Consider the following 144,179-nt stretch of genomic DNA (forward strand, 5'->3'; position numbering starts at 1 on the left):
GTCTAAAATCTAAATGATGTTAATGATGACAAGCATGAACATTTGTTGCAAAGACTGTGTATTCTTGGTCAACTTTGATGATTGATTGCCAAATCTGATAAACTTCCTCAGAAAAAGATAAAATGATTTGCTATGCATTTGTCCAAGCCAAATACTTCCACGTGTTTCCTCAAACGAACAATATTGGTGTCACTGTTACTCATTTGTCCAAAGCTTAGATATTTGTCCAAGTCATGTGTGATTCCACACCATCTGCTCATGGTTTCATCTATTTTGTTTTGAAAGCTTAGTTAAAACTAATAAAATAAGGGCACTCCAGATTCCACCTACTTTTGCGTTGTAATCCGAAAGACTATAACATTTTAGAGCAAGTGCAGCAGCCTCATGGAGGACCAGCTGATGCCGTAACTACTTAATTGGAAGATATAAAACATAATGGTAATCACATTATGTAAAGCATATTGTAAGGACAAACTTACAGCTATAAATTGTCGTGACACCGGAGAAGTGCACAGAGATGGAGTAAAGGGCAGGGGATCCCTTGTCTTCCAGTTACACCAGTGGAGGTGCTGCTCTTTACCTCCACCCTGCCCTGAAAGGGCAGAACCAACTGGTCTTTGGTTTCTACCAGCATGAATCTAGTCAGAGTGAAACTTCCTACTCCTTTTACAAGCTGTCTTTCTAGTTATGTTGCCTCAAACAGCAATGTGCTAACCCCACTGGCTTGGATAATTATTGAACACATGCAAACGAGTCTTCTCAGTGCAAGTCCTGGGGAATCAAACCCAGCCATCTCAAGGGAATTGCTTCTGATTTCCACTTGTATAATAGTGTGTGTAAATCTGGACTATCTCCCTTGGATTACTGGGCTCACACAGGCTTTTTTTTCATTCTGTCTTTGGAGAAATGTAATAAAAAGAGCCTGAGGTAGCCACAAAGACATACAAGAGTGTGGGCAGTGTGACAGCTCATGCAGGAACAAAAAGATTGGTGATTTTTCATCTTCTTTTGGTTTTCTGAGGTCTTGCAGTTGGTTCAACTTGTAGCAGCTCAACTGCTAAGTAGTGTGGGCTCTATCATCACTGAGATGACCCAAACACACCATCTGGTCCTTGCTACAAGCCAGACAGAGACCTGGCCTTTGTCTTCCAAGGCATCAATGACTCAGCCCTGAGTTATCTCAAGGTTTGTTCCTTCCCACGATTATGACAGTCACACTTGAGCTTTGATTTTCTGAAGCTTACATAAAGCACTCATCCACAGTCCTCTATGCAAAGCAGACTGAGATAATTCACATTCTCAGAACAGTCAGATGTCCCAGACTGCTCCCAGTGTCCCTGTTAGTAGTTCAGTAGCTAAGAAAGAATGGAAGAACAATAGGTTGCCATTAGCTCCATTTCTTGATATGACAGTGGCTTCTTTAGTAACCTAGAGTAATTTATAGGGCAAATATTTATAAGGCAGCCAAGATTCATATGGTTCTGAAGACCAAATACTCAAGATATAACACCTTAAAATCATACCTGAGAACCGTAAGGCAACAGGCATAGCCACTGTCCACACTGAAGGTGGCTGAAAAAGCTTCTGACCTTGAATTATCTTCTCTGAAAGTCAGGAAGAGATGAGTACTTTCAATGTGGCTTTCAATAACCTTGCTTGGCCTCCACTGTAGAAGGGAAGGATACTGACTGTGGGCAATGTCTGTCTTACAAGGATTGAGCATGCTGCGTAGGAGTGGTCTTGTCTTGCTTGAATGAACAAACACTTTTATTTGCACGCATCCTCCTATCCACCTAGGAGCCTGGAGGTGAGAGAACTTGATAGAAAATATGGAGGGCTGAAGCATTCAGATGATGCACTAGTTACATTAAACCCTAAACCACATAAGAAGCCCCCAAGGAAGTTTAAAACAGCTCTTCCCAGCGGGGGTACCAATGGCATCACTGCAGGATGCTCCCCTGGGAATAGCAGTGAGGTCTGCACTGAAACAGAGTTAAGGGCTTAGAAAGATCTGGATGGATACTCAGCATCACTGAAACAAACTTATTCACGGATGTAGGTGTCTCTGTCTCCTCTGGAGTCTTCTCAGTGTACATACAATCCAACTTTGCAACTGAATTGTGTCTTGGTGCTAGAACTCAGTGTGGGAGGCCCTAGTGCCAAGGCAATGCCTAAGCTACATTTTGATTGGTGCCTGAAACGCAGATGTAAACCCCAAATTTCCTCCTGTTCATACTGACAAGGCAGAAGAAAAGTTTGAGGTAAACTTGAAGCTTTTTAATTGTAGCCATACTACTGCTGACTCAGTCCTGCCTCATCTGCAGTGTGGGTGAGATGCTCACTACCAAGTTGCCTGTTTCACGTTTCAATTTTGCATGAAATCACTGTGTTGTTACCTATCTCTGTCTAGGGTAGCTGTGGTGTGCAGATAGACTGAATTCAGTGTACCATACATGAGGGCAGCAACCTACTGGGCCTCGTGAATCCCATTTGTAAGACCTGCAGGATGCCCACAGCCACATCAGGGCAGATGACCGTCAGAGCTTGCTCTCTGGCCCATTCTGCTCATGAAGCTCACACTGGAGTAGTTTGGACGAGCAGATTAGAAATGGAAGTTAAAATCTGAAAAAAAAAAAAATAAAAATGCCTGTGAAAACAACCAATTTCTTTAGAAATAATTCAGTACGTTTAAAGAAGCTTGCTATATTCTTGGAGTGCTTTTCAGCAGCTATCTGTGCCCGTCTAGCTGGAATGTAGTTAATTTTCTTCATAGGAGTTAGAATCCTTTATTTTTGGTAGCTAGCACAGTCTTTTGTTTTACTTTAGGATGAGAATAATGTGATAACATGCTAAGTTTCCCATGCTTTGCCTGAGAAAAGTGATTTTTTTTATTTCCAGTAGCCGGACTATGTTTTGAAGTTGGTATGAAAAGAAGGTAAGAACTCACTGATATTTTGGCTGTTGCTGAGCGAACTGGAGACTTCTTCAATTTTCCAGCTGCAGGTGCAAATAGTTGCTGGGAGGGAACATAGCTGAACAGACCCATTTTGACATCCAGGCTGGTCAATGAAGTATTTCCTACCATTAGCATCATGCTCCGTATATAGCTGGAGCCAGCTTTTCTGACTCATTAGGTTGGCTTTTCTGATTCATTAATTCCATATGAGTTCTGTGTTTGTTAGTTCTGGAGTTAATTCATTAATTTTTGGCCTTTTGCTCTCTCTTGGATCAGCTGTTCGGGACTGGAGCGCTCTCCTTTCTGGGATGGGCTGTTCAGCGTGATTGTGTTCAAGCATGAACTGCTGACCAGATCTCTGCTCTTTCAGAATTGGCTGATTGGGACAGGAGTTCATGAGCAATTGCCTTGTGCATAATTTATTTCATATATACATATATAATTGTTATTGTTATTATCATTCATGCTCAGCACTGGTTCTGCGCTACACTGGGGCTCAGCCAGGGACCTGCACATCTGGGAAGCTGTGGGCAAAACAGAGGGCCCAGAGCAGGACAAGGAGAATGACAGTAAGTGTGTGATATACAATGAAAGAACTGGGGCTGCTCTACTGTATGCCAGGGATTTCCTGATCATATTTTTCAAATATGCCAAGAGCTGCTACAAAGAAGGAGTGAAATACTCTTCATGCCCATGTAGGACAACAAATAATATTCTTAGGTGCAGTGATGAGGTTCCAGTAAGGAACTAGAAACATGTTCTAGTGGTATGGACAGTGAAGGAGTGGAGCTGTGCTAGAGACATGTGTGCTGCCCATCACGGGAAATCTCTAAGAACAGCTTGGAGAAACCTCCATCTGACAGGTAAGGGTTATCATGTCTTGCGGCAATAGTCTGGACTAAAACACTACTTGAAAACCCCTCCATCTTTATTTCTATATTTTGTTCTTTAATAACCTTTCAGAGTGAATTTGCTTTGACTACTTCAGCTCTTTGAATACTTTTGTTTTGATTATGTAGAGTCACCTTACACCATGTGTAAGGATGTCTGCACTGGTTCATCTCTCTGAAAAATAAAACAGTGTCAAAACCAGGGCTGCAGTATGTGGATACAACTCAGCTAAATGTAATCGTTTTGCAGATTCTTATCCTAAGTCTGAATTTGATCTCTGTGAACCCTATAGAAAAAGTGTTATAGAACTAGTAGATTAAAGGGAAATAATTCTAATGAGCTAAATTATTTAACAGAAGAAAAATCATGCTACAGAGCTCTATAGATTAGTTTAAAATTCAACAGAAAGTTAATTCATTAGTAGAGTCACTCAAGCTTGACTAATAACAGCCTGAGCCAGAAAATCTAGTAATTTAAACTAAACCTTTAGTTGTGAGCATAACTTGATGCATATGATGCCAGCTGCAGAAATTGCCATTTCAAACCTCACTCTGGTTGGCACAATGGGAACAAATAGCTCTCAGCTGCAGGTGAAGCCTACCAGACCTTTCTCCTCAATCTTTGTATAGTGTCAGTTCTTCTTAAAAAACAGCCATTAAATTATCGCCATTGTCTTGGCGGAATGGTGATTGATGCCTCTTCTTTTATGCTAACTCAGCTTGTTTCTCTGCTCTAAATGGCCTTGTCTTTGGCGTGGGTGTTGGTAGTGCATCATTAGGTTTTGGTAGGCTTCGTGCTGCTCGCTTGCTCGCAGCTTGGCAAACAAGGCAGTCAGACAACGTGGCCGTTCAGCAGATTAATACAACTGCCCTGAACTCCTTAACAGAAAAAGCCACAGGTTCCCACTGGCTGGGGCTCGAGCAGGGTGCTTTGCAGGGAATGCCTTCCCCTTGTGAATACGAAGGTGACAAGGTAAAGCAACTGGGCTTTTCACTTTAGTGGTGTCTTTTGGGCTTCATCCTACCTGCAACAGGCAACCTGGGAGGAGGCACACAGGAGAGCGAGAGATATGGGAAATCCTCGTGATGGCAGCAGAGTCCAAAACAACCATTTCAGGTCCTTTTGTTGGCGTTCAAGCACTGTTGCTTTGCTGTTGCACTGAAAATGTGAGCTACTCCCTCATGTGTCGGTACACTGCACAGGATGGCCTTTTTTTGTACATAGCTGATCACTCTTTGTAGAGGTACAACGATATACCTTTGGGGAGGGACCAAAAAGGGAAGTGGAAGCCAAAGATCAATCCTCAGTAGGAGAATGAGAAAGCTGTAAAGGTCTGTAAAGAGCTAAAATCAGCTGAAATCCACTTCCCTGCTGCACCACCACACTGGCCTGAGCAGGGAAGGTGACGAAATGATCCCTGTGGTCCCTTCCAACCTGGTATTCTATGATTCTATGATTTTCTTTTGTAGAATGAAGAGATATCAAAAACCTTATTTGTCCCATATGTTGAGTATTGGGTGCAGATTGGGTCTCTGCATTTCAAGAAGGCTGTAGTGAAGTCAGAAGATATAGGAAAAGGCCATGAAAATGACTGGGGACTGAAGCGGCCAGCTTATGTGGAGAGACTGAAAAGACTCCTCAGTTTAGAGGAGAGAAGGCTGAAGGGGTACTGTACAAAGTTTGCAAAACTGTGAGGGTGATGGCTAAGGCAAATGTGGAACTGCTGTTCACCAAATCTCACTGCGAAGGGACCACCATGGGCTGGCAGGAAATGCCATGGACTAGATGGTTCCCACATCTCTGAATGTGGTCCTGGAGTTACTTTTATTCTGCTTTGGTGGCCGGGAACAATATCCCTTTAATAGAGACACTGTTTTAGAGTGACTCTGTTTACAGACAACTCCAAACAGATTCTTGCAAATGTTTTCTGAAATACAAAATAATTGGTCTGCTCTGGTGGCATTAAACTTCATCTCATTCCTTTCGAGAGATGTGAGAGGAATATGGTTTGCTAGGATGGTCATGGACACAGAGCCTCTGGCAAACATGCTCCTCCATGAAAACTCACAGTAGGAAAGGGTCATCTGGTAAATCTTCAAAGTTCCAGGAATTGCCCAATTTGACATCAGAAAAAAAAAGGTTTTTTAAGTTGCCAATTATGGCTCAGTCACAAAACGTTGAAAAAAACATCTTAGGAATGCACAAAGCAATAGACAGGGAGTCTGCAGGTAATCCAGAGACTATCCAACTGCTGAGCAAATAGTTACAGGTGAATAATAAATAAGACAAACAAAATCCTTTTACAGATAATTTTGCAAACAAGAAAATGTCAAATAAAGTAGCCTTTGTTAGGGGTCTGGTTCCAGCTTTTAGAATCTAGATTTTGTACAAAGTTGGAATAATAGAAAATAATGACTCAAAGGGTTGGTTTAGATCTGGGCTGGGTTTTCTTCTAAAGTTTGCAATTACTTCTTTTGGATGAACATTATGGCTTTGGAAGATGTCAGGCTGACCTTTCTGTGAACTACAGAATGTCTTCTTTTTAAGGACAATTCATCCAAAAGCTAAAGAAACCCTTATTCCTACATTTTCCCAGCCAGCCTTTCAACAAGGTGACATCCTGTCACTACCCAACACTGAAGGCTTTCCATGTGTTTTTTCTGCTGCTTCCTTTCCTCTGCGCCTTTTAGGTGGTGAGATCTGTAAAATCATAATGATGTGAACCTAGAAATTGAAGTAGAACCTACTCTTTTAGAAACCTGCTACTAGATGAAGAGGACTGTACCTGTTTCTGGGCTTTCTTCTGAACATTTAAACTCATCAGTGTTCCCTGTGTGAGCTGCTGCCTTTACTGAGTTCATTTGTCTTATGGATTACAGTACTCAGTTCACATTGTTTCTGCATCAGCTCAGTGTGGGATGAGGTATGCTGGAAACACCTGGGAAAAAATTTTAACCATTTCCAGGCTCCTGTGAGCATTCTACTCCAAGGAGACCAAGAGCAGAGAGCTGTGTTTGGGGAAGAAAATGGGACAGGGCGGGATGTCCTAACTTTTGCTGAGCAGGAATCCGGACAGAGCGCTGACCCACACCTCTCATCACTGCTCATTCCTTCTGCCATCTTCCCACAACCATGTCTCTGGATTTTGCACTGCCTTAACATCTCTTAACTTCATAGTTGTTCATGCCTGTTAACAGCTCTTGAGATTCAAGCAGGAAAGACGTGAAAAACTAATGGTCAGGTCTGTGGACCAGATCCCATGGAGACATATTCTGAGAGCCACACTTTTCAGGCTCCAGCTGATTTCTGGAGCAGTAAGGATCACCTACATTTCTGAAATGTGTTCATCAGATGCCCATCCTGCCCATAAGTCACGCCATGTGCAGGGTGATGTGCAAGCTGGGTGTGTGAGCCACCCCAGCTCCCAGGGGTGGAAATGCCAGTGAGCCACTCAGCTTTGCTGAAAGGAGGAGATAAGCATCCAGCATTTTGCACAACACTCAGATACCTAAAGGGTTTTATCCAGGTGCCTAACTCAGTGTCCAGGGCTATCTAAGAGGCCTCCACAGTTGCTGGCACGTGGATATGTGAGGCTTGCAGCTCTACTCCTGTTGCTGGTGCTCAGACCTACAGGGACACCCAGGCACACAGGGTCCTCGTGCCCAGGAAAGCAGCTAGAAATGAAGTTTAATGAGAAGGTGGGACAGACTGAGGTGATCAGGCACACAGACTGACCAATAGCTTTGTTACACAACCAGCCCTTTTATTCTCTTTCCCTCTGTTTTTCCACACTTGTTTCCCCAAAGCACCTCCATCCCTCTCTTTGCCCATGTTTAGTCCTCCCCTTACAAGTCCCACAGCAAGTTTTATATGATCCCAAAATGTTCTTCCCATACTGAGTCCCGTACACCTGTAGGCACCAGCCCCCTCAGTCTGTAAGGTGAGCAGGGAGCCTCTCAGCAAGGGGGTGTCACCCCCAGACCATGGGGTTGATGCCTTTTCTGAGACAGGCCTGGGAAGTGCAGGGTTTCTTGATTAGGTTATGGGGGTTCCTCCCCTGTCACTATTGTTCCTCTGTGCTTTTTTGTGTTCACAGAGATGAGCTTTTAGTCACATAACTTAAAAACTCTAAGCAGCTGAATCCCACTCCTAATGTTGGCAATGAAAATAATAGTTTCTGGAAAGCTGTGCCAAATACTTGGATCATGCACGATCCTCTTTATTGCAATTATCAGCTTGCAGGTCTCCTCGAGGCAAGTTATTGTTTCTGAAGATCCGCGTGGCCTGTCATTTGGCTAAAGTTTACTTTTGTATTTTATTTTTCTTTCATTCCACTCTTCCTGGTGTAAACAACCCACAAACCTCAGACACAGGTGAATGCAAGACAAGATGACCAGCTCACTCCGGCTTTGCACAAGTGCATCCCAGAGGATAGTTGGGGCCCTTGGCATCTCCTCTTGTCCACATCTAGACAGGGCTGAACCTGCCTCCTGGGTCAACCTGGACTGCCCCTGCCAGTTTACAAGTAGTCTCTTCCTTCTCAGACCCACAACATCAGCTGGATCAGCCACATGCAGAAACACCTCTTGCTCCAAGATTGTACTCCTTACTGGGAAACCCCCAGTTTTCAAGCTTTTTGATGTTTGAGTCCTAGTTGAAAACTAAATTAAGACTTAAATCTATGTTTTGTCTCTAAAAGTCTTGGATTTTATGCTGTATTCCCAGAAAGAGTGAACACTAGTTCTGAAATTTGGTCTCCAAATGCAGAATAAGGTTTATTTCTTGACAGTAAAAGCTGATTGCTTCTTTTTCCCCAATAGTGCAGTTGACCATGAACACGTCAAGAGTCTAACATAAGGCAACCAACCTCATGTCTGCCTGTCTGTATTCTAAAGGGATTTAAATAATATTTATCTACCCTGAACTTTGCCATGCCCTGTTGAACAGATGACTTGGAGCAAGAAAAGATGGTCACTGGGACAGTCTCCAAGCTTCAACTTTTTTGTCTTCATTTAAGAGATAGAAAGCTCTGATGAATCCCTTCAATGCCCTTGAAAAACTGGACAAAACTGCCACTCCAGCTATAGCCCACACTTCAAATGGCCATGAGATGGCCTTTTCTGAATGTTACATAGTTCAAGGAGGCAGTGAAGTGCTCGGTGGAAGATTTTGTATGGGAACTTTAACTTCCCATTCCATTTGACTTCTGGTCTTTAAAATACAGGTCAAATCAATGAATTTAATGAAGGCCGTGGAACACAAAGGCTTTGCCTTGCATTTTGACCTAAATAAAGGAGAGTCAGTCCAGGTCAAAAGGCTTTAGCAGCACTTTAAGTGGTTAGTACACAAATGTGACAGAGTGTTTAGACTCTCAGAGACTTGCAAGACCCAGTGACAAGCCGTTAAAAGTATTTGAAATAGCTGCTTGAATGAACTTTGATAAGGTACCGCTATTGTCTTCCATTGTCTCTTTCTTTTCATACCAAAACACCCCCAAAAGAACAAGAATCAATGAATGTATAATGCAGTCCCACTTTTACTGGATTTGGGGCTTCTTTCGGCCCTTTGGGCTTTTTTTTGGTGAACTGTTTATGCCATTTGCATTCATCTCTCCACATTAAGCTTTTCTCAGACACTAGTGATTAATGTGACTTGTCAGTAAGAGCTTTTAAAGTGCAATGATACTTTCAGAAGCTATAACGTGCCAATTCAACCTAAGATTAAGAACAAATTAAGAGTAGATTTACTTTTACTGAAGCTTCTTGCGAGATGGAGCTACCGTACCTGGAGGTGGTGGTGACACTTTCTAGCTCCCACACCACAGATCCAGGTGTTTGAGGCAAAACTAACACGGGGCAGCAGACCTGGATATTAAGTTCTGGATTCATACCTTTCCTCTGACTGGGATTAAATAGCCTGACGAGATCATCGGGCACTTAACACACATTCACATACTCTAAGCAGGCATCTAAATTAGCCGGTTGAAGTCAGCTTTTTGGTAAAGGTAAGTTTCTATTATCAACAATAAATATATTTTAATGATGCAAAGTGTACTGTCAGAAAGCGCATGATCATAAGATCTGCCAGGAAGCAAATCTCTGTTTAAATACATAATTAATCTCCGTTACTAGAACACATTTGTCCAAGAAAAACTGGTAAAATGTGTAACAGTTCATTATGCAGGACCAAATTTGTCCAGAAAGACCAAAATTCTAGTTAATTTGTGCATGGCAGAAAGGTTCAGTTTTGTTTTGCTTTTCAGTTTTGTTGTAAAAAGTCTGCTTCTTGAAAGCTTTCCAGGCCAGAGATCAGGTTCCCCCTTCATAATGGGAGCTATTAATGCCTGAAATGGGCCGCTCTAAAGAACCACATGTCTGTTTCACATGGTTTGATAGCTCCAAGATTTTGCTCACTGTGCTTTTGGGACTTTTCTCAGTATTCTCTATAGTGAGATTTTTATTGTATTTTACTCTTTTGTCTGGTTTTTGTGTTCGAAAATTTTCCCTTATTCATTGACCAGCAACTTTCTGTCACCCATCTTTGACTTTTCTTCTTACATCTGCATTAAAGCTGTCATTTACTTCTGCTTTTTCCCCTCTCTCCATATTTGACAGCAAAAGCCTTCATCAGCTTTTATCCCTTTTTGTTCACATTATGACATAACCTGCGCAAAGTGGCACAGCTCCCCAATTCTTGTATATAAAATTTGCAACATTTTTTGAGACGGGTCAATGCCCATTTTTGGGATCCTTTTCTTTATCTGAGTACCGTGTTAAAACTTTTTGCAGATGTGAGCTATTCAGGAGCAGCCTGCGGCTGCATGCAGAGATGGGGAAAAGAAGAAAAGGCCTTCCTATTTTGTGATTACCATAGTAACTCAAACATTGCCAGGGTGTTTGCCGGTTTGGTAGGGCACAGCCACGGAATTTTATTTCCTGTGCAATCAAGCCCTCTACTGGAGATCATGGCTTGTATGACACAGGGTTACAGAGAGGACAGTGGGCTTGTTAGGCCTGGGATTAAGCATTTTGCTTTAAAATAATACCCATTTGTATCCGTTTTGTTCAACATAACAACAGCTGCTGGCCTTGGGATGACAGGCTTGCCTTTTTAACCAAAGTCTCATATGACATTTATGAATGAGGCAGACTCCATTCATTTTCACTTTGAATTCACATTGGTTATTTTTGGTTGCTTGATTCTTTTTTTTTTTTTTCCCAGCGTGTGGTGATAGATTGTTCCTACAATTATATTCATGGTTTATGACAGGTGAAAATTCAGCTTTATTTGGGGTGTCAAATTATTGCTTTCATTTGAGGACATACAGGATAAAAAAAAGAAAAAGAAAGGAGAAAGAAGCAAAGAGAGCATCTTACATCAGTATAGTGGAAGGTTTTTATTAGACCAATAGATAGAGATGGAGAAACAAACTTTCAGGTGTAGGAGCTTTTCTTCAGAAGCCACAACTCTCAGGTTGCGAAGGTTCCTGCCTCCTTTCTAGATCACAAAAAAGACTTGCTACTCCAAGAGCTTCCCATTTTTCCAGGCTGTGGCAGACACCATCTCTCCCTGCAAATGGTGTTTTTCATGCACAACCCCAGGCCACCTTCTGCAATGGGTCCTGGCAGATGACTGGAGACAGATGCACTGATGCAGGCAGGAGGAGGAAAACAACAGCTTATGGGGAGGCTCCTTCAGACTATTGATTTCAAAGGGAGTTCGATTTTCTGCTCATTCGTGGTCATGCTTTCTGCTAAGCATCTCAGGGCTGTAGTGAAAAGACTGACCCACCCAAGCAATAGTGATGAGGCTGAGAGACACCCTTCATCCCCCATTCTTTCATCCCCCCAAAAGAGCTTGTTGTATTGGTTTGCATTTTTAACCTGGAGTAAAAAAGTGAGGACTACGTTGAGCATGACATCAAGTTTTCCACCCAGAGGACATGGGGCAGCTCTGCAGCTGCAAGTCTCATGGCCTTTTGCCCTGTTGAGCCTTCATGCTGGTGTCAGGTAAGCACAGAACATTCCCATTTCAGTCAGGCAGCAATTGCACTCCTTCCTAAGAAAATGCGAAGGATCAAGGCCAGCACGAATCACGCCCAGGGCTGTAGTTTGCTGCCATAGCTCTGCACAAGAGAGAGCATTAGCCCTCTTTCCCCATCCCCACCCTCACACAGCCAGTCCCAAGGCTAGGGCTGCCCTGAAGTCTCCAAAGAACTTGGGACACAGGCATAAGCCCCACATGTCCCACCAGCTCCGCTCCCAACTTCCCTGCTCCTGTAGCAGAGCTTCAAGACTCCCAGACGTATTTTGATGCATCTCTCCAATCTAGGACTCCATATTCCCTGAAGACTTCTAACTCCATTTAAATACTAGCCAAAGTACTTAAAATCTGGCACATTGGAAAGGCTATAAGGGAAGTTTTCCTTCCACGAAGCCAGAGGTGAAATTTAGCTTTTCTTTTCTGTGAAATATTTCCTAGAGGATACAGTCAACCTGATCTTTTTCTCCCACTGAAGCTCATATTTATGAGTTTCCCCAATCCAGGACAGCAGCACGGAGCAGTTTGGTGGAGCCTCATTATGTAGTGCCTCGCGGCTGCCTGAAGAAGGAGCAAGATGAGGTGGGAAGAAGGAAGGTGCTCCTGGAGACACCAGCACAGCAAAGACCTGGAGCTTGAAATCAGATCCTGCCTGAAGGAGAGAGGCTGACTCATGCAATGTCAGATCATTAAAAAAGCTCCCTCCCTCCTGGTGAGGTCCAAAGTTTTCATTCCTACATCATAAATGAGGTTTCAGGTTAAACAATAGGACCTGAAAGCTTCCTTCAGTGCTGGTGACTGAGGGAACAAGAAGGAGAATCGCTTGTGATATGAGAGGGGCTACAGTCTGATTCAGACACATGAACTACAGGGAAACATTTATTTCATAGTGCACTCAAACTTGCGAACCTTCCTTTTGTGTAAACCAGAGCTTCCTCAGCCCTGTGTCCTCCTAGCTTCAGGGTCCAAACCCTGGCTTGCCAGTGAGATGTAGGAAAAGCCAATGAAGACTGAAGTTATCTTTCTACCAACTTTAGAAATAAAATAAAAAATCACTTTCATATAGACAGAAGCAATGATATAATACTCCAAACCATCATTGACCCAATCTGGTGGTTCAAAGAGGGCTTTTCCTGCAAATGGTATGTTGTTAAGAGATTTGGGATCTGATTTGTTTTGCTTTTCCATTCCAGAGCGGATTCACAGCTGTGAGACTGGTGGGTATGTCCCATATTGCCACATGGATTCAGCCTTAACCAGGCTGGATTGCAACCACAGTCAGGACCCATTTGAGCTGTTTGACCATGGAAATGCCTGGGCTGAACTGATGTTGCCCACCAGCTGACAGCCCCCGAAGTGACTTACCCAGCCAAGCCCTGGCAAAGGCAGCACCCAGTGCCGGAGAAGCTCGCCAGCTCGCCCCGTGGCTGTGTCCTTCTCCTCACAGGCACTAAAAAGCCGCACCAGTAAGAATCAGAACACAGATTAAGATCACTGTCCACACAGAGTTCATAGATAAGACATTGGAAAAATCTCTTCGGTCACATTAGCTGCAGGATCAGCCTTTTTTTTCCTCTCAAAAATAAATGAATTAGCTGAGGTAGAACGACGAGGAAAAAAAATAACATATACCAGGATGATGGAGTGGCTGATCTCCTTAAGTGTCTATTTTCCATGAAGCAGCTGCTTTCAGACTGAAAAGGTTAAGATTAATATTCAGCTGTCTCCCTGAAGCAAACAGAATTGTAGCCCAGGACTACTTCATTAAATATGTTTGAAGACCTGGATCTAGATCATTCAGGCCACAACGGGAGCAAAGCTCAGGAGAAGCCTGAACATGCACATAACTCATTAATCCAGGCAAGATCTTCCTCAAGGCCAACTCTCCTCTGTACTGCCCCCTCACTTTGTGCACAGAGGTGAAAAAGCTAATGTGGGGACTTCTGAAGGCTTTGCCCAGCATGTGCACTTCTTCTGTATGTGCTACCTGCCTGGTGGGTGGCACTGCACAAAGCCACCTTTGGGCTGGATTGCAGAAGCCCTTGCCCATTGCATGGGTTGGCTTGGTTGAGACTCCAACCCAGCAAATGAATGCAGAAAATAAATGCAACACAGAATAAGCTTCAGATGTGAATCACATCCTCCTGCCCCACGTGAGAGCACTTCTGCCATGCACCAGCAGCTGGCTTGGAGCAGGCACAGCTGGTCACTCTGCTCTGGGACTGGATGGGGCTGCAGTCCATGAGGCCATACAAATCAACCCTGGAACTGCTTGTACTCAAGAGAATCACACACAATAAGGCAGAAGCATCTGGAAATACCACCAAGCTCACCACTCTGACTGAGGACAGGTTCTATCTGTCCTGAAATCCAAATTCTGCCCTAAGGTAAATTCGATGATGTCAGAAAGTCTCTCATGCAACCCAGTGGCAAACTTTCCTCATTAAAGCAAAGCTGTCTACATCTTGCATTCTTGCGACCTCTCCTCTTTGCCAATAACTTCATTTTCCCTCTTCTTCTTCCTTCTGTTGCCCAAAAAGTACAACCCCACTGGGAGAGCCACCATTTAGAAAATAAACATCATTATATCATAATTGACATTATTGTATTCTTTAAATATTTGCCCGTTTCCACTACCAGGAATTCTTCCTCTCCCATTACAGCAGGTAAAAAACTTGAGCAGGTTGGCATGCTTTTATAGTGCCCGTTGTCTGCATGTGGTGAAATCAGTCTTATTGTTATCAACAGAAGTTGCACCTGTAACAACTCATAGGTAATGTCATAAGGTAATGTCATGCTAGGATGCTTGGAGATACTCATAACTCTTTGGAGATATTCAGAAGCCATCTGGACACGGTCTCGGGCAACTGGCTCCAGGTGACCTTGCTTATGCAGAAAGGTTGTTGGACCAGGTGACCTCCAGAGGTGCCTTCCAACTTCAACTCTTCTGTGATGATAAGTTGAATGCTAGTTGCTATAATCTTGCTAAGAACTCATAATGACATTGCTAAACTGCTGTAAACAGTCTTCAAAAAGTAAAGATAGCAAGAATCCGCAAAAGATGTAGAACTTAAAGGATAAGAGAGTCTCTGAAAGGGCTTCACTTCTAATTTTCACCAGCATGAATTCACAGTAAGTCTTCTCATGTCTATGGATTTGCACAGAGCTAAGAAGGGAATCCTGCCCAAGACCCATAATTCTGAAATAAGATGTTTTAAAGGCCAGTCAAATACAGCGATGCATGAAAACCTGTTGTTGTAGAAGATTCCACTTGCATGCCACATCATTCCATGCCTACTGATGTTATTTGCAGAAAAATGTAACTTTTTTTTCATGTGGCACTTAGTTTATAAGTTTTGCAAGCCCAAGCAATTAAAAATGTATTTGAATGTAGCTGTTTTCATCATGGTCAGGCTGGAGTTTGATGGGATAACTGTCTTTTCTGTAAATGAGTCATGATTCACCGGGCAGCAATGGATGCTGGGCCCTGGCCTTGCCCTTCTTTCAGCATAGGAATTAGGATGGTAGGGGTATACATTTGCCTTTAGGTTAGAAATATTAAAATCCAGAGGGTGGTGACCTTTGAAATAGGGAGGTAATATGTTTTTCATATGAATTCCAAAATTTACTCTGGAACTTTACATAAATTCCTAAATTTAATCTCCCAAATAAACTCCCAGATTTACTTATTTACAAAATACCTCCACACAGTTCCTTGAGCAACAGGAAAAATTTATTAATATCGTGTACCACATGATGTAATCCACTTCTAGCGAGAACACCGATGTGGCTCAGAGATTGTCTTCAATGTGTGCATGTCTAAAATGCCAGTGGAATCTCAGCCTTCTTCACTATAGCTGTTGTACGAAGATTATTATAGAACACCTAAAACACACAGCTGTACAGGGAAAATCAGCCCTGTTAAGCTCAAAATTTGTGAGTTTACTGCTATTTCGTCCCACAAATTTTGAGCTTAACAGAGCTTAGAAGCTACTTCCATCATTTTAGCCTTTGCAGACAGAAGGCTTCAGTGGGACTCATCCTCAGAACCATTTTTCAGTGTGTTATTGCCTTGCCAGGTATTTTAATATGATATAAGCACAAGGAAAGGCAAATAAAACCTGCAACCAGCTCCTCCTCAGCAAGGTACGTGGTGTACAGCTTCATTGCCCATGCTGATGAAGAAAGATGCTCAGATCAGATGCCTAATGGCACAGGAAAGAGGAGAAAAGAGCCTGCGCTAGCCATGGCAAGTCTGTAGCTGGCTCTGGCCCGGGAAGGGTTAAACACTTTGTGGTGAGGTGGGACAAACTTCACTTAAACTCAATTCTGTGGCCAGCCTGATTGTTTTGACACCTGCGCTATGTGAGGGATGGCATGGTCTCCTTTGTGGCGTATAATGGCACATCTTCATTATTGTTCTAATACCCTGTAAAAAAAAAAAAAATCCCTAATCTTTCTGTGGTGCCAGTGACTGTAACAATGCCGGGACGTTTTATTTTCCTCCTTACTCTCTCTCCCTTAACCCACTATTGTTGCCATAGCCACGATGGTGCAGTATTGCTGGTTCAGGGAAGTTTCTGTACTGTACCGCCCTGAGCTGATTGTTTAAATCTTTATTATTCAACTGTTCTGAAGATTTACATTTTTAATGGCTCATTTATGTAATCCCATAAATAAAGTAGCAGAAAAGCATCCCACACAAATGAGTGAATTGGGGTTTGAAAAAAGCTGCTGAAGCAGGTCACTCAGGGTCTCAGCTGCGGGGCCTTGATTGGTATCAGCGATATAGCCACTGTGGCAATGGACTTAAGACCACCCAGTCAGCCCCAAAATGGTGCATTACCAGGGAATAGTGGAATGGTGCTATAGTTCAATCTCCCCTATTTAGCAGGGAGCAGAGTTCTGCTGCAAAAACCATTTCAGTCTCAGACTCATTTACCTTATTGCTTTGACAGCTGCACCTCTCCCGCACTAAAGTTTAGATGATTAGCTTTTCCCTCCAAGCAGCTGATGGCGATAGTTTGGTTTTTTTTTTTCTTAACCAGTATATTCCTGGGGCTGATAAATTCCCTCTAAAAAGGCTGTGAATTCAAGCACCTGCCTGAAGAATTTGTTTTATAAACTGAGCGCTGAGATGGAGATATGTTCTAACAATTCACTTTTAAGCCTGCTCCCCTTGCTGGCTCCCTCCCCACACACAAATCCGCCGTGAACTGTAAATCCTTTGAGCAGGGTGAGTGTGTTCGTAGCTGCAGACGTACTAGTGAAAGATGGGGAAGATATTTTGTTTCTGGACAGTTCTTACCCTTCAAAGTCGATTTTCAGTTGCCACCTCAAAGAGCAGCCACACAGCCACTGTGCGTCCCTGGGACTCTGTCTCGGGGCATCCACCACATCTCCTGGAGCATCCACCACATCTCCTGGAGCATCCTGCTCTCCAGGAGAGCTGTCAGCAGCCAGCTGCCTGCCCACACCTCACACCCCTCTGCTGAGCCAGCAGGAGAAACCCACCTAACTCCAGTCTTGTCTCTTTGGCACTGCCTTCAGCTCCTGCCACCCTGGCGTTGCTTTGGCCTCGCCATCTAGCATCACCCCGGAGGGAGTTCAGGCTCAGCACGGGCAGCTCGCCTGCATTTGCCCTGCCTAAGGGACTGCAGCCAGCCAGGCGTGAGCTGGCAGCCCCAGGGCTTCAAGGTCACTCCTGCCCTGTTTTATTTATTAGCACAGATGTAACTGTGGAGAGCTGGTCCTCAGCATGAGCCCTCATCACCTGGGCAGCCTGGGGCTCCGCAGGCGCTGGGGTCATGGCAAGATGGGGTAGCGGGGATGGAGGGAAAGGGCTACCTGAGAAAGGGATGTAGGACTGACCACTCCTCCTCACCCCCAGAAGCTCCTCTGCATATCCCAGTTGGTGCAGCATGTTTGGGGAACTGTTTACCCTCTTTTAAAATGGGAGGCGGACGCCTCTACACCTACCCTGGGGGCCTGGAGTGGCTCATCCCTGCCAGTTCCTGCGTCCCAAATCGTGCTGACAGGTAACAACAGGTGCCAGCCTGCCCCTGCTGCAGGACAGCCAGGCCAGGTCCCCGCAGCACGGCTCCCACGTGCCTTCCCTTGTCCCTGATAGCTGCGGGAGCACACGGCCACGGAGGCTGCTCCATCCAGCCTCCCCGGCTCTTCCCAAGGCTGCCAGAATGAGCATCAGCCAAGGCACGGGCTGCCAGACAGACAACAACCACACAGAGCAATGCGACCCATGCCCAGCGCCCAAACCGTGACACACAGTCTGCTGCTACCAAGACACATCAGTGCTGCCTTCCCCATGCACAAGTATTTTAAGTGCAAAGGAACAACGAGTTTTCCCCTAATTAAAAGGCAAAGCAGCTCTTTACAGAGGTATACCCGCGTGAAGCTCTGCCAGCAGATAAATTGTGGTGGTGCACAGGCAGTCGGACAATAGCTCTCCCTCAGTTTACCTGCTGGATCTCGTTCTGCCCGGCTGCGTGGAGTGGAGTCAAAGGAAGCTGCTTGGAGGCAGGGAGCAAGCAGCGAGACAAAGGCAGGGAGAATACCAGCCGGCCCAAAGGAACAGTGGGGAAGCTGGTAATTGGGCTATGTGTGTTTGGCTTTCGCCAGGCTAGCAGGTTTGTTTTTCCCAGGCTGGAGCCTAGGCTGAAAGAGACACAAAATTATGAAAGACCTCAACCTAGAAAGGGGGAAAAGGGAAAAAATGCTGGCAGTGGCGGCTGGAGGTGAATCTTGAGTAACGAGAGCACGGTGGGGGCTCTCTGCTCCCTCCCGAGGGCAAGGGTGCCAGGGAAATTGTTTTTAACTGGCAAAGAAAAACGAAGTTTAGGTAAAATTCATTCCTGTAGACTTTTATTGCTAGCTTAACTCATTTGTCAGACAGCAGGCAGCCTACTGGGCAAGAGGCAATAGGTCCTGCAATGGAAAGGTAGAGTTGTGCCTTCAAGTCCCTTCCTTGCTGCAAGGAGATTACCACAGGGATCCATGTCCAAATGGGACCCTTGGGTGAGGCAGACCTAGAGCCACCCTTGGGAAGGGATTCTCCTGTGACAGGGCTGATGTTTGGTCCTTTCACCAGGCAGAAGAAGTCATAAGGAGCTTATGTCTACCTGCAGGTCTATAGTGCTTCTTGCAGGGACAATGTGTGCAGGAGCTCAGGGCAGACCAAAAGCCACACCAGTGCAGCACCAAGCCTGAGCTGCTTCACCCTGCGCTGGCTTAACACGCTGCTAATGCCAGGTGCTAGCTTGGAGGACTGCGATTCCTTGTATGTATTTGCAAAGCACACCATAGATAGGAAATTTTCAATAAGGTAACCAACCACCCTAAATATGAGCCTGATAAGGAGGGAAAATACACTTGCAGCTCCTTTCCCTTCTGGTTGAGGAAGAACCTGCCTTGACCCTCAGAGTCTCCATCCACAAGAAAAGGGGATGCAAAATCCTGCCGCTGGACAGGCAGTCATGAGGGCTGGGGGAAGCAGCACCCAAATCATGAGCTCCAGGTTGGAGTTGCTGGTGATCCCTCACTGCTCTTCTGGCTTCCCTGCCCCTTTAAACTACAAGTCAGTGGATTGCTGGAGACAGAGCGAGGTGCTTACCTGGTGTGAGCCAGCCCAGCTCTGCTGACTGCAGCAGAACCTCACTGATCCATACCAGATGAAGATTTACTTACCAACACGGTATCATCTGCTTTCCTAGAAGCCTATGCATTCTCCCAGAGATTTATTCAACCAGTGTCTGACATGAAGGAGGTCTTTGTGGTAGCCACGCCCCACACAGCACCCTGATGGTGTCCTCCAGGAGGGAGGCGCAGGGCCAGACCATGGTAAGTTCCACCTACCTCTTCTCCAGGCATCCCCCAGCTTGGTAAACTGAGACCAGCAGAGCAAGCAGGTAACATGCAGAGTCAAACTCTTTTCTGGGCAAAACATATTCCATCCTCCAAGGACTTTGCAAGTGTCTGCTCTGCATGGAGGGGTTCAGAGAGTCGCTAAACCCCCAGCACTGCTGGGAGGAGCATTAGAAACCGAACCAGCAATGCCATGAAATCTCAGCAACCACCTCTCCACTGCTTTAGCAACACAGTGGATTACACTGAAGAGCGGTGTTTCACTTTAGGGGTCTGCTGTGAGCAGAGTTGCCCAAGTTTAGACATCCAGATTGACAACACCAACTATTTTGCCTACCTTCTTTTTGACTTTTCCTATTACTCTGGTGTCTGCTAGTATGGTAGGGAGAGATGAGTGTATTTGAATATAATATACAAAATTAAGACAAAGCAATAGCTCACATAGCGCCTTGGTTTTCTTCATGTGTTATACTCCATTCATAATATTCTTATTATTTAACTTAAACAATGGCTCATTACCAGGAACTGCATGCCACTGCTGTTCCTGATGGGTTACCTGCTTGCTGGCTTTTTTTTTTCCTATTGGGAACATTTTGACTGTCTAGTATTGGGCAAACTTTCAGCCCTTGTGGGACATTTTAAAAGACACAGGCAGTTCCTCTCTGGGAAAAGCTGAAGAATTCAGAAGACACAGAGTACCAAGCAGAATGCCCACCCACATTTCCCAAAACCAGACTTTGGTTGTATTTACACAATTGGTATTAACCTGTGTGTAATATTGCTCCTGTGGCACTTTCTGCAGTCTTTCCCTGTTCCCATCCACGTGCCCCAGGAAAGCACTGATGACTTCGCTGGCCCAGGGGTTTCATGACGACCAGAAGACCAGGGACATGCTTGGCAGGGGGTGAATGTGTGCACTCCTGCCGGTATGTCTGGGAAGATGGCAGAGAGCAGCAGGATTTCCCTTCCGCTCACCAGCAAGAGTCTCTGGGCTCTCTGGGGTTGTACTTTCAGACTTAGAGTGCAATTAAATCTTCAGTTACATCAGTTTTCTACTGTGCTTTGTCATCCACACCATTAAAGACGCCATTGCCTTCACTTTCTGACAAAGCTTTCATTTTTACCTTTGGGACTGTAGTGTCATACCCCTCTAACACTCTTTTTGTGACCATGTCCCAACCTGCGATGACACTGAAGGAGCAGAACACAAATCTGTTTGTCATGCCATACACCAGACCCTAACCGTGCTTCACGGGAGACACAGAGTGTCTGAAATTATTTACGTGAGGCTGTGATGCAATTTTCTCAAAGCATCTCTGTATGCTGGTTATTCCTACATCTCAAATCCCCATTTATAGAGAAGAAACTAAGCCTTGATTCTGCCCTGTTCACTACCAAAGCCATGGTGACCGTGGCTTGTCCACATCCCCAGTGAAGGCCTGTGGCAGCGGTGCCTACCTGGTCTGAAGGCACAGGGCTCCAGTGGCCTGTGGGACCTTATCAAACACAGCCATGCTGGGAAGCTGGTGGCCATCTGCAGAGCAGGCAGGAGGACAGAAGGTGGGTGAGAAACACAGCCTACAGTGCTTATGACCATGCAAAACCTATTCTTCATGGCACAGACACATCCAGAGTAACAAGAAAACCTGCCTAAGATCCTACAAGGAAGGGGTAGATGGAAATGGAACTCTTCTCCAGAAACCTACACCGATATTACAGGGGACCATATCCCCTCTCCAGGGCACCGTGCCACTCCCCACACAATGTTTGTGCAGTTAGCCCTATGAGATCACAATATAAAAGACATGGGACACTCTCAGGAGAACTACGCAGAACTTGCACTGTTTCTTACCCTGAAGTATTTGGCTCAACATACCAGTTCTAAAGCAAGGCTCATAATTTTGGGTAGCCGTGAATGTTGTAAACTGCAATCTAGTGTAAAAAAAGCATATTCTTCTTGCTTTCCCTTAATTTTTTTTTCTTCATACAGATGGAGAGTCAATGTTTTGAGATTCAACATAGATGCAGCCTTCTAGAAGATTTTATAAGGTGGGGTAACAGCCTGAGAGTTACCAAAACCATATTGGGTAAATTTAGAGTCTAAGCAATACTGAACCGATGTAAGATAAATAAGGGAGGTACATCCACTGTGCTCATTTGAGACTCTGTGAGGCTGCTAAATATTTGTCAAAAAAAGGATTTGAGCTTTTTTCAGTCTTAAGACTATCATATCTGGAAATGAGAGTTTGCAAAATTCTTAAGGCTTATTTTTTTAATTGGAGCTATGCCCTCTTTAACATTTACTCGTCTACTTCCTATTGACAGCCACTAAAACAAAGACTGTATATTAATGCAGACGAGAGTTTCATTCATAGACAGTAAGCTACAACAGGATTATTTGCAAGTACAAAGATCACTCACATGAATAAAGATTTGGTGGATCAGTGACTCTACTGATAAAATGAATAAAATCCTTCTCCAAACACAATCCAAATATGTTTTCTTGCTACTTATCCAAGCAAGTCTACTTTTGTGTTGTTCCAGTTTAATTAACTGAAAACACATAATTATTAATGAGCGCTCTGATAGGGCAGGAGAGGAAACAGGCTTCTCAGCGATCAACTTGCAGCCACAACACAAAACCCAGTTCTGTTTGTGCAGGAAAAGCAACCCCCTCCTGCTACATTATTCCATTGATCTACAAACATTTACATCTCCTTTGTTAAGTAGTTTTCTGTAGTTTTCATAATCACTAAGTAACATTCTTACGACTGCACCTCAAGAAACTTCTGTGAAGTAAACTTGGATCAGTCTGAAAAACAGGGTCTATTTTGCCTAAGTTGTGTTATACATCAAATCTGTTGGGCTTTTCTTGGACATTCATTATTTGTTGTATATAATTCAGACTGGATTTACAAGAGAACAGGCCGCACAATGAACGAAAAAACTGCACATTATCATATCGCCGACAGCCAAAACTAATAAAAATATTTTATAAAGCTCAATCATAAAATGCTTCTCCTTCTCTTTGCATTGTTTTGTGATCTGTATCCACTATCAGGTTGATGAATTTTGGAGGATTTCTGTCCACCATAATAAAAAGAGTCTAACAAGGTCTTGTGGCTATGGCAGGAGAGCACCCTCACCTGAATAAGCTCCGTTATCCACACAAGGTGCACTGAAGCTAAACAAAGACAACATTAGTGATTCACAGACAAACAAGAAACATCTCTGAAGTACCATTGCGGCAGCATTAATGTGAGGTGCGCTCCCTGCCCATGTGAGCAACTAGAGGCTGCAACACACCACTACAGGAAGCTGAGACCAAGACCACACCATATATTTATGTATTTACTTTAAGGACTAGGCACCTTTATGAGCAACAAGCGTTCCAAGTTACAGCAGTTAACAACATATTTTGAAAAGCCATGTTCAGCTTTAAGTTGCAGGGTTTAAATCCTATCTTTAAGATACGTTATAAACACGATGCTGGTGTTGCACAATAGGAACAACTGCAGACACAATACGAACCTGGCTTTCTGCACCCGAATTTTTATTTAAAAAAGTGATCAGCAGGTGAAGATTTGCCTTAAGAACAGTTAATGAGCAGCAGTTCTTTATTATGTACACTTATGAAAGACAGCACTAAAATATGGAATCAACCCATGAAAGAATAATTCACATATAATCTGTAAGTCAGAAAAAAGTGGAATTAGATCTGCACTTACCACCACTGATGAAGACATGCTTCCTCCAGCTATCTGGTTTAGGTCATGTCAGATCCTCTAGCTGAGCATTTCTAGTATGGAAGCACTCTCTGCCAACAATCCAGACTAATCTTGAAAGCATATTCTAATCGCTTTCCCTACCTGAAAGCCTGGCTTAAATTAACATAGAATCAACAGCAGCACTTCTCCTGAAGGGGTGTTTGAAGGCTTGAGTGTGGAAAGCTCTCAGGACACCATATTATCACTACCAGCCAGACCAGCAAGAATTCGTGGAGATTTGTTCTGTGGAACATCTCCAGGCCCAATCCGGACCAATGGTGAGATGAATTCTCTGCTGCAAAGCCACATCTGTGCAGCACTGTCACTGCAGCAGAGTCCGGCTGGTATTACAGGTGCTGTCCTTCCAAAAAGGATTATTAAAGAGAACACAACCAGTGTCCAGCAAAATAAGGACTGCAAACAACATGTTTATTTAAACCAAAGATAGTCCTACATTCTCCAAAGATACTACTTTTTCATTCATCCCACTTAAATCATTGGACATTTTCTGAAAGGCGAGGACTTCTACTACAGGGCTCTGGTTCCTGCCAGGAAATAGAGAAACTCTCCACAACTCCCCAGCAGAAATGTAAATGTGTCCCACTGTGTTGGCTACACTGACCCTGGCAGGCACTGGTGGCCCCAACACCAGTTTAACTACCTTCCCATAACTCAGAAGAGGAATTCCCAGCTCATGCATCAAAACTCAGGCACGGCAGATCTCCACTTTGATGTCCCCACCTCCCAGCTAACGACATCCTTCCAAGAGCCGGGTAAGTATAGCAAAACGAGGTATAGAAAAGCCTATAGGTGGCACTCTTGCCCTGGCACAACACTGAAGGACCACGAAGCGCTGGGTCCTCCCTGCCCTTAGAAGAGAGAGGCCCACGCCAGTTAAGAAACCCACTAAAAGCATTAGCTCCACAAAGCACTTCTAATGAACATTTTCAATTTTATTGTCAACACACTTAAAAACGGAAGCCTATGTTCAAAACAACTATTTTTGAGAATACCAAAATACAAAATATTTCACATGGAAGTCTGTTACTGTAACACGAACAGAAGTGAGACGTAGAATATGCCGATGTGTATTACATGTGCCCCAAGTCGCAAGTTTAAGAACTGTACCACTACAGAATTGTCACACAGGCTTGTAAAGTGAGCATTTGACTGTTTTTAAGTATCACCTCTGCACTTCTAGTATTACACATTTACTTGGAAACTCCCCAGCACTGGACAGAGAACATGACAATTTTGTCTTCAAGGTTTGTTTTGAAAGCACCGTGACAATAGACTGTTCAAACTACTTCCTTACAGAGGGAAGTCTAAACAGAGACAATTATTGCAGCTATGGCTTTTTAGGGGTAATGTTTATTATTACCTATGACAGGTTTGTGAATATACAATAACAAGACAAACCAGTGTTTCCTGGTAGCTCCTCCTGGGAAGCAAAACCAGTGTTGCCCATCTTGAATTTGTTCTTTTTATAGTAAAGCAAACTCTTATATTCTATACAAAATGTATGTGCTTGGCCAGGCACTGATCAGCTTTCTCTTCTTCTAGATTCCGTAGAACTAAACTAACCCAAACACACAAAACTTCTTTATTGGTTAGCAGCAAAGAAGTTCTGCCAACTTTAAACAATAAATAGATTTATGCTTAATTTAAATTTCTTTCCAAAAGAGTGACATGACTAAACGAGCTGTATCAGACAGTGACACACATATCACATTCCATCACTAAGACCCTAAGCTTAGTCAGAAGGGGAGAGAGGAATGGAGCAAGGGAAAGGAATGTCTGTTCTAAAACAACTGGAAGATTTACGCTGCACTTTGCTTTTACCTTAAAGGTCCCAAAGAAAGGTTTTCTAAAGCTACCTCAAGGTTACTTCTCACACAAGCAACTCAGTTCAAAATTCAATTTTGAACAGCATATTTTCCTGAAAAACGAAGATATCCCTGCAGTCGGACACTTAATGACATTCCTGGCTCGTAACAACACATGTTCATCACCCTCCTCTCCTCATCGTTTGCTTGATCGCTTTTCATGCTTATCCTTTGTGTGCTGGTTCCTGCTTCGATGCCTCGGAGGAGAGTAGCTGACTCTCCTTCTGGACTGAAAGCTGGGTGTGTATGGGTGAATTCTGCGTTTCTTTGGTTTTTCTTCTTTCCTGCTTTTGTTTGGCTCAGGCTCCTTACTGTCTTCCTTTTGCTCACGTTCTTGGTCTTGTTCTTTTTGAGATGGTAACGTGTTTTTGATGGTATTAATTAGAAATCTTTTATTTGTACCAGCAAGAGGACACTTCAACCTGTAAAGACATTTAAAAGTGATCAAAAGACAAATAAAACCATCCTGAATCAAGTCTGAAATTTTAACTTCAATAATTTTAAGACAGGTTTGTGCTTTTGGCTTTCCTTGCATGCCACCTAGTGTAAACTCTCAGTACAGAAAGATATGCTCAAGTCTGTCTCCATTCTCCTTTTATCTTACTCTTTATAGGATGAAAAATATTCTACTTCAACACAGTGAAAATCTACATGATTTTCACAAGGTAGCATGTGCAGGGCTAGGCAGAGGATGACAATATATTTTAAGGTTGACGGTGCTTAACGGGTATTCAGGAACCAAATGTTTAGTAACATATTTTAAGTCAAATTGGAATGGTTTACAATATCATAATCTACTAAAGTCAGTATTATTTAATGAACTGAGACATTCAGAAAGTAAAAGATACACTTGCGTGAAGAAGCCAAACAGCTGTAGTGATAAAACATATACGTGAGGCATACTAATTTTAACTTCTATCTGGCAACCATCAAACAACATGTTTTATTTTGATACTTATCCAACTCTTCCATTGCTTCTTTCTCCTCTTGCAGCTTAACACTTTTGCACATAGCTTATCAGCTAGTTTTAGTAAACAAGGGCTACTACACATTTCATTTATCTTCTTGGTATCAGCTGTACTCTACTTACTCCCAGTTTATCATCTCTTAAAGAATGGAATGAGAAAAAACAAGTTTGAACATATTCCTGCAGTAAGCAGGAATCGCTCTGAAGGCTTTGTTTATCGTGGGAACCATCATGGTGTTTGTCTTCACAACATTTCTGAGTCTGCAGGCTAACGGAGAAGTTACAGGATTAGTACAAAAAAGCAGAGCAGTTGGAGATCGCAGTGTCATTTACTGAATCAACTATGCAGTCAATGAATCCTAACGCCACAACGTTAAGATCATCTGTGCTAACTGAGTATTTTGTGTAACTGTAGAAGCTATACCCTGACCGCTTAAAAACCTTTGACACTTCTGAATAATCAGAGGTATCAGAATAACAACAGAATTGTAACGAAGAACGAGTCTGATTATTCAGCATACTTCATGTCTTTTAACTGGGTGGGGTAATTACTACGGTGTTTTGCTTCAGGTCTGCCTACTAAGCAGTATTGATAATTGTTCTTGTCCTAAATCCCTAAAGAACTTACGAGAGTAATTTTAGAGGTACGCATTAAACAGCCACACTGTTTTATTTCTGCCAGGTATTTTTCTTGAGACATTTCTACAGCATAACTAGTTTTAGAGTTTTCTAAACTTTCTGCATATAAATCTACACTGTTTTGCTCAAGTCCTAGTTAAAAAAAAAACCAAACTATATCTGCATCTAGTATAGCTGTTTTGTAAATTACGTAAACAGTATTTATCCATTAACTGTATTACTGAGTAAAAATACAAGGCTAACATATGTCAGTAGAACAGGGTTTCTACTTGAAGCTACATCAGCTACGAACATGGTGCTGAACGTGCCATGGCACAGGTTACACTCAACACATAACACAAATCAGCCAGTGTTTAAGTCCTCGGTATGTCTTCTGCCAGGATTAAACGTTGTACCTCAACATCTCCTACCCAGGAGGGCAGTTTTCTCTAGGCTGCATCCAGGGAAAAACTATTTCACATTTGGCTCCTTCCTGTCGTTTTTTCTTAAGAGCTAATGCATTGATTAACCACAAATATATATAGCACCAGAAGGAGACAATCTGCCCCAAAATAAATTCACCTTGCTGAAATATTTACTTCTTTTTGGCACCATGAGTGCTGCCTGAGCTATACTAAGAATGAAAACTGATGAGAAACGCAGGGCTTCAGTGTCAGCGAAGAGATGCCACTGGCTCACCATCACACAGTGACAAAAATCGAGCCACCGGCGTTTCATGGAGCAGCAGTAAATTACAGCAGAGAAACATCAGTCCTTAGTTTTATTGACCTCAGACTTCAACAAAGCAAATTCTGCTTTTAAGTTTTAAAGGAAGTGAGATGTGTGGCACATGGTACATTACACATGCACGTAAACAAGCGCATAATGTTTACATATGTCCATGGTATATATGGGACCGTGAAGATTAAAAGTGAACTATATTAATCTACCCATTTCTTTAAGAGCATTTCAAATGGTGAGAAAATTGTAGACTACTTCTACAGTTGACCTCCCCGAGGACAGGCCTATGGCTTGCTGTAGGTCTGATCCTGTGATGCTCAATTCAATGACAGCTTTGCCCTCAATGTAAGTTCTGAAGCGCTGAGAGGCAAGCTCAGCCTATGTAAGGTGGGACGCAATACTGTTGACTAGCAAATAGTGCCACAGAGCAGCTTTTAAATACTTTTCTTTAAAAAACATATATCAAAGACATGTTAAAAGAACATTCAAGTTCCGATCTGAAGCGTGCCTGGAGCAGGGCTGCAAGTGTGACCAAAACCAGCACAGAACCTGCAATTCTAGAGCAATCTTGTCTACTAAATCGGCTCCAGTTCTGTAGCAACGTATTCACTCGATGTAAGGGTTCACCTTTTGCTTTGCATGCTCCAATAAGCTAAATCAAGCTATTCTTAGCCGCAGAACCTCATCCCTTTCCACAGAGAAGTCCCACACACCCCCAAACCTCTGCACTATGCAATGATGGAATGTAACATCGCATTTAGAGTACGAAAAAAAATTAAATCCATTATTGTGAACACAGGTCAAATCTTAACCCTATTTTTGACATTTTAAGCCAACTTCTCTGCAGTAACACAGAATTTCCAGCCAATACCTGTCATCAAGTGTAGCAGTGCAGCTCAGAGCAGAAGTGCACCGTACCACTTACCAGTAACACACACTGACACCACTTAAGACACAGGAGTACAGCACCATGGGCCACAGCCTGTTCTCTGCTCAGTAACTGGACATATTGAACAGGCTTGGCACAGGCGGCCTTGGCACACAGAGCAAATCAGATCCTTCCAGGAAAACAGAAATCATTATGCATGAACTTACAAGTGCATTTCTACCACTTCCAAACTGCCATGGAAAATATAGTACTCAACAGAGGAGTGACTGAAAAAAAGGAAAAAGCAGCTAGAGGCTGTTTTGTTAAACCAACTAATCTAGGCTTTTATCCTTTCACAGGAGATCTCACAAAAGAGGATGCCTGGGATGACACTGCAAGCTTTTATGTATGGTGTTGGCAGCTAGATACAGCTGGCAGGACTGTGGATGGGAACCTGTGCTCTGATTACAAGATTTTAACATATTTACTTTGCAACCTCTGCCTGTACCCTGTTTCTCCTCCTCTTCACGTTCAAATGAAAGAGATCTAGTGGAATCACATTGCAGTGTTTCTGCACAGTCATGCAACATCCATTCAAAGAAAAGATGCAATAGAGCATTTTGCAGTTCCGATGCCCTCAAACCCTTCGGTCTCATCTTCATTATTTTTGTATTTTGTATTCTGCAGCACTTCTGACTAACAGATTTGATATTGAACAGAAAGCTATCCATACGAATGAAAGCAATTTTAGGATTGCTTTACAAGAAATAGGATTAAAAATAATTCAGTGCTTTCAACACTTTTCTTCTTTTTGCAATTCATCTGCTCTTAAAATGCAGAGCTGAATAAACCATCCCCAAACATCCTGTTTTCCATATCTCATTTTTAGGTATTCCAGTAAGAACAGAAGATTACATTCAGTTTAGCCTTAGCTCACTTGCTACCAGCATATTTGAAGACCACACCTCTACATTGGGAAAAAAAAAAAGGCCTCTAGAACTGGTCCACACAGCAGTTTTTGTGGCATTTTAACTGCTTTTCTCAATTAAAGCAGAACAACTCCTTAAAATGGGACCTAACTCCACTACTATAAGAAGCTTATGAATTATATACACAAGACTGACAAAACCACTTAAGGAAAGCTGAGCTTTCAGCTTGATTTTACCTAGACATACAATGGAAATCCTAATATCTTACAGCTTTATTCCATCTGATGCATCAAGGATCCATTTATCTAACCATTTCAAATGTTCTTACACTATTCGTCCACAAGTTCCCATCCTGCATCCAGTTGGCCCTTCAAGGGTTAACTTTCAGACAGCTGCTCTGATGTCTCTTCTGATCTCAGAAGTTCCAGAATCACAGTAGCATCACTGAGATTTAGCCACAGATTCTGTTCTCTTTTGCTCAACTTTTTGAGGATTGAGACACCTTCAGAAGAGGATCCTCCCTTCCTGTTCTCTCACACATTTTCTTACTTGTGATGAGCTCCACTAATGCTTGAACCACACACCATTAGCAGCATCTACATCATGTGGTATCATAAGGATGTAGGAGAGCCCAACAAGAATCACTGTGGCCATAGAGTACATACAAAAGGGGTATTGCAGGAACTAGAAACACTGTAGGGCTGAGAACCAGAATCTTGTGGACATCCAATGAACAAGTCAATACTCGAGAGCCAATAATGTGAGATCTACAAACACCAATATCCCAGTATTTCTTGGATGAATTTGCCATGGACCTAGATACTGCCAATGTAAGCAGTCCTGAGAGCATGGAGGCCAGTGAGCTAGGACTCTTACCAAGAGCTCATGAACCCCATTGACAATACTAACAGTTTCGCCATGGCCACAGAGTCTCAGATTATGTCCCTTCCCACATAAAGTCTTGCCTGATAATCACCACCAACCTCCCTGTTTGGGACAAGCCTTTCTTCTACAGGCATCTAACCACTTCAGGTTGCAGTACCTACCCATGTCATCTGCAGCAAACTTGTAATACAATGTAACACTGGCAAAACATTCCCAAACTGGAAGAAATCCTAGCAATGCTGTCCATTACTTCAGGGAGACAATAGGCTAAAGGAAGACCGCTCAGTGCATTTTTTCTGTACCTGTCAGCTATGCTAGCTTGGATGCTTGCAATTTAAGATCAAACAGCTGACAATCCATCTCACACAAGGAGACAGCAAAAAGTTAGGTAGGAGTGCTTGGGGAACTTCTTCAAGCAGTGCACTTGAGCTATGAAGAACTAATGACTCTGGACACTAAGGGAGCAGTGGCTTGAACTCGAAAGCAGTCCCAAAAGAGTGTTCAGAAGCTGGCTGGCTACAGCTTTGCTGCCATCAACACCCACCAGGAGACACTACTCCTTTGTACCAGCATGCACAATATAGTTCCCCAGGAATGCCCCAATTCTTATCATATGCCACTGACTCCAGAAATGTATTTCCCAGTATCCAACAGCTGCTGGAGATCAACATAAACTGGAATCAGTGAAGTATGAGAAGTAGCAGCCTCTGCTTCTCCTTACCCAAAGACAGATGGCAGAACAAATCTTTTCTTCATAGGCCGAGTCGCTTCAACTATCCAGTTTGTGCATCTCTTCTCCAGGACTCCTCTGACAAAGGGCCAAGGAAATCCCAGAAGTCCTCATGAAACACACCTGTAAGCATTTTGAGTTTGGCAAGGAAGGAAGGCTTTGTGTTTTTACCTGTTAAGACTGTGCTTTTAGCCAAGTGAGTGATGACCTTGCCTCTTTGCTTCTACCACTTACGCTTTCCTGGATTTGGTTCACTAATGTACATTTTCATGAACTAACTTTTCTGCTCATTTCATTTGGTATCCACAAAGCTCAGAGCAGCAGCTACCTTCTGCTCCGTAGTTTACAGTTGCAAGGTTACATGTCAGTTCTAGATCTAATCTCTGAAGCTCTTTAGGACTTACTGTAACATCAGTTACATCTGATGGCATTTTGCTGGAGTGTGATACTCAACCGAGCATAGTTAATTCTCCTTCCAAATACCTTACAGGTTATCTCATCTCCCACAGGTATATGCAATACCTAGTTTTTGGGCCAGTTCAGAAAGATCAGAACAGCACAATGGGGCACAAAAAATATTAAGGGGAAGAGAGTAATGGCAACTTCCAGCTGCTGTTCTGTCTCTTGTGCTTGCAGAACTAGACACAAAGACTTCCGGGGAGTCTGCCTATGTGGGGGCTTTACGCCTTCCTTACAACCACACACACTAGCAGGACACTAGCCTATGCCAAACTCTATGGCAGCAGATTTGTAGCAAATGAGGTGACTACCGGTCTCTATAAGGATAAATTCAGAGAGCAAAAAAATCCCTGGAAAAGTGTCATATACGAATATCACCTCTGGGTGGAGGATATCCTGAGCTGCAGACTGCCCAAGGCTGCGCTAGTACCCTGAGGAAGTACTGCTACTTTCTTGTATTTGTCTTCCTCCATTTCCCAGGCACTGGCTATTGGGCAGTGATGGAGACAGGACACTGCAGAAATGGGTCCTTTGACCCACTATAGCTATTCTCACATTCTTCTGCAGCTGAAAGGATCCTTACTTGAAGAGTCTCAGTTCAGGATATCACCGTGCCAATCCCTATGTCAACAGTCTTCCTCTGCCTGAAGCCTTCTTGATAGTCCTCTTCTCCTCCTACACCTTTAACACAACCCTGGCCTAGCCAGCTGCTCTTTCACTCTAGTGGAATCTGCAGCTGTTCTGAAGAACAGGTCAACCCTGGCTGTCCCCTCCTCTGGCAGGTCTTGGGCATCAGGCTTTAGCAAACCACATTACCCTGGAGCTGATCATCACAGCCAGCTGAGCAGGACCACTACCCTTTTACAGAAAAGGAGCATGAAGTAGTCAGAGACAGGAGGAGAAGCCCATACACACTCCTAGCAGCTATTCCGGACTGCACAAGCAGCAGCAAAGTTGCACAGGGACACTTGGTTATCTCCCAACAGAAATTTTTAGTCTCCATAGCTGGAATTCACTTGCAAATTCACAGTAACTGGACACATGCAACACTTCACAGTGCTAATTATCTGCATTGGTGTACCTGGCCATTTGGCAAATCTGACAGGGTAAAAGGGGATTAAACCAATCTAACTATTTCAACATAAAGCATATAAACTGCATCCCTAGCAGAAACACTGGGTAAAATATATAAACCCCACAAAACTTGTTTAGAAAACACAAAGGATTAACTTTTTTTTTTTTTTCAGCAAGGCACTATTTTAATCTCTTCAGAGCTACTAAAACAAACATAGCCAAGAAATAAACTGAGAATTTCATTAACAGTGCAGGCTTATCTTTTACTACTGTTGGTGGAGGAAGCCAAATCTTATCTACAAATGTGTTTAACGCGGTCAACTGGTGCACTACTGGCGTGAACATCTCTAGATCCAATAGCTTCTTACAAAGTCATGTACATTATTTTAAGATGAATGACTCTTCTCAGCATGTTATTATTTCTTTAATTGCAATTACATGCATTACATTCCACGATAATCTAGCTGTAAAAGTGAAAGAGTGCATTGAAGAATTAATACTGTATTTCACTTAAGATTTAAATACTGTGACTCTTTTCCTACTTGCTATACAAATTAGCTCCTGGGTTTTAGGTTTCTTTTTTAGTATTTAAAAATACCTACTTCCAAAATTGGATTACACTTTTGAGTTCATTTTCGGCTGCAATTTACAGATGGATTCTCTGCTAGAGGATCATTTATTATTTTTATTGTTTTAAGGGTTTAGGTTTTTTTGTCAGGCTATGAACTCTTAAAGAGAGCCTAACCCAGTAACATGTGGCCAGTATGTTCTTTCTTATCTGGACTCAAATTTTTACCCAGACAAATTAGTACCTGGATGAAGGCAAATTATTTAAACATGAAGCAAATTAAAAGGCAGAGACTTCTGCCACACATCAAATGCAAAAATTGTTTTGGCATTAGTCACAGCATTCATTTCCTCTTGGCCCAACTTACCAGCCCATAGCTCCCATTGTTTCTGCTCTGGTTCTCCCACGTTTTGCCTCTTTAAGTAACTCTTCCACAGCCTTCCTACATACAAGAAAGAGAAAAAAGTTACCACTTGCAGAACACAAGAACTTGCCACTTTATGCACTTACGTAAATAAAGTGGAGAGCTTCTTCACTGTAGTGAACTAAACAATAAAGAGGTTACCAAAATCACCTTGACTTTCTTATTAAGATAATTCAAATTCCTACGCACTAAGATTAAAAGAAACATTTTAACATGTTTAAAACAAATAAACAAACAAACAAACAACAAAAACCGCCAAACATTAAATCTGTTGCAAATAGAACAATTGCAATACTAATTTAAGAGCAGAAATAAAGTGTGCAAAACTGGTGTACTACACCAAAAAGCACAGTCCCCATCTCTTCACCTTGGGAATGTTCTTTCCTGCTGTCACATCACTTAAATTCTTCCTAAAGTCTTTCAACCACAGCAGATGTATTTTGAGCATGGTAAAACAACACTAGTAAAATAGCAAGCAGCCAGATGACAGTAAAATCACTGCAACTACCAGCTGTTAAACTGCACTAGCTTTGTGCAACAGTGGAAGAGCTCATCTTTGCGACTATGAAGCAATGTCAGTTTCTTGGTTCTCTTTACAAATTAATCTCAACCTCAAAACTTATGTAACTGCTCTACAGTACATGGTTGAAGCTAATGGGAAAACCAACGAACAGATAATGTCAGTCATTATATAAAATGAATGTATAAATGACCAATTTGATTAGTTAACTGTAAGCAACTATACACGTCAAGTAAAAAGAATTTCAAGACAGAAAAGGAAAGCTATGCACCTGGCTGTAATACCCCATGTACGAAGCTAAAGCATTAACTCCACTGACATGGGTAATACTGAAGGCTCAAGGAACTGAAGGTAGGAGGCAACAGAGGATATTTATTGTTTAGCTCCCCCAGCTATGACGTGGCAGAAGGGCTGCTGGCATTTGGACTATGTGAGCAACACAATCATTATCTGGATAGTACAAGTGCGTGTGTAGACTGTGCAAAAATGTAACTGCCAACAGACTTCAACTCAAACTTAAGGAAGCCATGTCCCATCACGTTGTTATGGTATTATCAGCATAGCAGGATTTTGCTGCTTTGCAAAATTTAAAAAAACCCCTGATTATCAATTTTATCGTCGAGCCAAAATTGATACAAGAAAAGTCAAGAGTCGTCATCTTAGAGCAGAATATGGCAGGTCCACGGGAAGATCCAACAAGTTAATGCTGGGCTCTAAACATCCAAAAGAGTGGTTTATTCCCATCTGGATTATTCAAGTCTACAGAGAAAACACAGGAGGTCTTAGCTTTACATGCATACACTGCATATGCAATAACAGAATGAAAACAAGCAGTACAGAATTTCCTTCAGTTGCTAATGAGAAAATACTATGCAGTCACACAGCTGCCTACATCTGTTGGAGAAGATCTAACCTTCTCCAGTTTGTTACGGTATTAACATAAGCCCTTACCAGCCCCCTTCACATGTGTGATCCTGGATTTGTTCATTCATTAGGATAGGCTGGTGACTTTACAAACACACACACACTTTTTCTTCTGTCTGTATTGCTTTGGGGCATGTTTTGGTTTCCCCTGGCAACAGAAAACAAATTGGTGCTAAATGAGTACAAGTGTAACGTACACCAAGGTGTAGCTACTCTTTCTGCAGTTACTCTGCAGTTCTGCTTGACTATAGTAAAATATTTGTACTTACAACCAGCTATCATTGAACTACTTCCACACTTTATAGTAATTTCCAGCAAGCAATACTTCAGCTAAAGATTCATAAACAAGTTTCCAGAATGGGTCACAAGTTCTCAAACAACATATAAATAATCCTTGATCAACTTATTTACACACATTCCTTTGTTTCAAGGGGAAACTATTCTATCCAGCAAAAGCTGAGATCTGTGCCAGACAGACATGCAAATACTCACAGGTCATAACGTTTTCCTTTGAGAGTTTGTGTTTGAAGGGCTTTTCAATGGAAAGCGTCCAAGACTTTCACAGAAACAATAGTAGAGAAACGCATCCAAAATTGTACTATTGCTTCTCCATGCACTAAACTATTAATGGCACATTGGTTTAAGGTTCCTCACATCCTCATCTTACTAGCTGTATAAGTCAACGTCTTCCATTCTTATCAAACCTTGTTGCCTAATATCGGTCTTTCAACCAGTACCCTTATTCAGTGTGCCTTTACAAGCCCTTTTGACTTGCACAGACAAATGAAAAAATACCCAGATTCTCTTTGAAATAATGTGCTTCCAGTCATTGAACTTATATTCTCTAGACAAGTAAGCCAAAAGCTTAAAAGCTATGCAAACAAGGTTTTTACATTTGCTTTCACAGGCCTCTTGGGATTCTGCATTCCTTGCTGTCTTCATTTTTACAGCTTGGCTACAATACAAACAGTCCTGTGGCTGCCAGCTTCCACTCCAAGAGCAGCAACATGAGCAAAGGGAATGCAGCAAGCAGCTTTCACATGAGCAGAATCCAAACACTGGGGAACTGATAGGAGGGAAAATTAAGGACAGGGGCATATTTGAGAACACTGTCATCATTCTGGCATCTTTTACAGCAAGTTTTAAGTGGTGCTTCTTGCAGCGATCCTTTTTGAGCGACCAAGTTTAGCTGCAGAATTACAGTAACAGGAAAGTATAAGCAGTGATGTTTTTACCTTCAAGAGCATGGCCCAAAGCTTATTTACATTTCTGAGGGATTAGACTTTTTCCTCTATATTTCAAGGTTACAGACAAAGCTCTCATTGCATAAATCCTAACAACTTGCATCTCAAATGCATGTGCCCAAAGAATGGGAGAATGTTAAAGGTTCTGCAGTCAGGCAAAACCAGACATATTTCCTATTCCTCACTCAGGCAAAGAGCTCCATCATTTTTTCTGAAAGACCAAGTGAATAAAAATGAATAATTGGTAATAAAGAGGTATGTCTGATACAGTTACAGGCAACGAAAACAGCATGTCACTACAGAGATCACCCAATGTCTGTAATTATAGACCATGCTGTTAGGAGAAGACATATCATGCTGGATCTGACAACTGAGCAGCCAGGCAGCCACAGCTCCATGCCCAGGCCCAACCAGTAACAAGGCTGAAAATCCACTCCCAGCAGGCAGACACACATACCACATGTACACACCACTGCCCACACTGATCACAGACAGACACAGGGTGCTCACGCCAACAGCTTCACCCTGCTCTTCCCTCTGTCCGGGTGTAGGAGCCCTGAAGCTTCAGCCCAACTCCACTGCTGGTACAGGCTGGGACACCCTGGACCCCCAGTGCCCAACGCCACCGCAGTCTTGCCCACAGAGACACACAGGCACACACGCATCTCGCCCCTGGAGATGCCCTGATCCTACAGCCTCTGAAGCAGCTGGCCAGGATGCTCTGGTGCCTCCAACAGCTAGCTCCTCCTGTGGTCTTGCTCTTGGAGATACACGCTCACCTCCCATCTCCCACCTTATTAACCCACTCACCAGCTGATCCAGCTTGATCTTCATTAGCAGCCACGCTCTCCCTCACACATCCATACTTGCCCCAATACTGCAGCACAGATAAAGAGGTCCCTAATCCCACTCCAGTGGCTGACACTTGGTTTTACTCACTCCACCAAGTGTCCCCAGTTGTTGCCACCCAGCCCTCCAGCCCAGTGTCCCAGCCCAACTGCTGGCACCCAGACCTGCCCTTGTTCCAGTTGCTGGCACCACAGACACACAGTCCCTCCAAGTCATGGTTTGACTCTAGTTGCTAGGGCTGAGATGTACACCCTCTCACTTCAAATAGAGTCTCTCACTCAAGAAAGAGTCAGAAAGGAATTTAACAGGAAGACAGACCAGACTGCGCTGATCAGGTGCAGGGCACAGCCAGACAAGTGTACCAACCAGCAGCCTATTCACAAAGGACCAGACCTTTTTATCCCTTTATTCTTATCTTCCCACTCTTGCTTCTCCCCAAATCACCTGAACCTATCTCTTTCCCCTCCTTTGGTTCCTCCTCTACACATCCCATAAGAAGTCTCATGCAATCTCAAAATGCTCTTCTCCTGCATCCCATAATGCATTCCCCACTCCTACACAGCAACATCCTTAAGTCCCAAAGGCACCCCAGCATTGACTCATCTTGATGGGTGTCACTCCTGGAGGCCAAGGCTGCCTCCTGGGAGGGGCCCAGAGAAGATCTTCATTCCTCTGAGTCCTTACTGTTGGTTCCCTCCTGCCACTGTGCCCTTGTGCTCCTCTGGGCTCGTGGAGGTAGATCTCTGATGGGCTGGTGGCTTCTGAGATGGGCCTGGCAGGGCTGGGCACTATTTAGGCTTCCCCATCCACCATGGTCTCTCTTTAGCCCTCTGTGGGTGTACCTGGGAGCTTTCAGCACATAACCTAACAAACTCTGCCATCTCCACCCATGCCATCATCTCATTACAGATCCTGATGAGAACTCTAATGAAAATATATCTACTGGAATCGCTTCACAGCATGCATTTGGCTATGGAAGTGCACAGACCTGGAGTAGGAATACAGAGGTCAACATCTCCCAGAGTCAGAGAAAGAACATTTTTATCAAACACATCTTCATGGAAGATCTCGCCAGCATTAATAATTGCTTGCAGTCTATACCACTACTTTTCAAGCTCAAAGGCCAGGCTGCTTTGCTACTGTGATCCCCAAAATTGTACTTCAACCTACCTCCTGAGGCACTCCAGGTTCTGACAGCAAGCTGCAAGCCCAGGAAAAAACAGCAGTTTTAAAATAAATTTTCTCAAAGTAGTTTTATGCTGACTATACAACTTATTTTTAAGCATGCATGAGACTGGAAATAGAAGTGGATGTTGGTATTCTGATTACATCTGAATAATTAATAAAGACCTTCAGTCAAGTAAAGGACTGAAGATACTGCCTTCTACAATAAAGGAATGGTAATGAATGCCAGTGCAATTTATAGTTAACTCCTGTGAGCTCATTTGTCCTATCTGCTCACACTTAGTAAGAAAATTGATGAAAAGGAATGTCAAGAATAAAGTGTAAACCACAACATTAAGAGCAAGAACGAAAAAAGGCACAAATATGCCACAAATTTCCTAATGTTTGTTCAAAGGCAAAGACACTCCACATCAGGTATGTGAATGCTCTCATTCTTTGTCGATGAAGTTTCATACTTATTTAAATATTCTATTTGTCAGTCCCATGAGTGCTATTTGCAGCACATTTCCGCGCTGATATTCTCACTAGCTTGAGCAGTGAACACATCACTCAATTTCAAACATCAGTTTTATCTTGCAGACCGCTTTTTTTCCACAAATATGGGAAAGAATGGCATACTGAATCCTGACACTTTGATTTAAACTGTTAAAAACAATAGTAAGAACTTTCAATTAATTTCTCCCAGGCACAAAGCTTACTTGTTAAAAAGTATAATTAGGATGCCTGTGCAGCAAAAATATTAGACTATTGATTCCCAGCTCAACTACAGGCCTCTTGTTACAGAATTATAGCGTTCCTTGTGATTCAGAGCAGCATGTCCTTAGGAAACACTTGCTTCCAAGTAAATGATGCTCCAAACGAGCTTGGTAGGCACTTCTAATAAGGTATGGTATCCAAGGTTGTGAAATATTTATAGCTGTTGAAAGACAGCCCGAATTATGGAAGGATTTGGACACACAGTATAACAAAGCCACTTCCTTTATATAAGCAGAGAAATGACATTATTTTCTGTGCTTCAAACACATGGAGCAACCACGACAACAATTTCAGAAAGAGAGGAGGAAGAAAGATTTTTTTTTTTTAGATAGGGATGAAAATAGAGACCTCTGTAATATTCCAAAGGATATTCAGTCGAAATAAACTAGGAAAAGCAGATATACCTGTTCTCAAGGAAAACAAACTAAATATTTCCCAGTAGCTGATTTGTAACCTTTTTTCTCCTACTCATTCTTGGGTCCTATGTTCCCAATACCATTAATTATAAATCAACAGAATTTAGCCTAGAATTTTCTTAGAATCACATTGTATCTCAGGCTCTGGGTCTTCCCCGCTGTACCATCAAGTTCACAAGAAAAAAAAAGTCAGTTCATACTTTCAACAAAGGTTATTGGATGAGATAGAGCAGGAAAAATAATTCAGTAGAATGTCACAAATATTACTACACACCAATGCTATTTACAGCTTTTAGAGTTTCAGAATCCTGAGTACACAACAGTCACATGGTAACTTGTGAGTTAGTATTCAGCTTTGGTAGCGACTATCACTTCCTATTAAAGTGAGGAAAACATCAAATGCAAGGTCAAGCAAGAGTCAGACACAGTAAAACTGAAAAATAGGAGCACAGAAGTGTGGCAGTAAGGACAAAATAGAATGAGGAAAATGAAGACACCTCTCCTTAGTTAACAACCAAAAAAAAATAGGACAACTGACTTGTCTTAACAGATCACTTTGAAATGCTGGGACACAAAATTACCTTCAGACCTGAAAAAACATGCACAAAAATAGCTACACTTCTTTTTCTTCCATGGTAAATTAAAAAACACACACACAAAAATATTAAGCTGTTATTTAAGACTTGTGCATTGCAAGACAGGCCTGAATTCAGAGACAGACCACTGAAAATATTCCAAATAAACCCATTTTTAAATGCTAAAAATCTACCTAAAATAGTTAACACTGTGGCTACAGAACAGAAATGCCATTATTTGTATGCTAAAGCCATATTACAAAGAGCATAAAAATTATAAACCCTAACTACCATCACTGTACTACTCACAGGACAGTACGATCAACAGGTCATTGAATATGAAACTAAGGTGTAATATAGTAAGGTCTGTAAACCAAAGGATAAAGAAAGGTCTGTATTAGACTCTTGAAAACTGTATGCGGAAGTGTATTTAGAGTAAGAAACACCAAGTATGACATGTAAATGCATACAGCATTAACTGAGTACAGGCTGCTACTAGCAAAACAAGCTGTTATGAAAGCTGAGGGTATGAAAAAGTAACTAACAACAGGTGGATCCAGGACACAAAGTGATTAGTCATCAACTACACTATATTGTACTTATTATGTGTTCAGAGCTGATTAAACACGTACAGAGGTGAACAGTAGCATGGATTGAAGACACCAGACACCTAAACCTGACCATGTACCACTTGATAAGTAACACTGAGCTTCATCCTTACTATCTGCCATAGAAAAGGAGAAGCAAATCCCACCTGAGATGGAAGCTATGAGGCAGGATAAAACTTTGAATCTGGTTCCTGGGAAGGAGAGTGTCAGCAGGAGTGTGTGGAGCAGTGAGCTATGGCCACTGAGCAAGTGGCTACACCATGAACTGCTCAAGGGACCCCAAGTCCGCAGCACAGCAACAGCAGCCAGAAGGCAGACAGCATGGAAGAACAGTGACACGATTTCAACTTGCTATGAGTGAAAAATGTTTAAGTTTGGAACGGCACTAGGAAAAATAACATTTATGCGTATACAGAGAGAAGCTTTAATTATTAAACCAATGATTTGAGAGCAAAAGTAGCTTACCAAGAATTAAAGGCCTCTTAGAAAGCATTATGCTCTCTAGCCCTTCCACCACCCCAGTGCTATTGCTTTTGTCCCATTTAATAAATTGCCAGATATAAGTAGAAACAAGTTATTTTCTAAAAGCACTCTCAAACATGATTTCTTAAAAGTTAAGGGAGAGAACCATGAGAAGAGTTCAGAAAGCTCCTAGTCATCACTTCACTGTAACAGGGTTTTTTAACAGCCATAAAAGAAGTGCTGTTATTCACAAAAGAGCTTGCAAAAAAAAAAAAATCTCCAATAATGACAAATAGGATTATTATCCCCAAAATTTGTGATATAAACACCTGAAGTCTATTCCCAAGGCACACATAAAGAGAGGCCTACTGTGACTGAGTATCCAAATACAGAAATCTGCATTTTAATCCTCAGTGTTTCCTTTGGAACACTGTAACTCTGTACGCACAGCGAGATGGACCCTCTTGTCCCAAAAAAATGCACAATAGAAAGCAATTTTATTTTTTGACAAAATAACTGCCAAGCATTTTCTATTATTCCATAGAAGGAACAAGGCAATTTTAACAATCAGTCAACTGGCACATCTCTAACACTGAAAATTGGCATTTGTAAGAAGCGAAGTTTATTTGGTTTTGATTTGTTGTTATTTTAAAATTTTACCAAGTACACCTAATCACCAAATTATAACTGATGAGAAATGAGCCGCCTAACCCTTTTCAGTCTTGTTTCTAAACGGTACCAGCACGATTCACAAAAATAACTGATTTATTTTTTTTTTAAGCAATGGATTTTCCCCACTGTGTAAGAAGATTCTATTTATTTTCTGTTGCAACTCCCTCAGCGAGGGCTCCCAAGTTTTGTCCGAACACACAGCCCAAGCTGCGCACCCCTGAGCCGCCACTCGCCGCGGGCGGAGAGCGGGCGGTGCCGGGCAGAGCCAGGCCGGGCCCAGAGCGCTCCTCTCCCCCGATGACCATCCGCCGCCTCCCCGAGAGCCGAGGCCCGGCGCTGGTAGGGGCCGCAGCCGGCTCCGGAGCACACGGACGCGTAGAGCTGGGCCCCGACCGCCGCGCTGGGCCTGGCAGCCCTCGCCCTGCTCCGCAGACCCCGGGGACTGTTCGGCGGAGAGGCCCAACCGAGGCCGTGAACGCCCGGGGCCGCTCGGCCGCCCCTCCACAGCCCGCCCCTCACCTCTCCAGCTCCGGGTCCTCCTCCATGGCGGCGCCCGCTGTCCCCCCGCGCTGCGCGGCTCCTCAGGCGCAGGCCGCCGCCATGCCCCACTGCCAGCCCGGCTCGGGGCGGAGCGGGGCAGGCGCACAGGACGGCGAGGACCCCGGCGGGGAGGAGCCGGGGCGGAGCGCGCCGAGCCGCCACCACACCCCGCTGGGCACCTGCGGCCGCGCCCGGTCCGCTCCCGAGGGGAGAGCGTGGGTGACAGCCGGCCCAGTGGGCTCCCGCCCGCCCCGCTGCATGTCGGCGGGACCCACTGCAAACGTCCGCACCGGCGGCGGGAGCGCTGCGGGCCCAGCGTCGGGGGAAGTGGGCGTGGGGCGGTCACCGCTCGCCCGTGGCTGAGCGGGGGCGGGCTCGGCGGCAGCACAGGGAGGCGGGAGTGGAGCTGCCACCTCTCGTCAATGGCAGAGTCCCCCGGGGCTTGCCCCCCGGCAAGGCCGCAGGGCTCGGCTGGGCGGGGACAGCTCTCCGGGCAGGGCCGGGCCGGGCGCCGCGCGGGGCAGCTCTCCGGCCGGCCCCTCCTCCACCCCGGCTCTGCCTGCACCCCGGCGCGGCGGGCTGCGATCAGGCGAGTGGCGGGGACACCCCGGCCCGGGGCTCCGGCGCGGCCCGCCCCGGCCCCGCTCCGATAGGCTGCGGCGCGCCCCGCCGCCCGGCCCCGCGCCCCGGGCTGCCGCCGGAGTGGCGGAGCGCGGCTGTCACTTGGGCGGCGCCGCTGCCCGGGGCGGGGGGCGGAGGCGGGAGCACCGGCCCGGCCCGGCGGAGGCGCGCTCCGCCAAGTGCTGCCCAGAGTTTGCCTTCCGTGGAGCGGGCGGGCGGGCACAGCCGGCTCGGCTGAGGGGCGCGGCGGCGGCTGAGGAGAGCGCGGCTCGGAGCCGGCGGCGGTGAGTAACTTCCCTGCCCCGCCGCGGCGCTGGGCGGCTCTGCCTCCCCTCGGCGGCGGCGGCGGGAGGGCCGCCGGGCAGGGCGGCAGCCGCACGCCCACCTCCTCCCACACCGTTCCCTCGGCCGCGGCGGCGCCGGGGGTTTCCCCGCGGGGGCGGCGGGGCCGGGCCTGCTGCCGGCGCCGGGTTGCGCCGCCCTGCAGGGGCAACAAGTACGGGAACGGGGCCGGGGCCGAGGTGTGTGTGCCAGGGAGCGGGTCCCCCGCCGCGCGGTCCCGGCGGTCCCGGCCCTGCCCTCGCCCGGGAGGAGCGGGGCTTCCCGCCGGGTAGCGCTGCGGGCCGGGCACCCGCCGGCGCGGGCTGCGGCGGGACCCACCGCGCGTCTCGGCGAAGCTCGAGCGGTGGCCTCGGGTGTCGGGAACCTGCCTCAACGGCTCCCGGTTCTGGAGTCCCTCAGTACACCTATGCTGCTCTCCTGTAGCTTTATTAAAGACGCTGCTGCCTGAAAAGGAGTCAAATTACTGCGTGCGGGGGAGGCAGAAGAACAGCTGCAAGCAAACCCCTGCTGCAGGAGCTGGTTTCAGGTTATGTGTTTTACAGCTGCGCCAGAGGAACTCTGAGCTGTGTGTAAAATGTCTCTAAAGCTTTTGTAGTTGGCAGCTATTTCAAAATGCTAACTCTAGTCCTCGGTGCGCTGACCCAGGATGTCAGGGGTTTTTTTCCATTTGTTAGCTCTTGCCATTGAAAATGTGGTTTAAAAGCTTAAAGCCTCGTGTCTTTTTAACTTTAACAAGCCATACTTTAAAATTGGCATTGCTCTTGAGAGAATATTAGTACTCCGTCAACTAATTGAGAAACCAGTTGCTGGAGTTGTGATAGTGACAAATCTCACAGTCCCTTGTGACTTTTCTTACCGTGTTCCTAATGCATAGCGCTGATTGTTTACTTCTGTAGAAATCCACTATTAAGTACTTCTGAGCTTTATTTAATTCCTTTTTTAATTACATGATGTTGTTTGTTTTTGTCTCTGTGTGCAAAGTAAAAAATGTCTGTTAGGAATTAGCTTTGGGGTACATTTGATAGTCTCTGGAAATAAATTTTGAATCATAAATGCATTCGAGCTTCTGTTCAAAAGAGAAACTGTTCTCAGCTAGACTGTCATTAAATAAACACTTCGAATTACTGAATTTTTTTTAGTACTTTACCCAATTCCTTTTGGCTTCTCGATGCTTTATTCTAAGCTGCAATCCAGCAGCAGATCAAGGAGGCTTAGGAAGAAACATCAGATGGTTTCGGTTAGTGTCCCTACCACTTGGAAAATAAACATGTTAGTACCATATGCTGCCCTGAGTTTAATAAAAGACATTTCCTCCAAATGGAAACAAGGTATGTCAGTGTACTTGCTAAAACCATAAGACTTAATAGGGTCCTGTATAATTTGCTCTTAAAAAAAATCGGCTCTACTGAGGGAGGAATCTTCTTTCCTGAACACAATGCTATATAAAATTATTAACTCCAAATTCAGCAGACTGCAAAGAACACCATTGTGCCCACTTAGGTTTTATTTTTTTAATAAAAAAGTATGTAATGTTACATTTTAAAATCTCTGGATATTGTAAAAAAAAAAAAAAGCATAATTTTAAAATGAGAGTTTTTAGTACTGAATTTTGAACTGTACTGACCCTTAACTCTGCCTAGTGACTTCAGCAAGAGATAGCCCGAGGCCTTGGACTCAGGTTTGAGATTTGCAAACACAGCATGATTTCCTAACACAGGACTCAAATCTTTGATTTTTAAAAAAAAAAAAAGCAACCTCCAATTTAGGGATGAAACTTTGCAAGAGGAGTGTAAGCTGGCGAATGGGTGGACAAGTACTGTTCACTTGAGACAGGTTAGGTTAAAAAATAAGCTTACTAACCCCTGTCAGGCATAACTACAAGAATGTTGGCTTTGACATTGCAAGCTTTGGCATTTGTTTGGAGTCTGCTCTTGTGAAAGCACTGATGACCTCAGTGAAACTTTGTTTTTTTCATAAGGCTTTACCTGCACTGAACAGCCTGTCAGTCTCAACCTTGGTATATATTTGTGGGCCTGTATCACTAAGAACCAGCAGAAGTTTGTTTGCTTCTAGATAAAACTATCTACTGGAAAATACTTCAAAATATCCTCTTTTTTAATCCTGTTTTTCTGTACTCTTAAAAATGTCTCCATATAGTTCAAAGCAACTGTGAAGAAGTGATACCAACAATATCAAAGTGAAATGTGTAAGGATGTGATGTATACTAGATATCGGATTAACTTAATGTCATAAATCAGCAAGATGATGCTTACTTAAAGAGTTATTAGATATTAAGAGCTGTAACTAATAAGAAAACAGCATTCATTCAGTGTTAAGGTGTTCCCTGGTGTAAAGCCACCAGAGGAAACTGGTTGCCTATTCAATATAGCAGTGGCTTGTCTCTGATGTTTGAAAGTTCTTTGCTGGTTTATTTTGCAGAAGCAATTTTATTGTGACCCCATTGAATTGCATGCTGTGTAATTTCTTTATTAGGTCAATGGAGTTTGTTGTTTAGAAATTGTAGTGCCTTTCAAAGTTGAAAATTATTTTAAATATCAGTACTAAATTATGTAATTGTTAGGTCATGGTGCCTACGGAGCAATAAATAAAAATAATGTTACGGTATATGCTTTTTGTTTTTTATGACCCCAATTCTGTAGAAGTTTGCACTTACATATGTTTAATTTTAAACACCCAAGTATTTCTTTTGGAATTAATGCCTGGTTTTTAGGCTTAATGTTAAGCCTGCATGTAAATATTTTCAGGGTCAGGATTTATGTTCACAAAGTTCATGGGATAAACCTGTCATGTGTTTTCATATGGACTGTGCTGTATTTTGGATGAGATAGTGTAAGTAGCTGATTTCTGCTTTGGAACCGGAGGCTGGTTTATCTATTGACAAATAAAGAGACGCACCCCGCCCTACTCTGCGTTACTGTGCTGTACTTCAGTTGACTCCATCCGTGCATCTCTTTCATTTCTAAAGTATTTTTGGTGATTTTGCATATGTCAATCCTTGACATACTTGTAGAATGCTCGTTTCAACTGATGTTAGTTTTAAAGTATTCAGGGGCTGGAAGAGGAGGGGAAGTGACCTCATTTTTGTTTTAAGTAAACAAGTTATGATGTTGCACTGGAGTTGTGGTATTTTGTTAAGAATGTCTAGAATTTCTTTGCTGTCCTCACAGCAGAACTGAACAAATCAGGTAAGAAAGTAGTTGTGAGGTTATAAATGTGTCAGATCAATACTATATAGAAGTTAATTTTTGCCCAGGCAGAGTTGTTTTACTTTGGGATGGAGTGATAGATGTTGCATTTTGCCTGGCTGTTTTTCCTTCATTCCACGGAGAATAATGTGTTTTTATATTTCATTGCAGAGATTTGTCATGCTTAGCCACTGTTTGATGTGGTGTATAGAATTTTTATGAAGAACCCTTGTTCATAGAGGAAAATGCAATTTCATCACGGAGTATGCCCAATATATGAACTGTTCTGGTTTTAAATTGTTGTAAATGATAGTAATAAGTAGTTCTAGATCATGAAGGAGGAACTATGACTTATTTATATTGTTTCTAACAATAGAGCACAACTGACAGTGGTGTGTGTTGAGCAAGAACCTGTGTGTGTCTGGGCAAAGGGAGGAACCCAGTAGCTATAGAAAGGCAAGGTGGGACTATTGGATCAGGTTGCCTGGAGTAGTGTAGTGCTGTCAAATATTATTGAGCACAGTGGGGAAAAAATGAGTGACAAGTCACCTGCTTCTGCATTGGTACGTTCTTTGCCAGTGGGAGTGATCTGAGGTGTGTTACAGGCTGTGCTCCCCACGCCAGCCCCCGAGATAGCACTGCTGTGTTCTCATGCTCATCTCTAAAGAGGTTGCACAAGCCTGTGGAAGGTGTCAGGATGTTGGAGTTGCGTATCTCCAAGGGCTGACTGGTTAGAAAACAACTGGGAATAAGCACAGTTCATTATTGGGTTCAAGTCGGTGTTCCTGTACGTTGACACTTCTATTGACTCTTGCAGTTGTACTCATCATGTAGATTATTTTTTTTCCTACAATTTTGGTTGGAATCAGAGATCTCCGCAGACAACTCTTTCTTAAGGCAGCATAATCTTCACAATTTTGGCCCTGAAACACCAAAGAATACTAGCTCTTACCTTCCTGTGACTTTTTTTGTTCTTCAGATTGGTGCTAATCCTCATTTCTGAGTTCATACATAGGAAAAAGAAAGCTGGTGCAGCAGAGGTTTTTGGCACAACAGAAGCAAATGGAAATTCAAGCAAAACTAACAGATAGAGGTAAAATGTCTCCGATTTGTGTACTGAAACCAGTTCGTGGAAAGCAGTTTTCAGTGGACTCTGTATTCTGCTTGGATAAGCTGTTGTGTTTTGCCACAGGAATGTTGTGTTTGCTTTGGAAGGACTAACCTATGGGTTTTTTTCGGACACAAAGCAACATTTCAGAATCTAGGCGTGTCACGATTGTTCTGGCTATCAAGTTTTGGTTGACGTTCCTGAACAAAGTCTTCATTAAAAAAAAAAAAAAAGCTTGAGTGATATCAGTGAGCCTTCTTTGTTGGTACATTTTATTTTGTCATAACAGGAATGTGCTTTTGTCTGTGTATCTTGTATTAGTCCCCAAATGAAATGAGCTGTATCAGCAACGTACTCTTATGGCAGTATAATAGAGCCTATACTGGGGTTTTTTTTGCAAGTATAGTGATATCATCCAAATAATTCCCCTAATTAACATCACTACCTGCTACGCCAGTAAAACCAAACAGGAAGAAAACCCACAGCCCCCACAAGACTTAACACAGTTGGTTCTTCCACCACCATTAGAAATGGTCTGTGTGGAACAGTGCATTCAGATTCTCTTATGGCTGGTTTTATCCGGTGTACGAGACAGTGACTTTCTCATCCAAGGAACACGTTTTGCAGAGTTGTGGTAAAAGTTTTCGTACATGCTTCAGCCTACATCTAGCCAGGTAGAGGAAGTGACTTTTCGAGGAGGACACTGGAGATCTTAATATCTGTACATGCCTCATGGATAGCGCACTGAATATCTGCAATAAATTAAATATGGACCATATGAAACTACTTCTGCACATTTGGAGGTTAAAAGTTGTAGAAAATAACAGCTGTTGCCACTTCATACAGAGGATGTGTTATTATTACTTCCAAGTTGATGCATTTGTTTACCAATAGCCCACCCTTCCATGCATTTTTGCCTCTTTCTATTAAATCAATTTCCGTGCCCTATGTCATCTTTTTTTCCTGTTGTATTTTTTTTTTTAATCAAGTTGTTCAAAATTTGTTTGTAACCTGACTAATAACTGTAGGTGAAAGCTGATTGATACATCACAAGACCACATAGATCCTGATGTGTTGTATAAACTTTCTGGTCATTTTCAAAGAGTTTGCTATAAACCCCACTCTGATCCTACAGTTGTAACCACACCTATGGTACGGGATGTGTGCACTGTAGCCACCATCCAAACCCCCCTGCTCCCTGGGGCTGCCCTGACTGTTAATTGGTGTAACTTATTTTTAAACTTTTTAAAAAAACTTTTTCAATCAAGCTTCTTCTGGAGCAGGTGGTTGGGGATTTCCTTCTGTCCAGCCTCTTTTCCTGTCATTTGCTCTAGGGTGGTTTTCTCAGCCATTTATTGTTACTGACAGGAACTAGTGAAGGCTCACCCAGTGAATTAGTAGAATAGTACCCTGTCTGTGCTAGTCTTGCATTTATGTTAATTAAAGATTTGTACGAGTCAGTTCCTGGGCTGTTTTTACAAGTAGTCCATTACTGAGCTGTTATTGCTGCTTCTAATGAAGGTTGAAGGTGTAGAAATCAGAGTTTCCTGCCTTATACTAAAGGAGTATAAAATGCTATTTGTTCGGTATTGAATGCCTTCAGAATTTAGGTTCACTTCTTAACTATTTTAGTTCCTTTTAAATGCTAAAGCTAATCTCATCCAGGCTTTAGTAGGCTAAAAAAATACAGGTTTGTTTGTGTACTTGTAGATCTGTCATGCATTTAATCTGAATGTCTCAAAAAGGTACGCATGTTTGATCTTTACGTACATGTAGCAAAGCTTCATAAGAATTCAGTGACAACCACCAAATGTGTTTGTTTTTCAAATCACCGGTAAAAAAAGGTATCTTTCTACTTTGGCAAAATAACCACTCTGCATTCCTGTTATCTAGGGGATGGCTCAGCATGTCTGTTCAGTGCTTATACTTTCATATTCTATAGCTTCTGATATGTGTTTGCCTATAGCTGGAAGTGACATGAGCTGAATTAGGCTTTGCTGCATGTACAGCAGCAAATATACCTGTCATGGTGTATTTTTTCAGTGCAAGCATGATCCCGTATAAATAAATACTTGTGTTTTTAGTTGTGGGGAGTTTTTTTCCCCACTCTGCAATCTGTTTTGACTGATAGCTGCTGATTTATGTACTGAGTGTAGCTCTTCTGCTTTCTGCAGGGAAAATAACTTTCCGGTGAAGCAAAAGTGAAGGTGATTCAGTGGTGGTAAAAAGGAGAATCAGCAGCACAGCTTGTCTGTGCACTTGACCTGACCTGTCTTGCTATGTAAGCAGAAAAAGAGAATCTGTGGGAAAATTAACACTAAAGTGTGTGGTAATGCAGAATTTTGGTTTACTGGAGTGTGAAATGAAACTGTTAACAGTTCTTTCTTCTGAAGTAAGAGATGTGTGCCATTGACCCTGAGTGCACCCTCAGTAAGTCTGCAGATGACACTGAGTTGGGTGGGAGTGTTGATCTGCTGGAGGGTAGAAAGGCCATACAGAGGGATCTGGACTGGCTGGATTGTTGGGCTGAGGCCAATTGTGTGAGGCCCAGCAAGGCCAAGTGCTGGGTCCTGCACTTGGGTCACAATAACCCCAGGCAGCGCTACAGGCTCGGGGAAGAGGGGCTGGAAAGCTGCCTGGCAGAGAGGGATCTGGGGGTGTTGATTGACAGCCAGCTGAACATGAGCCAGCAGTGTGCCCAGGTGGCCAAAAAGGCCAACAGCATCCTGACTTGTATCAGGAAGAGTGTGGCCAACAGGACCAGGGAAGTGATTGTGCCACTGTACTCAGCACTGGTGAGGCTGCACCTTGAATCCTGTGTTCAGTTTTGGGCCTGTCGTATAAGAAAGACACTGAGGTACTAGAGAGAGTTCAGAGAGGGGCAACAAAGCTGGCGAGGGGCCTGGAGCACAAGTCTGATGAGGAGCGGCTGAGGGAACTGGGGCTGTTCAGCCTGGAGAAAAGGAGGCTGAGGGGAGACCTTATCGCTGTCTGCAACTACCTGAAAGGAGGTCATAGCATGGAGGGGGTTGGTCTCTTCTCCCAAGTAACAAGTGATAGGACAAGAGGAAATGGCCCCAAGTTGCTCCAGGCGAGGTTTAGATTGGATATTAGGAAAAAATTCTTCACGGAAGTGGTTGTCAGGTGTTGGAACAGGCTGCCCAGGGAAGTGGTGGAGTCACCATTCCTGGAGGTGTTTAAAAGGCATTTAGATGAGGTTCTTAGGGACGTGGTTTAGTGCTAGAGTTAGGTTTTGGTTGGACTCAATGATCCTGAGGGTCTCTTCCAACCAAAATGATTCCATGATTCTGTGATTCTATGACTAGCAGAATGCTGTAAAAGTATAATGCTTTCTCAAGTCGTTATGTATTTTGAAAAGTCTGCAAAGCTCTGAAACCAGGAAACGTTCGTAACTGTCATGCTGTTATGAAGCAGAAGATCCTTGATGCGGAAATTTTGGATACAGCTTGGTATGTTGCCTCCTCCAAATGTTGAGAACCATATGGATTTCACAACAGATATCATTGGTCTTAAGTCTAAAGTTTAGTGAAGACAACTTATTCCACACAATAATGGCAGCATTGTGCTGTGGATTTTGTTTTAGGTTTTGGGGGTTGTTTTTCCTCAAAAGGTCAAAGAGGAAAGATTTCTATTTTAGATATGATACTGACTGAGGATAAAGAAGATAGTTTCTTCTAAAGCAATATAGATGAGGCCATGTATGCCTGAAAACCTGCTAAGCAGGTGAAATTTAAATGTGAGAGAGAAGGGACTTCACTCCAGTGCACCCACACGTTAGGAGCAGTTGCTATCCCATATATGCTGTTTTTCAGATGGTGTTTCACATGCTGAGTCCTACTTAGCCATCCCTGCAGCTTGACTGTACAACTGAATCTGCAGTGGTGACTCCATGGGGTCCTTTTTTTGACCTGAGAGTCCTTTTGCTGCTGGGAAGTCACTGAATTCACTACAGCTATGACCATTTGGTTATAGCAAGGTATCCTTTATGGGATTTCTTTGCTAGGGCTGAATTACTTCTGGTACAAAACTGGTTAGCATTCTACTTGTCCATTAACTTGCTTTACATATATGTGTATGTATATATTAAAAATTAATTTCTATATATAAATAAATAAAGCTGTATAAAAAGGACAAAACCAAACCCTGTGCTTATTCTTTCCTTTCAACATTTTTTCTTTCTTTTCAGATCTTAACTTAGAAATTCTTCCAAATTTCGTTCTAACATTAGGTATTTTTTAATAGAAGAATGAAGTTGAAATACAGTAGGTAAAGATGTTATAGAAATCCGGTCCGATATGTTTTTACCAACTTAATTATTGTTCATTTCTGTAGTTTTTACTTCTCAGTCGTGGAATAACTTTATTCTTCTGGTTATAGCAGTAAGGAGCTTCAGTAATGTGTTGTTTCAATAGAAGATCTGTATAAATACTATTGATTATCAACATTGATTATAGAAAATGCCATGAACAATTTATGGGGTTTATTGAGGGGATTTTCACATAAATCACCACAACAAATGTCTGGAAAACAACAAATGAGTGATGGAAAAACAATAACCTTTATAGGATAGAAGGAGTCATTTTCTTAATTTTCCAGCTGACATCAGATTGCTTTTGCTGTCATGATATAATATAGTTTTCTGCTGTCCAGAGGTTAAGTTCTGTCCTTATTTGATAATAAACTTATTCAGTTTTCTGCCTTAAAATTAGCCTGATTCTCAAATTTGAAGTAAAATGGAAGCAATCAAAAAAGGTCGAATAACCAATCATTTAATCAGGTATTAAAGTTATATTTAAGTATATTTAAATATTTATTTATAAAATTGTATTTAAATAGATTGATAAAACTCTTTGTTGGAAAAAAATGCTCTGCCTTAACAAGAATTGAAGAGGATTAGGATTTAATAAAGTGAATTACTGTTTTCTGTTTGAGGGGGGGAAAAATGTTTTCCCCCAAGGTTTTGCTTTTAAACTACTGTCTTTCTTCCCAGATGTTTTCGAATACATTCTGCATTGTTTTAAAACAACTCTGATCTTTAATACGATTATCTGTAAACTTCCTTTGTTTACTGAGGGATTTTTTCAGATTATCAAATCATTTAATATACAAATCCTCCTTTTCTTGGTGTGTACCATAAGTCTCCATTGCATGCTCCAGGCAGTGCCCCAAATGAAGCCGACTGACATCAGTTATTGATGATTGTTCTCTGCACGCTGGGAAGTGACGTGGAGCCTCTGGTCTAGCTAGAGTCTGTTGTAGGTAAAAAGGTCAGATGTGAATATAGGAGCCTGGTGTTTTCCCGTCAGGATCACCCCTCCATCTTCTGGGTGCAGAACGTAGCAGGGGGAATAAAAAGTAAGCAAAAGATGATGCGTCTTCAAAGGGCAAATCAGTGTGGTGAGAGCCTCCCTTGCTGGCAAAAGCCTGAGTAAGCAGGTGAGGCTGGCAGTGTGCCCTGAAGGTTAATGTCCTCGGTCACCAACCCAGTGAGGGGGTGAAAGCCTCCCTTCTGCAGGGCATCTCTAGAAAGATGCTCTGAGAGGCTTTTGGCTGCTGCCTCTCATTTCACCTTGGGTGCCGGGAGAAAAAAATGGTAGCTAGGGTCGAGACAATGCAAAGCTAAAAAAAAAAAAAAAAAAAAAATCAATTTCTATAGTATCAGTGGCATTTAGAACCGCATTGGTTTCTTTGGTGGGCTCCGAAGAGCAGCCAGTGTTTCATTTCTTGTGCGGGTCCGCTGCTTGGGCGGGCTCAGGGGCTGCTGCCTGGCCCCCCAACCACCTCAGCTGCCCGCCCCACCTGCTGAGGTTTTATGGTGCCTCTGGGGCTATGTGTGGATATCAGGTCTGCACTGGAGAAATACGGCCACATTTTTTTTAGTGCGAGTGCAGGAGAGGTCTAGCTGAGCACAGAGACAGTGATATTGTTAATTTTCCAGGCTGTTGCTATCTTACTCTCAGCTGTCCCTAGGCATCCTCACCATTTAATGTTTCCTCTCTAATGGCATGAGCCAGGATGTCATAATATCTAAAATCAAATGTACCAGAAAATATAATAAATTAGAATCTGGCTAGCAGAGTAATTGAAGAATAAACTGAATTTTAAACAACACAAGATTGCGTTATGAGCTGATTGCTATGCACAAAGTGCACCAGAGGAATGCGACTTCATGTAGATTTACTATTGATGGCAGCATTTCCTAGATTGCTACTGGTAATAAAGAAATGAGAACGGTTTGAACTTTTGAGTTAGTACCACAACATAATATTGCAGCAAAGGAGAAGTACCATTCTAGTCACACTGCAAAGTGATTCTGGAAGAAAAATTTTCTAAGTACTTTATTTATTTATTTAAGAGGTTTTCATGTATTTAACAATTTTGGAGAGTTTATAAAGCCACAGAGTGAGTGCAGGCTTTGTAATGGAAAGTACTAAATTTGTCCTCAACTCCTAATGTGATTTTTCTGTAGGAAATTTAGCAGTACAGTGGATTCCTCTCGATTCAGAAAATTGAGTTTAAGGACATTTGGTGTCCTTAAGGAATTAAAAGGTTGTTTGCCAGGTCAGTTCTGTGGCAGTCTGCACATTTTGTTTGAATAATTTTCTTGTATTTTTTATTTCATTAAAAACAGGTAACGGACATATGTAAGACATTTTAAAAATAAATCTCTAGCTGTCATGCTAGTAGAGATGTAGGGAGATGGCATAAGACGTTCTGGTTTTGTGAGCTAGAAGTTACCTCAGCTGAGCCCTGGAAGCTGAGCATGTGTGTTCTCCTGGTCTTGTGAAACGTGAAATGAGAGAGTGCTAGCAAAAGCCACCTGAAGGCTGTTCTGACAACCAGAACTTATGGGAAAACCCGTGAAATGCAAATAGTCAGTATGAGGTATTTGCTAGAAGATAACAAATATTGCTTAAGCTGCTGGGTTGAAGAATCTGAGTGGGCTGGATGAAAGCAGGTCCTGTGCAGGGGCATCTGTACTGAGGCAGTCAAGCTGCTGATGTGCAGAGAAACCTGAAAAAACACTTTTGACTGGACTTTATTTTTCTATTCATCCTGATTTTGAGAACACAAAGGAAATTTTGTAGGGATCAGATTTTTGGTGACAATAATTCAAAGTCAAGGGAAGACTCTGCCACTTCCAAAATTACATTATGTGGTGAAGTATCAGTGAATGGAAGGGCTATTCAATGGTAGAAATCAAACATAAGCCTTCTTTGTGGTAGCAGGGAGGGCAGGAAGGTAAAAAAGTAGTATTACTTCACTAAAAGAATCCAATTTTGTAGTGATAAGCAGTATGATTTGTTTAGGTGAATATTTTTAGGTTTAAGGGCTTAAGTTGTATTTAAATGTGATATGGTCATGTTTATTTTCATTATTCTTGTAAAATTTAAATAAGGTTCTCTACCAGAAATGGTAATGAAATACATTTTATTTTTAAAGTAATTTTATAAAATTGTGAAAAAGGTAGCTTGTGAGTTAAATACTTAAATATACACAGTAAGCTTTAGCATTACTAAACTAATTCAAAGTGCTGTAAATCCCTGGATTTAAATTACTTCAGTGCGCCACAACCTAATAGAAGCAGAAATTAATCTAGAAGATGCAATTAATAAGCTACTTACATCCCCCGTGTAATATTTTTAAATGGATTATTTTTCCATCTGTATTTCGATCACTTAATAGCTTACCTGCTCATACCCATCCCGCTTCTCCGTAGAAGGGGCTGAGGGAGCTCCAGGAGGGAGGACATCCCGCTGCTGCCGGTCCCTCCGCGCCGCTTGGGGAGAGGGAAAGGGCCAGTTTCATGAAGAAGCCGCAGATCACCATGGCTCTGGCTCTTCAGACTTCTGTAGGAGGAAACTTGAGAGAGTGGTGTTATGAAGGAAGAATTAATCTACCCATCAATAGGGGGAAATAGGCAGCATTTAAAAAGAAACAAACTTGAGCAGTACAGGGATTCCTACAGGCAGGTTTTGAGGAAAGTCATCTTCAAGATCTGGTATTTCTGCTCTCTTCAATAGCAATTCTTGATATTTTGTGAAAAATTCAGAGCTGAATTTTCACTGCAGTGGAAAATTCAGAGCTCAACTGTGCTACTGAGGTCTCCCTGTTCCTTTTTCCCTGTCCTGAATCCCAGGTGATGTTCAGGGAGTTATGCAAACACCATTTATCTTTGAGAGTTTTCCCCAGCGGGACATGACACTTGTAGGAAATATTTGCACGATTAAGCCTTTCTATAGCTATGGTCCATCTCTTAGTCTCTAACAATGTTGCCTAGCAGAGGGAAATCTGCATACCATGGGAGGGCTCTTAGCACAGGTAGGACCACTCGAGAAACCTTGAATGCTGTTGTTAGGGACAAATGTGATGGGTAAATGGAGCTCTTTCAGGGAGTCACGGAGAATTGTTTTCTTTCAAAATATATTACTGGCATGCAAGAAAGCGAGCATTTCTGATTAAGTTTATTGCAATAGTAAATGTTAGAAACAAGTCAGCAATATCGAGCAGTCCAGATCATGCTGGAAGCTGCAGGCAGTCGAGTGATGTATTACAATTTAAGCAATGTATTTTCCTATAACATTTAGAAGCAGAAAATCTAAACCATTTTCACAGGGTGAATGCATCCTGGAAACATGAAGCAGTCATCCTAATAAAAAGGAAAAAAAAAAGAATTACAAAAATTATTACAGGCCGCTTTATGTTATTTATTCAAGATCCCTTCTTTCTTCATCTAATTGATAAATAAACTGTAGTGCATAAAAGTAATGGGAAGTTTCATCATTTTAAAGAGATGTTTACATATCTGGTGGCATTGCTGACAGGCAGCTAATATAGCCAGGTAGGCCTGGTAATGGTTTGCTACAGACTGAGTAAATATCATAAACGCTTAATGATGGGAAACCCTCAGGAACAGTAAACATGACTAGTTAATACCAATAAGTAATAATTTCACTGTTGGATGCAAAATTGCAGTAATGTATATTTAATGTGTACACGCTTCAGCTGGATACATCGTACGGCGATGCTGTTGGGATCAGCACTTAAGGGTACAATTTCTTTTAAGGAACGTTTTTCCTGTGGTGGGTAGGCAGGGAGCCAATGCTACATAAAGTCATTGAAGCCATCCCAGGGCTGCTGATGAGGAGGACAGGCGGGACCGGAGGTCCTGAGACCGATGTACAAGGCAACCACCTCCATCCCTGCAGCCACTGTTGCTGCTGTGTTGGACCTCTGTGAGGCAGAGAGCACAGACTGAAGCACAGGAGGTTCCATCTGAATATGAGGAGAAACTTCTTTACTTTGCGGGTGACAGAACACAGGAACAGGCTGCCCAGGGAGGTGGTGGAATCTCCTTCTCTGGAGACATTGAAAACCCGCCTGGACACATTCCTGTGCGATCTGCTCTGGGTGAACCTGCTTTAGCAGGAGGATTGGACTAGATGATCTCCAGAAGTCCCGTCCAACCCCAACCATTCTGTGATTCTGTGATTTATGGTATGTTGTAAGTCCTGTAAGGAAAGTCTTGTCTGGTGATCAGCCTTCCAGTGGAAGCCACTATGTTTGAAGAATCTCTTCAGTCTGTTGTTTTAAATTATGTATGCTCTGAAGGAGGTTTGAGTGCTCCTAGTGTGTCTATTAGATGGGGAGATGGACAGCTCATAAATTCAGATGTTGCTCTGTTTCATGTTCAGTCAAATAGACTTTGATGGTTGTAATGTAGCAACACAGTCATTTTGAGTTTTGTAAATGCAAGAAAGAATATTAATATAGTTCAGCTTTATCCCCGAAAAGTCCGATGAAAAAATGAGGAAAAGCCTTCAGACATTTTGTTATATTGTTTTCCTACCTTGATAAAAGCTGCTACTCTTCAGTTTTAATAACAGATGTAGTAGCTGAAAGGAGGCTTTTCCCATGGGAAGGAAAAGGGTGAGACATTGCAATATGAGCTTACAAGATCTTCAACAGAAATATTTCATGGGGCTTACAGAGGATTCCTTTGTATGAAAGTGGGAGAGTTACAGATATAAACAAAGTCCCTACATGAGGTAATATTTTGTTTGAAGTGGCACACCAATGAAACTGTTATTTTTCCCTTCCAGCTCTTCTGTGTGTTTGAAGAGGGCATAGAAAAAGCCCACCAAAAGAGTTCATAAAGGCTAAGACTTTTATGGTTGTCAGTGACTTTGAGGTTCTAGGGTAAAGACATTAAATAAGTGGACTACGCAGTATCACGGGCATTATGTTGTTACATCACACCTTACAAAGTTAACAATGTCATGAGTTCAAAACTTGTTTCCTCATATTTATGCACAACATAGAAGAACACAATTGCTCAGCTAAATAAACAGGACATTTTCAATTAGAAGTTGCCATTACCTTTGTGTGTTCTTGTCATTTATGAAATCAGTGGGTGGTTAATTAAATTGCTCCTTTGCACTCTTCTGAAGGCTGTGTATTAATTGTATTTTAGTGATGGTGTGCACATTTCTCAACTTTTTAATGAGGGTAAAAGTTGTTTACCTCTTCCTTCAGAAATAGCTTTTTTTTTTCCTTGAGGTTAGGGTAATATGGGGTTTTGTGGTGTTTTTTTCTTTTTTTCTAATAAAAGCTCATTAGTCAGCTGCTTATTGCAATCATGTGGCATGCTTGGTTGAAATCAAATGTTAAAATGTTAATTTTCTGGTTGCAAAGCACTACTAAAATAGCCGAGTCTGTGCCTTAAGCCCCGTGTTGATTGAGTGAATAGGTTCATCACTTGAAAGGAGAACGTGCTTCCTTCAGCCATCAGGTCTTTTGAAGACGTGGCTCCTGAAGACAATTTAGGGGCTCAAACTGAGAAGTTCATTTCAGCCCGTTGGCTGAGCGGGCAGATCTTGGCTGTCCTCCTTCACCTTCACTGGCAGGAAGAGCAGCGCTGGTGTTTGGGGGTTCGGAGGGAACCCCGTGGTGGCAGGGCTGGGCTGGGGAGCAGCTTTCGTGCGGGAGGGCCAGGGCTCTGCTTTTACCCCTGTGCTGTGCTCTGCGGAGTTTCACCACACAGATCCCAGTGCGAAAAATCTTGGTATCTTAGCAAATGCCGTTTCCAGCTATGACTTTCTTTTTAGTTTAATGAATGACATTTGCACACTAAAGGAAGCCCATGTAGGTGTAGTGTGGGTGTGCTGACAGAGGAACGCTGTGGGCAGGATTGGTTTATATTTGTTCCTCAGATGAAATGGTGTATTACTGGCAAATGTTCAAGCCCAAAGAAAAAGCCCCTAGCCCAGTGTAAACATCATTGATACAGTCATTTTAGTGCTGTTGGAAATGCCTCTAGCAGAGGTCAGAAGTTTCTCTAGGTCTTTGAAATGCCATCACAGGCTTTATCTCACGGGAAGGAGCAGAACAGGCCTCGCTTCTGATCAAACCATTTATTTATTAAAACTGGCCTGGTGGCCTCACCAGGGGTGACGTCTCGTCTGGGCTGCGCAGCTTTCCTGCAAACTAAAAAGACATCAGTCCTCTTCATTATGCTGTTTATCCAAGCCTGTTTATTTAAGACCATACCAAGCCAATAAAAGTCAAGAAAAACAGTTTGGTACTTTTTCAGATGAGTAGTTTACTTTGCAATTGTGTGTTCTCAAGTGGAGGGTGATAGAAAGACCACCCTGAAGTCTGCTGAAGCATCCACTGAGACCTCAAACTGAACCCTTTGCCACTGGAGCATACTTGTATACTGCTGATTTATGGTGGTGTTTGTGGTTTTAGGGGTTTTTTTTAATCCACTTCATGGAACTAAGTAAGTGAAAGGAGAGGACGATATCTTGAGGGGTATGGTGGTTATCACATTTAGCTGGTTGTAGACTCTTCTGCATGTTGTTTGTATTATGTCCAGTATAATGGAAAAAAATTACTTAAGTATTTCATTTGAAAGTGGAAAAATTAAAGTCTAATATACTGGACTTTATAAAAGCAGCCGTGGAAGACAGTGGTTTGTAGTTTGTGAGTCTGCAAATGTGCAGTGTATCTAATATTGAAAAAGCCAGCAAGTTAGTTAATTGGAAAGAAAAATACTCTTTTTTTTCTTTTTTCTTTTTTTTTTAATTGACAAAAGCAGAGTAATTTCAGGATGTAAAACTGATTTTCTGCATGGAATGCTCCTCAAGGATTGAGATACTGAATTATTAAACTAGATAGAAACTGAGATTTTTTTTCAGAAAGTGTGCACAGTTTTGAGAACAGTTTAAACATTTCATTAAAAATTTCTTTTTAAAAAAGCAGGATTTTCTAAAATAGAGGAGGGGCGGAAAGGTTATGTAATCTGATTTGTTGTTTTTTCTTGCAAACATTGTGTTGCTGAAGTAGCTTTACATAATATTCGTAGCACATGGTGAGCATGATAGAGACTTGAAACGTTCTGTATGTGTTGTAAAGGCACTATATACGTGGAGTTATTGTAAGTAAACCTGTGTATGTGATACCCGCACATGCTCTCCGGGTGTGCTTGCAAAACTGTGATGCGCTAGATGTAGTAGCACTGTTTCATTATGCATTCATGAGAAATTGCTGGTGACATTTTAGCCTACATAGCGTTAGGTTTAGGGTTTGAAAAGGACACAGTGTAAGAGAGTGCCTGCAGATCCTTTACGCTGGCTTCTGCTCTGGTTAGTATTTACTGAGCCGCAGCTATTACGGCTTCGCTTGTATTCGTGTGAGGGTAGATGATCAGATTAATTTACTGCTTTAAGTAAATCAAACCCCGAGAGCTGCTGTAGTGGTTACAGGAGGGGCTGGTCATGTTTTAATTACCCACCAGTGAATTAATTTGTGTATACCAGCATGCCGACAGCCTTTTTCCTTGAAGTTCCCTGTTGTCATGTGATATCCCCTCCTCCCGGGGAACAACAGTATATTCTTCTTTTCCTTTATGTTGGGCAGGTGCGCTGTGCTCCCTCCTCGCCTCTGCTGGGATGGAAGGGTAAGAAATGTAGACTAAGGAGCTGAAAAAGGGAAGGGGCTGTCGTGCTCTGTGGTACAGGTTTTGTGACAGATCCTCGGTGCTGGCTGCCGAGGAATCACACCTGGGTGTTTCTGGCGCTCCGCTCGGCATTTTAAAGATGCTCTTCTTCAGAGGCTGGATGACGAATGCTTAATTGCATGTTAGACCCTGTGATGAGAATGACAAACAAGAAATGAAGGGAATGCTTTCAGTTTGGCTCGTTTCAAATGCATAGGCTATTCTAACCTCTAACCTGAAGTGTAAAGTAACCTTCTCTTGAATTATCTGATTTGTGCTTCTTGGGTTTGTTTGGTTTTGGGTTTGTTTTTTTTTTTCATTTCTCTTTCTGAGGGTTTTTGCTAGATTATATCGTTCTCTGCTGTGTTGTATTTAACAGGTTGGATGTTTTGCAAAATGTTGTGGTCAAGAATCTAAATTTCACTTGCATGAGTACAAGGGCTCTTTCTGGTGATTTGCATGTATGTATATAAATTTTTAAAGACTACAAATTTTAGTTTTGCTCTGTTGTAAAATTCAAGTTTAAAAACACGTTTTGTGAGTTACATGAGATTTCTGACATCTTTTTGGTCAGAAGATGAGAAAGAATGAGAAGTGAAATAAAATTAAATATTTTTTGTTGATATAAGCAGAGGTCAGTGTACATTCCGGCTGAAATAATACCACGTCCTCCTTTCCCACAGCTATTTGTATTATTTATAAATGCATGAGATGTGTATCGAGAGGGTGGCTAGGAAATAAGCTCTTAAATGTGAAAGCTCTTTGGTCTCCTAGGATACGTATGTAGTAATAGTTGTACAGTTATCCATAACATTTTCCAATAGGCATCCTAGAAACCCTGGTAAACTTCCAGGTAGCCTTTATAACCACCTTGCAAAAAAGGTTTCTCATTTTGTTGGGCGTTGTGCAGTGCATGCAAACTTTAACACGAGTCCTCTGGTTAAGGCTCTTCTAAAAACAATAAGGAATTACATACTTTTATGTCAAGTATAAACAAGAAACAGAAGATCATTCATGTTCTTGTTCCTTCTTTTTACTAAATCTGTTTGCTTTCAGAAAAATAAGAGCTCTAGTGTGTAGGTATTCTGAAATAACAGTACTTAATGTTTTCAAGTGGAAATGTTTGTCTCAGAATAAAAATTAATGTTTCATTGGATTTGGGGAGAGGAAGGAGGGAGAGAGAAAAATGGGAGAGCAAGTGAAGGTGTCAGGTCTGTCTGTCAGGAGGTTTTTTTAATTGAGGATTTGAAATTGTTGGTGAGGTTCAGCAGTTTTGCATTTGTATTTTCTTACCCTAATCATGCTGTGTACCAATGTTTACAATAATTACTTGGGACAAGGTTTTATAGCGTCCCCTTGGTTGCATTCACAAGTCTGAAAGGAGTCATGAGGGCAGTGGAGAACGTGGGTCTCCAGCCAGCCGGAGCCCCAGCAGATGAGCTGTTCTCCAAATCCAATGTCCAAAAAAACCACATCCATCTTCTGTTGCATATGGGAAAGGTGCAGTGATTTATTTTAATTTACTTAGTGAAAAAAACAAGACTCTTTGTAAACACTTTTAGCTTTAAATTTACTTCCATTTAGTAGTGGGGTTGGCTGAAGCTAAAGCAACAAAACATGCTTTAAAAACAAAATAAGTATCAGTTCAGAATTTAATCTCATTGAAGCTCTCATGTTCAGTTAAACCGGTCTGTATAGACAAGCAGTAAATCCAAGTTCATATATTTGCTGTTCTGAAGTTCATAAAGGGAAATGTATGCAAATCATGGCTTTTAGCCAAAGTATGCTATGTTATTGCAATACCTTTCTAGTGTAACTTCTCAGTCTATGAAGCTTCGTTTGCCCCCCCCCCCCCTTTTTTTTTCTCCCGATCTTAAAATTGCTCAGCTAAGATGGCTTTTCAGGACTCCTTCATTTTCAGTGTGTGTTCTTTACATTCACTCTATATGTGGAGGCACACTAGTTGCCTGGGATCCAATTTGTTGTTCTCTGTTCTTATCCTATATGACTGATAATAAAGAGACAACATTGCTTGTAGCTGAGTCTGCTGCCCTTAAAGTAAGACGTCTCCTTTGAGTGAAAATTTCATCATGTTCTTGACTGCCCTTCTGGTTTTCAGATTGTGCACTGAAAGGACAGGATGAAGGCTTTTTTAATTACCCTGTTTCCCCACCTCTCAGTTCACTAAATTGGAATGATTAGCTTTTGAACTCTCAGAACCAGTGAAAATCAAGGCTGATTTTATTGCAGTATTAAACAGTTCTTTACAGAAATGTGAAATGTTGTTTTTCTGACCCAAATGTTTGTGTCTAGCTGGAAGGTAATAACCATAGAGCAGACTAATTTTTTATGTGGATTCCCTCATACTTGTCTATGTTACAAGCTTGATGCAGAAGAGACCCTTGTTAGGCTAAAGTGTGCACTCATTTCTTAGGTATTCCTTAGCTTTTTAGCATCTCTGCCAGGTGAAGATGACTTGTGGCGTAGTCTCTTTGACCCACTAGACCTTGTTCCTGTGAGCTGCTGGACTACTCTGAACTTGATAGTAAGTCTGAATAATTTCTTACAAGATCTGGATTTTATGAAGTGGCAGTTTGCAGGTGAACTTCTGACTAATTCCTTGGATCCTCATTGTTGCCGATAGGAGCAGAGAAGTTTGGAAGTATGTTATTTCCAAATACTCCATTGCGTGCTTGTGCCATTGCATGAAGTTAACCTGACCTTATCAACACTTCTGTTGCTTCTTCTGTTGGAAGGATAGGCGTGTGTCTACAGCAGCACCGGACCTTGTGTGGCATTTCTGGGTTCTCATCGTCCTGGTGCACAGCACTGCTCCCTTTTTATGAAAAAGAGATGTATCCCATGGGAATGTGAGTCTTTATCTCATAGAGACAGCATTTTCTTTTGGGTTCATTTGCACAGCACACAGTGTAGTAGAAGCATTGTCTGTGATCGTTTTCTGGCTCTTGGACAATATAACAATTAAAAAAAAGGTTTAGAAAGTTTTAAAATGTTTAAGTATCTGGCATAAAACATGTGAAAGTATTTAGCATGGGTTAGAAGTAAAAAGAAAAAAGAGTGTGGAAATAAATCAGAGCTTGAATTTTTTCAGTTTCTGAACCTAACCTAACTTGTTGAGAAGTGCTTGGTTTGGGAAAACGAGCATTGTGGTTAGGGAGTGCAAAGAGGTTGGGCACTCCTGAGGCTGAATCATCTGCCTCTTAAAGACCTTTTTCCAAAAGCAATGCTAATGAAGTAATATCCTTCAAAGCAAGACTGGTATTTTAAGAGCCAGCTCTGAGGGGTTGAATACATAGAATAAATGAGGAAGTGAAAATTGTATCATCCTCCACAGAATCTCAAATGCGAAATTTCAGTGTGCTGAGAAGAGATTGGACAGGGGGGAGGAGGAGGAGGAGAAGGTTGGCTCCTTCCCAGTGTAGCATGCTTCTGTCAGCCTCTGTTGCTGGAGCCATTTTGACCACGGGTACAGAAAAATGGTGCCTGAAGTTAGGAACCTGGACATCCTACCTGGTGGGGCTCTTCAGCGCATCGCTCCTTTCCCACTCTCTTCCCAAGATGTGGTGAACCAGAATTCCCTACTGACGTGAGTAGATGTCTTCTGTATGTTTTGCAAATTCATGATTAAATATCTGAGAACTGAAATGCATTTTTCTTTCATAATTGTAGGTCTTTGTTTTTTTAATAACTCAGCTTTCGTTCACTAGATGAGTGTGGCGGTTGGCGCCCTGGTGCCTTCCCGCCCCTCCAAACTTCTCCTGACCTGTCCCCCTGTTTGCTCATAGGACAAGTAGCTTTCTCTGAGCACTTAAGCCTCTTGTGCTTGTGTTGGACAATTTTATTCTAGTCGATTTCTTTATTTATAGCTGTATAAATATATATGTTATATATAATTTCTGCATAAGGCTGCCAGTGTGGTGTTTTACGTAGGTGCTACCGCTTACGTGTCTTTAGGGTCATTTTTTTTCTTTGATTTTTGTTTTAATTTGTACTGCTCACTTAGAAGGTAATGATTTTCATTTGTCTGCCTTTGTTTAGGAATCTTGGTTTTTGAAACAAAGAGAATGAGACTACCAAGGAAAGCAGACAGAAATGCTGTAACAGCAGTTCACCACTCACTCCTCCACATTATTCATTCTGCAAGGGGGAGGTAGAAGATTGCTGCTTAATATTTAGCCCCTGTCACTCATTTGAGAATAACATACCAGGACCTGTTGCTTTACTGTGTGTTACTATGCGTCTTTGCTAACCTTTTCACTTGGAATTTAAAGGACTGTTTTGCAACAGTGCTCCTACTGAAGTAGTTTCTTCCTAAGAGCCCGAGCAGGATTCAAGGGGGACACAGCAGCAGCCAAACTTTGCACCTCAGGCAGATAAATAACTGCGCTGTAAAAGCCTCCCTATGTAATAGGTGCTGAAATTCTGTTTTTTTAAAATATATATATGTGTGTTAGTATATATTTAACTTGCAGTCAGCCAAGCTAATAGGGAAAGTAATTGAAATAGACACCTGGCAAACATGGTTAACAGATAGAGAAGTGCGTTAGGAAAAACGTGTGGGGTTTTTTGGTGGCGTGTTGTTTTTTGTTGGTTTTTTTTTCCATTCCACAAATGTTGTCTCCACTCTTTCTTGGTGGCCATGGAATTACAAAGACTGAAGCAGACAATATATGATTCCTACAGCTGGACTAAAAACAAATGCAGTGCTTTCTTTGTCAAATCCGTATAACCAGACTTGACTTTACATACTCAACTCAGTGTCCGCTTCCCTCTCTGAATCCTGTCTGGAGGCCCCGGATCAAGTGCTAGTCTACTGTCTATGTAAAGACCTGTTTACATACAAAATATTTAAATGTGGGTTTTTTTCATTTAAGATAATATTTGTATATTTAAGACTACAGCTTCTAGATCTAACATGTTCTTGTTATGTAAATTCTGGTGATGCACGAGCTATTTGTTTTATCTGTGTATAGAGTACGTCTATCTGAGCTACGGTACATGCATGTATAGAGGGTGTAAGCAGAAGATCTCAACGTAAAATTTTTATTTTCTGACAAGCATCCTACAAAATAATGTGGGGGTATTTTGTATAAATATACAAGAGCATGAGGACAGGTCACGCTCTGCCTTTCCATTGTGCTCAGAGCTGAGTTGGGCAGCTGGCTCTGAAAATAACCTTTTTACATGGATCAGAAGGAAAGTTCTCCCTGGAAGTTAGGTATAACTTAAGTTATATACAGCAGCAAAGCAAAATGTCTTCAGCAGAGTTAACAGGGAGAGGGGCAGCTATCACCCTGAAGCATTAAGAATCAAAGAACTTGCCTTTATCATGGAGTTAATTCAAGTGACAGCTTGCGGATGGCATCCAGGTGTCATTCCCAGGGACAGGTAGGGGTGGCTCAGGCATGGCAGTGCGTTCAGGACGAGTCACCTGCTTGCTGAGGGGTGGCCGGGCCAGCACAGCTTTCCCTGAGCTGCAGACCAAGGTCACCCTGCGTGTGGTGCCCCCACTCACCAGCAAGTCACAGCTTCTGGCTGATTAGCCCTGCATGTAGGTAGCTGAGGTTAAACACTGTTTTGACTGTGGATTTAAGAAGGTGCTTCTTTTGTTGTTGTTCTTCTTTTTTTGAAGAGTCCTGATGTGGTGATAACTTGTTTTCTTATATTAGGGAGAAAATGAGCAGTCTCTTGGCTGGGCAGACCGGTTTAAGGGATTGCCTTAGCGCTTCAAGTGATGCTCCTGAGCTGCTGGGGTGGGTGCTGTTTGGCAGGTTGAGGCTGGAGGCACAAACCTTCTGTCTAGACCATCCTCTGTACTTTTTCTCCTGTACTTTCAGGTTTCTTCCTCTGGGCAGAGGTTGTCATGGGTCCCGTGCAGCTGATGGGCACTTGCTCCTGCAGAGGATTCTGTCTGCTTTCCTGCAGAGCAAGGACAGCATATGGCTTATGATTGATCTGAGCTGTCTCTAAAGCGTGTCTTCTTGGCTCTGTCTCATACAGATCTTAGAAATCCTCATTTTGAGAGAAATCGTCTGGTTTTGGTAGCTTGGTAGGGGGTAGCTTCATTTTTTCATAATGTGGCCGAGTTAAAGTACTGCTTAGTAACAGCGTGGTTTATGTTTCAAAATAGCTTTCCACCATCACTCGGGTTGTGGTTGATGGGGGAAACCAGCTGTAACACATTACACAAGATGGCATACGCCCGAAGGAAGAGATGGGGCTGGTGTTTCTCCCTAAAAATAGTTAGTCCTGCAATTTAACTACCCAGAAAGTTCTTTTATCCTTCTTTACACCCCTCCACCTCCAGCTTCTCTTTGTCATCAAAGCCATTTTGTGATTAATCTAAGTGTTTTCTCCTTGAATTTTCTCCATGCACACCCGTAGAGATGGGAGCTGTTATACAGAAGAGCAGGAAAAGGGAATGTAACTTACCACTTCCTTCTTTATTCTCTTTAAAATGCTTCAGCACCTTAAAATTTGAGTTAATCAAATCAAATTGTCTCTGTGCACATCCAGGAACCAGCTACATTTAATCTAGTTAAGTGTTTTCTGTTCATCCACGAAAGTCCCTGTTTCAGGGTGAAGTGCGCAGGGGAGGGCTTTCCAGAAGGTTTAGCGTCTTGATGGACAGCTTTCTGCTGCCTTCATCTCTCCAAACAGAAAGGGTGGCACATATGGCAAGGGCTGGTGGACAGATTGCACTGCAGAAAATAACCATGGCGGATAAGCAAATGTTTTACTCTTTCTTGCCTTTCTCCTCTGCTCCATCAGTGAGAAGAAAGCCTCGCTAATTGTCTCCTTGTCGTGGATTTTTGACTGTTGGGTTACTTTTTTTGCCCCCACTGGATATAAAAGCCCACCTGTTACAACAGCAGTAATGAGATACTGCTTTCATTATTCTCTTTGAGCTGGGAAGGAAATTTGTCTTTGCCTCTACTGGCAGGTAAGTAGGGTTGTTTCCACTTTCATTTAATTTTACTTCTTTTTATTTATTTTTTTCACTGCTGCAAAAATCCCAAAAGGTATTTGGGAGCCTGGAAGAGGTTTCATGCAGGGTTTTTTTTTTATACTCTTGGGCCTGAAAGTTGTAAACCTGCTCAGTTGTTTAGAGATCTGGGAGCATCTTGAGCCCCCTGGCACTTTTCCTGTGTTTGGAGGGTCCTGCGGTGGGGTGGCTTCTGACACCAAGCAGTGTTAACCCCCAGAAATGGGCCCTTTGCTTTCCACTTAGCAGAAAATTGAATGTACCCACAGAAAATGGATCTTCTGGCAAATCATAAAGGCGACCACCACCTCTCTTGTCAAACAGGGTGGCAGAGAAGGGCAAATACTTGTGACCGAGACTTTGAGTAGGGTGGGCAGCAGTGGCTGCTGTGCAGGTGGAGGAGGGGGTGCAAGTTCAAGTCCGTCCTTCTCCGGGGGTTCAGGGTTCCTGCAAGCCAGGAGAGCGGCCAGCCATCCAAACCTGGGTAGTTCTTGTCTAGCTTGGCTTGTGCATTTTACCTCTTCGTTTTTCAGCGCTCTTCTTGTTCAGTAGGAATATGCAAACTTTAATCTGTAGAGACGTAGTTGTGTCTTTGTTAAAGATTCATGCTCTTGTCTCCTTTTCTTCTATTCTGAGATGATTCATTGGATGTAGCTCTGTCTTAGCTATAAAGAATGGATATTTCGTTGCAGAGACCTCCGTATGGTCACAATCCTCATCTTCCCCATCATGTTCGAGATCTATGTGACTGAAGTAAAGCTATTTTAATCTCCTGGTCCCAAAATAGAAGCCATTCCATTTGTGCTGTAGAAAATGGCTGCAGGATGATCTTCGTGTGTTTGAGCAAAACCGTATGGCCACTTGTTTTCTCTCAGGGCACCTTGGCTGTCTCTTTCCTTCCATCGTCCCCTGGTGTTGAGCATCTCTGTGTTTGAGGTGCTGGTTTTGGGAGATGGGCGTCATCCTCCTTCTCTCCTAAGAGTGGATGGCCTTGTGCTTCCTCTCTGTTTCCCCTTTCTCTACATCTCTTGGTTTCCTGGTGCGATGGTTGCTCAGACCCCCTAAGTCTCTGCAGGCAGCGGCCGGGCAGCATGGACATCCCTCCTCCATCCTCTTTCACACACACCGGGGTACAGCCAGGGCCCTTAACGTGGTGATGGTAATTAAAGCCTGTAGCCCCCAGTTGCCACGGAAACGCAGCACTCCACAAATACTGAACACAACTTACAGTCCTATTAATTTCCCCAAACACTCCTTACTCTCCAGATTTAAGGAGGGTTTCATTTCGCAGCCTGGAAAAATGCCATACTCCAGAAATACCCAGCAAGTGAGCGCGTGTGCACGTCTTTTTTAGGATATTGCGTGTAAAAAGCTGAACCCTGAGGTGGGGAAGGAGAAGCATCGCCTGCAACCCGCTGCCTTTGCAGCAATGATGCCACATCAACATCTGGTGCAGGGCTGACACCTTCCCTGTGTGGGCATTGCTTTGGTGGAGCAAAATTCAAGCACAGAAGCAAAGAAATAATCAGTGGAGAGATGATTTTACTCTGAGCCCAGCCTTGCCTGGTTACGGTTCAGTGGAACAAAGTCATTATTCAGGCACAATTTTATTTAGCTTGATTGTAAAAATCCCACTTGTTCTACTGAATGACTTAAAAAAACGTGGAAAAGGGTTTCTCATTGGTACAAAAATAGAGGTGTATTGACTAATTGTCATGCAGTGACAGTGTGGCTGTAGCATTAGCAGAAATCTCTCCCAGTCTAATTGCTGTGCTCTGCCCATCTCTTGTACGCTTTTCCCTGACTTTGAGCTGCCAGATGCCATCTTTTGACAAAACTTTCAGTTGCTTGCATTTTTAATGAGGAAGAGCCTAACAGGATTGCTATCTCATAAACTTGGACTAGAATTGAATTGGGGTTTGATATCTGAAGACAGTGCAGCCCTCAGATGTTGGTGTAATTAGCATTGATATTATAAAGTCAATACAAGTTGGTAGTTCTGCTTCACTTGTTTGCTGTATGGCTTTAATATTAAAGCAGAGATTGTATCTAATGAGGTAGGTCATGCTTATTGGAAGATGTGGAATAACACTTTCCCCTCTAGTGCTGTGTGCCAGCTATTTATTCTCATCATGTTTTTTATTACAGTTTCTGATATCTTTTATTCTTCCACTCAAGCTAGGGTCCGCTTTGAAAACAGCTATGAATCATCAGCCTGGTGTTGTAATTCCTGTGAAGGGTACTGGACTGGGAACTAACAACTAATTTTTAAGCAGTTATAATGTGTGTTTTTTAAGCAAAGGTTGTAACCACTCACTAGTTTCCCTCTCCTGGGGCTTATGTTGATCCACTCCTGTCTGCTAAGAGATCCTGTTCACAGCCCTCATGTTTGAACAAGGCAAGGGAATTTAGATACCCCGAGATCCTTCCAAGCTAGCTTGGGTGCTCAGGTGCCATGGAGAGCAACTTCAGAAATCCTGTGACTGTTTTAGATTAAGCCAACCTTTCCTGATATGAGAGCATTTGTGTTGCCTTGCGAGTGCAAGTATGACCAGGAAAGGACTGCCTGAGTTCAGGGTCATATGAAACCTTCACCATAGCTGTTATACCCTTCTATACCCTTCCCTTCCCCGCTGCAGAGGGATAAGGGGCTATGCTGGGGCATCCGTGTGCTGGCAGCAGGCAGCAAGTTTTTGAGCCTTGTGGGAAGAGAAGCAGCAGCCAGCACCCGGTGGCATTGGATCGACAGGAGATGCAGGTGGACGTTTTATCACCTGCAGTTGCTTTAAAACACACTGTATAAATTAAGCATTAATTCAGTGGTTAGATACAGCTCAGTGAGATGATGTCCGTTCTAGCGTGGAGCGTTATCAGCCACAGAACTGACGTCTGCATCCCAGAGGTTTTGGGATACAGGGGCACCAGCATCCAGCAAAGAAACAGTGGTGTCATTTGTCAGAGGGTGTTCTTTTGACCTTTGCTTCTGCTTGAGGAAATGGCATAGGGTAGTAAACAAAATAGGAAATTGTGGTATCTTAAAGATAATTTTTAGCGGGATTAGTTGCTAAGATGGGTATTTTCCGTAGTTGTTTGCTTTTGGGGTATAGTCAGATTTTTTTTGGTAAAATTTTGAACTGTCAGTTAGTGGCCTCTACACGTGCAGGATTTTAATAATATAATTTACAAATAGATTGCTTAGATCTCTGAGAACATTCATTGCAAATACATATTTCCATTAATTTCAAACTGAAACTAGTGTTAATTATTTGTGACTTATATAAAAAGGCAAACATAGTAAAAGAGCTAAGTTATTGCTACAGTTCTGTTTTGTGGTGGTTTTTTGTTTGTTTTCTGTTGTTTTGCTTGTTTGGTTTAGTGCCCCTTCAGACAGAAGGAGTAAACATCGTGAAATCTAATGCAGGTATAAAGCCTGACGTCTTATGCTTTTGTGAAAACATGTCGAGCTTCTGCAAATAACGTTAGTGGAATCAATAAGTCAGAACCACAGAAGGCCTGAGGATAAGGCTTTCTTTTTCAGTCTAAAATCACTCTCATGCACAGTCCACTTAAAAAAAAAAAAATTGCACAATTGGATGTCCAGTCTTGCCCAGTTCCCAAGTCGATTGTGATTTAAAACTAAAAGCAGGGCAGCACCTGCACCGTTCGGCTGTTGTAGGGAAGTTCCAGGAGAATTATTTCCTAGGGAATTATAGGCCTGGCTGGCTCTTGCACCTTCTTAATGTTTTTTTTATAATTCTGACTATTTTTCTTGTTTGCAGCTTTACTGAGCTGATACCATCCTGTGGAGGTGGTGATCTGCAGTGATAAGAGATACAGCACATAGTGGAAGGGATGTATAGAGGGGGTTGAAGTAGAGTATTATAATGGGCAGTGCTCCAGTATTGTGGATTTCAGGGATATAGTGCTTTACATCAGTGAAATTTAGACCCTGCCTGCTATGCCAATTATTGCTCGGACCACAAATATTGTGTTTGTGAGCTTTGTAAGTCAGTTGATATTTTGCGCTGGGAATAGCCTCTAAAAAGTCTTGGAATTGATAATTAGGCAGCTGTGGTACATAATCAATACCAGTCCTGGTGAATGATTCCTCAGTCCTGGAGCAGTGAAGGCAGCAGTGTGAAAGAGAAGAAGTCTCAATGGGATGTTTGTTTGTTTGTTTTGGTTTAATTTTTAGGGGGGGTCATGGGAGTGGTTTGATTTGTTGTTTTTGTTGGGTTTTTTTGAATCTTCATGTTGTAATACACTATCTGTTTCTCCTGCAGCTCTGCCAGCAGGGAGGTGATGGGAGGGTGGTCACATCAGCCACAGGAGAAGTGGTGGGGTTAGTTTATATAGTATTTATTCGTGGTTTAAGCTAACAGAGAAGCGGCCAGAGGCAGTGTCAGCAGCTGCAGAAACAGCCTGTCCCTGGCCTGAAGTGGCACCTCTGCAGCAAAGCACGGCCCAGGGTACTTCTCCCTGTACCAGCAGCGCTAAGACGCTGGGATGGGGTGGTCGTAGGAATAGGTCTGTTTGCTCACCTCCTTCAGGTGTGGGTAGTCAAGAGTGACTGCCTGTGTTTCACTGAGGACAATCTCCTGTGCTTTCAGTAAATACAGCTTGTCTCTGGATATACCTTTCCTGAGAAAGAAGGCTTCTCATGGTCGTTTAAAACACGACAGTGGAAGCCTGATCACTCAATAACTTCTCTCATTTTACTTTTTGTTCAAAATTGATAGTGAGCTATTAAAAAAAAAATTAACACACAAAAGGGTTTAATTGCAGCCTTCTAAAAGAGGGGTGCAGGTATCTTTGACCATAGCAAGTATACGGTCAAAGCATCTCACGGTATATTTACTGTATGACACTGCCTGGTGCTCTGCAGCAGACTGGCATGTGAGTCACGTAGACTTCAAAGGACAGAAATGCTAGAAGCTTTTAGGTACATGGATTCGGGATGCCCGGCATCAGGGGTCCATGACAGACCTCCATAACCGCAGTACATGGAATGGTTCCTGGGTGTTTCTGTAGTCTGGTTGATGTAGGACTTGCTCCTTTCTTGGGACCCAGGTGACTTGGAGGAGGAGGAAGAGTCCTCATAGTGAATAGCAGGAGTGGGTCTAGCATTTGGGTAACACACTCTTAAAATGGCTTTCTCTGCCACTTCTGTGTGTCGCTTTTTTCTACCCTGCCTGTTGGGGCTGCCAGTACCCCCACGTACAATACGACATGTGCCACATATTCCTCTCCTGTGGCCCTAAATGGCAAAATAATTTGGTAAAGCCGCAAATCAATACGGTGTTTTTCTAGAACATTTTTCTGGTTTATTTTGCGTTACATAAAGGACAGCCATTAGGCGGGTCTCATCCCTTCTGCATTAATCCACGAAGGCAGAGCGCGAGCGCTGCGGTTCGAGCACGAGGGCGCCGCGCGCGGCTCTCCTGAGCTGCCCTCCAATCTTTGAACTCTTATATAATACATTTAAGACTGTTTTTTGAGTAATCTCTTTTGAGGTCTCATTTTGCATTCGCAGTCTCCAGTAACAAAGAACAACTATGCTCTTCCCTGGTGAAATCCGTTCCAGAAGGTGCACATTATCTAGTATGAGGCAGGGCAATGATGAGCATCAATTTCCACGGCAGAATAGAAGCCTGGATTACAAATTACTATTTAATCCTTTTTGCGTCAAAGGATATAATAATCCTTGTAAAATGTGCTCTAAGTCTTATGCTTGGCTGTGTGAGGTTAAGGGGCAAAAACTGAAACAGGGATTCTCTTAAAAAGTAAGACATGGTGAAATGCATGCGTTCCACAAGAATTTCTGAATACATTTATGACTACATTTCAGCAGCTAAAAATAGAGGTGGTGGGCTGGTACCTAGACTAGTGGTTTTCATTTCTCTGTATGCTTGCTACTAGTCTACTAGAATACAGTAAGCATCTGTCATGACTGTTGCTTGCTGAATAGCAATAAAGAACTTGGCCACAAAGTAAGCATTTCTCAAATTTGATTTTTTTTTTCCCCTCCACCAATGAAAACATTTACGAAAACTAATGAATGAAGAGGCCTCTAAAGTATGTGAGAAAATTTATTTTGTTTTCAAAGTTATCCTGTTATGTGTGTCAAGCAACGTGATTTTTGTAAGGGAGAGAAGGGTAAATAAGGTTGAGAGGGGTAAGGATTCAATGTTTGAAATTGTAGACTGATGGCTGCACAGTTGCCTGACCAGGCGGCTATTTTAAGAGAGGCAAAGTTTAATAACTTATAAAGTTTAGAAAAGAAATCCCGCAGTGAGTGACTTACATTCCTTTGACTGACATGATTATTGTCACATTGAATATGCTGTAATTTTGTTTGATAAAAAGCAAAACAAGTTAGTTGTTTGGAACCAGTAGTTTCATATTATTAGCTTATTCCATATTTTTATTAGTGGCTTCTGTACTAAATCAAATGTGGCGTACTGGATAGAATCAGTCCCTCTCACTGTGTAGCAGCCCACAGAGAAAATGCGAAGGTAAGTGGTGGCAAACATGCAATATTACTGATAGAAAGAATAGGGTAAGGGGCTTGTTGCTGTTATTTTTAGTGCAATGTATTTAGACCTTTAATGTGTAATACTCTACATTAATAGTCGAAATTTTAAAAAAGATAATAGGACTAGATTAAAATCGTAATCTCATATTAAAGAACACATTTAATTACTTGGTCAAATAACCATTATTCCACAATAGGGTATTTTCGTGCTAGACACTAATTGCACGCTTCTGGTGTGACATTGCGTAATGCAGTGTCCTTGCTGTCACAAACTGGTCATCTTGCAGGTGAAAGCTGTGCAGTGCAGCAGCTGTTATGAAGCCGTAAAATGTTTATGTTGTAAAAGAAATCGTACTTACACATTTTTTTGTTGCTGTCTTCTGTGACGAATTTACAGAAAACGGGAATATTCTCTTACTCTAGCTGTTGTGTTTTGGTAAACCCAGAAGAAGTCAAAAGTTCTGACAAGAACTTTCGTAATTCATGCAAAATGAATAATTATTATATCTTTATTTGTTGCAGAAAATGACACTTGACTGAAGAGCATAAGTCACCCTGGAAGGAGTTGCTTCCCTCTGAGCTTTACGTGAGCAGCCCCATCGTATGAGGAGGAGGATCTGTCAACCTTCTTAGCTGTACAATGGGCACCACGGGTGACGACATGGCTTCGGTGGAGCAGAGCGCCTCCTTGAACCCGCTGTGCTTCGAGTGCGGCCAGCAGCACTGGACCAGGGAGAACCACCTCTACAACTACCAGAACGAAGTGGACGACGACTTGGTCTGCCACATTTGCCTTCAGCCCTTGTTGCAGCCGTTGGACACTCCCTGCGGACACACTTTCTGCTACAAGTGCCTAAGGAACTTTCTGCAGGAGAAGGATTTCTGCCCGTTGGATCGAAAAAGACTCCATTTTAAACTCTGCAAAAAATCCAGCATTCTCGTTCACAAACTGTTAGACAAGCTATTTGTTTTGTGCCCCTTCTCTTCCGTGTGTCAGGAAGTCATGCAGCGATGTGACCTGGCGGCACATCTCAAAAACAGGTGAGCGGGGCCAGTGCTTGCGTTGCGTGTTCCTTGCACGTTTGGTAGGCCAGTTTGTGTAGCAGTAGGAATTGGGGGCAGGAAGGGTGAGAGTGTTGGTGGTGGGGTTTAAATTTGTAATAGAACATGATAGGAAATGATCAGTCTGTAACTGGGCATAGCTGGAGCGCTGGATCATCTTTCGGGCATTGCGCTTCAAGAATAGTGAGGCGCACTTCAGGAGAGTCATGGGGAGAACAACATCATTCATTACAGAGGTCTTGACAACATGATTTAGCAGAAAATGGTCTCGTTTATGATAGGGGGATAAAAGGCTGAAGGAAGGGTAAAGTAAGAGATGTGCAAACCACATCTGCAAAGAGGAAGGAAACAATGCAATAGGAACAAAGGATATTTAGTTCAAATTTTAGGAAAAAAAGCTTTAGAATGGTCCGGCACCAGCGTAGGTTGCTTGTGTATTGTGTTGCTTGTGGTTGTGTATTCCCCACTTTAAGAAGTGTTTCCGAACATATTAAACCAGACTTTATCAGGAACAGTTATGGCAGAATTGATTCTGCTTTGAGTTAGGCAGATGGACAGGATATCTCTGGAGACTCCTGCAAGACCTATTTTTCTCTATGTTAAAAAAAAAATCTATTTACTGAACAGGTTGATAGTATGTTGTGCAAGCATGCTGTACTTTCTAGGATTGTTTGTTTGTTTTAATTGCTTATAGAACACTTCCAACACCCTGTTAATTTGGTACAAACTCATGACCTCACACCAGTGGGATGTTTTGGTGCAGCTGTAGTGAGTGATTTTTTGTGAGAAAGAGAGATTCTGAAATTATCTGCATCTAGACGTTTAGGACCTTATTTTGAACTGTTAATAATTTTATAGTTCTTCTGCTTATGTCATCCTACCCTAAATATTTAAATATTGAAAGGAGACCATGATAGAAAGAGAGAAATAAGATTATTATAAGGTTGGGCCAGATGATTCTTGAGGTCCCTTCCAACCTGGTATTCTCTGATTCTATGATTGTCAAATTCAGATAGAATAACACTTCATATTGTGCAGACTAGTGCACTTTGTTCTTCCAGCAAAGGAATTGCCTCCATACCGTGTGTGTGGTGCCCTGCTACATGACGATGTTTCATTCTTCTCTGTAAGGAAAATCCTTTTTTCTAATGGAAAAATGTTAATCTTGTTTTGAGGGGTATGTTTGACTTCTTTTGTTTCCTCTATAGATTGGAGAATATTTTCAGTAAATAAACAGATAGAGTTCTGTTAATTATTAGTTATTTCATTACATGAGTCGTGAACAAGAACTTGGACATACCATTTATGTTAAAGCTAAAATATGGTGGAGTTAATGAGTCAGGGCTAAAAAAAAAATCATGCAGATCTATACCAACTAACTTAAAACTGTTTAGAGATTTATGAAATTATAAGAAGAGTATAGTTAAGAATTACATAAAGAAGGAAATTATGTATTCAAAGGCAATGCATCTGACATCAAAAGGATCCAGTTCAGGTGAGTTGCATCTGCCTCCAGAAAATATTCCCTGTGTACAACTCAATGCTATTTGAAGACCTATGTTCATTTCACAGAGAAAGGTTTCGGAAAAGTATGTAACTGTCCTTGCAAAAAAGCATCAAACCCGGAAGAATAAGCATTGTGCATAGCAATTGTACATAGACAAAAGGCACTAGGAAAATACAATTCAATATGCGAGTGTTTTTTGTCAGGAGCATTTGTAAAAACAAGCATATTGTCTGATGAGAATGGATGGTAGGAGTACTAACTCTTCTGGTCTCCTCAGTCACTGGCTGAGATGAGATCTTTTCATTTCCATAACTTAATCATGGGCTTTGTTCTCATCTGCTTTGCTTTCATTCAATTTGATACTCTTTCTTCTTTTTTTTTTTTTTAATTTTTTTTTTTTTCCTTTTTAAATTTCTCCACACAGTTTCCATGTTAGCTTAGGTTCTTGCTTGTTTCATCCAGGCAAGTCATTTTTAATTTATATGATGACTCAGAGGTGATGAGGCCACCTAACTGTTTGTTCAATTTATAACTTTCATATTAAATGGATTTGATTTTAATAAAAAGCAACATGTTAGCAAGATTCCTGCCCCATATTTGGTTCATCCTCTGGTTTCCTGCTGTCATTTCCCTCACCTTTTCAGTCCATTTTCCTTGGGTGAGTGATATTAGGGCTGTTTACAACAAGGCCACGTAATTTATTTGTACATGGAACACTATGTATGCCCACTTTAGGTGTACATGAAATATTCATTTACTTAATGCACAAGGTTATTGTGAAATCCAAGGGAACTGAGTCACTAGCTTTCCCTGTCTGACGGCTGCAAAAAAGCCGTCAGCTGCAGAAAGCTGCTCATCTTCAATTCCGTCTGTTGTCTTGGGATGCTGATACGCATTTTGAGAATATGGTGATTTACAGTTTTCAATTAAGTATATTTGCAAACATTTGAACACCTGTAAATGATCACTGCTGACATAAACAACGTCTACAACTCCATAGCTTGAATTTGATTTTAAATGGATTAGTGAATCCAGTAAAATTCTACTGCTGATCATTAAATGTAGGAAAGAAATATAAAATTCAGTATAATTTTCAGCATAGATTAATATGAACCAGTCTCAACAAGCCCTTCTATGAGCTAGTTTGTATTTCTAAGAAATGCAATATGGTTGGTTAGTTTTCATTGTCTAAAAACATTCACACTCAGGTTTTCCAGTGGTGTTGTAATCAGCTCCATTTGAGCATAAAAGCTGGAAGAAAATGTCATTGTGTCCAGCAGGCATCTCGGAGTGTGAGGTTGCTTCAAGCTGCTCCAGCAAGGAGGCGAGAGGCACAAGACACAAACTTGATTACTTCATGGTGACTAATTGCACTCCATGATACCTCTTCGCAGAAAGAAAATATTCTTGATTTATCAGTCTTTCAGCTTCATCACATTCACTTGGGAACTGTGGTTTTCAAAGTTAAACACAATGCAAAAATATATGTGTAATGCTGAGTTGTACTGTTTTTCCTAGCCACTTCATATTGAAAAATTTTAATAGGTGCCAATTCCACTTCTAAATATCAAAGGTAAATTTATCAGAAAAAAAGCCGACAAAAATATTGAAATTTTGTGTGTATGATTTTAATTCATTTAATTCTTACAGATTATTCAGGCCTGAAGAAACTCTGTTGTACAAAAACATACTCTGAAATTTGTACAACTTTTTAGTGAGAGGGTTAGGTGTTGAGTTTATGTATTGCTTTTGTGTTGGGCTTCAGTTTTTGCTTCCTGTATTCTCCTGTGGGGGCTTAAGTTATCATTTTGGATGGAGACATTTTTCCAAATGTTCTGGTGTTGAGGCTGACATTCAAGGCAATTTTATGTCAAGTTAATTTTGAACTTTTCATAGGATTGTGTTTTCTGGAATTGAAGAAATTATTGAGCTATTCACTGTATGTCAGTCAGCATGCTTAATATATGGATGTAGACTAACAAGATCCACAGGAAATTTAGTTGTATAAATACGGATTTTTATCATTCAAAAACTTGGCAATCCTGCTTATTTTGGTGTTTACAATAGTGCTGCTGGGTCCTGTTCTTCCCCCATGGCCCCATGTTGGCTGCAAGCACTGTCCTACCCTGCTTGTTGTAGCACCAGGAGAAATGAAGAGGATCCCTAGGATTTACCCTTCTTTTGGCAGGTCTTTTCTTACAGCCGAACAGTGGATAGGCAGCAGGTGCAGAGTTTCTCCATGCCCTATGGACTCTTTCCCTTGCTGGAAAGGCGAAGGATCTTTCTGTGGTGGGTCTTTGCTCCAAAGCCTCCTGGTTGGATCCTCGGATCATCTGGTATGAGAGAGAAATATGCAACAAAACCACTCTTTTATGTTTTTTTTTTCTTTTTCCTGAGTATTCTCAGATTCCCAAATCAAGATAAGTCCTAGTGCCTCATTTTCTTTTTTCTTTTTCTTTTCTTCTTTTTTTTTCCCCAAAAGGAAAAACAAGTTTCAAACACTTAACTTCCCAAAGCAGTACCATGTTTTATTCTGAATTGCAGCTGTTAATCTTGCCAGAATTACTGTTTAAGGTCACTTTGCTGGCAGAGTTTTATGAGCAATAGCAAAGGCATTAGGGTTGCTTCTCTGCAGTCTTTGCTTAAATTCAGCTCCTACTTGGAAAACGATTTAGTGCAACTGGTTTGAGGCTATTTGGTGTGTTTGCTTTTATCAAACCTCTAGACTGGGCAGAAGCTGATGGCATAAATTACAATGAAATCTTTCTTTTCAGTAGTCAGTGAGCAGATCTGTTTTTTGAGCCCCTACTGTTATTCTATGGAACACACTGTAAACTACATCTTAATTTTGAATGAAAGCCCTTTTTATCTGCAGAGAGGGATTGCTGTTAGTGTTCCAAGAAGTCAGCTTTTAAATGAGAAACACAGCAGCCTTGGCTGAAAAAAAAAAAAAAAGGTAAATTTTTCTTCTGTCTGATATGTATCAAGAGAAGTTGAAGGTAAAAGCTACACTTTGTCACCATCCAGAATTAAGCAAAAGGTGGTGCTGAAGTAAGGAGAGGAGTCAATGCATATAAGCACAGGCTCATTTTACATCCCAAGAACAACTGCCCTTTGAGTTTCCTGATAAATAACATCGCTCAGGTGCTTTAGCTGGTTGTTTCAGTATCTCTACTCTTGGGCACCTTGATTCATGAAAGAAATTAAATAATTCCTGGAAATTCTAAAAAACATGCCCGCCTTTCTTCTCGCTTCTAGCCAAGATACTCTGACTTTACAGGTAGATATGAAATGCTGTTCCTGTAGGACACGTTTCGGTCTCATTTCAGCCCTTATTTGTGCATTTTGTTGTATGAGAATAGGTTCCTGTACCTGTAAAAACAGTCTTCAATGCTAGTTTTGATCCCAAGATGCCCATCTGTGTACATAACTTGTTACAAGATTTAGTCCAAAATGCTCTCTATCCCAGATATTGGGCAAAAATAGTATTAGTGAAAGTGTGTACCTTTAGATATTTATTGATGCTTGTTAACTGTTACAGCTGTCGTATGGTTTTGCTGTTTGTGAATAATACATTCCTACTGTCAATAAAAATCTTTTTATGTTGCGAGTGTAAATGGAAAATTTCCTTATAGGTGTGCTTGAATACCAATACTGCGCTTTACTGCTTGGTAGGTGGCAGATCATATTTAAAGACTGAGGAATTGACAACCCATGAACTAATGTCTCCACCAGACAACTACTTTCCTGGCAATGCAGTTCCACTATACTGGGCTGAAAGTCGTAGTCTGTTACAATTACTGGTGAATTTGAGGAAGAATATATATTGGTTTGGTTTGGCTTTGTTTGTTTGGGGTTTTTTGTTTTGTATCCATTTATTTATTTGTTGTGGGGATTTTTGTTTGAGTTTTGGGTTTTTTTGGGTTTTGGTTTTTGGTTTTTTGTTTTGGTTGGTTGGTGTTTGGTTTGGTTTTGGTTTGGTGGTGGTGTTTTCTCCTTTTTTGCCTTGTAGAGTTGGAATAGGTGTGCTCAGGAAGTTGTTTACATTTCTTGATATTAGCCTTTCAAATGATAACTAAATACCACTGGCAAAAATAAACTTGAAATCTATTTATATTTCACATGATGACTTTCATCAGCTGCCTGGTAATGATGGGGGAATGTGCTCTGTGGGAGAAGACCTGTCTATGGTTTGGAAAGCTGTGACAGAAATAGGAGAATTCTGGGAGTGATTTTTTGTTCTGTCCTGGTTTGATACAGTTTAAAAAATAATTTCCAAGGTGTGCTTTACTGTCTACACCAGCTCCTTTGGGATCCATGGCTCACGTGAACTGGCTGCATGAGAGTGGAGAGCACAGTGTTTTGGTTCACAAGTAGTCCAGTGAGGCTGGACCCTGCAGTCCAGACTTGGCGGGATTGAAGCGTGGTCCTCTGACAGTGTCAATTTTGAGTGATTCATTCACCTTTCTGCTGAAAATCGCACCCTCTAGCAGAGCAGTGGAGGGACAGCAAGGACATGTGGCTTGGGGTGGCTTTGTCCTCAACTCTGGCAGGTCATTGTGGGACAGCACATCTGTCAGAGCTCCCAGGAGATGAGAGGTTTCCTCTGCAGGAACATTTACCCCTTGCTGTATTGCTGCAGAAGTGAGTGATGTTGGAGATTAATCCTTTGTTTTCCTGTTGCCAGTATCCTGTTGCCAGTGCTAAGATTTGGGGGATTGTGGGGCTAACCTATCAAGTTAAAGTATTTTAGACATTTTGGGGGAAGGGATTGCATCTTTCCTTTTCTTGGCCTTTTGGGATTCTTGTTTTGAGGTTGGCGTTGTGAAATGGTGAACAATAAAAACTTCCTGCCAAGTTTCACCTGTAACTGTGGGTCTCTGGCCACCAGGATAAATTGAGACCAGCCAGATTTCTTAGCTGATCGGTCCCAACATGCCAGTGATTTTATGTAGTAAATAGTACCTGACCAAAATCAAGAAGTAGGGTTATGTTCCTTCGTTAAAATCAGAGAAACATTTTCACAAAGCAAAACCTTTCAAATAATTTTTCTCTTTCATGCTTCTGCTTTCTTAACTTTGTAGAACAACATGACCAGTAGTCTCCTTGGGGAATGCCCCAAGAAATTATTTCTTAAATGAGTAATTTCATAACGTGAACCGTCTTTAATTTATGTATTTAAGTGTATTTCACAGTACATTTGGGTTACCAAATGCCATTCTTCTAAACATATGTATCGTTATATATAGAGAGAGATATATATGACTTCATGTATGTATAACACTGCTGGGGGTCACAGAAGCTGTACAGGTATTTTTATCAACGTACTTCAGAGCTGAATTGCTTTGTTAATATTTCTTCAAAATCCCTCATTCTGAAACAGTCTAATAATCTAATTATCAAATCCCCTTCATGGAATGTCAGAACAGAATTGTAATTCTTAAAACGTTCTGGTCTAACAAGTTAGGACATGGTTAGACTTTTCTCTGTTAACACATTTATTCTCCTGTTGCAAAAAGAAAGCATTTTTTCTTTTGTTTTAACAACCTGTCAAGTTCTCAAACAGGGAGTCCTTTCAAGAGCACAGCTTCTTTTTTGACGCTGCTACAGTACGAGCATCTTTAGGTGGTCAGCAGCTCCAGAAGCAGAAACTTTAAAGACATCAGATACTGTAAGAAGTGGAATATCAGATGCTGGCAAAACTGTCACATGGGCAGATGTAAGATCGATGTCCTCATCCAATTATCTACACGTAAATGTAAGACCATTTGATAAATGAAGACTTACCATAAATTTGCAACATCGCAACCCTTCTTTGCAATAAACTGTTGTAGCATTTTAAACATAAGCAAAAAAATATTGCACTAGGAATAATGGGAACTCTCAAAAATTTATTTACACCGAAAAGCACAAAATGCTGATGGAATGTTGTTACATGAGGGAAAGGAAAAAACTGCACCTCCTGTGTGAAGTCAGGAATTAAAAAGGGGAGACAGGAGGAGGATGAAACACCATCTATTGATTCAAGAGGAGATGATGAGCAGATCTGTTACTTTTGCTAAACTTTTCATACAAACTTTAGACAAGCATATTTTTTTTCAGTACTTTAACACTTAGGTTGCAGTATAGGTAAAAGGTTCATCTCTCTCCTTCCTCCCCCAAATGACCCCAGGAGAATACGATGCTTCCTTTTCTCTTGGTTTACTAAGGTGAAAGGAGGTTGCTTCAGTGGGGCTCCAGGTGTGTCTTTGAATGGGGTGTCTCTTCTCTGGAGTTTTATGCAAGTGTTGTTTAATCTTCTCAGCAAAGTTATCTTCTAGAAACTGGAGTGCACGTAACAGTCCACATTCACAAGGTATTGCCGCACGTGTTGTTCATGGCCGGAAAACTATGTAGTAAAAATTTTGTGAAGAAGGCAGTATCGTTTTGGGATTCTGTCCACTCAACCATATTTTGGCCTTAAAATCCAATGTGTTTAATATTTTTTATGATTAGTTTAAAGCTGTGGCTTTGAAGAAGACTGATTTCATTTGATGGAGTACCTGGGCATTTTGTGCTACAATCATTACTGCAGGCTTGAAGCGTGGTATAAACCTTGTCTTCACAGGTGTCCTGGGGCTTCTCATCGAAGAGTCGCTCTGGAGAGAAGGAAGACGAGTAAGCTGCAAGCAGAAGTGGAGGGCGAGAGCGGTCCTGGTGGGACAGAGCAGCCCGGCAGTTTGTCTCCGGACGCGGATCAGGGAATCGTGCCAGCCGAGCAGAGCTTCACCTCGCCCGCCCTTCCAGCCTGGACAGATGAGCCCGGCATCGATAACCCGCCTTTTGAGGAGAACACAGTAGCAGATAGTATGTCATCGCTTATCTTCTCAAGTCTCTTTTGTCAGATGTGGAAATATTTGTGGTGTCAGAGCTTGTCCCTTGGCGACCGTGAACCTGCATCTTCATTTTCTGCTCTTTTCTCTTGCGACTTCTAGAGAAATATTAGTGGGTTTCAGTTTTGTTGCAAGTATACAACTGGGATACGGTCACTGTTAGGAAGGAAAGAAATATCTTGCAGTATGTGCTAGATTTCGCGGTGCTGTATCATCATGGTGCAGTAGTTCATGTTAATCTAGTAGTACTACTGTTCTCGCAGTGATTCGGAAGGAGCATATTTTCTGTAAAATTACAAAAGTTGTTTTCTAAGATGGGATTTCTTTTCCCCTCTTCCCCTTTCCCCTCCTGCCCGGATCAGCAGCCTTCCCACACACGGAGAGCTGTCCTACTCAAGCGAAAAGGCAGCTGCATAGCTCCTGCGTCCATCTGCACCGAACAAGCAGTAACATCTCTAGCATCTGGGATTTTAGAGAGGAAGCCCTAAGCCTTACTGCAGAGGAAGGTGGTCCTGTCCCCTTCCTCCTCCTCTGTATTTGCCATCGTTTAGCATCTTCCTTTTTCCTCTTTAGTTGCCTCCATGTTTGCTTCAGAAATGGGCTCCGTCTCTTGAGCCAGTAACTCAGTGGCAGCTCCGAGTGCAGTTGTGAGACTGGCTGATGAAGAGGCATGACCATGTCATGCTGCGCGGGGTAAGCCCCAAAACAGATTGTTGTTGTCATCAAACATGAATATACCACTGACCAAACTGGAAATGAAGTGTATGAAATTTATTATAAAGGACAACATCCAAAAGATTCAGAGTGTCATTTTCCGATCCAAATGACCCAATTTCATGAAGCGTGGATGCTACTAAGTTGTTAGAAAGCTGTTTCTAACAAGCTAGGTGTTCCAACAAGTGGTGGAACTAACCCAATTGCACTTGTTTAGTTTGTTTTCAAGCCATTGTCGTGTGGCCTGTTTACATTGTAATTTGGTGATTTGCTTTACTGAATGAGGTATAAAGGATGTTAACCATCTTTCTTTTTCAAAAATAATCGGCAGCAAATCAACAGCCACCTACCCTGCCTGAAGGAGAGATCACTACTATTGAAATTCATCGGTCTAATCCTTATATCGAATTAGGAATTAGCATAGTGGGTGGCAATGAAACGCCTTTGATCAATATCGTCATTCAGGAGGTCTATCGAGATGGGATCATTGCCAGAGATGGAAGACTTCTTGCTGGAGACCAAATACTTCAAGTATGGAACCTAATTATGTATTCTGTCAACTTGCTTTCCATTCACTCCTTGCAGAACTGCTTGTTAAATGAGATGGGAGATTTTCCTTGTCAGACTATATTGTGTAAATGTTAGCTTTGCAATTATCAGTTGGAAGGCAAATTCATATTCAGAGCAGAGCCTGTTGCTCTAGCATTTATGGCTATCATGCTTTATCTCGTTGGTGGGATCAGCCCCCTAGAATTATTTTTCCTCGTAGTATCTCTTACCAGTTTTTAAAACATGGGTTTATTTTTCCATTTTTAAATGTCGTGGGACTTGTTCTTCATTTCAGCTTTATGCATGCTTTCTGAAGGAGCCCAAAGTTACTTCTGGCTAACAAGTTGGCGTAATTTGTCCTATGTAAAAAGCAATTTGTGGATTGTAAGGTTGACTTCATCTAAACAGCTGTTTTAATCTGGCTTCACTGTCGTCTTCCATAGCCTAGGCAACTGACCTGCATATTTCAGTATGTGTAGGAGTCGGTATTTTTCACTGACATGGTTTGAAACAAGGTGCTCTAAGTATTTTTCAAAAAAATAGACAAAATTTAAGTTGGTTATGATAGTGTGTATTTTTTTAAAGTCATTACCCACAGTGTAAAAAGATCAAATTATTTTAATTTTTGAGTTTTAATTTTATATTAGGGGAAGGGACTCTTAAGAATGGACATAAACAAGACAGTCCTCCAGCTTTTTCTTCTATTTTTAATCATTCCACCTGAAACAAATATATTACCATAATTTCAAAATGACTTCAATAACAATGTTTGCTTTTGATCTGTTAGCCTGAGATCTGCATTTCAGTAGTATCAGCCCTTTTCATTTCACTTTTTTGAAACCAAGCTGATAGAAGTACATTTAAATACTGTAGTTACCCTTGGAATTAAATTAGTTTGCACTTCAGAAAATAAAGTCCCTTTTGAGAAATGTGCCTTTTTCCTCTCTTGGAGTGTTAGCATAGTGGCTGGCCAAGAAAGTGACCCAAGAGGTTTCCAAAATGTTGCCTTTTTAACAAGCAAGGGCAGACACTGATTGAATGCTGCCTAATTTGTTTCAATACTCAAGGGTTGCCAGAATAGGGAGCTTGAGCTCCGGCAGAGCTTTGGACATTCTTGCTGTTTGGGCAGGTGTCAATTATAGTTTGCAAAGCTGTAAGTAGCAATAAATTGACTATAAATAGGATTTATAAGCTGCAGTGAGTCTCCCCTATCAATGTGCTGGCACTAGGGATGTCAGATGCTTTGGGGGTGTCCATCTGAGGTGCCCTGTCATGCTTTGAGAGAAGTACAGGAGGTAAAAGCCAAACTTTTTGGAAGATACGATCTCTTTATTGCTTTGAATTTACCTGTGCAGGTGCTGACCTGTTGTATTAAAATGACCAGGCTTGGTCTCCACCAGCTGTAACGAAGTGCAGAGTTGGATGCAGCGCAGTGTGCACACTTCAGTCGGATATTTCTGAAAATGTTTTCAAAGGCTTTTATGAGCAGTAAAGGACTAAAAGAAAGCCAGAAAGGACTGTGAGGTGGAACTCAGCATTTTCTTGCTCAGTCAGACAAGAATATTACCCTTTTAAGATCTGAGGAAACAGCATTTAGTAACAGCTACATGTTAATAAAAGCATGTTGTCTGCGAGGTATAGGTGGTGCCTAACATTAAGTGCTCTACAAATTGCCCCTTTTTTGTGTTGGACTGTGGCTGTAATTCATGTAAAACATGTCCTAATGAGAATCTCTTTCCCTAAGAAATGCTAAGGCTGTTCTGTTCTGAAATTGTGAACTGCCTTGTAGAAAGAAGAATTACGTTTTACTGCTTATATTCTTCCATGCCCTTTGAATGCTTTCATATTTTATGTATTTACTTTAGCTAGCGACAGCTAAAAATAAAACTAGATTTAATTTAAGGGCTCTGATGGATGAGCCCTAGTGGGTTTTGCTGGTGGCAGCTCTAAATGTTATTTCTTCTAGCTCTGCCTCCTTTCCCTCTGCCCAAGGTTACAGCCTGTCTCAGGGCAGTGGAGAACCAGGGCCACCTCCTGCTTCACTGCTGGACCGGGAGCCTCTCGCAGGAGTGCGGCAGATGCAGCCACCCCTTTGCTGTGCTGAAACCACCATGGCCAAATTGTTTGGCATTGACCTCTCAAAGCCCTTCAACTCAGATGCGTGATGTAAATGTGTCAGCTGTTGTACATAGGCTTCCGGGTCCTTTCTCTTCCTATTTTTTTTTTTTAAGTGTTACTATTGCTATTACAGAATCACAGAATTGTTAGGGTTGGAAGGGACCTCTGGAGATCATCTAGTCCAACCCACCTGCTAAAGCAGGTTCATCCAGAACAGATTGCACAGTAATGCGTCCAGGCAGGTTTTGAATGTCTCCAGAGAAGGAGGCTCCACAACCTCTCTGGGCAGCCTGTTCCAGTGCTCTGGCACCCTCAAAGTAAAGAAGTTTCTCCTCGTATTCAGATGGAACCTCCTGTGCTTTGGTCTGTGCACATTGCCCCTCATCCTATCATTGGGCACCACTGAAAGGAGTCTGGTCCCATCCTCTTGACACCCACTCTTGAGATATTTATAAGTATTTAGATGGTGGGAAGCTGCAAGTTTATGGTTTTACTTACTCAGGTTGCAATGGAGAGCATTAAAAGGCTTAGGTGGGGCAGGTCGATATAGTCCATTTGGCGTTAGTCTCTATCTGCTGAAGTTATGGGGCAGGGGTTCCTCCATCAGGGCACAATAGTACATGGGAAGGATGAAGTTTTGTTGTTAACTTTGAACTCCTTACAGAACAAGGCAAATACAGGCTTTGTGCTGGTTTTTTGTGATGTCCCTGTTTTCTCCCAAATCTTGTTGCACTGTCAATTTTTATCTTAACTTTATAGTGCAAGAAATGACTGAAGATTACTGATCTTTGCAGCAATGGGCCACATAACAAGCACAGTTCTTGTTTATAGGGAGAGAAAGTTTAATCTGTTTTTCATTTACAACTGCATTTTGAGTGATACAGGTCATAAGTCTGAAACTCTGACCTAGGTGAAGTTGGTGGAAAATCTCCTAAGTTCATGCTAAGACTTGAGAACTAGTACAACCACCTTTTTCTACTGTCTTAATGAACAAATTTCATTATTCTGGATTTCAAGGGGTTTTTTTAACTTTTCGCATCATGGAAGTACTGCATATTGTTAGACATAACCTTTCTTCAGAGATTTGGATATATTCTTTTTATAGCTATTATTGTATAGTTTTAAGTGATGCTGAGCTTAACACTGAAATCACATGCAAAGTTCTTGTCCTGGAGAACAAACAACGTAAAGATCTAAGGAAGATAAGTGTAGGAGACCAGGAAAACAAAAACCCTGGACTATGATGACAGAGGGTGTTCACCATTAGAGAGATGTTGTCACCTTTGTGCGAAAAGGCCACAAGTTGTGCCAGCAGAGTTTTAGATTGGATGTTAGGAAAAATTCATTCACCAAAAAGGTTGTCAAGCACTGGAACAGGCTGCCCAGGGAAGTGGTTGAGTCACCATCCCTGGAGGTATTCAAAAGACATATAGATGTGGCAGTGAGGGACATGGCTGAGAGGTGGACTTGACAGTGTTAGGTTAATGGTTGGACTTGATGATCGTAAGAGGCTTTTCCAACCTAAAAATGGATTTGTAGATTGAGCAGCCAAAGTGTGTTTCTAGGAGAGGATAGAAGGATGAGAGAGGAAGGCTGGTAGGGTCAGATATGTAGGTTGCTCCAAGGTCAGTTTTGCAGTGAGCTCTGAACTGAGTTTCAAAAGGACTTTATTTCCATAACCAGGAACAATTAAACATGTGAAAATATCATTCTGATTTTGTTTTTGTTGTTTTGCAGGTCAATAGCTTTGACATAAGCAACGTTTCTCACAACCACGCTCGAGCTGTGCTTTCCCAGCCGTGCTCGGTGCTGCACCTCACTGTGCTGAGAGAGCGGCGGTTCGGCAGCCGCACGCACACCCATGCAGACACCACCGGCTCCTTGCGAGAAGACAGCTTCCAGGTGACGCTGCACAAACGCGACTCCAGCGAGCAGCTTGGCATTAAACTTGTGCGCAGAACAGACGAGCCAGGAGTTTTTATTCTCGACCTTTTGGAAGGGGGTTTGGCTGCTCAGGACGGCAGGCTCTGCAGCAACGACCGTGTACTTGCAATCAATGGACATGACTTGAAGCACGGGACACCTGAGCTTGCTGCTCAGGTTATACAGGTAATTTGCATTCCTACCCGAGTCCTTAGCTCGGCTTTATTTCTTGGGCAAAGCCTGAGGTAGAGGCTGTTCTAGACGGAACAGCTTGTGTAACGCCTAAAAGCCTACAGTGATGCAATTTGCTGTGATTTATGTTCTGGAAATAATAGTGCAAAACAGGATCTGCTTTTGTTGTCCCCAAAACAGGGTTCCGTCACCCTGTGTGCAAAAAAAAAAGCCAAATTGTAGCACACAGAGATGAGATATTGTTTATTACAGAGTTGTGCAAGCCTGGATGCTGGAATAAAGGCAGCACACCAGAAAGAAAAGTAACAGGCATTATATACAAAATCTTATCACTACATGCACACCCTAAAGAGCCAGGTGGTTATACATTTACATATTTGTTACATATTATTTTAGTGTATAATGAGCAGCATTCAGCTGAAGGACACTTTATCTTACAGTCTTGAGATATGTGTTAAAGCAAGACTCAACTAATTGTGAGGTTCCAAAAAGTCTGCACTGCAAGGACAGTATTCTTTGTAGTTTGTGGTGAGGTGTTTTCCAAGTCACTCTTTCTTAAATGAGCAGACTGACCTAAAACTGAAAGGATTCACATATCTTTAGATTAGCAATTGCCAACAAGATTTATTCTTTTAAGTTGTAATGACTACAGTTTGGCATCTAACAGATGAACTTCACCTCCTCAGAAGTAAAAAGTCTTCCCTGGCATAAAGCCTGAAGGTTAGAAGACTGCTTGTATGAGCAAGGAGAGTACCATGTAGCCTATTGCTAAGCAGAAAAAAAAAAATGAGGATTATTATTATATTTATGTATGTACTGTAGTTTTAATCTCTCAGTAAGCTCTATAAAAGCAGGCTTTGTTTTGTATTGATTTGCCTGTGCATGGAACTGGGGTTAAAATAGGAAAGTGATTTGTCAGACTTTGTAGAGGCAGCAGGTAGCAGCCAGGAAGAAAAAAATAGATCTTCCATGAATCCCATGTACTAAAACTCATTTTCTGAGTGTTTAAGAAAGGGCTGTTCCCAATGTCTGGCTCTGCTCTGGGCACAAATGTTACCCAAAGCTTGATGCAGTCTGACATATGACCCTTCCCGGTTCCCACAGGAAAACCTTTTTTCCGTGCCTTTCTCCTAGTCTATGAGGAAACAGCTGCAGCACATCGCTGCGTCCTGCTGACAGGATGTTTGTAATTGCTCTCATTTTAGGAAAGTTGGAATAGACCTGTAGTACGTTCTTGCAGTCTAGTGCAGTCATCTTTCCTTAACCCAGCACCATATAGAGAGCTGCAAAACAAACGAGTAGTAAATATTCATTTCAGGTATCATTTTAACAGCTTCAGTTGCAGTGAAAGGAAAATAGCAATGATCTTGGAAATCGTGAGTTCAGTTTCCCAGTTTTTGGATGCAGTGGTCAGAATTTTACACTGGGTAACTTTTATCTATTGAGGCGTATTTTTGCAGAAATAAAGAGAGTTGCTGTTTCATTTAACATCTGGTATCTTAGTTTCCTGATATTCCCCAAACTCCAGAATTTGATGGTCTGCTCACATATAACATCTTTCTTGGAGCTCTCATTGGGAAACAGCAGAGTTGTTCAGAGCTTTTGACCAAAATCTGCAGACCCTGGAGCCTTCATGTGGGTATTTCTTTCTTTTATTGCCATGTGTTGCAGTTCACAGAGGCTGCAAATGGAATCGGGTGATTTTTTTTTTTAATGTTTGAAGCTTCCTAATACATTTTTTTTTAATGTGAGAAGCATCCTTTTTGCAAAGGATTTCCAGCTAATACAGATGTAACACCAGGGGAAAAGCAGGAGTGTTAATATCCCTTTTTTTTCTTGGGTGAATTGCAGCAAGAAGCCAGTAAGGCACTGTGCAGTCTAAGCAGTTTGTGGCACCCCTGAGGTCTGGGAAAAAAGTTCTGCTGTTGTTTTGTTTCATATTTCACCATATGTTTTCCTCCCTTTCTGATAATAATCAATATCCTATCAACTTCAGTACTTTAATTTATGTATTCAACAGGCTAGTGGGGAGAGGGTGAATTTGGTCATCTCTAGACCCCTGAAGTCACAAACGATCAGTATTATCCGAGACACCGGGACTCACAACAGCAACCCACACCAACACCAGTCCCAGCAGCTGTTTCACAGCAGACCTAACTCACATAAGGTTGGTGTTTCTCTTTCTAAGAGTTATAAATACAGTTGTAGTCTTGTTATGCTCTGAGTGTGTAGCAAGGCAAGATTGGAAGAAGGCATTATATATTCTTTTTTACTTACTCTTTTTTAAATTTAAATTGACTTCTAAATACTGAAATCCTGCATCGTGTCTGGAGTGAGAACAAAAGACATGCAACAGCTTTTCAGTGTATTTTTTTGATTTGCTGACTGCAGTGTAAGAAGCGGGTTCTCTGAGCTGTAGTTGTTAGACCTTGTCTAACACAGTGGCTCATGTGTTGCTGCTTCACGGGAGAGCTGTCATTCAATAGTTATTTTTTTGTTGGTGCTGTGCTGGCTGCAACCAGCAAGGACAAGAGGTGTGGTGCACATCATCCAGCATATAAAGAGCATGTTGGAGGGATGTGTCATCTCCTCAATGAGCCAGCCGTGCTGGCTGCAAGACTGCTGAATTCTGCAGGGTCAAGCAGAGAGAGGAAGGTAGAATGAAGAGACTTTCATGAAGCTAGTGTCAAATTATCTGGAAGACCTGGAGAAATAAAGCCTGTGCTTTGATGTTCTTGTAGTTAGAAAAATATGACTTCTCAGTGTTGAGGAGTTGATTTTGTGAAATAATTGTCATGCTCACCATGTCAACCAAGCCATCTTTCCTCCTGTCTGCTCTGTTGGCGTCTCTTTTTAACATACTTCTGTTGGCAAGATTTACATGTGTTGAAAGTATTTTCTTTTAAAAGCTTGGGTAATTTCAGAAAAGAGCAAGCGAGGCTCTAGGAAGCTTGGTTTTTTTCTCCCAAGGGACAAAGATTAGGCTCCTGAATACAGCCATTAATACTTGTCACAATGTTAGGCCATATCAACACAATAATTACAGCCCATCTGTTTCAGAGCTGGATTGTGTTCGTGTGGCAGTTTCCAAAGTTGAACTGTTGACTGAGCTGATCTCCCTCATGTATCAGTCCCATCCCTGGACTCTTTCAAAATGGGATGTCCCCTCTCACCACAAGTGGACATTTCCTGTGTTTCATACCATTTATCTTGGCCTGCCTCTCTTTAATCTACAGTTGGCTTAGAAGTCTTGTGGCTTTAAAACTGTTTATATAATTGCATGGCACCAGCCAGTTAGTTCTGAAGACTTAAGAAGGAGCTGTCTTTATAAACTATGGTATGTATATGTATAGCTACATATGTGATTAACACCTACCTGAGAGGAGCGGAGTCAGTCAGAAGGAGGATGTGGCATTGGAAGTCAAAGAAAGCAGTGTTGCCATTTTCCAAGAGAAGGCAGGGGAATAAGTAAGTATTTGTAGTTGGAAGAATCTCCCAGGTTATTTCTTCTGTCGTTTTGCATTCCTTGCAATTATTCTGTTGATTTAAGATGCTACTACAGGTTTATGTGCAATGGTTTGAATGTGTCACTAAATATCCTGAAGAGGAAGGGCTTCAGCAAATAAAATATGCTTTGATTCAGGTTTAGATCCTCTTGATGGGGCAGAACTGAATGCGACCTAAACTTTATGTATCAGGTGTTAGAAAATGAAATACAGGGTCTCTTCTTGCCTCAAGTTTGGGTCTTTGTTGTAATCATTACAGAGTCTGCACAAGGCACCCATTACCAGCCTGTAGCATTGATTTGCCTTAGTTACTTTGTGCTCTGGGAGACTCTCCATACCAGCTGCGAAAGAAAACATGACGTATAAGGGCTTTGAATGGCCTCTCTTTGTCATCATGAAAACACACGTGTTTTTGTTTCTTAGGAGCTTCTTTGTAGTTCTGGGTCGTATTCTACTGACAAATGAGGCAATACTGTTGTTCACCAAGACATGAAAAGATTTTTTTCTGGTTTGGGCCCACTCTTTTGACCAAATGGTTTTGTAGTGCAATCCTAAAATGTAGCCTACTCCATTGTAGGATGCTAAGAAAAACTGGAGAGAGATTTTCAAGATGGGCCTTAATAAATTTTCTGTCTATATTTAAGTATCTACAGGAGTGGCTTTTTTTTTTCCTTTGTCCTGACCCGGAGGAAATCTAGCTGAAGCTGGATCTACTTAGTCCTTTTAAACCATTCTGTTAAAGTGCCAAAATATAGCTTTGGGGTGTATTTAGTTGTGTTTTGTTCTGGTTTTGTTTTTTTAAGTTTTAACAATGTTATTTATCCTTGTCAAACAGGATCTCTCCCAGTGTGTTACATGCCAAGAAAAGCACATCACAGTGAAAAAAGAGCCGCATGAATCTCTGGGAATGACAGTGGCAGGAGGCAGAGGCAGCAAAAGTGGTGAACTGCCCATCTTTGTGACAAGCGTACAGCCTCACGGGTGTTTGGCAAGAGACGGCAGGATTAAACGAGGTGGGGCTTGGCTTTTCCTGGTGGCATGGGTGGCCTCTGCTGTTAGATGAGCATGTTCTCTGGAGTCGGGTGGTGTCAAAAGTCTTTTCACAGATGTAGGGAAGCACTGATGGATGTTTTTCTTCATGTTTCAATAATGGAAATACAGTATTTAGTATTGCACTTCCACCTTTTCTAGGAAAGGGATGTTTAGAGAATGATATCAGGGGAAGCAGATAAGATCAGGAAATGTCGGGTTAAATTCTCTAAAGCTGACGGTAATCCCCTGAGCTGAGGGCCTGGTGCGATGCTTTGTACTGTAGTGCACTCATCCTGTTTTTGTGTTTAATGTGGTGGGCCGGGCCCTACCTCTGTCCGAGGAATCTCTGCTCCTCAGTGTAATATTTGAACAGCAGAGATGCTCTGATGGCCCACCACAGCTCACCCGTGCCAAGTGTACCCCCAGAGCTAGGCCAGTGTTGACCCTGGCTCCTGAATGCTTTCTTATCCTGTGAGACAGCTTGAGTTTGCCGGTTTTCAGGGGTGCTACAGCACCCATCCGTGTTCCTCAGCTTTGCAGATGGGAACCGGGAGGTGGAGGTTGAACTCGGTGTAGGTGAAGGCAGCATTTGATGATTAGAACACATTGTGCCATATGTGAAACAAAGACTGCCTATGGGATCTCTGCAATTCAGAGTTCACAGAATTACAGATTATTTTAGGAAAGAAATTTAGGAAAAAAACTTCACGGATTGCAAATTTTAAAAGAACAGTGTGGGAGCATCCTCATACGCTTCTGAGAGGGAGATTTACACCCACATACCAAAGACCGTGCTTTCTTTTTCTGTACTACTATGAAAACCACTCTTGATGGGAGAATCACAATTTGTCTTTCATTGTTTAACATTAAAGTAGCCACAACAGCAACAAAAGCGATTTCAAGTTAAACTGCACCTTAACTTTAGCTTTCTCTGGGAGGAAAAAGCTTTTAAAAAATATGTCTCATTCCAAAATGGGACCCAGGTGTTCACACTTATGCTTTGGTTTTTCTGGCTTTCATCGGTATTGAGACATTGTGTGAAAGTGGAAATGGTCACTGCTTGGACAGTAAATAACATTCTTGTTTTCATTGTGAGGCTTTTAAAAAAATATTCTGAAATAAAATACAAATTGTTGCGAATTTCTACTGGCTTTGACTCTTTCCAGATTATTTTTGGTTCCTTTGTATGCCTGTATTGTTCCTTTTGTCATTCTTCCTTCCCTTTTAAAGTTAGGATGGGCCTAAGATCCACCACTGGAAATTACTATCTGGTGGCATCTGCAGTAGCAGTTGCAGCTGAGATGGTGAAGTGCTTAGGTAATTTCTATCTCAAATTTTCAAGGCGATATACCATGAAAGCCCCAACATCCGATATATTATGTGGAAATAAGTGATACTGATCCAGCTTAATAGCTCAATACATTGATGTTTCAAACTGACAGTATGAGGCTTCAGAGCTATCCAGTTCGCAGGCTGTTAGTTCAGACTGTCTCAACTCCAAAAAATACAGGATTAGATGAAAACCTGGCACAGGAGGTGCTGTGGGTAAGAATGACTGACAGACTGATGTGTTCCCACTTGTGCCTTTGGACAGGTGATGTGCTGCTGAACATCAACGGCATCGATTTGACTAACCTGAGTCACAGCGAGGCGGTGGCCATGCTGAAAGCCAGTGCTGCCTCTTCGGTAGTCGCCCTGAAAGCCCTGGAAGTCCAGATTGTAGAAGAACAGCCCCAGGCTAATGAAGAGCAATTGAGTACCATCAGTGAAAATGAATATGATGCCAGCTGGTCACCGTCATGGGTCATGTGGCTGGGACTTCCAAGGTGCGGAATTAATTGATAAAGTAAATAGTTACCTGTTTTAAGCTAAGTCTGAGAGAGAGACAAAAGCAGAGACCTTATTAGTTGCAGCACATCTGCCCTTCTTTCTTCTACCTGCCTGACCATCTCAACAGTATTCGGTTGGCAGTGTGCTGAGGAAGAGGCCTGTGAAGAGGAGCAATGTTTCCATAGGAAACTGGAAGACAAATAGACTTGGTTTATCCCTTCACAAACCATAGTAACTACCCATGTGGATTCTTCTCATTGAACACAAGACATTTTTTCTATTTCTTAACCATATCATAGCTTCCAGTAGAATACCTAAAACCAGAGAGGTTATTAATAAAAACACTAATTATTTACCCACTTGTCTTTTTGCTAAGCTGCTACATAAATTTGCAAGGCCAAATATATAACTTTAGAATATTGGATCAGACTTGCCATTCTTACAGACTCCTGACTCAGATCTCTTGCACATGCACAAGCCTGTAGTTAAAAATCCTCATGTATCTTTTTTTTCTAAGAACACACTACCATCTCTGCCGAACACAAAAACTCTCCCAAGATTTGCAGCGAGCGAGCTCCCCTTGACTAATCTGCAGGCTGCTGGACATCACTGTTTCATTTTTACTCTGCTGTTTTTCACTCTCTTGTGGCTACAGCTATATAATCTCATTCTGGTGTTGCTTGCTAGCCAGAAGAGCTCCCACTACAGCAAAAATGTTGCTCACTTCAGTCAGAGTGGGCAGGTTAATTCCTCTCCCTCTGATAAAGTTACCGGGCTCAGGTCTATAGTTTAAGCATCAAACCACAAGAACCAGGTGTATTGGTAGCAGAATGCAGATGAAGATAACAGGACCACGCATTTGCCTTCCAAAGATTTCACACCTTTTTCTGAGTTTTACAATCAATTAATTTCTCTTCCATTCAAGAATTAATGAGTTATTTAATTTCAATAAACAGCTCTCAGTTTTGGGAAATTTTTCCACACTTCAGCAGTGGTTTATTGCTTATATACTACAGATACCCATGCGTGGCTCCTGAAGTTACGCTATGCATTGTGTTGCTGTTCTTTAAAGGTTGTGTTGTACATCAAGAAAGAAATTGACATCATTCTAACCCAAAAGTTAATTTCAATGTTGTTTTCTTTTAATTGCAGTCAGTGCTAACTTCATTGGCAAAAAATAATTTTCACTAGGGGAGGGAACATACACCAGTACAGTTTGTGAAGCTTGATCTGGATTATTTAAATTCTGTATATAAATTGGTTAATCGTTTATATTTTCATTACTGGTGATTCATCACTTCAGAGGTAGAGAAGATGATGCATGGATTTTTAGCTCTTTACTTAAAGTGGAAAAAGCCTAAACTGCCTGGAGGCATGAGAGAAACACACTAGATTTTTGACTTGCATACTAAACACACTGGATATCCATTTTCCACCCACATTCTTGCTACCTGTGAAATCTCTAAAATGCCATTCTATTACTGTCAGTTTACAGAGTTAACTGTGTTAAAGTTATTATTCTAGTACTGCATCATTTCTTTTATAACACTTTTCTGTCTCAAGATTGTGGGGTTTTTGAGTAATCGGTTTGAATATTGCAAAATTATTCTGGGAACAGAAATCTAATCACCATCCCTCCCCTCATCTTCCACGCTTAGCACAGTGGTAATGATGATACAGCAGGTGTTGTACCTACTATAAAAATATCTATATGTGGTATACATGGCTTTTCTCTTGCTATCCTGTGCTCCTATTCCACAGCTGCCTACACAGCTGCCATGACGTAGTCCTGCGGCGGAGCAATTTAGGGAGCTGGGGTTTCAGCATTGTCGGTGGCTACGAGGAGAACCACACGAACCAGCCTTTCTTCATTAAAACGATTGTTCTTGGAACTCCTGCGTACTTTGATGGAAGATTAAAGTAAGCTAAAATAATGGTAGTAATAATTATAATTAACACTTTTAAGTAGTTATGCACTGGTGCAACTAATTGCTTAATGAAATACGCTGTAGCATCTTATGTTGAGGAGGGTCTTGCAGCCCAGTCATGCTTTGCCTTCCTGATGAGTGGTGCAGGGAAGTAACAGGGTGTTTCTGCTGGGGAAGGGGCATCTGTCAGAGGTGGAACTTGTGCTGACTCCTCTGCCATCTCCTGTCCTCCCCAGCTGTGGTGCTGGTGTCACCTGCTATCTCCATCTCCCTGTTGAACTCTTCTTTAGGCCAAGAGACATTGCAAAATGTATATGTGCAGAGCTGGCTAGTTGGTAACATTCTTGTCATCGTAGAGAACAGCTGAAAAATTAAGAACTTACTTCTGTAAAGCAGGGAAAACTGCTTTATCCTTTCATCCTTTCTCCTTCAGAGAAGGGCAACGAAGCTGTTGAAGGGTCTGGAGCACAAGTCCTACGAGAATTGGCTGAGAGAACTGGGGCTGTTCAGCCTGGAGAAAAGGAGGCTGAGAGGACACCTTATCACTGTCTACAACTACCTGAAAGGAGGGTGTAGCAAGGAGGGTGTTGCAAGGAGGGTGTTGGTCTCTTCTCCCAAGTAACAAGTGATAGGACAAGAGGAAATGGCCCCAAGTTGCTCCAGGGGAGGTTTAGATTGGATATTAGGAAAAAATTATTCATGGAAAGCATTGTCAGGCATTGGAACAGGCTGCCCAGGGAAGTGGTAGAGTCATCATCCCTGGAGGTGTTTAAAAGACACATAGATGAGTTTCTTAGGGATGTGGTTTAGTGCTGGACTTGACAGGTTAGGTCGACTTGATGATCTTAAAGGTCTTTTCCAACCAAAATGATTCTATGAGCCTATATAGCCTTCTGAAGCCACTGCTGGAAACTGATACTGAAGATGGGTACTGCTGCTTTAATGGAAAGGCAAGAAAGCAGATGAAAAAGGTCTCTGAAAATATCGTTAAGGAACCGAGTGCCCTAAGAGTCATCAGCTGACAGGAAAGACACTGATAAATGACACAAGTTCAGCAAAGGCCCCTGAGATGGTGAGTGCTGGAGCACTTGGCCATGAGGAGAGGGCATCAGGGGCACCTAACAACCACTGTCAGTACCTACAAGGAGATTATCAAGGAGACAGAGCCCAGGCTTTTCACAGTGGTGCAGGGTGAGAGGATAAAAGACAATGGGCACAAGTTGAACAGAAGAGGTTGAGACTGGTTATAAGGAGAAACTCTTTCCCCGTGAGGACAGTCAGGCTGTGGCACAAGGTGTGTGGTCTCTGCCTTTGGAGGTTTCTGAGACCCAACTGGATAAAGCCCTGAGAGACCTGGTCAGATCTCACAGCTGACCTTGCTTTGAGCAGAAGGTGGGACTAGAGACCTCCTGAGGTCCCTTCTGACCTTGAAGATTATATGGTTTTACTTACATCCATATATGCATCTTAGCCTTGTGTAGGATTAGTTCAGAATTAGGACTTAAATTCCTATTAAAGGTTTTCTTGTTCATAAACTGGGTTTTTTTGTGAAGGTGGCAATAAAAAATATGCAACTCGAAGTTTTATAGAATGATTGTTACATGTTGATTTACTTAACTTAAATAACTTAAGAAAAAAATGTACTTATGCCTAGAGCCTTGACAATAATTGATTTTTTCAGTTCAGTGGCTAAATAAATAAATTTTAAAAATAGCTTGGCTGAACACAAAATTACTTTTTTTTTGGCCAACTATGAAGCAGTTTGGATTAAATGAAAGATTTCAGTTCAAGCCGAAGTAAATAATTTCATATTGGGCTTTTAATAACTAGAAGTCTTCACATAAATGGAAATTCAAGCGTCGTTCCTAAGAAGAGGGGAAGAGTGGATGTGGTCACACTTACCCCCTGGTGAGGAATGGAAAAGATGCTCTGCTCTGATATTGTGATGTAGTGCCTTCTGTTCACATGTACCGTCTCACTGAGAATATAGAAAAGAACCATCAACAAGGGAGAGCTCCTTAGAACCTGCACCATGCGTTATCGTGGGGCAGGTCTTTTTGAGGCTGTTATGTTTTGTTTGAATTATGTAAATATTTTGTTAGGCTAGAGGGGAAATGAGTAATTAACATCACAGTACAGTAACTAAGACAGTTTTCTGCCTTACATGATCTGTCTGGCATGATTTTATAGAAGGTGAAATGACTTCAGCAGCAAGGCTGGGTGAGTGACACCCCCGTCGATGAACCGTAGCGTGGTTTGGGCGCTGGGGTACCTTGGTTCAGGCAGAGAAGGACTTTTGAATGCACGTTTGACTGGTGTTGGTCTCACTGCCTGTTCTTCCTCTGCCCTGCCCTAGTGGAGGGCACCAGGAGAGCTCAGGAGAGCATCCTTTTGCCATCACTTTTGGTGCCTCCAGTAAATGGGAGGACCAGTTTCAGGAGAAGTCCTGTGTGATCTCCAGACTCATGTGCCACTGCTCTGAGGGATGCCAAATGCACACTCAAGTCACAGAGAAGAGTTGCTTGGAGATGGAGCATGTTCAACATAGGAACAACTTAGGTGCTTTTTTGAAGTTTCTCTTGAGCCTGTAAAAACTAAAACTTAACCCTTTGAGGTCAATTCTTGAGCCTGTAAAAACTGAAACTTAACCCTTTGAGGTCAATTTTCTCAAGGCCATAAAACAGTACCCTCCCAAATTTCCAGTATCTGCTTCAAAACACATGAGATGCTACAGCTTCTTAGTTGAACCATCTGCTGAGGGAGATTTCAAGCCAAATGGTTACATTTGACAAAAATGTAAGCCATTGAAAACATGCTTCTCTTTTGGAATGCAGTTGGTAACCATAAGTATCTTTACTTTCGCCACCTATGGTAAAGGCATGTTTGGTGTAAATGTGTTATAATCCACACAAACAAACAGAAATGCTTCTGTCATGCACGTGCTATCTCGTGATCTCTTGACTCCATTAGATCTTGCCACCTCTCTCCTCACATCTCCCTACAGGTCAGCTCTTAATGCTGCAGAATTATTTTTATATTAGAATTGAAATCCAATGATTTGATAATTTCCCAGATGAGTTTCAATATTAAAACAGGCTTTAAATTGAACCCTTTGGGGTTTTTTAGCTATGCTTCCAACCTGATGGAAATCTGTCACCCCAGAGGTGAAGTGCTGTTTGTTGGTGTGTGCTAGTTACTGCAGAGCAGCAGTCATCATTTTTTTTTCCTTTTTCTTCTTGTGTTTTTAGGTGTGGTGATATGATTGTTGCTGTAAATGGACTATCCACAGTTGGAATGAGCCATTCTGCACTCGTTCCCATGCTGAAGGAGCAGAGGAACAAAGTGACTTTAACGGTGATTTGCTGGCCTGGAAGCCTCATATAGATTTGTGAATCACTGTCGTTCAAGCAGCTTCTTTTTCTAGATAGCTGGCACAAGAATCTCCTTTGTCTTTTTTTTTTTTTTTTCCTTATTGATACAGCTGGTTATAAGCAGGGCCAAAACTGCTGTATTTTCCTCTTTTTACGGGCCTCTCAGACTCACTCTATTTATCTTTCCATCCTGAAATAGCCATTTCTGTTTGCTATATCCACTGCTGATGCAATTGCAAATATACACGAGCTCACAGAGAAACTCACACGCCGATATGGCTGTCACTGAGCTTTCCCCGCCAGGCTTGTAGACCCAGCAGAACAACTTACCGGTTCTTTGGGTTTCTCTGCACAGTCCTCAAGTTATATGTGATATATAAACCTAATAGCCATGTGCCCATTCTTCCCTGCGAAGAGAACGTGTGTCAGTACCACCGTGACACATCTATCTGCTGCTATGAATCAAAATCCGTTTCCAAAGGTACGTCTCTTCGTTTCGTAAGCCTTTCCATTTTTGATTCAATATTTCAGACTGATCCAAGAAATCCATGTTACTACTTAGAAATTACTTGGTCCCCCAAATTTTTCTTGCAAGGTGTCAGTGTTCATAGAAAAGTAGGACAAAAGCCTGAAATTACTGGAATTTTTATAAAGTGCAATAATTGGACTCTTTGTTAGGAAACTTTAATATATTTCAGAGTTTGTATCCTATAATGACAAGAAATGTGGAAGTAATTACTGGTGCAATGCTGGCAAGAATACACATGCCTGAGGTCACTCTGAGTGAATGGCTTGCAGTATTAGACTTGACTTTACAAATGAATGTTTTGCTATGTCAGAGAATTTTGATGAACATTTTTATGAAGATCATTTTTACCGTTTCTATTGTAGTTGTCAGCTGTCTTTATTCATGTGTGGAAACAACACTTTGACTTGTACTTTCTAAATGAGGGAATGATTTCCAGGAAAAAAAGCAAGCTATTAAGAAACCATATGTTATGGTTTACAGGTGGGCAGGCTAGAAGAGAGGCTCTTTGAATTTGAGTCCAACTACAAAGTAAGCTGCAAAGTTCACTCTTATTCTGTCATCTTGTGACAAATGTGCAAAATGCCTTGATATCAAATGCTGAAACGATCTCTCTTGCATTTCAGGATTTTTTTTTCCTTTAGGGAGCACCTGCTATTAAGTTGTCAGTAAGAGTAACACTATTTATCTTGGATTGTATTTAGTATTTTTACAAACCAACCTGTAACTTCTAGACTTTGCCTTTCCATGATATTTGCAGGCTAAGCACCCATTTGTTTAAGGAAAGAGGGGGGGAGCCCAGAAAGAAATGTGCTGACCCGGAGTAAACCCTGTGTGCTGTCAGTGTTCTGCGTGGTTGGAAAAGAGCTTCGTTTATAACCAGGTTCCCAACCTGAACTGATTTTATGAATGACCTCTATATTGTATTACTAATTACCAGAAGAATGTATTTGAGAATCACAGCATATTTCAATTGTGAAGCATGAACTTCGTTTTCAAACTTAGCCGGTATAATATCAGGGCATAGTATCGCATGTCATTAATTCCAGTAGCTTTGTTTTCAAAACAAATAAAGTTACTCTTTTGCAAAAAATTAAAATTCTCATATTAATGACGTGGTTTAATTCCTCGCTGTAATGTATACTATTGGTTTAATTTCATAATATTAAAATACAAAAGAATGTCCTCTACTGTACTGAGAATCTTTGTTTCTAAAGCAAACACCAAACTTATTTGATAGTCTGAGTGATTTGAGAACAAGTTTCTTCCTGTCCCCAGATGCTGTTTAACTGTATGCTTTGCTCTTAACATAGATTTTTTTTTTTTTTTAAGTACATCTTAGTGTAGACTTTAAGGAAGATTTTGACATATGTACTAGAGTTAATGGTTTTTATTTTTAAAATTACACTTTTCATTCAAAACCCTGCAGAAATCAGATTTTTATGGTTTTTTTTCTTTTATATGTATATGTAACAAAAGCATGGGTTAGCTTAAACTGTGCAGTTTTGTTTCTCTGTGCTGTAGCTTTTGATCAGAATGTCTAGTGAACAAACCTTTCTGAATTAATTCCCATCCTGAATAATTTTTCCCGTTTCTCTTGTAGCTGCATAGTTGGGTTTGGTTTCCTGTGCCTTCTGTTTTAAATTATTTCAAGATTTTTTTTTTTCTCCCAGATATCGCTATCTAATTGTATGGTATTAATGAAGGATGAATGAAAATAAAAGTTCATTCTACTCATTGCAATAAATCAAAAGTATTGTCTCACTCTTTGCAAAAGATATGGGTAGCTCAGTGCAGACTCCGTTTAAATATATAGTTTTTCTTCTATGATTTATTATAAATTACAGTTAGTGAGTGTACCAAAAGACTCTGAGGGTGTGCTCATCCCGCCAGGGAAACATACCAGCTGTTTAACCAGTGATTCCAGCACTGGGAAGTGTTTCTGAAGCGGAGGTGAGAGCTGTGCCTTGTGGTGCTTTGTTGCAAGCAGCGTTTCGTCTTTTCCCTCAACGCCAGCTGGTACCGATCAGCTGGAGGATATTTTCACAGCATAGATTTGATGCAAGGAGACAGTCTTACTGGAAAGACCAGTTTTACAGCTGAAACTTGAGCCTTCTTGTAATCAGTTCCCATCTCCATCTCCTGCAGGCGAGTATCTTTAGATGTCTGCGAAGCTGGAATGAGTCTAAAAGCAATTTCTTCAAGATTTGCAGTAAAGTTCCCCAGAACCTGGATTCTTATTCTTCGCAGTAGTTAGTAGGTTACGAATAGATGTTTCTTTAAAACAAAACCATGCCTGTGTACAAAAATGCAGAAGAAACCAGCCACATCTGCCAGTAGGTTATTGTCTCTTGTACTTCTTGTAAGGTAAGAGCCAGACAAGCAGAGTTTTGATTTACAGACAGATTAATGAATTCAGTGTTGCAGCTGAAGGTGCACAGAGCTGCTGTGTGAGGTGGTGGACGTAGTCATCTGTGTGCTGGAGCTTCCTGGGAGGGACAGGACACCTTCCCTGACAACCCGAGGGATCTCCAGCGAAGAATGTGAAACAGTTTGTTCTGCTTCACAGCATGCCAGTGAAGTGAAACCTGAATACATTTCATTTGCCTCTCTAAACTTCCTTTTTACAGTCAGGAACAATGGAGGGAAAAATTCAACATCCCAAAAGAATTAATAATTCACTTATTTACAGATTCCCTCATAGATCTGGGGTGGGTATAATGAAAATCTAAGCCCCATTCTGAGATACAGTGTGACCCAGATAATATCAGAAGCAAGTCAAGTTCCTTTTAGTTAAGAAACTTGGCTATTTACTTCTGAGCCAATTTTAATAGATCATAATCTTTTTAATGAACTAAGGTAGGAGATCTTGATGAGTTAAAAGAATTATCATGCCAGGCAGGGCAGCAATGATGGCAAATGTGAAGTTAAGGCCACAGGTGTCTGACTCCACACAGCTCAAAAAGATGTTATAGCACCAAGAAAGATGAGTGAAAGTCCGTATCCCAGTTGTCTCAGGCAACTTCTAGGCAAGCTTACTTACCTAAAAAGTAGATCTCCCCTAACACATACAAAAAGGAGAGAGAGGAAATGATTTGCTGTGGCCTCATCACATCTGACATAAATGTGTCCAGCTAATGACAAACGATTCTTAGATTACTTGTTGCCCAAAGGATGGAGAAGGCTCTAGACTTTATGCTTCTGGAACAATTGAAATAACATTATATGGGTAAGAAAGCTTAATTCTAGCTAAATGTTGACGTTGTCCTTCTGTTTGTTGCCATATGACATGGATGGGTCCCCCGAATATTAGCAGTGCAATATGGATGCAATGCCCAGTGGTGCAATCAATTGATATGATGGTGATGAGCTCCCTTTGTAGAGTGATGCAGAAAACTTCAGACAACTCAGAAATCGAAGTGGTCTCAGAGTCCAGTCAAAGGTAAGGAAACTGCTTGGCATCAGCCATGGCGTTCACTGCACCTGGAGCTGTTTTAGAAGGAGAAGGAATGTGCTTGGGGGTTGTTTTTGTTGTTAAACTATGCTGGTAAAGGCTGGCAATGGGAATCTGTGGGTTGCAAGCACAGCCGAGCAGAAACAGCAGCACAGTCCTCAGTGAGGAAAGCCAAGCTGGTTTTGCCAAGTGAGGAGTGAGAGCCAACTGCTCCCATCACAGGACGGGGAGGAATTGGGCAAGAGATGGAAGGGGAGACCCTCTTTTGTGACTCTTGGGGGCAAGTATTGCATCTAGGTAGGGCTGCCCCTCTTCACCCTCCTTCCCAAGTAGCAGTAGCTAGCTTAATCACCTCAACTCCCCTCCTGGACCTTTCCTACTCAGCTGCAGCAACCAGCTGTGGAGACCATGGCTCAGGATTGGAGAGAAGAGGCAGCAGCATTGAGGCCGCTTTGCATCCCACAGCAGCCGCCGCAGTAGGAAATACCAGCTGCGGCTGTGTCGGGGTCAGCGCTCCTGGGCTCAGTGGTGACTCGGTCTTGGGTGTCTGGCAGGGAGGTGGTCTGCAAAACCACCACCCCTGCCTGCTAAGGTGCAGCTGCAAGGCTTCGTGTAAACGTGCACGTAAATCGTGCAAGGCTCCAGCATCAGGAGCGCTCTCGAACTCTGGTCTTCAAGTTAGGCTTGCCTAATTCTACAGATCCATAGCACACGGATTAACCTCTGTTGTGGCAGGGGGCTTCATCTAGACCTCTGCTTTACCCTCAAAGCACAGTGTGTGGTAGCACAAAGCCACCGCTATTTCAGCAGCGATATTTGGTCTTACACAGCTCTTCTACTATACCAGCACTGGCAATCATTAGAAGAACAGTTGAAGGAGAGGAGGTAAGTTTTAGTAAAACAGAGATCTTTCTTCATGTTTTTACCTATTCACGGACTAGTTGCATTCTCAGCAGCACATTTTCTGTACTGTGCCTTCAGATTAATAACAAATTGTGGCATATGAGCACTAAACAGCCATGGAAATTAGAGGTGGATGTGTTCTGTTGCATTAACTAGTTTACCTCTAGGCTGGACAAGATACATCACATAAGGGAGATGGTATCATAAGCAGTGAGAGAATTTAATTACAATGACGAATTTAATGCTATGATGGGTTTGAGATGTAGCCATGACATTAGGTACTTGTAGTAACTTCATTGCTTAGCAACCTCAGCACCAGGCAGCAAGACCAAAAACGCCTTTTTTTCTGGCCCTGAAACAGGTGGGTATTGAACCAAAACAGCCCCAGGGTGAGCCTGGGCATTGAGCTGGTTCCACAAGCTCTTTCTCAGTGAGCAGCTCCTCTAAAGCCAAATAGGGCCGGGTTTGCAGTTGGGACCCAGCTTTGTATGGTAACAAATGAAATACGCAGTTAAGGAACACATTTGGTATTTCTTTCTATCTGGGACAAACTAAAGTGCTGGTGGCTTTGCTCCCAGGTTTTGCTATAAAGCGATTGCGGAAAGCTACTGAAGAGAAGCATTTTAATCAGATTAGAATAGATAAAGAGTATAACCCCATGGTTATACAATTGAGCTTTCTAATCATATTAAACTTTAATACCAGCATAAGTGCTGTATTGGAACAACAATTGCAAAAAGCTACAAGCATAAAATATTACAGATCCTTAAACATATTACAAAATGTCATCCACTGAAGCTAAAAAATGTTATCATGTTTGGGGAAATGTGCCAGCTAAAAAAAAAAAAAAAAAAAAGACAAAAAAAACCCCATGGGAGCCTGAAGTCCTGGGTACATGTGCAGATTAAATGCAGCACAGCAGAGGCAAGGCTTGGCCTTTTTGTTTCTTACTTTTTTGTTAATTAAATTGCTTCCCAAACAGCTACTTCTGCCGCCACTATTACCCACCTTAGTCCTCATCCACCGAGATGCTAAGTACACTTAGCTCTTTTTGCAATCAATTAAAGGGTCCCTCGTTGGAGGACACAGCAAGAGGTGGCTCGTCTTTACTGGTGAAGTAGCCCTGGGAAGAAACAGCTTCAGTTGGGTCACACCTCTGCCATTGCAGCCACTGCTCAGCATCCATCGTGCTTAAAGCAGGAGTGGACTGGAGCCAAGAGCTGAAGGAAAAGGGCTGTTAATGCACATCAAATGCCTGATTTAAGTGGGTCTGTCTTCTGGCATCTATGTGTTTCCACCGGTTTGAGTTTTCTTTGTGATTCAGGTTTGTAAGTACAAAGGATCCTGCTTGGAAACGATGGCCTTGAGCTGAAACTCTGCCTGCGAGCCCTGCCAGCGTGGCTCCAGGCTGCAGCAGCCTTGAATCACAGCAGGTCATCACAGCTGTCCCTCCTTGAGCAAAATGGCCAAGCAATAATTCAAACCCAAAGGTTTTCCTTTCTTCTTCCCTCCAGCTGGAATTTCCTCTTCCCACAGGCAGGCTGGAGGAGCCATGTGATTTGTTTTGATTGAATAGACTCAAGGTAGAAAAGACCTCGCATTTGAACCACGTGGTCCCTCCGGCTGTGGTGCGAGCGCAGCCGGCAGCTTCCATGGGCCGAAGTCCATGGGGCAGCCGGGACGGGAGCCACCGCACCGCTGCAGCCCCAGGTCAGCCATCCAGCTGTGATGGGTTCTCCTGTGCCCCTGGGGAGAAGTTTTGTTCTGCTGAATATTCCGCACCTCACAGTCTTTCATATCTTTGAACTAAATAGCATTTACCCCCAGCTTTTTCTTCCCAAGCTTTCCATCATTTTTTCTGACCTTTTTGCATGTTCTCTGTCCCCCGTCCCACTGCTGTGATGCTCGGACACTCCCCTGTGACCGTTTAAGCTTTGCTTTTCCCAAGGCTTCTTCCAGCTCGCTAACGCTTCCTCCAGGCTCACAGTCTCTGCATCATCCTCTGACAGGCAGCGCAGGGTCTGTGGCGCGGGGATGCCTGAGGAGTATTTTGGACTTTCCATCACTGCCAGCACCGCTGGTGCTGGGCTTGCAGCCTGATGCCGGGACAGCTGCTGGGTTTGCTGCTCCCCACGGCCTGGGAAGTATCACATCTGGGTCCCAGAGAGGTCCCTCATCTCCAGCGCCCCACACAGCAGCAGCCCTGGGGTGGCGGGTGGGGACCGCTCTCTAACAGCCTGGGAAATTTGGCTCTTTGTGTTTCTTTATGATTGACGCCCTGGTAATTGTGCACCTTATGAAGATATGCGATGTAATCATACCCTTCTAAAAATGCCTTGGATTAAAAGCTTTTCCCAGGTCTTTAGGTGATGGGCCTGCAATTACAGAAAATGAACTGCATTTTAGCTTTCCATTGAAATTAATAACAGTGGTTCTCCAGTTGACTCTGTGAGTAGTTAATGGAACAAACTGGATGCTTCACTACAATATGGGTTTCAAAGCTATTTGAGAGAGATTCTGTGTCTCAAATAAGAAAATAATTCACACGATGCAAAACCATTTTGTTTGCATCTTTGTGAAATAATGGTTCTGTGTAGCTTCGAGATGTAACTGTTTATCGATAATGATGTCAATGTGCTCTTCCATCCCTCGCTGCACTTGAGGGGAATGACCTGCAGAGAACTTTGGCAAAAGAAAAACAAGCCAAGGAATTAATGATGCAGGAAAGAGCTCCAGCCTGGCCTGAATTGCACCAATGGGTTTTACCATAAACTTTGAAAAATAAATTTGTGTGAGTTCATGCAGGGGCAGAACAGCAAATATTCTGAGACTTGCGGGATTTCAGTTAACCTGTCTCCAACACGACTCAGTTGAACTCAAACTGTGATAATCAGCAAATTTTGGAGTGCCGCTGGTGGCTTGCAACAGGGCTCGGGTGAGAGCAGCCAGCCCCTTTCCTACATCCCAGGTAACCTGCCCCATAGGCAGGGCACAAATAGCTCACATCTTCTGCTGCATCTGCCTCCTTTCAGAGCTCCTTGCCCACCCAGCAGAGGTGCATCTGGGGCATGACTCTCCAGGTTAGCAGAAAAGCAAGTGGTCCCTCTTTCCCCAGTGTCTTTTGTGTATGAACTGGGCTGAGGATGGACCAGGATCCAACTCTGAACCTCCTACGGTGAACCCAGTCCCGCTGCTCCTCTACACTGGGGATACTGGAGGTCCAGAGCAGGTTCAGACCATCTGCCCTGTGGAGCAGGTGTACCTCAGGGCCACCCTCTCTCCCTCCACCATCAGCACCCCTGTGCCACCAGCCTGCCCACTCCTGCAGTGCCACAGCTCGCCCCAGAAACATTTCAACACCTTTGGCCCCTGGTCAGCACATCCACTCTCACAGCAGCCGTCAGTAGCTGCTCAGCCTTTATGGTCACTGTTTGTCTCCCACAGCTGGGAAGTTTTTCCTGGCACTGGCCTTTGCAGGGACAGATGCCGAATTGGGCAAGCTGCGTTAGCTCGTGCTGTGGCTGTTGCTTTCCATCACCAGCCACAGTGTTCTCAGAAACGTGTGACCCTGTCCCTTGTTCCCCTATGGACACTGTTTCAGTGGTCGGGGCACCGTCTCTAACAGGGCTTCTTTATTTTCTCATTTGCATGAACATTTTTATCTCCTGTCCAGTGAACACTTGCACTGTAAAGCTAAAGCAGAGCAGGTGCTGAGTGCCACCAGCAGCCTGGCACCGGGGCTGTCACCAGAGCTTGGCTCCCTGGTCCTCGCTCATTTAGCAAGGCAACAAGAGACCCAAGCACACCCACCTCCTTGCCCAAAAAGTCCTCCCCTGGGCTGAACCCCCCAGGGTGCATGGTTGGTCCTCACTCCCACAAGCTGTGTCCTGCCAGGGGCTCTTCATGTGTCAGTATTGCCTTTTTTCTGCCTTTCCCCTGGATGATAGTATTATCTATATGAGTTTTAGTACTTTCTCTGACAAAAAAAAATAATTGTGTTCTCAGGGCATATCTCTCAGCTGTCCAGAGCAACCTGAACTGCAACCTAAAGAAACTGTATTTTCCAAGGAGCATCTTGAATTAAACATTTGCTCTTTTTTTCCTCTCCAAAAGCATCTGCCAGAAATCTAGTGAGACGTCAGCTATAGAAAAATATTTTTCGTCAGCTGAGTTTCCTGGGACTCACAGACTCATAGGAAAATATTCCCTCAGTCAATGGCCTTGTACATGAGCCTTTACTGCAGTGGCCTCCTCAGGTACCTTCTCAGGGGTCGGACGGCACCAATTTCCAACAAAATGCCCTGAAACCCCTGGCCTGAGCCCAGAGCCCTTGCAACAGCAGTGCTTGCACAAGGATGGGTGTTGGTAGCATCCCACTTCCCAGCCAGTATGCAAGATTGGATATGGTCAGGAATAAGAACGCCTAATCAATCAAAACCTCAGGCCAGGGAAACTGTAGGTAATTTTCTAGCATATGTCACAGATAATATATTTTTATGATATATATATTTTTTGTATTACCCATATAATTAACTATAACAAGCTATCTATTATAGATAATTACCTAAAATTTTGCAGCCTTTTGGGTGGCCCAGCATGGACAAGACTGAATTTCAGTTGTTTGTTCTCCTTCCAGACTCACAGCTCCTCAAAGCATGGCTCTGCTTCCTTACTCAGCTGTAAATCAGTCTTAGCTAGGTTAAAAAAAACCCACATCACAATAACAACAAAAAAAACCACCTCATTTTTTCTTTGCATTTTCCTCTCCTAATTAACCTTCCACTCACATTTTATATAATCTATACCTTTCCCAAAGTGCCAAGGCCCAAGAAGGACTGACCACACCACCCACCCAGGACCCCTGGACCAGAACTGTGGCTGGAAGCTACAGCCAGGACAGGAGACTCAACCCCAGGGCGAGATCTGAAGGCACCCAGCAGCTGTGCTTCTGGCCACATTTATTTCATTTTATTTCTGTATCACTATTTTTGTTGGAAAGGCAGGTAGCTGGAAGGATTGTTTCATCAAGAGTGGAGTCAATTGAGAAGGGCCACAGAAACATTTTTCAGCTGACGGCTGCTGCTGCTGCATCCTTTGTGAGGCAGAGGAAAACTTGCCCCAGTCTAATGAAGTCTAGTGTGTTTATCTGTTTTTAGAAAAATCCTTCATTTTTTGCTAGAATTGGTTAATTCTATTAGTAAATAGATCAACTACATTCAGGTCTTCATGTGTATTATGGTCTCATGGGCTACACGACTATGCCGCACGTGGATTATCAACACGAGGTGTCTGTAGTGGCTTGGATTTGCCTTAATTTGTGCTCTGTTACCATGAGAAGCCACAGCTCCTCAGCTATTGCTGTTGATCATGGCTGGAGCATTCAAGTACCTGTTCTTTGAAATACAATTAAACCAAAATCTCGCTCCCTAAACGAAGTCCTCTTTGTAGAGCCCCAAAGCAAATCAACCTTTACATGTGTGGTAAAACCCTGGAAGAGGAGATTTTAGTGGAAATGCTTCCAGCCCCCTGCTCAGAGCCCCTCTGATGGCCGATCCTGCTATCATGCCACTGCTCATTCTTCAGTTGTTATTTTACAAACGAACGGCCAGATGGACATCTTCTTTGGTTTACTGTAAATATTTTATCAGCTGTACCCTTCAGATGCTGCGTTGCTCTCCCACTCTCTCCCAGTCACAGCAAGGAATAAGCAGCTTCTCACCTGGGCTTGAGAGCAGGTTTTTTTACCAATTGTATGGGTTGCAATGCTGAAATCAAAAACCTATCAACTTCTACACCAAGAAGGAAGGCTGAGCACAGAGACGCATCTTTGCAATGCCAATTCACCCATTGTTTTGTGTGATTTTTCATTGTCAAACAGATAAAAGCTAGCTGGGGAGCGAAGACCAAACCTGGCATGTTGTGACAGACACTTTCAAACAACAGATAAATGTGCCGATTCCAGCTTCAGCCACGTGTGTCTGACATTTGGTGAGTCTTAGGAAGCTTTGAATACCAGGTATTTTAATTATAAATGCTCAGTCAGTCAATATATTTCTCTGTACAGGAGCAGCAACAGACAAAAAGGATTTTCTTAAAATTCAGCGTGCACAGGAACATCCCCAGAATTTAAAAACAAGACAAGCACACCTTAAAAAATCAAATAAATAAATAGGTAAAAATTAAACCTCATATATACAAAACAGAAACAGCAAAATAGACTGTGGGTAAACTTCGACCCAAACTTGGAAAAAAACATGAGCCTTGGAAGACTGGAAAGACTCAGCAATGTGTAATTACGTTGCACTTTTATATCTTGAATTAAAACATGGCTGTGTTTAGCTGTGCAATCTTAGAGCTACTCAGGACCTTCATAATGGAGGAGAATTTCACCAGATGGGCCTCTCTCACCAACAGTCTGGATGTGAGACACAGTGACAGAGATGCTCTGCCCAGGCACAGTTATCTGTCACATTGATACCTAACGTTTATACCAGGGAGCCTGGGCTTCCTTTCTCCTTAATGGAGAGAAATTGCCACTTTTAGGTGCTGTTCATCTCATCCTAATGTAGTTGTCTAAAATAAATCAGATGACTCACTCTGTGGGCATAGCTTTTATTTTTCCTGTCTTGAAAGGGAGTGGGGATGAGCAGCAGAGGCACCAACTTTTGCACAAGAGTGTCTAAAGGTAGGTGAGATAAATCCTACTGTAGATAGGAGGAGGAGTTTTCCAGATATCGTATATAAAGCCGCTGAGAGAGGCTATTTTGAGAGCAGTCAAGAAAATGTAAGCAATGAAGATTTCAGCTCCCCTCATGGGATGCGGGTGGCACCGGACAACATTAAGCACACATTGTAAGACATCAAAATGGGGCACCCAAGGGAGTCCCATGGGATGGGGTACTCAGGGATGTCCATGCTGGGGGAGCCATCGCCTCAAGCCAGCTCCTGTATGGTGCTCCTGGGTTGGAAATGACACATCTCCGACAAAACCCATCTCAAAGCTTGTGGTCTGGGGGCGCTCAGGGATGTGTGGCTTCTTTAGGGGTAACATCAGGTAACTCAGGAACAAACCACCCCGGCGAGTCCCTATGCCCTTGCTGGCAGCTGCTGTTGGGTACAGGGAGCTGGGCGGTGGTGCCAGCTGGCGTTAGGGCACCCGCCTTTGCGGTCCCCAGTTTCGCGGAGGGAAAATGCCCATCCAGCTCAGCGACTGCTGTGGGGAGGGCCCATCTCATCCAACTTCACCCACCCAGAGGCTGAGCATCTCCCCTAATCGTGCCTCCATGAGCAGCAGGGACCCCAGAAAGGTGATGCCTCCATGTACTTAGAGGTTTGCCCAGGCAAGGGCTGGACCAGCCCTGGAGGCCTCCATGTCCCTGACTGACGAGGGGGTTAGTTGAGGGGCCCTGCATGGCTAAACCTGTGTGAGGGCGTCCCATCGTCATGCTGTCACAACCAAGCAGCACTTCTGGGATGTGGACATTTACATCAGGGATAAACAGCAGCTGATTTTAAAGACGAGTTTCAAATAATGGGTTGTTTTGACTATCACATTAATTCATGGTCTCTCAGAGGTGCACATACACCTAAATTGAAGAAATATCAGCTCCTACCTTGGAGATATCCAAAAGCTGTCTGGACACAGCCCTGGGCAACCGGCTTGAGCTAGCTGCAGGGCATTGGAACAAAAGACATCCAGACATCCTGTCCCACCCTCAACCCTTCTATCGTTCTGTGAAATCTAAAAATACTGTAGAAACAGTACAGAAATTAAGAATGTTCTCAGTGAAGCTTTTCCTGAAAGACGACGCTGAGATTTTATGAAATGGCAATTTTCAAAAATACTTTCATTACTCAGGAAGGGTTTGCGTTTGATTTTTTTATCAAAGCAACACACTTTGGTGGAAGCATTTACATTCCCCTGCCAAGATTTCCAGCTCATCAAGCGCTTTCCAGCAGACAGGGGGTGCCCACAGGTTCACCCCCTTCCCACCTGGTCGGACAGGGGTTCACCACCACCACCAGCATGCACCAGAGAGGCAGTGCCAGGGCTGGAGCAAGAGCATCCTCCCCCAGACCACAGCTCCTCTCCCCTTCTACCCTGTCCCTGCTCCCCTGCCACACGATGGGGACGTGGCCGTGGTGGCAGGCATCCCTCCATGGTCGCCCCATGGCAGACAGCCTCATGTCTTGCTGCTCCTCCTTGGGCTTTTTTATATGCTACATATGCACTGGTGAGATATGGACAGAGAAACCTCATCCCTTTCCTCCCCTTCCATTGCTCGGTGTCTCTGCACCTGGAGGGGAAGAGGCTGCTGATGTCGGTGAGATACAGAAATAAAAAAGAAAGGAAAGGAGAAGGCAGCAAAATAATTCTTCCCTGATGGAAAGCACTCCTGTTTGTTCAGATCATTATCATATCAGCAGACCCACATAAAAGTACCATTAATTTTAATACTTTCCTAAGACTAATTAGGTTTAAATTGGGTAGAAAATATTGTGCAAATAACTAGCCATCCATAAAATCCTCAGTGAAGTTTAAGCAAGAGTGGTAGAAAACAGGGAAAATAGTTTTTATTAATGCATTTACACCTTCTTAGAATTTCCATGAATTGTGTTTTACCTTGGCTATAAAAATGAAAACATTTAAATTTCTTTAAAATTACATTTGAGTTAATTACAGCCAATCCCTAATACCAGCAAACAACCCATTTTGCCTACTTTGCAGCATAAATAGCCACCAGCCTCATCATTTCATAAAGAGTTGTTTTTCTACATGATGTTCTCTATGTGCAGAATGTTAATAGCTACTATAGCTGAATATGAATAGGCTTTGTAGCTCCACTTGAAATATAGAAAAATGGCCCAGACATTAAAAAAGATAAAAGGGAAAAGGGCAGTAATGAATTTAGAGGAAAATGAACATTAATGGTACTAGCATTACCTCATGTTCCACATAACAAATTATTGGAAATCTGTCAAGCACACCAAATTATCTACTCATCTGCTGTTGTGGGGCCCTTTGGAGACATCCAAAACCAGCAAAAGCAAGACAATTTAAGCTAATTTTACTATTTATAACAATAGAACAGACCATTAAGATAAATTAATGTCATTATCAAGTTTCTATGAAAATGACAAATACCACTATTTCAAGCAGCTTTAGAAGCTGTTGACTATAATGAAATCTGCTGTACAGGTACTAAAAAGAAACACTCCAAGTAATTATTTTCTAGTAGCTTGTTTGTTTCCTTCACATTCATTTACTTTCACCACAATTAGTTCTGTACACAATATATGGTAACTAAACAGTCAACACTACGCAGCATTAGGACTAATTGGGCAATTACGATGCAGTTTTCAGCCTTTTAGGTCCTAAAGAGAGCCAGGAGTAAACATTTTAGAGGCAACAATAGCAGCACCACATCGATTTGGGGGGTTGGAGTTTGAAGGAATACAAAGCAATGCAAGAAATAAAGCCAAGTAAAATGCTTTACACAAAACAGCCCCAAATGAGATGGTTTATTAAATAATCTAATTGCTGAGCCACTGATCGTGAGGCTGGATGTGGCTGACAGAAGCCAGCCGGGGTTGGGATTTTGGAGCAGACGGGCTCCCGGCTGGTTGGCGGCGCTCAGGATGAGAGCAATGCCAGGTCAGGACTGGCAGCCACCGGTCTGGGATCGGTGCAGCCATCTAGCCAACGGCAAGTGTTACATCAGGCAGGGAGGGGGAAACGTGTGCTGGAAAGATTTATGCATATTCTTTCAAAAATTCCTCAGCGTTGTAACCCCAGGTGTTTCACATGTGCAGATCTCACCCCTTCCTGACCACCATCACTGCTGTGTTAGACAAAAAGTTAGGTAAAAAAAATATTTTCTTTACTGCCAGTCTTGACTTCTTGCTCTGGAGGATAAAGAAAACAGAAGCTCCTGGTTCCTCCTTCTCTCCACCACTCACGATTTACTACACAAGGCAGAGAGAATATGCACATACTGCAAACCTGGCATGGATGTGGCTCAATATGTGAATAAATTCCAGCCAAAGCACTGATGTTCAACTGCATCAACCCAACCCGATGGAGGTAGCCATAGAAAGCTAGGTGGAGATGTCACGCTTTGCCAGGCCAGCTTGGAGGGGGTTTTTCCCCCTACAGTTTGCTTATGCAAGAGGAGGATGAGGGAGTTTAGCATCCCTCTTGGAAATCCTTTTTGCTTTCCCCATTTCTGTAGCTGCCAAGCTTTTATCCACTCCATGTGTGGCATTTCATGCCAACAACATAATGAAATAATTTGCATATTTGCACATAATTTCCACACAACCGTCTCCAACTTTAAAGACCCTGTAGGGCTGAGGTGCAGGGGCGAGCATGGGATGCAGGGAGAGCTCACTGGTGTGATGCTGGGGAGCAGTAAAGCAAAGCTCTGCCTGCATCCCTGCCCAGGGCCATGCAAGTCGAGCCAGGAGCCTCCTCCTTGCCTTGAACACAGCTGAGGGGTGGAGCTGGGGGTCCTCAAATTGCTGTAGTGGAAGGCACCATCCTCACACTCGGCTCCCTGCCGCAAGGGTGATGCTCTGCTGGGCAGAGGGCAGACCATGCATGGGGACAGCCCATGTTGGTGAACTGCCACTGGCCTGGGGGCAAGGCTCTCTGCTGCCAGGGCACAAGGTGGTCTCCGGTCCAGGGGTGGGTGACGAAGGTACCAAACCCAGCTGCCAGCACCAAGATCTCTCTTTTCTCATCTTCCTCCTAGCTGGCGTCTGTTCTGCATCCTGCAACAAAACCATGGCACAGCAGTAGCTTCATCTCAGTGCTGATCGGTTCTGTGCCAATGATAATGAAAGGCAATTAGTCTCTAAAAGCATTATCACAACAGTCATTGCATTTATGACATTTTATTAGTACTATCAGTCAGTGATTTTATGAAGCAGAGGTTTGGTTTTTCCTTAATTAGACATTTATGAGATAATATCAAATCTGACAATCCATTTAGTAATTTATTACAGAAGAGTCTCCAGCTGAAATTCAGATTGGGTTTATACATCTGGTTTTGCACCGAATTTAAAAGGAGCTGCATCTATTCACACCAGTGCAAATTTGGCTCGATGTCCTTGTGATGGACTGTGCATTCATCAATTTAGAGAAGGCTGAACTGTCCACCCTGCTCACAGCAGATTCTGAGGGCTGGAGATGCTCAGGCTCCATGCGGATGCATGGGCAAGAGCGAAGGTCCCATGAGCGCTGACACCAAGATGATTTTTAAATGGGTTCCTACAGTCACCTCCCAAGTGAGAATTTCAAAGTGCTGGAGCAACTACTGGGGAACCTCTGCAAATCACAATTATTCAGGTGCCTGAGACAGATGTAAAACCCAACCAGGTGAGTGTGCTGGGCCAGGTTACACCATCCCGTCTGGGCTGCAGCAACTTCCTAAGCCCGTTCTCCCACCGTTCATCAAAGGTGAGACATTGTGGTTGGGCTGGGCCTCTGTTCCTACCGAGGAGGCTGATGTCCATCACCTCACCTTGCCGCCACCTGAAAGCTCATCCAGGAGCAACTGGAGCCCAGCAGCCAGCACACAGCAGAGTTGGGTGAGCTCAGTCACTCAGATGTGTGCCCGAGCCCTTGGGACCTTCACTTTGGTTTCTGCTTCATTATCATATTTGGTCCTCATGCTTCATCCTGCATTTCCTGTTGTACAGCCAGATTCATGCATTGCTCCATCTCTAAAAGAAATAGTTTTAAAAACTTCACAGCTGAACGGAGTGATGAACCGGCTGCTGACCCTGCAGCAAGCAGCTGCCCACAGCACCGGAGCACTCAGCCAGTGCCTGCAGGAGGGGGTGGCTTTGCTGGGACTCAGCAGAGTCTGGTGGTCTCCTCAGTGGCCAGGAGAGCAACACCTTCCTAGGTGGCCCAGGGACTGGTGGAAGGCACAGGACAGCTGTCCACCATAAGCTGGACTTAGTCTGCTGAGCCTTATGAAGAAAAGGCTTTTGAATCCTGGAGACAGACATGGAGCCACAGGGAAGGGAGTAGAACAGCTGGGCTCTGTCCAAGGAGGGACAAGGAATTCAGGGGAAAAGCAGGCAAATGTGTCCCTTGTGTGCTTAAAGGGCTCTTGTGATGTCTGCATAACCAACCAAGGCTGAAAGGGCTATTTTAACCATGCATACTAACACTGTATCCCCTTATGGCCTCTGCAGTCTTGGAAGGTATTCAATATTTAAGAAGTTACAAAAAAAAAAACCAAACCAGAAAAAAACCAGTGTTTCAAGACTTTGAGAAAATGCTGCTGTGAAAATCGTGAAGAGCTTATAAAGGATATTGAGAGTTGACCTTGCTACAATTTGTATGAACTTGTTCACAGAGAAAATAAGAGTTGCAAAGGGCCTGTAAGATATGCATAGAGGAGAAAGTCATAGCAAGAACTAAGGAATGAAGCTGCAGCCACACCAATTCCACTTGGAAGTGGAGCACAGAACTCCACCAGCCAGGGTGCTTAACCACTCAGTCCCAGTGCCAAAGGCAACAGCTACCGCCAGCTCAAGGTGGGATGCCTGTGTTCCCACACACAGAACTGGGTTCCAGACAGAGGTAAGAAAATGCAATGTAATAGCCTGTGACAGACAAGCAGTCTGCCCAGGCAATTTGAGGTTCCCTTTTGCCCTTAAATACTGCAAATTTATGAGAAGGATCTGCAGGCTGAAGAGCTAGGTTGGGGGGAGCTCACCTGGGCACACACCTGAGATATCTGTCAGAAAGGACTGTGATGGAAAAAATATTTGAATAGCGCAACTGTAGTGTGCTTGCTGATTTTTTTCAGACTCTTAGCTCTGTAAATAGAATATACTCTGTGAAATTTCTGAGAAACCAGGATTTTTTGTAGAGTCTTGACATCGTTTAACCCCAGCCAGCAACTAGGATCACGCAGCCACTCTCTTACCATCCCCCCACTTCCCAAGTGGAATGGGGGACTCAACTGGAAAGGAAAAAAAAAAACCACCTTGTGGGCTGAGGTAAGAACAGTTTAATAGGACAGCAAAGGAAGAGAAAATAATAACAATCCTAGAATATACAAAACAAGTGATGCACAATGCAATTGCTTGCCGCCCACAGCACTGATAGCCCATTCATTCCACTTTTTGCTCCCTGGCCAACTCCAGTTTTTACACTGAGCATGATGTCATATGGTAAGGAATACCCCTTTGGCCAGATTGGGTCAGTGTCCTGGCTTTACTCCCTCCCTGCTCCTTGTGCACCTGGTAGAGCATGGGAAGCTGAAAAGTCCTTGACTACTGGGCAACAACCAAAACGTCAGTGCATTATCAAACATTCTTCTCACACTAAATCCAAAACACAGCTACAAGAAAGAAAATTAACTCTAGCCCAGCCAAAACCAGTACAGGTCCTCTGCATGCACAGGAGTGTGGTGGATGCAGGAAGAGATTGATCATGGGAGCCAGTTACATCCTTAAACACCAACTCTTCTTGTTCCACTATAAACAGACAAAACCCCACAGACATCCACAGTCATCTGACAAAGACAGCTCGAGGTCAGCTCCAGCTTTGTCAGTCAAGGACACGGTGACCACCCTCGGTGCCGAACAGCAGACCTGGCCAGAAAGCATCAGCCGCTCGCCAGGTGAGCAGCCCCACGTCTAGCACCTCGGCTGTTCTGCCACCAGCCTGGCTTCTGGTGTTTCCTCAATGGATGCTGTTTAGCTCTTACTTTATGTAACAGTAATTAAAATTAACTCTATTTATGAAAGAAGATACCCAAGTAGGGAAAGAAATGTGTTTTTTAGATCCTTCATCCTGCCTCTTGCCCAAACTGCTTTTATCTGTGTATGTGAGTTAAGGACAAAGACAGACACACAGACAGATGGTGGAAAAGCCACAGGCACGCTGCTCAGGGTACAGAGAAAGACAGGACAGAGATTTTACCTGATGCAGGGCAGCCTGTGCAGCCTCCAAAAAGCCCCAATTCATTTAGTGGGTCCCTCTGACTTGACACAAAATAAAACACTAACCATGATCAGATTTCCTGTCAATCAAGCTGATGCTTTGCAACAGATTCCAGCCTGAACAACCCAGAAAACCATGTGGTCATTGGTTTAGGTTGTTCTGGATTTTCCAGAATTTGGGTGTAATTTTTCCCTCTACACACCAGAAGCACAACATGGGTAATGATGAAGAAAACCCCTCCTCCCACCCCCATGCATATTTTTCCTTTCCCCCTGCTTATGGAGAGAGCACTAAGCCCTGATGTGGATGCGTTAAGATCAGGTCAATGAGACAGTCTTAAAAGTCTACAAGCAGCCTGGTACAAGCCACTCCGAGGCGTGGGCTAGCACGGTGATTTAATCAGCAGCAAACCAAAATCCAAAGTGATCAATGTTCAGCTTACTGAAAGCAGAAGCTTGTGAGCACAGAGACAAATACATCAGTGTACTAGCAAACCAAACATCACCAAACTGATCCTATTACACAGTTATTGTCAACCAAATTCCATTAAATCTCTCCATTTTAAGAAATGGATGGATTTTCAAGGACTTCTCCACTCAAAGAGCGCAGATGGCAGGAAGCTGGTGCAGAGCTGACAACCAGCTCTCTGCAGTGCACAGCAGCCTGCAGACATGATGCTCATAGCTGCTTATTACACCTTTCTCCAGGCTGGATGCAGAGACATGGCCCCTTTCCCAGGCAAATGATCCACAGCACAGACTGTGCGAGATTGTACTAATGGAAGAGCTGTAGCCTCCTTAATTCTCTCTAAGCATCTCTCCTTCCCCCCGGAGAAATCCACAATCATTTCCTGCTGAAGATGGACAAAAGTGTGTTCCCTTCCATAGAAGCAACTAAAAATAACAACTAGAGAACACAGTTGCCCCCAAGGCTGGTGATTTGTCCAGATGAATGGATGACCTGTCAATAATTACTGTCTCAGCACTTTTTAATCCTAGACGTGCTTCCTGCTCTTTGCACACCTTTCTCCAGAGGTGGGTCTAGTGGCTGCAGTCCATGTTGCTGCCCCTGTGAGTAGGTGTCCTTGGAAAGGCTTTGCCACGGAGCGTATTTCGTGCCTGGTGGATGAGAGAGGGTTGCCTTTCCCTTTTACCCCTGTGCACACAAGCAGCAATGGGCTGCCTGAGCCCCTCTCCAGTGCCTTGTTATCATGTGCCCTTGGTGGCCAAGCCATGCCCAGGGCATCCCAGCACTTCACCCACATTAAATGCCACCACGGGTTTGCTGCCCTCAGGGCTAGAGATGGTCTCTGAAGGATCATGCTTTGTCCACTTGGGTGTTCTTAACCCAAGAGTAATCTGGGGGAGGACACACTCAATCTGCACGATTTACAGCCAGCTTGGAACAAACCACTTTAAACTGAGAAATTATTTGGTCGAAGACAGGCTTGGGGCGGTGCTGTGTGACATGGGACAGTAGGACTTGCTTCAGCAGATTAAGGAAAGGAACTGGAACAAAAGTTGTCTAGAGATCCAGATTTCTGATTTACCTGCATGTGAGGAAACGAACAGCTCCTGCCACACCAGAGCTGACCCTGACATGCACGCTCCATGGGTGCAGGAATTACCTGCTGCTCCCTACCCCTGCACAGCCCCAGTGGTGTGCACACAGAGGTCACCTCGCCAAGACAGAGGGCTCAGAGGCACTCCTGGTCTGTCAGTTTAGCACAACATGCATCACTTGTGCTCTGAGCTTCGGGGGAAGCTGGAGCATTGAGTTATTTATGCCCACAATGAAGAGAGGAAAGGCACACATATATGGAGAGCTGACATGGAAACCTGATAAGCAACATTGACTTCGTCTTGTGTCTCATATCCTAGAAATGGCTTTTAGCTGGAGACCAGAGGGAAAGGTGTTAATATGAGCACATCCGTGTGCCACCGTGCTATTTGAACTGTGCATATACAACAGCTGTGGAGTCTGTGTGAGGGACACAACTACACATGCATGGAGAGTCTCAGATGTCAGGAGCACCTACTAACTCTTCTGCCTGTGTGTTTGGGCTCTTCCTTGAGCTCCAGGGTAGCAATGGGGACACGCCAACACTCTAACACTATCACAAGTCCAAACAATGGTGACACCAAAGAATGGGGCCCTCAGGCTCCAGCAGTCTCAGCAACACTTACCCAGGACATGTGCGCTCCTCTCAGGAGACAGGCTCTGCTTTGTGCTGCCATCTCCACCATTAGGTGAGGTCAGTCAGGAGCACACTCTCCGCCTCCACCCACAGACCCCTGCAACACTTCTGCAAAACCTCAGTGACACTATCTTGGTACCAAGGCACATTTCTTGGTATTGCTGAAGTTTGACAGTGTTATCTATGCCACTGTTGCAAAGTCCACACCACTGCTGAGTGTATCACCACCAGGCAGCTGATCATGAACACCTGCACACGCATGGGCATTATCAGAGTGATGGTGAGGCAGTGCTGCGTGCGGGATCCTGGTGTCTGGATGTGGGATATTCGGTAGTACCATGGGGGACATGGAAGACATATAGTCTGGTTCTTGGGCTGTATAAATTTCAAATGTATTTTTATTGTATACATTTCTACATGGCCACTGATGAGACAGTCAATCCATATTTCCTGTCAACTCCATCTTCAGCACTTACTTCTGCTTGTAGCCTGCCTACCAGTTGTGCTAGCACAGTCCTTTGTGCAGCACAGGGTGACCAAGACCACTGTACTTATTTGGATGAAAAATAACCCACCTTTTTGCAAAGTCATTTTTCAGCCGTTTCATCTCTCTGGCTCAGTCACAAAGCCGCTCGTGCCAGCCCAGCACAGGTGCCAGCATGGTCGGTGGGAATGAAAGGAGACGAGAGCAGTGGCTGATGGAGAACTGTCTCCACACAAGGCTGTGGCTTTGTGATGAGCAGCAGTGTACCTCTGCCCCCCGACTCCTGCAGCACATTCCTTTGCCCACCTGGCACTGTGTTACGTCTTGGCTCTGGAGCAACCGTTTTGCAAGCACATAGTGAAAAGAGTCAGGGCTCTTGGCATCACCTCTAAAAGAAACCTGAAAAATATTTATTTTTAAACCAAATCAGTTTTTCAGTCATGATTCATAGGACAGACATAGTTCCTGCACAATTCAGTAGGTCGTATGACATAGCATGGTCTGGAACAACAGAAAAGCCATTTACAGCAGCTGCTGAAACCGCTTCATGCAGTAACACCATTGAGCAGTGTAAGTCAGGACTAAAGTGGGATGTGTGTGCTCACAGAAGACTTTTCAACCTTAACTACAACAATTTTCAACCTTAACTACAACAATTTTCAACCTTAACTACAACAATTTTCAACCTTCCCCTTCAAGCTTAGCTAGTGCAATCTGTGTTTAATTCCTAATGATGTAAGACTTCTTAAAAGAGTTTGGTTTAAGATTGGTATGACAGAGGAAGTATGCAATGTACATGGTAACACTTTCCTGGGATGAAGACTGAAGAGACAAACATGGAATATAAACCATTTTGTGAGGTTGTGGTCCATGACCTTTATCTCCAAAATTAAGCTCTATAAATACATAATAAAAAGACCTCTGTAAATGAAATTCCGTAAATGATCACTTTAGTTATTTGAAGAACATAAAGAACACAGATATATTTTTAATCCCTGAGACTACAAGTCTTCGGAGTCTGAGCAAAGCTTTAAGTTCAGAGGAAAGTGATGGGCCCCCAGGGAGGAGTAAGATGAGGGTGAACACAGTGTACAGCTGCTTGGGTTTGGCTCAGGGTCTTGCGCTGAGCCCAAAGGAGTTATTGCCAAGGTGGGTGTACATGAAGCAGCAGTGAGAGAATCAGAGAAGAGCTGAAGCTCTTTACTCAGTGGGCCTATCTGCTTGCACTGTTGTGCCCTTTCACAGTCGAGAAATACATCGCTTTCTCCATCACCAGGTGTACCATCGTGATGAACTGCACCCCAGAGCCCCAGTTCCACTTTGGGAGCTCACTGTACTCTCCAGACAGAGCAGTTCATACAACACCTTTGCTGCTGGCCTGAACGACACAGGCAAGTCATGACTAAAATCACAAAATGGCAGCTTGAATTAAACAGTGATTCACTTTTTTTTTTTTACAGCCCCTTAATAGCTAATTACAATAATTTGTGGTAATAAATGACAATTAATATCAGCTTTGTCTGGGAGAAAGATAATTTACTACCTAAAATGAGGGAAATGAAATGACTTCATATGCAGGTGCTGCTCGAAGACATGATTTGGGGTTGCACATGGAGACCATCACAGAAGGTTAGACCAGCACTGTCTTTGGCCAGGACAGTTATAGGTGAACTTGACAAAATATCCAGATTTGCAGCCGCTGTGGATGGAGGTTTGGGACTTTGCACTGACTGCTGGAAAGAATGATTTAAAACCTGTGTCAGGATTCTTGAGGCCTTTTCCAGTCAGGGTCTGAAGCTCTACAAGGACTGAGATTCCTTGGCTGCCTGGGAGAACACCCTGGCTCCGTACAGCGTCTTGCCATCCAAAGAGTTGCCTCAGGTATTTCATTTCCCACTTGCTTGCATTTTATGTTCAGGTATGATGAGGTCAGTGGGAGCTTTGCTTCACTCACCTTCATAAGTACTTTTTCCTCTGTGCACAAGGAACTTAGTGCTGTTACTTTTTTTTTTTCCTTCCCCAAAAGTTCTCACTCAGATCCCTCATGAAGGCTCTTACAGAAATAGAGCTGTCATGAAAAATCCTCCTCTGAGGATTAATAACTAAAGCGGTTAAAAGATGTGACACAAAAGGTGGAGAAGATGAGGCTGTTTTTCACAAGGAAGGAGATAACCGCTGGGGAGCTGTGCTGGCCAACATTTTCATAAGTGGTTTGGACAAGGGGTGAATAGTGAGGTGACAAAGTTTGCTGATGTTGCAAAATTGTCAGAGAGTAACAATGACAACTGGCTATGAAGAACTGCAGACAGATTTTATGCTGTGGAGTGACTTTGAGGATAAAACGGAAGATGAAATTCAACACTGATGAATGCTAAGTAATGTGCATGGGGGAAAACAATCTTAACCATGTATGCTCAGTGATGGGCTCTAAATTAGCTATTATCACTGGGGAAGAGATCTTTGAATAGCTCTCTGAAATACCAGCTCATTACTCAGTGATAGTCAAGAAGGTAAATATGATGTCAGGAGTTACTAGGAAAAGAACAGCGGAAAACAGAAAACACCATTATGCCATAGTATGGATGTACTCAGACCTTGAATACTGTATACAGTTCTGGTCTCTACCTTAAAAGCATGTGCTAGAACTGACAAACAATGAGATAAGATACTACAGGTATGGAATGGCTTTTATGGGAAGTGACCGCAAGTGTGAGGACACTGAAGTTTGAATGGGGGTAAGATAGAGAGATGTTAAATTATGAATGACACTGAGAAAACAAAATACAAGGGCTATTTGCTGTTTCTCAAAGAATGAGTTTTAAAAGAAACAGAAAAGTACTATTTTACTTAAATCGTCGAAATTGTTGTCACAAGATAGGTACAGGCACAGATGGGTTGTAAAATGGATTAGATACAAACAGCAGAAGAAAAAGAAATCAACTGCTATTATGAAGACGGCAATGCAATGTCTAGCTCAAGAAAATGGAAATATGTTTCCACAAGTATCTAAGTGGGAAGGGATATGTAAGTACAAACATGTACAGGAATGCACACAAACACAACTATTCCTAAGCCAGAAAGGGGATGCCAAGAAAGAACCTCTTTACTTGCTGTTTGTACATCCTTCTATGAGAACCCATCACTAGTCACTGTCAGGTGCCAGGCTCTCTCATGAACCATTCACATGTCCCTCCCTTCCTTTTAGGATCAATGTCGCAGATGTCAAGCACTGTTCTCTGCCATCAGGCCTCTGACCAAAGGCGACACCTCACACATGGATGGTCCCTGGCACACTGGCTGCTGGCTGGAGCTTTCCAAAAGAGAAGCTACATTTGCAAGTGACCTGTTCAAAGAACAGTGTCTGTATGTAACTAAGGCACAGTAAAAAACTAATCAACAGTGTACGTTGCTGATTACTGTGTCAGAAGGAAATAATCAAAATACTGAAATCTATTGGGATCTGACCCGCAAGAACTTTTTTTTCTGTCGTCATATTAAGATTAGGAATGTAGCCTGACAAAATTAAGTTCATAAATGCCATGTTTATAGAGGAGCTTGGACTCTCCTGATGTTTGCTAGCTCTTATAAATCCTACATGGCATCCTCCTTTTGATTTCAACCATCATATCACAGTTGAACTTCGAGAGAATAAGACATGGTTTTCCAGGACTTTCCCTCGCTTTTCCAGGACTACTAGATCCTGACTGCTCCTAGAGTTGGTGGGCACAGCACACACCACCCTCTTTGATGCACCTACACTGCTTGGAAAGGTGCTGTCAAGCATATATGTGCAAGGGTAGGACTGGCAAGTGCAATCAAGTGTTTTAATGTATATCACACTCTTTAGCCTGTGCTACAACCAAAGTGAGGGTCCTGATGCTACCCTTTCCTTTTTATGATACAAAATAAACCTTATGACTGGCAGGAGGCGCAGACTTGCAGGAAAAACATACAAGACTACAATCTAATGACCCCTGTTACATTCATTCCTTTCTTGTGATTCAATGGACAGGTCTGGAAATGGTGAACATATAAAAGGACACCACATTTCCAAGTTGTTGAGAGATGAATAATGTATTGGGAAGCAAACATAAGCATTATTTCTCTTCTAACCAGAATCATGAAGTATTTTACAAATTAATCTCTTTCCCCAGATACGGTATTAAGTAGCTCTAGGCTGTGCCCCTGTCAGCGTGGACAGTACCATCTGCATTTAGAAATTTGCCTATACATTTATTAATGCAAAATTCACCCATTAATTAATCCTGTCAGCATTTTCCCTGGAAACTCTCATTAGCACATTGAGTTAATTACAACAACTAGCATCACTATGAGGTGTGTATACATGCAGAGTAGCAAAAAGGGGAAGTTATTTTAACTTAATAATGGAAAGGATACCTCATTCTTACATTAAAATCAAATTGACAAAGTCAGAATAATTTGGTAATGAGATAAACCTGTAATTTTATTTTCCTCCCATATTGGAATCTTGGCTGCAGGAGGAAAAATATATTCAGAACATGACAGAAATGTTCTGAAGCTGATAAACCTGGAGCCCTCAGTACAGGAAAGACAAGGACCTGTTGGAGAGGGTCCAGAAGAGGCCACAAAAATGATCAGAGGGCTGGAACAGCTCTGCTGTGAGGACAGGCTGAGAGAGTTGGGGTTATTCAGCCTGGAGAAGGCTCCAGGGAGACCTTATTGTGGCCTTTCAGTACTTAAAGAGGGCTTATAAGAAAGGTGGGGACAGACTTTTTAGAAGGGCCTGTTGTGGCAGGACAAGGGGTAATGGTTTTAAACCAAAGGAGGGGAGATTTGGGCCAGACATGAGGAAAGACATTTTTTACAATGAGGGTGATGAAACACTGGTACGGGTTGATCAGAGAGGTGGTAGATGCCCCATCCCTGGAGACATCCAAGCTCAGGCTGGATAGGACTCTGAGCAACCTGATCTAGGTGAAGATGTCCCTGCTCATTGCAGGGGGTTGGACTAGATGAGCTTTGAAGGTCCCTTCCAACACAAACTATTCTGTGATTCTATGATTTGCGTAGTAATACTACTCAGTTCATTTTCTACAGCTCTCCTTGCTCAGGATAGTTTCCTACCTGCTTGTATGACTGCAGCACCTAGAAACCCTGGCTGGACAGGAGGACTCAGCTGCATCACAGAATTATCTTGACCTGCCCAATTTCTTCAGTGAGGTGAGCCAGGGTGAATGTGGTAAGCTCTTGGCATGCCAAAACAAATCGGCTGTGTTAACTTGAGCCTTTTCCATTGAGGTTTATATTGAAAAATTTTCCTCATGCATCCCACATGTTAGGAGTAGCTGTGCAGTCAGGGACTAGAGCTCACTTGATGCTCAGTCCTTTTTTATGCCATGGTAACTGTATCCCTATGATGAATATCACTGTATGAACATCAAGTGAAACACAGTGAAAATTCCCCCGGGGGCCTGCTGGCTAACCTGACAACATAACAGAAGGTAGGGAAGATGGCAGCATAGAGAAATGAAATTACTTTTAAAGGTCTTGGGGTAGAAGGAAGGAAATCCTAAATCCAAGGGCTCTTAACTCCTCATTGAGTCACCTTGCCAGCACACTCAGCTGCTCACACTAAGCATCTTACAAATTTATCCTTTTCTTACAAGTTTGCCACATGTTGCACATTGATACAAAGGAAAAAGTGTTATTTTAACAACTCTCCTGCTTTATCACTTTATCACATGCTTGTAGTGTAAATGCAAATGTGGATTGCCAGTACTTCCCACAACCTTTCTACATGGGCAGTCCTCCACCTGTAAATGGGAGCATCCAGGGAGGGAAATGGAAATAGTCAGATCACACACAGCAAAACATAGCTGGCAGATGAGCACATTATCAAGCTGACAGGACCAGAGCATATATGGTGTAAATACCACAGCAACACCCATGGGCTTTCCAGAGTCATATAGCAAAGAGGGTGGGATCTGAGGGTGTGTAGTGAAAAGTCAATATTGGGAATACCTTAGAGATCCAGCTGTCAGGGTTGACATGCGTTGATCTTTTTAAAAGCTGAAAATTGGGTCAAACTCCACAGGTCTGCATCCTTAAGGGAGAGGAATCCACTTCTGGTCATACTGCTCCTACACATATTACACAAGTATCAAAATTGAAGGCCCTCTCTTGTCAAGATACTTCAGAGCACAGGACGCATTTGTAAGCAAGGCACTCTACATAAGGTCATTGTAAAAAACATTCCACCCCAATTAAACATGATTTGTTCTTACTAATTTTACTGTAGTACAATTCTTGTAACTATAATTATCTAAAGCTCTAAGCAAAGATACATGCAGGTACTTAGCCATGAGCCCATCAGCAGTCTCAGTTCTTAAGCACTGTCCTGCATGCATAACTTTTCTCAAGCCTTTTATCCCTTCAAAGTCAGTAGGACAGTTCCCATGTGTAAAGCTGCTCTTACACACATACCTTCAGAATCACACCTTAAGTAATGTTCTGTAGGTCCAAAAGCATTTTCTGTTTAACAAAGAGTAGTAAAAAGTATTTCTTTGTCAAAAATACTTTTAATGAAACTAGGACCCTGGCCTCAAATAGGGAACTGGATTACTTCAACTTGCTAGGGTTTTTACTCAGCCTTTTTAGGATCTCCTTCCTTGCCTTCTGACAGATTTCAGCTGTATTTCTCTAGCAAAAAATGGATTCTCCTGTGGCTAAAATAATTGTATAAATAGGGATGCTAATGTACTCCCTTCAGCTGATTAGTATCAAGTTGTACAGACAGTGAGTTCAGCTTGTACTTGTATTATAATGTCTATTAACTTCTGCCCCTAATCTCCATGTAAAGATACTGTAGTAGAGAAATAACATGAAATAAGCAGAAGATGCAAAATGGTTCCGGTGTTGGAAAATGAAAAGAAGAAAAATTTAAGGAAGAACTCCATTTGTGTCATTCATGCCAGATGGCTGCTTATTTAAGTAATCAAGTTAGACAACATGCATTTAGGACTATCTTGTTTAATTTGATTATTTAAATGAATAAACTGCCTGTAAGGCAGTGTTTTTTTTCAGATATAATCAGGTCATATTCAACTCTGTTTCGTATTATATTTGCTGGTTTTGATACAGTTAGATCTGAAATGAATTAGTTCATCATTTCTCTATGTAGCTAAACTGTTTTGCTTACATGAGGAATGTGAGAATTACTCTGATGCACCAATTGATATTATGTTAATGCCTAGCAGATTAATGCTGTAGCAAATTTGCATATAATGAACACAGACCATAACCCCTTGTTGAAGTGCACGTCCCTGGGTGCCTGCCCCAGATAACGGGCCCTTTCCATATCATCAGGGAACCGAGAAGGGAGGAGGTGCGGGTTCTGTAATTCCTCTTTTATGCATTCAACAAAACTAACACCACAACTGCGGAGGTATCGAGCAGTTACTGGTACGGGAGGGATTATGCAACTGACATTATGCAATTTTAGAAACTGAACTAACTACCCTAAGACTCTACATTTGTTCAGTCTGCAGTAGACATTTCCAACCCGTATAGACTTTGACAGAGATAAGCGCTTATATGGTCAATAAACGGTGTTGCTCTGCCCTGCAAACTTCGGGAGTGCTTATTATTTGTGGCTCATCTAAAACTTTTCCACTGAAAATGTTTTTATGGAAAGCTTCAATTTAAAACTGAACAGCTTTTCGTTTTTACTGAAAGGTTGTCTCCCATCTGTGGAATATTCTGCCCCTTTTGTCCTGGTGAGCTATGTCCCAAACAAAGTGCATTTTGATGGGGGCACACCATTCAGAATGCTCAGGGGAACTCCAAGTGCGGATCCTTTTCAGGGCTCAGCTTAACTGCTGAGGCACACCGTAATAAAATTAGTAATTGGTGCACTCTGTGAAATTTAGTCTGGCCAGAAAACCCAGCCTGGAGAGGGCAATGGAGGTATGGAGCACCTCAGGGCACTGCCACGTCAAAGTGTTTGGGTCTTTAGTTTGACAAAATCTTTTTTAAAAGCCAAGGAAAAAAGTAGCAGTTTTGTTAACTGTGCAAAAAAATATCTTGATTGCCAACCAAAAGCTAATAATTGAATTTCACTGAAAAGTCCACATTTGGAAATTTTGTATGCTTTTTCTTTTTGTCCTGCAGCCTGTTTGTAAATGGCTGGGGAGGACAGCATGGGACTGTGGAAAACCAGGTTCACACCTCGAGCCTGGAGTGATGCGAGAGGACAAATTTTGATACGAAACCGATGCAGTGAAAACTTGAACCTGCCTTTGCTTCCTCTTGAGCCAGGATCCCAGAACAAAGCCTTTGGCTTCAATGAAATGCTACATTTTTTCAAAGATTTAATTTTATTGAAAATATTCTAAAGGATCTACAATTAATACTTTCAAAATACAGAAGGAAACACAGATAGCCTCTACATATTTACTTGGATATTTGTTACAGTTACTCCATACAGATACTTTGCTTGGCTCATGACTGGTTTTTAGATATAATTAGAAGAAACCATTTGCCTTTTAGACCATCAGTTAATTATATTTCAAGCTCAAAAAGCACAGTTGTTTTTCATTACCCAGATACATAACTGTAAAAGCAAAGCAAATGTTATGGTTGTAGCATGGCATTCCTCTCCGAAGTTTACAAAACCAGGGTGAGATAATGGAAAAAGAACCACTAAATAAGGCACCAAGTGGCCCAGTTTCTGGGCTTGCTTTTAACTTTTTCCCTTTTTTGGCCATTTAAGAAAAGATGCTGTGATTTTTCCCACTTTATTTTTACCCAGACATGAAATAGCTAACAATAACTCCTATCTTTTTTTCAGTGGTGTGTTGAAACATGTTGGTTCAGATGAATAAGTATGAGAATTGGGTGCTAAAAAAAAAATCCCAGCTCTGTTCTATATTTCCTTGTAAAGAAGCAGACAAACAAGAAACTTCAGCTTCTCTACGTATGCTAATTCTCTCACTTGTTAGGACCAGGTACAAATTTTATACTACCTTGAACATGGGGAAACACTATAAAGCTGCAGATCAGTAAATTAAGATTTTTTTTAAGATCCCATTATGGTCAATAATATTTACAGAACTTGTCGTTACTACATTTTGCAGCAAGATTTTTCTTTGACAAATTTAAATCAAATTAATGTATGTGAGGCTTTACAGCATGAATAAATTCTGCTCAGTTCTTCTAACACCATCTATGTTTGTGAGTTACTTGTTCTTAGCTGAATATGGGAATAATTAATTTGATTTCTGAGTATGATTCTATGTGTTAATGCAGAGTTGGTTTCTGAATCCCATATTGAAACAATTACATCCTGCTGCTCTTTATAGAAAAAATATGACTCATTTCTTGTGGCTTCAACATCCATGTTTAATTTATGTAAATAACTTATGGTTTGATACTGTGTAAGTATCATTGGCCTATGAATCCAAGTAAATACATAAATTGCTTGGAATGTAAAGATGTCTCAGCACATAAAGCGCTTTAAAATTACTAACAAATAAATCCTCAGCCTTCTACTCAAATACAGATTAGTTCCTTATATTTCAAATGGACTGAAGTTATAGGACTGTAATTGCTTCTAAGAAAATGTATACCTAAGGATCCCAGTCCCTCATGAGAATGTAAAAGGGCAGAACCTGAAAAATCACTTGGGTCCCACTGATTCCTGAAGTGATTCGCATATAAATAAGGCTTTTTTTCACCCAAGTTGAGGTCATAATCCAAAATTCTTGGTATGCCATTGGGGTGGATGACCCCTCCTGAAGTCCCTTCCAACCTGAATCATTCTACACTTCTGTCACGAAGTAGCAAATTGCCTTTGACAGCCGTTCCTCCTGGAGCCAGAAACTTGTTCCTATATTCCTGTAGCATGTGGAGGGAGGGCAGAAGGGAAAGGGGAGAGTGACTACTGGAATTAAACATGAGGTAGGTAACTCACTGTGGGGTCTGGAAGTCACCAATGTACCAAGTCTGGGATCAGACGATATATGCGGGACACTGAAAGCTGGCCTAGCTGTGAGAGGTTTGTGGTAGATGTTCTCTGAGGGAACTTCTGATATAAAGACACGAGACAGAGCATTGTAGGGAAGGGTGAAATGCAAAACGCTGGATGATGAGTTTTCCATATGTATCTCCTAGAAGAATCCAGTCTGAATTCTGGATGGAATAGAAGGGGCTGCCAGGGCAGGTACAGATTGGTGTGAATGCTTTGTTGTTGAAGGATGTAGATTTTTTTTCCAAGGGTATAGTATTTTTTTTTAAGATGTCGACATCTTGGACCAGGTAGAGGAGCATCTACAGAGAAAGCTGATCTTAGAGAACATACCAAATTTTGCTGAGATCATACTGCAGAGCAAGTAATCCTGACAGCGGTCCTCATCCTTATGGGGATAAAATAGAGTAGATTTCAGGGGTACTGTATAATTAATTCTGGATGAGGCTTTGTCTTTGGTCTCAGACACATGAACTGCACCTACACAAAAGAGCAAAAGTAAGGTAAATCTCACAAAATGAGTAAGATATATAGCAGCATGTCATTTTATAATTCAGTTTAACAAAAATTAGTCACAGTGAAGTACTGAAGCTACCGCTGAGATTTCAGGAAATAAAAATATGTTACCAATAATCCAGGAAGCATGAAATACCATAAATCATTATTTTCTGACAACCCAGGGATCATAATTGATATTTTTTCATGTTCAAGATGCTACACAAAAAGCAACTAGGCAGAAATGCTCAGTCTTTTGAAGGACTTTTTTTTTTAAATTAAGGTTATCAGTGAAGCCCTGAGGAAACAGGAGAGTCTTAGTGTAAGTGCTCAGTGCAGTATTTCTTTATTGTTCATTCAGATTATAGCAGTGCTTAACCTGACAGCACAGCTCCATTGTGCTAGGCATGGTCCAGATGTATAATTAGGGAAAGATCGTGCAAGGGAAAAGCGAGAGAGATTCTGTCTAAGTGGGCAAACAGATGAGAGGAGAAGCACGGAGGTGAAGTGACTTATCCAAGGTCACAGGGCACGCCAGTGGCAGCACTGCAGTCAAAACTCACATCTGACTCCCAAGCCAAGAGTCACCCAGCCAACACAGCACGAGGCCAAAGACGCGGCTGAAACTTAGGTTATATGAACCCAGGGCAATTTGGCCTGCTCTAACTCCTCTTCTCTGCTGCTCTATCATTAAAAGCAAGCCATAGAATCACAGAATCATTTTGGTTGGAAAAGACTTTTAAGATCATCAAGTCAAACTGTTAACACTGTCAAGTCCACCATTACACCATGCCCCCAAGAACTCCATCTATACGTCTTTTAAACACCTCCAGGGATGGTGACTCAACCACTTCCCTGGGCAGCCTGTTCCAATGCCTGACAACCCTTTCTGTGAAGAAAATTTTCCTAATATCCAAACTAAACCTCCCCTGGCAAAACTTGTGGCCGTTTCCTCTCATCCTATCACTTGTTACCTGGGAGAAGAGACCAACACCCTCCATGCTACACCCTCCTTTCAGGTGGTTGCAGACAGCGATAAGGTCTGTCCTCAGCCTCCTTTTCTCCAGGCTGAACAGCCCCAGTTCCCTCAGCTGCTCCTCATCAGACTTGTGCTCCAGGCCCCTCACCAGCTTCGCTGCCCTTCTCTGAACTCTCTCCAGCACCTCAATGTCTTTCCTGTAGTGAAGGGCCCAAAACCAAACACAGTATTTGAGATGCGGCCTCACCAGTGACTTGACCCAATAACCTTGCTTTGGTGTGTCTGCAGCCATCACCCACACAACCTATTTTGCAATTCTCTTCCCCATGCTTCCACTCAGCCTGGACCATTTGATGCCTGCTGTCTTTGTGAGGCTTTTGAAATCAATGCTTTAAAGCCTGTAAGAGCAGCTCAAAGGGAAAAAAAAAAAGTCAGTTTTACATTTTTAAAAAGATGCTCTTACTCTCCTCACAGCTGAATTTTGGCGACAGCTTGTGAGCAGAATAGTAAGTGGGAGTTTTTGTTGTGTTTTTTCAGGCCAGTTTGTCTGGGCTGTGGAGATCCGTACTTTTTCTTGCTTGTTTTTTGCTGCAGTGAGACCATTGGAAGTCATGTCCCCAGCAGAGGCGGCTGCCATGCATGTGCAGACCAAAGACAGAGCCACAACCCTCAGCCATTCGAGCTGGATCACGCAATTTTCCCTATCTTTGAGGACAGAGAAAGCCCCATATTTCTCCAGCTTCCTACTCCTTTTCTCTAGTCCCTTGCTAGTCAAGTGTCTATATACATGTCTATACATCATGCCAGCACAAACACTTCTATCTGAGAGCTGAACAGACTTTCTCTAGATCTGATAGCTGTCCCTTAGGGAAAAATTTATCCTACACTGACAAAAAAGCGTTCACGCTAACTGATTTCAAACAGAACCCTCCCAGAAGTGTCAAAGTGATGACGTGCGTCTCAAAGGACTAATCCAGCCCTCTGGAGAGCAAAGGCAGCTCAGTCCCACAGCCAGGAATCCAGCACTACTCTGAGTGAACACAACAGCAACTGAATTCCAAGTTTCAAGCTTTGGTCATGCAGACTGCAATGATACAACAAATCAGATGAAATTTCCCCTGCAAGCGAACAGAAGTTGTCCCATGAGCAAGGAAATAACCGACACTTGAATAGTCAAGGTTTGTGTTGTCTCTCAGTTCCCACTGTCACCAGTCCCACTGTTCCTCCTACCTCCTGCAACAGACCTACGACAATAACATTCCAAAATTAAAGATAGCAATATCCCCCCAGCATGTCCCCTATGCCTCTCCGTTGCCCCCACAACGTCCTGCCTCCTTCTCCCATCTATAAATCCCGCAGCGCAGCACTCCCTCAGCCTTTCACAGCCCCAGCACAGCCCCCGGGCAGCTGGCGAGGCGAAAGGCACCACAGCCTGCGGCCGATCTGGTAATTCCTGTCTTACCTGGGCACTCCGCACACATACGCTGCCTGGTCAACTGGACAAACTCTTTTGCCAGAACGAGACATTAACTTGAGGGCTTAATCACTGATTTTCACAAAACTTGTTAGAAATATATAAATATTTATAGTTATTATAAATGTTCGATACTTTGGGGGTCCCTATGTCTTTGCCAATCTGGGCTGAAGTGTCCAAGACATTAAAACTGTGCCAAGGTAACTTGCAGAAAGACAGATGGATGGGAAGACAGCATGATCACATAACCTTCTCTTTTTCTTTAGGAAAACAAATGCATAGTTACTACTCAGGAATTCTTATCAGACTTAATTAAATTCTGATTTCAGTTCTTTACTTTGCACCAGGATAAAACAACAAAAAAAGCAGTCATTTTATGAACTAATTCTGAAGAAAAGATTGACTGGCAGATGAGCTGTTGTGTACACACACGTGAAAACTCCTACTAAAATTATTACTTTTCTTCAATAATTTTCAGAAATACTTAAACTTTCTGCATCTTCGCATTCCAAGAAGCTGAATGAGAACTTCTCAGTGGAGCTACCCACCACATGTGTTTTGTTGTTTGTGCTTCTTCACTAGATTGAGATAAAAAACACTGAAAAAACTAGCATCTTGTGTTATACACTAAAAAATCTGGAAGGGAGATCATGAAGACTGTTGTTAAGGGCATTTGACTTTGATCATCTTTAGAGGGAGATAAAAAAGAAAATAATACATACAATACCAGTCAGATTGTAAAGTCTCCGACAACGCACTACTCTTGGCAAGTTACATTGTGGGGGGATGGAAAAAGAAAAGCAGCTCCTCTGTCTCTAATGTGTATTTTTTTTAACATTTACAAATTATTTTTGACTTAGCCACGCAGGGAGCCTACTTTCAACCCTCAATTTGAAAATCATGGAGGCTTTATAAAGTCTTCCACCTGCATCTCTTTTTGCATCACAGTTCTTTATCCTCTAAAGGATGAAAACCCTGGCATATAGAAACTTTGTTAAGCTGTCACTATCAATAGAGCAAAAAAAAAATAATGGTTGACAAAGAAGAAACAAATTGCATCTTCGAATAAGTTTCCTTCATGCTCTTGTTAAAAGCTATAACCTCTGATGTTAACCAAATTTAACCCATTCTGACCCTCGCGGTGGCCCTTAACCTTTTCTTTATTCTGCTTCCTGTGGTTGCTGAAGAAAACTGGCCCAGTCATTGGAAAAGCTCTCTCTGTTGCACACAAAGCCCCAGTCTCGCTGCTAGGCTGTCAGGAGGGATAGAATAGATGGGGAGGTCAGCACCTGTGCTGAGAAGCAGGTGACAGGGAACTGCTTGGACCATTCTAGGGCAAGTTGTAATAGTTTCTACCCTTTAAATATCGCACTGTAGTTTCGGGTATTCAAGGCAGCGAAGTTCACGTTTTCTTTGTGAATGCAGACTTTAAACAAATTAATCTATTGCTGTTCAACTGACTGTAAAATTAGTAGATTTACTGTTGCAAAAAAAAAAAAAAAAAGAGAGAGAGCTTTCACTTCCACTTTAATAAGGTCACGGATGTGTCCTAGGCTGCCAACAAAAGCAGCTTTTAAAATCTTCGCAGCTGAACCCAGCAACTTGCAAAGGCTGCAGAACAATGTCTTAGATGTACAGTGGAAACTCGTCTCCCTACAGTCAAGATGTAAAACTAGACAGTTAAAAAACTTTCTACACTGGGAAGTTCTAACTTTAATTGTGTCTCACCCCAGGGAGCCATGGACTTGCTTTATGATTAACATTTTAGTAAATTCAGTCAACTTTGTTTTTCAGGGTGCAAAATCAGTTCTTTGCCTGGATTCAGTAAATCAGCCCAAGCAATTTAATGGCAGAGCATGCATCTTCAAAAGATTTGCTTTAATTCCTGTAACAGGCAGATCTCAGAAACCAAACAAAACTTCAGCTGTTTCAACTGTATTTGTACATTCTGTTTAAGGTATCAGTTAGCAATGACCATTTACCTCTCAACAGAATTTCTGGGTTTGCTTTAATTTTTTTTTGCTGTTTCTCGTTAGAAGAAAATTAGAGAAGTGTGCATAGGAAGCAACTTTAAAAAGCTGGGGACAGAAAAGGAGTAAATGAGCTACTGCAGATTCCAGGAATCTGGTCCTACTACATCTCCAGAATTTTTGTGTCTAAATACGTGTTTACTCTGATGTGTTCTCTGCCATATGGCAACGCTCAGCTCTGCACAGCGGAGTTTTTCATCTGAGTTAAGAGCAGAAGCCTCTTATGAACGCTAACGGGAAAATGAACACTGAGGAGTGCGCAGGGGAGGCTACAGCCCCTCTGAGCAGAACCCCAGGGCCGTGGCTCTAACCAGCGGGAAGGGGGCAGCGAGCCGGGCCAGCTGGTGCCAGAAAGCAGGGCTGCAGGGGAAAAAGTGACTCTCTCCAAGTCTTCCCCAAAGCTTCCCCACCAGAACACCCTGCAAAAGGAGGGAATTACACAGAAAAACAGGGATGCACAGGGTAAGCGGCCCTCCATGTGCTCAGTACTTTTGCAAGCGCGACCGTGCAGGAGACTAATCGCAGATTTAGTTACAAGACTGGGAAAAAACCTGCTGTCCCACCCGCTGCTACTGGTCCATGACCAAGAGCCCCAGGCACTGCATAAGCCCTACAACATCAGTAAGAAATTCCTGATGAACTTGTTTGGCACTTAGAATTTTTTGGACCAGACATTGAGAACTGCAGCTCCAGTTTAGAAAGCCACAAGACATTCACCACCAACCAAAGTAAGACTCGTTCTCCAGCCAGAGCCAGCAGGCAGGAGCTCCTTGAAGGTGTGAGGCACTTAAGCAGCGCCCTTCCTCCTCCCATAAAATGAATGGCGGAGTTTGAACAAAAGCATCACAATCACAGAAGGTTAGGGATTGGAAGGGACCTCAAAAGATCATCTAGTCCAACCCCCCTGCCGGAGCAGGAACACCCAGATGAGGTTACACAGGAAGGCGTCCAGGCGGGTTTTGAATGTCTCCAGAGAAGGAGAATCCACAACCTCCCTGGGCAGCCTGTTCCAGTGTCTGTCACCCTCACTGAGAAGAAGTTTCTTCTCAAATTTAAGTGGAACCTCTTGTGTTCCAGCTTGAACCCATTAGTCCTTGTCTTACTGTTGGTTGTCACTGAGAAGAGCCTGGCTCCATCCTCGTGACACCCACCCTTTATATATTTATAAACATCGATGAGGTCACCCCTCAGTCTCCTCTTCTCCAAGCTAAAGAGCCCCAGCTCCCTCAGCCTTTCCTCATAAGGGAGATTCTCCACTCCCTTCATCATCTTTGTGGCCCTGCGCTGGACTCTCTCCAGCAGTTCCCTGTCCTTCTTGAACTGAGGGGCCCAGAACTGGACACAATATTCCAGATGAGGTCTCACCAGGGCAGAGTAGAGGGGGAGGAGAACCTCTCTCGACCTACTAACCACCCCCCTTCTAATACACCCCAGGATGCCATTGGCCTTCCTGGCCACAAGGGCACAGTGCTGGCTCATGGTCATCCTGCTGTCCACCAGGACCCCCAGGTCCCTTTCCCCTACGCTGCTCTCTAATAGGTCATTCCCCAACCTATACTGGAACCTGGAGTTGTTCCTGCCCAGATGTAAGACTCTACATTTTCCCTTGTTATATTTCATTAAATTTTTCCCCGTCCAACTCTCCAGCCTGTCCAGATCTCGCTGGATGGCAGCACAGCCTCTGGTGTGTCAGCCACTCCTCCCAGCTTGGTGTCATCAGCAAACTTGCTGACAGTGCACTCAATTCCCTCATCCAAGTCATTGATGAATATATTGAATAGTATTGGTCCCAGAACTGACCCTTGAGGCACTCCACTAGATACAGGCCTCCAACCAGACTCTGCCCCATTGACCACGACTCTCTGGCTTCTTTCCTTCAGCCAGTTTGCAGTCCACCTCACTACCCGATCATCCAGTCCACACTTCCTCAGTTTTGCCGTGAGGATGCTGTGGGAGACGGTGTCAAATGCTTTGCTGAAGTCAAGGTAGACCACATCCACTGCTCTGCCATCGTCAATCCACCTCGTTACGTCTTCATAAAAGGCTATGAGGTTGGTCAAACACGACTTCCCCTTTGTGAAGCCATGTTGACTGTCCCTGATGACCCTCTTATCCTTGATATGTCTTAAGATGGCACCAAGGATAAGGTGTTCCATCACTTTCCCAGGGATGGAGGTGAGGCTGACCGGTCTATAGTTGCCCGGGTCCTCCTTCTTGCCCTTTTTGAAGACCGGAGTGACATTTGCTTTCCTCCAGTCCTCAGGCACCTCTCCCGTTTCCCAAGACTTGGCAAAGATGATGGAGAGCGGTCCAGCAATGACTTCAGCCAGCTCCCTCAGCACCCGCGGGTGCATCCCATCTGGACCCATGGATTTATGGATGTCCAGATTGCTTAATTGCTCCCTAACCCAGTCCTCATCAACTGAGGCAAACTCCTCCATTGCCCTGCCTTCGTCTGGGGCCTCAGGGGTACGGGGCTCCTCAGGACAGCCTCCGGCAGTGTAGACAGAGACAAAGAAGACATTCAGTAACTCTGCCTTCTCAGTATCTTCTGTCACCAGGGCACCAGTAAACTGGAGCCCTGGGACTCCAGGGTAGCACTTTGTCATCCAGCTCAGGGCAGTCTCGCTCTCTGCTGGGCACTACAAGCAGCTAACTGTACCCAGAACGAATAGCTTCAGGGAGAGACCGATCCCACTTTCCAGTATCCCCAGAGGACAATCGGACGCTTAGTCCCCCAGAGATCAGTTGTGAATGTGGAAGAACCTCCCTGGTAGCATCCTGAGTCTCGCAACAGCACATTAAAAACACCTGCACCGGCAGATCCCTACTCTGTTCATGTATGAGGGTGAAAAATCTCTCCATCCCCCGTCCTTTCTCCTTCTCATATATTTGCATTTTAAATTCTCTGGGGCACGAATTAGCTATGGTTTGGCATGAGGTCTAGCACAATAGGCCTTGATGTGGCACAAAAAATAATAAAGTAAAAACAACTTTGCTAACCAGCTTGGGAAAATAATGTCAAATGGAAAAAAAGACAGACATAGATTTAGGAATTGAAAAACAAATAAATGACTGAGAATATTGTCAGGGGTGGGCAGAGGATGATATGCATCAGGAAAAATATAAGGGAGAAAGTTATTATTAACAGCATTTATTATGATAGTGTCTTTCAAATAATTAAGACTGCAGTCCCGCTGTGATAGGCACATATAAAAAGACAGCCCCTAGACAATAACAGTGTAAATAGACATGAGACAGAGGACAAGGAGAAAGAGCACAACGAACGCCCAGAAAGATCAAGTTAATTGAGGACAAACAGCATGAGAAGGCTGCACTACTTCTTGGCACACTAAATTTAATTAGAAAGGCATGAAGTAAAACAAACATCAGGTTTAAACTTAATGGAATTAAATAAAGGGAAGACAGAAGGAATGCAAGCTGTATGCTCCAGAGTACCTTGCTTTCATGCAGGTAGTTTTTATCACAGTGAAGAGGATTATTAGCTTTATTGCTCCTACTAACATTGCTGAAAATTATCTGTCTTATGGGGACAGTTCTCCAAGAGGCAATAGTAGCTAACTGCAAGCTGGGCCGCTGACAAGCTCTCCTCTAATGCATGTTGCAGAGCTGAAGGTGAAAATAAAAATCTCTCTCCAGGCTTCAGCTCTGCCAAAACTTCCCTTCATGGTTATTCAAATGCCACACTTGATTTCCAGACCATGAAAAAAAACAGTAAAAACCATTTTTGTCTCGCCTTTTCTTATTGTGGAATATTTCGCTCTCTACAACTGGATACTGCAGAATCTCAATAATTTATGTTTCAAGAGCATCAAACTGAGATCTGGTTTTCTTAGGCACTCTACTGATGGAATAGATGGCAATCCCTGTTCCCAAAGAGCTTACGACTGCAAAGGCATCAAGCCTGAGTGAAATCAAGAAACAAACAAAAGGGTAGGATTGAAAAAACAGATGCCATTTGCATAGAATAGGGGAAGCTACAATTGTCAGCCAGGCTGTTAATGCAGCTCACCATCTACTTGGCTCATTCTGTTAATGGCATTTTTCCGTATTCATTACAACAGGCAAGGAGTTTTAATGAGAATAAGGTGCTATGCGTGAATTCAAGATTGTGAAATGATTTAGTAAAGTTTCCTAGTTTTGCACACAATTACCATATGATGTCTTCTGTGGAGATGAAAAGCACACAGCAATGAGAGACTTTTTTGCATGTGTGTACCAAAACAACTATACCAAAACAACCAGCAGTGGAATTAAGCCATTCTAAGACCATAGTTTAGAAAGGTTACAAACAAACAAAAATAAAAAAGGAAGCTCAGATTTTAATTGCATTTCTTTTTCCTGGGCAGGAAACAGGGAAGAGGAAAGAGGGGTCGCTTAGTTGTAGCCCAAAGCAAATAAGCTAGAAAGTCCTGAATTTTGAAGCAGGTAGGACAGTGGACAAGGCCTCCCTCCCAGCTGCCTCCTATGGCTTAATTTTGCACCAAATTCTAAACAAGCACACTTTTGGCCACAGCGTTGTTCTCAGCTCCAGCCCACCTGGCTGAACAGCATTTTTCAATAAACACAAACACCTCGGCTCCTGCAAAGCCGTTCTCAGCACACGCTGCTCCACACATCCCACCAGAACAGGAGAACTGCAAAGTCTGACACTGTTTAGTGTTTTACTTATTTAGTGTGTTCCTCACAGCTGAGGACCTAGGGTTTGCACGTGAATTTCAGCTTCTCTTTCAAAGGCAACGTTTTCTGTCTCCAAAGCAGCAGCCTGCACACCTCGGGCAGTGCAGATCACCAGAGAGGGTAACAACCCAAACATCTACAAGCTTCCAGACTGACTCACACACCACCACAAGCGCACGCACTGCTGACCCCTGCAGACACGCCTGCGCTGTGCGACACGCCTTGTGCACACATGCACAGCGAGCCGCAGGGCTGGCACGACGCACGGCGAGCTGCGGGGCTGGCACGACGCACAGGGAGCTGCGGGACTGACACGACACACGGCGAGCTGCAGGGCTGGCACGACGCACGGCGAGCTGCAGGGCTGGCACGACGCACAGGGAGCTGCGGGACTGACACGACACACGGCGAGCTGCAGAGCTGGCACGACGCACAGGGAGCTGCAGGGCTGGCACGACGCACGGCGAGCTGCAGGGCTGGCACGACGCACGGCGAGCTGCAGGGCTGACATGACACACAGCGAGCTGCAGGGCTGACATGACACACAGCGAGCTGCAGGGCTGACACGACGCACAGTGAGCTGCAGGGCTGACATGACACACAGTGAGCTGCAGGGCTGACACGACGCACGGTGAGCTGCAGGGCTGGCACGACGCACAGCATCACACAGGCCGTGGCTCCTGGCAGTGCCAGCGTGTGACACAAGCCCACGCCATGGAGCCTGCAGGCACACGGGCCAGCACGTGGTCGTGCGGGTGGTATGAGACGGGGTGCATTGCAGTGCACAGCCAGGTACAACTTGGGTACACAGCCTCGACACGCAGCGTACAAGCAAAGCGCTCGGCGCGCACATCGCAGCCACAAAGCACCTCCCTGGGAGGACCCAGTGAGAACCAACTCCCAGCATCTCTCCGGCCTTATGCCCCCACGCAACTGGTTCCCCCAGTGCAACAAAGACTCACAGAGAATCAGCAAAAAGGCACAACTCAGTGGTGGCACACCCGGGAAAATAGCACAACCAAGCAACCGCACATGCAGAACCAGGCAGGCACACCACGCACATATATCAGCGTGAAAATATGTGATACACAGCAGCAGGGATGCACAAACCAGTGCACGGAAACTCTCTACACACAAGCAGCCACATGCAAAACCACCCCTGCATACAGAAGCTCCCTGCACACAAACTGCCATATGCAAAACCACGCCTGTATATACCCGAGGCGCGCACAACACAGAGATGCTCACGGAAACAGCGTGTGGACAGCCAGGTACACAGGCAAGGTGTACACCCGGTGCACACACACACGCACCCCGCGCCGCACCCGTGTGCCCATCGCCGGTGCAGCAGCTGAGCACGGACACACGCGCGCACCCGCGCAGCGGTGCACACGCGCGCGCACCCGCGCAGCGGTGCACACGCACGCGCAGCCGCGGGCAAGGGCGAGGCGCGGGAGCGCGCCCGGCGCACGCGGGCACACGCACGGCTGTGCGCGCGCAGCCCCGCAGGGAGGTGGAGGGGCGGGAGGAGGAAGAGGAAGAGGAGGAGGAGGAAGGGGAAGGGCCGGGCCAGTTCCCACCCTCCCGGCGGTCAGGCCGGTGTCTCGGCTGCTGCGGCAGGCTGGCGGCTCGGCCGGCAGGTAAGAGCCGCCCGGCGCGGGGGAAGGCGATGCGGGGCGGGGCGGGAGGCCCGGCGGGCTCCGGGGCCAACTGCACCGACACGTCCCCCGGCCCGGGCACAGGGTCACAGCGGGTGGCACCACACACAGGGAAATGTCCCCGCCGTGCACACCCGCGGACGCAAACACGGCGGGACACCGTCACGCGGGGTCACGCACCTCCGCGCAAAATGAAACCAGCGTCTTTCCAGCCTGCGTGTGCGTGGGACGGCACGGGGCAACACACGCCGGCAGCTCTCGCAAGGTGGAAAACATGTCCCGAGGCAGCTGCGCGGAGCTGTAGGCGCTGCAGCGCTCACGCGTGCAGCAGAACACGTCCCGCGGGTGCGGGGACAGCGGCGTGTCCTGCGGCTCCCGCCGTGCCCGGCGCCGTGCCCTGCGCCGGCCCGCTCCTCGGAACTCCA

The 144,179-nt window shown here is 43.0% G+C and overlaps 3 protein-coding genes across 3 annotated transcripts in view; 2 read left to right on the plus strand and 1 right to left on the minus strand.

The window, feature by feature from the left end:
- Window positions 1-24,497: 24,497 nt before the first annotated feature.
- POLR1D (RNA polymerase I and III subunit D) lies at window positions 24,498-42,534 on the minus strand. The gene is made up of 3 exons (XM_065653775.1): window positions 42,415-42,534; window positions 33,628-33,702; window positions 24,498-25,843 (listed from the first exon to the last, which is right to left on the minus strand). Exons 1-3 carry the CDS (start codon window positions 42,438-42,440, stop codon window positions 25,558-25,560), a joined length of 387 nt encoding a protein of 128 aa, XP_065509847.1. The 5' UTR covers window positions 42,441-42,534; the 3' UTR covers window positions 24,498-25,557.
- A 675-nt stretch (window positions 42,535-43,209) lies between these two features.
- LNX2 (ligand of numb-protein X 2) lies at window positions 43,210-103,091 on the plus strand. The gene is made up of 10 exons (XM_065634083.1): window positions 43,210-43,340; window positions 74,797-75,315; window positions 83,451-83,689; window positions 84,761-84,960; window positions 88,834-89,205; window positions 91,232-91,378; window positions 93,553-93,730; window positions 95,344-95,575; window positions 97,341-97,499; window positions 100,756-103,091. Exons 2-10 carry the CDS (start codon window positions 74,915-74,917, stop codon window positions 100,889-100,891), a joined length of 2,064 nt encoding a protein of 687 aa, XP_065490155.1. The 5' UTR covers window positions 43,210-43,340; window positions 74,797-74,914; the 3' UTR covers window positions 100,892-103,091.
- A 40,562-nt stretch (window positions 103,092-143,653) lies between these two features.
- The window catches only part of MTIF3 (mitochondrial translational initiation factor 3), a 6,850-nt gene continuing 6,324 nt past the window's right edge, over window positions 143,654-144,179 (plus strand). The window contains exon 1 of the mRNA XM_065645914.1: window positions 143,654-143,736. The gene's annotated coding sequence lies outside the window, so the exon portion shown is untranslated. The remainder of the gene's footprint in view (window positions 143,737-144,179) is intronic.

The sequence above is a fragment of the Caloenas nicobarica genome, chromosome 1, assembly GCF_036013445.1.
Source record: "Caloenas nicobarica isolate bCalNic1 chromosome 1, bCalNic1.hap1, whole genome shotgun sequence".
NCBI lineage: Eukaryota > Metazoa > Chordata > Aves > Columbiformes > Columbidae > Caloenas > Caloenas nicobarica.

Bases quoted from the DNA above. Each gene is read 5' to 3' on its own strand.
- LNX2 (XM_065634083.1), top strand. From the start codon at position 74,915: ATGGGCACCACGGGTGACGACATGGCTTCGGTGGAGCAGAGCGCCTCC. The intron at 83,690-84,760 runs GTATGTCATCGC...AATAATCGGCAG, and splicing joins GGAGAACACAGTAGCAGATA to CAAATCAACAGCCACCTACC. The intron at 91,379-93,552 runs GTTGGTGTTTCT...CTTGTCAAACAG, and splicing joins GCAGACCTAACTCACATAAG to GATCTCTCCCAGTGTGTTAC.
- POLR1D (XM_065653775.1), bottom strand. From the start codon at position 42,440: ATGGAGGAGGACCCGGAGCTGGAGAG. The intron at 33,703-42,414 runs GTGAGGGGCGGG...TCTTGTATGTAG, and splicing joins GAGGACCCGGAGCTGGAGAG to GAAGGCTGTGGAAGAGTTAC. The intron at 25,844-33,627 runs GTAAGTTGGGCC...ATGTCTTTACAG, and splicing joins ACAATGGGAGCTATGGGCTG to GTTGAAGTGTCCTCTTGCTG.